Source organism: Homo sapiens, chromosome 7 (assembly GCF_000001405.40).
Source record: "Homo sapiens chromosome 7, GRCh38.p14 Primary Assembly".
In the NCBI taxonomy this organism is placed as follows: Eukaryota; Metazoa; Chordata; class Mammalia; order Primates; family Hominidae; genus Homo; species Homo sapiens.
In genome coordinates, this window is record NC_000007.14 from 148513989 (window position 1) to 148652530 (window position 138542).

A 138542-nucleotide genomic window follows, 5' to 3' on the forward strand; every position below is an offset into this window, starting at 1 on the left:
TGAGCCCATTTTCCCTGGAACTTTGCCGAACCTCTCTGAGACCTACTTGAGGATATTACGCCAGGATAGATTCTTGTTTTCTTTTTTAGATGACTGGAAACATTACAAGTCAGAACTAATTTAAACTAAATTTTCAATTGGGGTTTATTTGCATCACACAGGCAGCGTGAATTCCAGCCTCACACCCACACATGAACCAGTTTATGGTAAATTCTCAATGTAGCCTTTTGTGTTTTAGCCCCTAAACCCAGAACCAAAGTTAAAACAAACAAGTTTCCTCGTGGCCTACTTTTTTGGGTGCCTTTTCTTTTTTCTAGTTTACCTTTTCACAGAGAATTTGGACATTAGAGATCCAGCCTTACTCTGAGGTTTCTAAACTGACTCCCAACTTGTATGAACCCAAAGCGTTGTCCCTTATCCCCCATGCCCCTATGTGGCCTTTGAAATTGAAATTCTTATCAGCAGAGGTTGGCGGGTGCCCTTAAGACATATACCATTAGGACAAAGGGTTAGAAGTCTTTATCTCGCTTTTGTTTTTGACTTTTTAAAAAAAATTCTTACTCTTCCTAACTTAATTTTCTATCTTACTCTCCAGAAAGACACAGTATAGAAATTGCATATACTTTCTGTGTTCTGAACATTTGTGTCCCCCCCAAATTCATATGTTCAAACCTAACAACCAATCTGATAGTATTAAGAGGTAGGGACTTTGGGAGGTGATTAGATCATGAGTGCAGAACCCTCATAAGTAGGATTAGGGCCCTCATAAAAGAGGCCCAGAGCTTGTTGGCCCATTTTGCCATGTGAGAGAACACAGCAAGAAGGCACCATCTATAAGGAAGCAGACCCTTCCCAGATGCCGCAGACACCTTGATCTTGGACTTCCCAGCCTCTAGAACTGTGAGAAGTAAATTTCTGTTGTTTACAAGTTACCCAGCCTGTTTGAGTAACTGAGATACACGCAGACTGAGATAACACTTTCTCTGTCTAGCAATCCTGCAAGTATAACAAAGAAAGTGGTGCTGCTATGGGACATTATTGCCACTCTCTCCTTCCATGAGGTTATCATTGAAGGCCTCTGGAAAGAGATAAAGCATTCTCATTTTTCACCTTTTCCCCCAGACCACTCAAAGAGGGTGGAAGAGCTGTCATTAAGCCCTAAAGTGGGCTGTAAAGAGAGGCCCCTGCAGTATGCAGATGAAACAAGGAAGAGTCTAAGTGGGAAGAGGAAGAGATTAAGAGACCGGCGGGTGAGCATCATGCCTATGCCATGATAACCTCCAAATTCACCAAGAGCCTCATTTGGGGTGTTTTCCTCAGGTCTTCTAGGGACAGACTCACCCTTCACCAGTATTACACCCTCAACAGCGAGACTGGGCTGCTTATCAGCATCATGTCCACCAATGAGACCCTCCCCAAGTGCTAATCACTACATTCCTATCATCATCTCTAAAGATGTGGTCAAAGGCTTTTCTTCTCTGCTCACAAACACATTCCGCAAAGTGATGAATCATAGCCTAGACTGGAGATCTAGTCTACCCAACAGGTCAAATACACATCCTGAAAGCTACAAAGCAAAAGTTAAAGCTAAAGTGACTTTAACCAAAGAAAGGGGTAGAGAAGGAACACTGGCCTCAGTTCACGGTACCATTTGAGTGCTCACTCCTACCTTGGCCTTGGGGACACTAAATAGCACTCTTCCTCCTGGTTCCCGTTCGAGCATCAGGAGTCTTATTCTTGTTCCAGCCAAGTCCAGCCTCATAAATGTTGGTGTTTCCATAGAGTGGAGCCCTTATTCTCTCTTGCTTTCCTTTCCCTTTTCCTGCAACACAAGCTGACTCCATTGTTTTCTCTGCTAAAGCAGTTCCCAAAATTAATTGTAAATGAATGCATATGGCTGTGTATAAATAAAACTTTATAAAAACAGGCAGTGAGCTAGGTTTAGTCAACCACTGTTATAAAGGGATATTAAAATCAAATTGGCTTCAGTCAGCCAATTTGCCTGAGCCTCTGACTCATACAGCAAATTCTCTAATAGACATCTCATAAGCACCTCAACATTTTCTACAAAATGGGACTCATCATCCTTCTTTCTAAAACCTGCTCCTTTCCCTGAAATCTACACCTGGTCACCCTTCACCCAACAGAGCAGACAGCAGGCTTCACCTGCCCACTCCACATGCATTTAGCTCCAGGCTCTACCAGTTCTCTTTCACAAGGGCTGTCGAAACTGCCCACTCTTCTTTATCTTATCCATTCATTTATTCGACACAGTTTTATGGTGGTGAGTCACTAGTGGACCAACATTATTTTTGCTTTCTAAAAACAGCACATACAGAATATAAAGATGGCCCACACTGAATCTCCTTTCCTGCCTTTCAAAGAAGACACTCACTAAACAATTTAACTCTTGACTGCCTACATACTTGATTTCATCACAAATGTAGAAATAAGGACATTTGGCATCATGGTGTGCCCATGCTGTTTGGAAAATGCCTTGTGTGTTCAGTCATCCAAGAGGCAAGCACGCTGGGCTTCGTTTCTACAACAAAGACATAGGCACCCGTCACCCTGTATGTGTGTATCACATACCTAAAGCATTTAAGCATCATAATTTACAGCACACACTGCATACAGTTTTAAACCCAAACGAGATAGTCCTGAAGGTTTGCAGGACAAGAGCAATTTGTGATGGTTATTTGTATTTTGGCTTAAATTGTAATGTGAGTCACTTTTATTTTGGTCTGATCAGTATTTCCTGATTTATATAAATAATATATATGTTTAAAAACTCTATATGTATGACACCTCTGTTTCTCATAATTTTTCAGCACACTTGATTTTAATATCCCTTTATAACAGAGGTTGACTAAACCCAGACCACTGCCTGTTTCTATAAATAAAATTTTATTTATACACATCCATAGGCATTCATTTACATGTGGTCTATGGCTGCATTGGTGCTAAAATGGCTGAGTTGCATACTTAACAACAGAGACCCCCAAAGCCTAAAATATTAACCATCTGGTCTTTAATAAAAAGAGTTTGCCAACTTCTGTCTTATAGCATTATTATGGACTTAAGGCTGTAGTCATTGCTTTTCATAGTCAATTTGCTTCTCTTCTCACACTTCTCTTCTCACACTGACCACTGTGTTCTTCTCAACAATGTTCTCCAACAGTCACAAGATACAACAGTACCAGGTTGCCTCCTGGTATGGTTTGGCTCTGTGTCCCCACCAAAATCTTATCTTGAATTATATTCCCATAATTTCCACGTGTTGCGGGAGGGACCCTGTGGGAGATAATTGAATCATGGGGGCAGTTTCCCCCAAACTGTTCTTGTGGTAGTGAATAAATATCTCAAAGATCTGATGGTTTTTTTTCTTTTTTAAATTTTACTTTAAGTTCTGGGATACATGTACTGAACATGCAGGTTTATTACATAGCTATACATGTGCCATGGTGGTTTGCTGCATCATCATGCAGGTTTTAAGTCCTGCATGCATTAGGTATTTTTCCCAATGCTCTCCCTCCCCTTCCCCCCTACCACCCAACAGGCCCCAGTGTGTGATGTTCCCCTCCCTGGGTCCATGTGTTCTCATTGTTCAACTCCCACTTGTTAGTGAGAACATGTGGTGTTTGGTTTTCTATTCCTGTGTTAGTTTGCTGAGGATGATGGTTTCCAGCTTCATCCATGTCCCTGCAAAGGACATGAACTCATTTTTTATGGCTGCATAGTATTCCATGGTGTATATGTGCCACATTTTCTTTATCCAGTCCATAACTGATGGGCATTTGGGTTGGTTGCAAGTCTTTGCTATTGTAAATAGTGCTGCAATAAACATACGTGTGCCTGTGTCTTTATGGTAGAATGATTTATAATCCTTTGGGTATATACCCAGTAATGGGATTGCTGGGTCAAATGGTATTTCTGGTTCTAGATCCTTGAAGAATTGCCACACTGTCTTCTACAATGGTTGAACTAATTTACACTCCCACCAACAGTGTAAAAGCATTCCTATTTCTCCACAATCTCGCCAGCATCTGTTGTTTCCCAACTTCTTAGTGATTGCCATTCTAACTGGTGTGAGATGGCATCTCAGTGTGGTTTTGATTTGCATTTCTCTAATGACCAGTGATGATGACCTTTTTTTCATAAGTTTGTTGGCCACATAAATATCTTCTTTTGAGAAGTGTCTGTTCGTATCCTTTGCCCACTTTTCAATGGGGCTGTTTGTTTTTGTCTTGTAAATTTGCTTAAGTTCCTTGTCGATTCTGGATATTAATTAGACCTTTGTCAGATGGATAGATTGCAAAAATTTTCTCCCATTCTGTAGGTTGCCTGTTCACTCTGATGATAGTTTCTTTTGCTGAGCAGAAGCTCTTTAGTTTAATTAGATCAATTTTAGCTTTTGTTGCAATTGCTTTTGGTGTTTTAGTCATGAAGTCTTTGCCCATGCCTATGTCCTGAACCGTATTGCCTAGGTTTTCTTCTAGGGTTTTTATGGTTTTAGGTTTTACATGTAAGTCGTTAATCCATCTTGAGTTAATTTTTGTATAAGGTGTGAGGAAGGGTTCCAGTTTCTGTTTTCTGCATATGGCTAGCCAGTTTTCCCAGCACCATTTATTAAATAGGGAATCCTTTCCCCATTGCTTGTTTTTGTCAGGTTTGTTGAAGATCAGATGGTTGTAGATGTGTGGTGTTATTTCTGAGGCCTCTGTTCTGTTCCATTGGCCTATATATCTGTTTTGGTACCAGTAACATGCTGTTTTGGTTACTGTAGCCTTGTAGTATAATTTGAAGTCAAGTAGCACGATGCCTCCAGCTTTGTTCTTTTGGCTTAGCATTGTCTTGGGTATATGGGCTCTTTTTTGGTTCCATATGAAATTTAAAGTAGCTTTTTCTAGTTCTATGAAGAAAGTCAATGGTAACTTGATGGGAATAGCATTGAATCTGTAAATTACTTTGGGCAGTATAGCCATTTTCACAATATTGATTCTGCCTATCCAAGAGCATGGAATTTTTTCCATTTGTTTGTGTCCTGTCTTATTTCCTTGAGCAGTGGTTTGTAGTTCTCCTTGAAGAGGTCCTTCACATCCCTTGTAAGCTGTATTCCCAGGTATTTTATTTTCTTTGTAGCAATTGTGAATGGGAGTTCACTCATGATTTGGCTCTCTCCTTGTCTATTATTGGTGTATAGGAATGCTTGTGATTTTTGCACATCGATTTTGTATCATGAGACTTTGCTGAAGTTGTTTACCAGCTTAAGGAGTTTTGGGGCTGGGACAATGGGGTTTTCTAAATATACAATCATGTCATCTGCAAACAGAGATAATTTGACTTCCTCTCTTCCTATTTGAATACGCTTTATTTCTTTCTCTTGCCTGATTGTCCTGGCCAGAACTTCCAATACTACGTTGAATAGGAGTGGTGAGAGAGGGCATCCTTTTTTTGTGCTGGTTTTCAAAGCGAATGCTTCCAGCTTTTGCCTACTCAGTATGATATTGGCTATGGGTTTGTCATAAATAGCTCTTACTATTTTGAGATATGTTCTGAGATAGGTTGGTTTTATCAGGGGTTTCCGCGTTTGCATCTTCCTCATTCTCTTGGCCTGCTGACATCCATGTAAGATGAGACTTGCTCCTCCTTGCCTTCTGCCATGATTGTGAGGTTTCCCCAGCCATGTGGAACTGTAAGTCCAGTTAAATCTCTTTCTTTTGTAAATTGCCTACACTTGGGTATGTCTTTATCAGCAGTGTGAAAATGGACTAATACACCTCCCTTGTTCTAATATCCAACTCCTGGTTCCCCTTTCATAAAATATAGCTGTAAAAGAAAAATAAATCCTAAATAATCACTAAGCTAAAGGGAAAAGTCAAGCTGGGAACTGCTTAGGGCAAACCTGCCTCCCATAGTATCCCTCTGCTCACTGAGATAGATGCATATCTGATTGCCTCCTTTGGAAAGGCTAACCAGAAACTCAAAAGAATGCAACCATTTGTCTCTCAGCTACCTGTGACCTGGAAGCTCCCTCCCTGCTTCGAGTTGTCCCTCCTTTCTGGACGGAACCAATGTACATCTTACATATACTGATTGATGTCTCATGTCTCACTAAAATGTATAAAACCAAGCTGTGCCCCGACCACCTTGGGCACATGTCATCAGGACCTCCTGAGGCTGTGCCATGGGTGCATGTTCTCAACCTTGGCAAAATAAACTTTCTAAATTAACTAAGACCTGTCTCAGATTTTCAGGGTTCACAAGCGTAAGCGTATCATCCCAAGGACCAGAAGTACATTTTATTTTTTATTTTTTAAATTGACCATCTTTACTATTTTTAAGTCAATAGTTCTGTGGTAATAAATACATTTATATCCTTTTTTTCCCCTTCATCTCTCCATCTCTCTCCCCTTTCCAGGCTCTGGTAGACACCAATCTTCTCTGTACCATCATGATATCCACTTTTTTAACTCCTACATATAAGTGAGAATGTGATATTTATCTTTCTGTGCCTGGCTTCTTTCATTTAACATAATGGCCTCCAGTTTCATCCACATTGCTGCAAATGACAGGATTTCATTCTTTTCGTGGCTGAATAACATCCCACCATCTATATAAACCATATTTTTGGCCAGGCATGGTGGCTGTAATCCCAGCACTTTGGGAGGCCAGGGTACGCAGATCACTTGAGATCAGGAGGTCAAGAACAGCCTGGCCAACATGGCAAAACCCGGTCTCTACTAAAAATACACAAATTAGCCAGGCGTGGTGGCACACCCCTGTAATCCCAGTTACTTGGGAGGCTGAGGCACGAGAATCACTTGAACCCGGGAGGCAAAGGTGCAGTGAGCTGAGATTGCACCACTGCACTCCAGCCTGAGTGACAGAGTGAGACTCTATCCCCAAAAAATAAATAATGAAAATAAATTACATTTTCTTTGTCCGTTCATATGTTGATGGGCCAGAAGGACATATTTTTGTATTATTCCTCTGATTAGTGATTAATTCAGCAAATACTTCTTGTCTCCCACATGCACCAGGAATAGTGTGGCGTGAAGCACCACCTCAGTCCCTGACCCTATGGAATTTTAGGATGAGTGGGAAAAACAGATGTTGGGCAATAACAGCAAAAGTGAGGCGCCATCAAAAGGAAGTGCATGGGAAACCAGAGCGCACAAAAAGAGGTCAGGGCCAAGTCTGGGATGTCCAAAAAGATCACCCGGATGAACTGATACTGACATTTAAGCCAAGACCTAGAGGATGAACAAGAGCAAGCTTGGGAGAAGCAGGTAGGCACGGGCAACAACAACAAATAAAAAGGCGGGGGGGTAAGCTTCTCCAGACACAGGAAACAGGGCTGAGTACATAAGCCACCTGAAGCTAGTGAAAGCAACCGGTAGAGCCTGATTCTTTGTCTATTTTGTCTTCCTTAAGGACTTCAAAGTGACACAGAAGCCTCAGAACCACCAGCGGCTTGAGGAGATTCACCCATTCATTCAGTCAGCACATGTTCACTCATGGCCCACAACGTGCCCAGGGTTATTCCAGGTGCTAGAAATTCAAAGCCAAACAACACAAAGTCCTAACCTGCTCTGCTTCTCTGAGGCGGGAGGAAAAAATGCCCCCAGAGGGAGAATCACTCACGAAGGATGAAAGCAGCCACCTGGCAGATGAGTGGAGCCCTGGTTACTAGCTAAGTTGAGATTAACTCAAGGGACATGTCAGGGGTCATTGACCTGACTAGCAGAGGAATTGGATTTACTTTGGGAAATATATTAGGATTTTAAAGACAGCAAAAAGAATTTTACTTAGCAGGTAAGACTATTCATTTTAGGACTGAATCGGTGAATTTGGGAGAGTTTGAGGCTTGATCAAAAAGAGGTGGTGATGAATTAGCCATTCCAGTAAAAGTAGCCAACAGACTTAATATTGGACATCCAGAAAGTGTAGTAAGGAATGCTGACAAGGGGAGGGGCTGGCTAGCCACATACAGGATGCTGTTAATTTTTTTTTTTTTTGAGATGGAGTCTCGCTCTGTCACCCAGGCTGGAGTGCAGTGGCACAATCTCGGCTCACTGCAAGCTCCACCTCTCAGGTTCATGCCATTCTCCTGTCTCAGCCTCTCGAGTAGCTGGGACTACAGGTGCCCACCACCAGGCCCAGCTAATTTTTTGTATTTTTTAGTAGAGACAGGGTTTCACCATGTTAGCCGAGATGGTCTCAATCTCCTGACCTTGTGATCCGCCCACCTCAGCCTCCCAAAGTGCTGGAATTACAGGCATGAGCCACCACGCCCAGCGATGCTGTTTATTTTTAGTAAAGGATCAGAACCATATGAGAGCTGCTCAAAACATACTAGGAATACAGCTAAAAATAGGATTTCATATGCAGGAGCTGGTCAGAAATGTTTCAGGTAAGGAGAACAATGCCTTTTGTTTACCTACAGAAATGTTAAGAGCATAACCTTTATATTACCAGTGCCTTTCGCAAAATAGGTTTAAAAACAAAATAGATGAAGGAAGGGAAGAAAATCATCTAGACACGGCAGGAAATCATCACATCGTAAAACACTGCTGTGGCAGCCTTGGGGATCCAGATAAAGGCAGGGATGTGGCTGAGGATGTAAAAGAACAAAGAGGTATTTCTAAGAGAGATCACAATGAGATGGGAAAATTTAAGGAATTACATGGGAAACAGAAGGAAATCAACTAAATAGTTAAGAATGAGCAAAGGGGCTGGGCGCCATGGCTCACACCTGTAATCCCAGTACTTTGGGAGGCCAAGGTGGGAGGATGGCTTGAGCCCAGGAGTTCGAGACCAGCCTGGGCAACAAACCAAGACTCTGTCTCTACAAAAAATACAAAAATTAGCTGGGCGTGGTGGTGTGTACCTGTAGTCCCAGCTACTTGGGAGGCTGAGGTGGTAGGATCACCTGAGCCCAGGTAGGTCGAGGCTGCAGTAAGCCATGATTGCACCACTGCACTCCAGACTGGGTGACAGGGTGAGATCTTGTCTCAAATAAAAATAAAAATAAAATAATCAGCAAAGGGTTCTAAAAGTAAAAGTCGGGGTGAAAATGGCTATACTGTGCCAACAGAAGGGTCTAGTGAAATTCATGCAAATAAAAACCAAAAAGAATGAGAAGAGCAGGCCACTGTAGACCAAGCTAAAGACCCACAATGAGAACAGAAGAGGAAGGAGGCCAGTGGAGAGCCAGAGGGGAGAGAAAAGGGGGCTAAACATGAAAAGAAGAAGGAAAATGGTTGTTCAGATTCTTGAAGCAATTATGAAAGTCACAAACACAGATAAAGCTCAGCTCAAGGAAAGATCGTGTGCCGCCTGGAGCATGAAAACACAGTCGTGAACTTTAGCCCACAGGAGTCTCAAAGAAAATGAGAGACGATCTGTTTGTTTCTCTTAGCTGCTTACAAAGAGAACTATACCCATGAAGGCATTTCTTTAAAAGTTGTCTCACCAATTAACAAAAATAGAAGAGAAGGGTACAGAAATGACAACTGTACTGAAGAACATATTTTAAAAGTTTGGAATCGTTTTTGGTTGAAAGGTCTATGATCACAATGCAAACTTGAAATGTGAAAAAGTGCATCTGTGAAGGTTTATGCTACTTCTACCCTCTGCAGTAGCAGAGAAGGAGAGAGGAAGGAAAAACAGAAATATGTGTGAAAGATGAAACGATTTCAGGCTTTGAAACTCTCCTGAGTACAAGAAAGGTGACAATGAATTTTGCTGATGTTGGACAAAGTTGATCATGCTAGAAATGACCAAACTCGAAGTCAAAATGAAGCCAAATCCAGACAGGCAAGGTTAAACGTCCAAGATGAAATTGCCCCTTTTCTATAAACTGTATCTACAATACTACAACGTGCTATGATTACAAAAACAGAGGGAGAACAAGTAGAACAGCATTTATATTTAGGAAAAGGCAGGATAAAGTAAAATGTATTGTATTTCATGATCACACTAACAATTATCAGAATTACCTTCTCAGAAGTGGGACACTGTAGAAGAGGAATATGGAAATTAACAAATTCCTATAGTGGAAGAGGATAAATTACATGAGGAGTGATAAAAATCTCACTTTTTTTAATGAGGTCGGCATAACTCTGATACCAAAACCTGACTGAGATTACATGAAAAAAAACTATAGACCAATATCCCTCATGAACATAGATGCAAAAATCTGTATATGATTTGATCCAGCAATCCCACTTGGAGCAGTTTATCCTAACGAAGCCCCCTTAGAGCTGTACAAAGATAGGAACAGACAGGCTTGTTCATCACAGCGTTATGCTTTTGTTGTTGTTTGATTAAACTTTTTAAAATTAAACTTTTAATTTTAAGATAATTATAGATTCATGTGTCATTGTAAAAACTGAGAAGAAATTCCCACATATCCTTTACCCAGTTTCCCCCAATACTAACATCCTGCAAATTTTCAGTACAGTATCACAACCATGATGTTGACATTGATACAAAGTAATTTTGGATATGCACATTGAAAAAGGACCTAGAAATTATGGAGAAATTTCCACTGAAGACTAATTTCTGTTCTGCATTAATGCTAAGTTAATGAGTATATCACTTCCAAAGGCAAGGAAAAAAGTTTTCATCCACTGTGTTTATCCACTCTTTCATTGTATTAGCTCTGGAAAGTAATTTTTGTTTATTCAGCATTTGGACATGCTACATAAACGTGCTTCATAATACATCATCGGTTTCTTTTTCTGACAAAGATAAACAAATGCATCATGAATGAAGGAAAGGTTTTGTCTTACCCCTCATTTTAAACCCCACCTAGCACCCTTCCCCTTGGGGTCTTCCCTCTTGAGAGCCAGTGGACTTGAGCATGGAAAAGCAGTGTTTTGTCATCTCTGCCCATTTCTTCTCCTGGCATGTTGCAAAGATGTATGCTGAGCTGAGAAGCATACACAGTCACATTGATTACATAGTCACGTTTTTAAAAATTCCTTCCTTCAGTGCTAAAGGTCAGAGGCATATCACTGACTGCCAGCTGTTTTCTGAGAATAGAGCAATTCTCTTTTTAAGCTGATTTTGATTGACATTTGGGTTGCCACTTCGGTGAACCTCTTTGGGCACTCACATAGCTGTTGTTCCATGAACTCTGCTCCAGTGCACATTGTCTAGTCTGTATCACGGCACACAAAGTCACCAATAACACGGCTTCATAAACTTCTTCTGTAGCGTGAATTTTCAATGATAAGAAGAACAAATTGCCATCAAGTGCTTCTCCTGTTCTCTTTTTCAAGAACTGACTCATACTTTATATGCAGCAAACTTATACTGCTATAAAGCAAAACTATTGCTGTGCTCTTCTGTATTTTATGCCATATAAATGATGTGACATCTTACAGAGTCATATGATTTAGGAATTTAGCCAGTAGTTTGTTCTATTTTTCTCTCTGAGCTCAGAACTATGTGGCACTCACTTTTGCAGCTGGTTTTATAAGTTCTCCCACAACTGTGTAACTAATAGTATTCTTGCTATGGAAAGTATAACGGGGTAAACTTTGAATGAACTTTGAGGAGTTTTGGTCTCATCTCCACTTTTAGTAATGAAATTTATTTATTTCATGCTGGGAGACTTATTTTGTCTTTGAAGGGAGCATGAAAAGAAAAACTTGGTTTATTAAGGTGGTTGCTGTATATTGTTAGAAAATGATGTGGACAAATTAACAGTTTCATGTTACTAACTTGAAAAGTTGTGGCTGGGTGTGGTGGCTCAAGCCTGTAATCCCAGCACTTTGGAAGGCCGAGAAGGGTGGATCACTTGAGGTCAGGAGTTCAAGACCAGCCTGGCCAACATGGTGAAATCACATCTTTACTAAAAATACAAAAATTAGCCGGATGTGGTGGGGTGCACCTGTAGTAATAGTTACTGAGGAGGCTAAGGCAGGAGAATTGCTTAAACCCAAGAGGTGGAGGTTGCAGTGAGCCAAGATGGTGCCACTGCACTCCAGCCTGGGCAACAGAAGCTCTGTTTCAAAAAAAAAAAAAAAGCCAGGTATGGTGGCACATGCCTGTAATCTCAGCTACTTAGGAGGCTGAGGCAGGAGAATCGCTTGAACCCAGGAGGCGGAGCTTGCAGTGAGCCGAGATCGCGCCACTGCACTCCAGCCTGGGCGACAGAGCCAGGCTTCATCTCAAAAAGGAAAAAAGTTTTGGAAGAAAATAAACTGAGAGTAGGTTGCAAATGGGCCAGTAAAACGGAGGGGTTTTTTTGGTATTTTTTTAACTGCATTTCCCATCTGTAATTCTCTTGTTAGGCTGATTTTGATCATCATTCCCCTCCCAGATATGTTTTTTCCAGTTCATACAGATCTGCATTCTGCAGTTCCACATTCACTTCAGATGTTTACCTTTTGTAAACCAAAAATACAATTCTAAGCCGCTCATCCGACTGAATGGACTCCTCCTCTTAGCCAAGGGGATTTCAAAGTAAATCTGAAATACTAATTCAGGCCATGATGGGAAGGAGAGGTAGGGCATGCCTCCTGATACCTTCCTCCCTTTGGAGTTCAGGCACAATTGACCAGCATTAACATCAAAACAGAAATCTTAAGACTGACAAAACAGACCCTCTGTGGCAGTAAGATACCAAATTCCAACCTGATTCCAGTATAGCATCACATGACAGATAGCAGGTCCTAAAAGAAATCAAGATACTTTACTCCAAAATACATTTCTTTGACATATTTTGAAGTGGCCCTGCAAAGCTGTCTCTTGTGGGGGAAATTTACATTCTGTACAGAATCTCAGTCCCTCTCCAGGTCTTTTTCTGATCCTGAGATTAGCTGAGAGTCCAGCAACTTTTAAAGGTCTGAATAGGAAACATTTGCCATCTACTGCCACTAAAGGTGTCCACCTATGAGACTTCATCTACATAATAAGAACCTTGGTCTCTACAACCCCTTATCTTAACCCAGACACTCCTTTTTGTTGACTCTGGGTATTTAGATAGTAATTTGACTCTGTCAATCAACTGTCGATCAGGGAATCTTTGAACCACCCATGACCTGGAAGTCCCTGCATCAAGACGTCCCATCTCTCCAGGCCAAACCAATGTAAACTTTACATGTATTTGATGTGGGCAGGCAGGCGAGCCTGGAAATTGGGGCTTAGCCCAGCAGCGTTCTTGGCTTCACCCAGGAAAGAATTCAAGGGGAAGCTGGTAGTGTTAGGCAGCAATCTTTTTTTTTTTTTTTTTTTGAGACAGTTTTGCTTTGTCACCCAGGCTGGAGTGCAGTGGCGTGATCTCAGCTCACTGCAAGCTCCACCTCCCAGCTTCACGCCATTCTCCTGCCTCAGCCTCCCGAGTAGCTGGGACTACAGGTGCCTGCCACCATGCCCAGCTAATTTTTTGTATTTTTAGTAGAGATGGGGTTTCACCGTGTTAGCCAGGATGGTCTCGATCTCCTGATCTCATGATCCACCCGCCTCAGCCTCCCAAAGTGCTGGGATTACAGGCGTGAGCCACCGCGCCCAGCCGACAGCAATCTTTTATTGAACCAGAGCTGCTCTTTGTGGATGAGGTCTAACTCCTATACAGCGTGCTCAGAGTAGCAGATCATGGGATGTTGGCAGCTGTACTTATGCCCACTTTTAATTACATGCAAATTAAAGGGTGGATTATTCAGAAATCTCTAGAAAAGGGGCGGTAACTTCTGGGTCATTGCCCTGGCATTTGCAAACAGTCATGATGCTAGTGGGAGTGTCTTATGCTAATGAGCAGCAAGGGCAATGAGTGGTTGCCTTCAGTGCCGCCTGCTGGTTCCTACTTCACTTCAGTTGGGCGCCATCTGCTGGTTGTTGCCAGTTTCTTTACTTCATCCTGTCAGACCCGCTAGTCTCCTACCTCATATTGATTGATGTCTGCCTGTAACCTCTGTCCCCTTAAAATGCATAAAATCGAACTGTAACCCAAACACCTTGGGCATATGTTCTCGGGACCTCCTGGGGCTGTGTCATGGGTCATGGTCCTCACATTTGGCTAGGAATCAATTTTTTCAAATATTTTACAAAGTTTGGCTTTTTTCATCAACAATTTTTATTTTAATCCCTTTTGAATCATCGATCCATTCTTGTGCATAGAGGATATGACATAACAGCAATTTTGAAAAATTCAACTTTAACAAACAATGATGTGTAAACTATACAGAAAGATATCGGAGGCAAACTGCCTCCTATTAAGTAATGCTAACTGACATGAGCTGACCAACAGGTTCCTTGCACCGCGTGGTCAGCCCCTCCGTCCAGCTTCTCCTCTGGAAATAGACAAGATCATTGTGAGAATGAGAAATATTCTTTGGAAGGGACCTGCCTGGTACACAGTGAATTATCCAAAAGAATGGCTGTAACTGTAGTGAAAACAGTGCTCAGAAAGTGAAATGAAAAACCAAGATGTTTCTTATGAACTCTCAAGAACAAGGAGAAGTAAGAGAGTAGAAGAAGCGGACAGAAGCATCCAGAACCTGACCCAGCAGCTGCGGGTGAGCAACGCACTCCATCAAGCACAAGAGAAGAACAACAGAAGTGGTTTGGAGTCTGAAGGACACAGGCTGAGTTCTCAGACGCTGCCGAGCAGAACAACTGTGCTTCAAGTGAGGACTGCAACAAAGCAAGAAATGCTCACAGATTCTAAAGAGGCAAAAGGATCCATAAGGGAATTCAACTCAAGTGGGGCAAACACGTCATGCAAGCAGACTGACTATTCTTGGAAATTTCTAGGAAAATTAGAAATTCTCAGGTCAGGACTGGGTAAGGTACTGCATACCCAAAATTTAAGGGAGCACCAAAAATCTCAGTAATTGAGATAAATAATAGTTTAATGCAGAAAAAAAACCCCGCTATGAACAAAATATCATGATTTTAAATAAAGACAGAACCAGTACTAGTTTTTCCTTTGCTTCTGGCTCCAATCACTCAGCAGGCACTGATTCTAAGTATATGCCATTTTCTCTCCCCTAGTTGACTTTCTCAATCTCTCTACCCCAGCCCAGCTGGCTCTTGCTAATCCTACACGTGAGACAATGACAGTTATCTTTGTGCTTAACCCCAGTGCATGGGCATACAGATTCCATCACCTGTTATTAAAAATGCAGTTTCTTTTTCCTCCCATTAATCCATGAAGTCAAAATCTCTCTGAGGGTGAGGCCCTCCCCAGATGAGGCCTACGCATGTTGGAATTTGAGAGTCACAGTTCTAGGGCACTCTGTGTCCCTAGCTTTCTTAACATGAGTTCTGAAAAATCCTTTTTCCCTTAGTCAACAGAGAAATAAAACTTTTCAAAAGGAACATCAACTACAAGACTGAAAGGGGCTGGGCATGGTGGCTTACGCCTATAATCCCAGCACTTTAAGAGGCCAAGGCGGGTGGATCACTTCAGGTCAGGAGTTTGAGACCAGCCTGGCCAACATGGTGAGACCCCATCTCTACTAAAAATACAACAATCAGCTGAGCATGGTGGTGCGCGCCTGTAATCCCAGCTACTCGGGAGGCTGAGGTACGAGAATCGCTTGAACCCAGGAGATGGAGGTTGCAGTGAGCTGAGATCATGCCACTGCACTCCAGCCTGGGCAACAGAGCAAGACTCTGTATCAAAAAAAAAAAAAAAAAAGACTAAATGGGAAAAGCAAAACTTTCAATGACTATGTAAAAGCATAGAAACAGATGATTTTGCAAAGCACATACTTCTCCACAGAAAATTCATGTTTAGTCAAAGATGGAAGTGTGCCCAGATGGTTTTGTTTCCTGGTTACTTTTTTCCCTCAGTCCAATCTCTAATACAGACGCATCTTCAGAGATATTCTTCAAAAACAATGTTCCATGGTCAGATAAGTTTGGGAAACACTGCATACTCTAACTCCATCTAGAAGTTTAACTTTTACATCAGTGTATAAAAATCCAGCGATAAAGAAATGTGCTTATCTTGGCTTAACCCAGACCTTTCAAAGTTTATTCCAACACAGAATCATTTTTTTAATCAATCAAATTTTCATTTCAAAAAATTTACATAACCACCTTGAAAGGAAGAAACAAATCCAAGTAACTTTTCTTTAAAGTTTCTTTATGCTACTTTATTTCTAATTACTTGGCATTTTATATCAATTGTTTACATTTTTATATTAAAAGATGCATAGTTTTTTAAATTGTGGTAAAAATGTACGTTAACCACTTTCAAGCATACCATTCAGTAGTGTTAAGAATTTTCACCCTGTTAGGCCGGGCACGGTGGCTCACGCCTGTAATCCCAGCACTTTGGGAGGCTGAGGCAGGCAGACCATGAGGTCAGGAGATCAAGACCATCCTGGCTAACATGGTGAAACCCCGTCTCTACTAAAAAATACAAAAAAATTAGCTGGGCATGGTGGTGGGCACCTGTAGTCCCAGCTACTCAAGAGGCTGAGGCAGGAGAATGGCATGAACCTGGGAGGCAGAGCTTGCAGTGAGCCAAGATCCCTCCCGTCCCTGCACTCCAGCCTGGGCGACAGAGCGAGACTCTGTCTCAAAACAAACAAACAAACAAACAAACAAACAAACAAAAACTGAGTGTGTGAATCCTTCTATGGAGAAACAAAGCCCCCAAAAAAGTATCATCAAGAGTTTTGCAGAAGATGTAGAAATGTTCTTTGTGTAGCTCTTTCTAATACTGACCCTCAATAAATGTGAAGCTAAAATATGAACATGTAACTAAGTAATGGTGTCTAAATTGATGTGGTAGAATGTGGACTACAGAAGAACTTTCCAGAAGTAGTTATAAATTACAGAATGGTGGTTATAAAAATGAACCTTAATTTCCTGTCAGTAGAACATAAGGTCATAATATTAATAAACTGACCACTCTCGTGGCCTTCCCAGGAAACCACAGTCTTCACATTTTTATGTTTTATGTCATGCTGTACTTTTCTTCATACTTTTCAGTTTTCATTTGTTTGCAACATAGGACAACGCTGTAATTTTTTGTTACAATTTGGCAAAACCATACCAAATTGTAAAGACCATCGATGCTAGGAAGAAACTGCATCAACTAACAAGCAAAATAACCAGCTAACATCATAATGACAGGATCAAATTCACACATAACAATATTAACCTTAAATGTAAATGGGCTAAATGCTCCAGTTAAAAGACACAGACTGGCAAATTGGATAAAGAGTCAAGACCCATCAGTGTGCTGTATTCAGGAGACCCATCTCACGTGCAGAGACACACATAGGCTCAAAATAAAGGGATGGAGGAAGATCTACCAAGAAAATGGAAAACAAAAAAAGGCAGGGGTTGCAATCCTAGTCTCTGACAAAACAGACTTTAAACCAGCAAAGATCAAAAGAGACAAAGAAGGCCATTACATAATGGTAAAGGGATCAATTCAACAAGAAGAGCAAACTATCCTAAATATATATGCATCCAATACAGGAGCACCCAGATTCATAAAGCAAGTCCTTAGAGACCTACAAAGAGACTTAGACTCCCACACAATAATAATGGGAGACTTAACACCCCACTGTCAACATTAGACAGATCAACGAGACAGAAAGTTAACAAGGATATCCAGGAATTGAACTCAGCTCTGCACCAAGTGGACCTAATAGACATTTACAGAACTCTCCACCCCAAATCAACAGAATATACATTCTTCTCAGCACCACACCGCACTTATTCCAAAATTGACCACATAGTTGGAAGTAAAGCACTCCTCAGCAAATGTAAAAGAACAGAAATTATAACAAACTGTCTCTCAGACCATAGTGCAATCAAACTAGAACTCAGGATTAAGAAACTCACTCAAAACTGCTCAACTACATGGAAACTGAATAACCTGCTCCTGAATGACTACTGGGTAAATAACGAAATGAAGGCAGAAATAAAGATGTTCTTTGAAACCAACAAGAACAAAGACACAACATACCAGAATCTCTGGGACACTTTTAAAGCAGTGTGTAGAAGGAAATTTATAGCACTAAATGCCCACAAGAGAAAGGAGGAAAGATCTAAAATTGACACCCTAACATCACAACTAAAAGAACTAGAGAAGCAAGAGCAAACACATTCAAAAGCTAGCAGAAGGCAAGAAATAACTAAGATCTGAGCAGAATTGAAGGAGATAGAGACACAAAAAACCCTTCAAAAAATCAATGAATCCAGGAGCTGGTTTTTTGAAAAGATCAACAAAATTGATAGACCACTAGCAAGACTAATAAAGAAGAAAAGAGAGAAGAATCAAATAGATGCAATAAAAAATGATAAAGGGGATATCACCACCGATCCCACAGAAATACAAACTGCCATCAAAGACTACTATAAACACCTCTACGCAAATAAACTAGAAAATCTAGAAGAAATGGATAAATTTCTCGACACATACACCCTCCCAAGACTAAACCAGGAAGAAGTTGAATCTCTGAATAGATCAATAACAGGCTCTGAAATTGAGGCAATAATTAATAGTCTACCAGCCAAAAAATGTCCAGGACCAGATGGATTCACAGCCGAATTCTACCAGAGGTACAAGGAGGAGCTGGTACCATTCCTTCTGAAACTATTCCAATCAATAGAAAAAGAGAGAATCCTCCCTAATTCATTTTATGAGGCCAGCATCATCCTGCTACCAAAGCCTGGCAGAGACACAACAAAAAAGGGAATTTTAGACCAATATCCCTGATGAAATCGATGCAAAAATCCTCAATAAAATACTGGCAAACCGAATCCAGCAGCACATCAAAAAGCTTATCCACCATGATCAAGTGGGCTTCATCCCTGGGATGCAAGGCTGGTTCCAGATACGCAAATCAATAAACGTAATCCAGCATATAAACAGAACCAAAGACAAAAACCACATGATTATCTCAATAGATGCAGAAAAGGCCTTTGACAAAATTCAACAATGCTTCATGCTAAAAACTCTCAATAAATTAGGTATTAATGGGACGTATCTCAAAATAATAAGAGCTATTTATGACAAACCCACAGTCAGTATCATACTGAATGGGCAAAAACTGGAAGCATTCCCTTTGAAAACTGGCACAAGACAGGGATGCCCTCTCTCACCACTCCTATTCAACATAGTGTTGGAAGTTCTGGCCAGGGCAATCAGGCAGGAGAAAGAAATAAAGGGTATTCAATTAGGAAAAGAGGAAGTCAAATTGTCCCTGTTTGCAGATGACATGATTGTATATTTAGAAAACCCCACTGTCTCAGCCCAAAATCTCCTTAAGCTGATAAGCAACTTCAGCAAAGTCTCAGGATACAAAATCATTGTGCAAAAATCATAAGCATTCTTATACACCAATAACAAACAGAGAGCCAAATCATGAGTGAATTCCCATTTACAATTGCTTCAAAGAGAATAAAATACCTAGGAATCCAACTTACAAGGGATGTGAAGGACCTCTTCAAGGAGAACTACAAACCACTGCTCAATGAAATAAAAGAGGATACAAACAAATGGAAAAACATTCCATGCTCATGGATAGGAAGAATCAATATCGTGAAAATGGCCATACTGCCCGAGGTAATTTATAGATTCAATGCCATCCCCATCAAGCTACCAATGACTTTCTACACAGAATTGGGAAAAAACTACTTTAAAGTTCATATGGAACCAAAAAAGAGCCCGCATTGCCAAGTCAATCCTAAGCCAAAAGAACAAAGCTGGAGGCATCACGCTACCTGACTTCAAACTATACTACAAGGCTACAGTAACCAAAACAGCATGGTACTGGTACCAAAACAGAGATATAGACCAATGGAACAGAACAGAGCCCTCAAAAATAATACCACACATCTACAACCATCTGATCTTTGACAAACTTGACAGAAACATGAAATGGGGAAAGGATTCCCTATTCAACAAATAGTGCTGGGAAAACTGGCTAGCCACATGTAGAAAGCTGAAACTGGATCCCTTCCTTACACCTTATACAAAAATTAATTCAAGATGGATTAAAGACTTAAATGTTAGACCTAAAACCATAAAAACCCTAGAAGAAAACCTAGGCATTACCATTCAGGACATAGGCATGGGCAAGGACTTCATGTCTAAAACACCAAAAGCAATGGCAACAAAAGCCAAAATTGACAAATGGGATCTAATTAAACTAAAGAGCTTCTGCACAGCAAAAGAAACCACCATCAGAGTGAACAAGCAACCTACAGAATGGGAGAAAATTTTTGCAATCTACTCATCTGACAAAGGGCTAATATCCAGAATCTACAAAGAACTCAAACAAATTTACAAGAAAAAAACAAACAACCCCATCAACAAGTGGGCGAAGGATATGAACAGACACTTCTCAAAAGAAGACATTTATGCAGTCAACAGACACATGAAAAAATGCTCATCATCACTGGCCATCAGAGAAATGCAAATCAAAACCACAATGAGATACCATCTCACACCAGTTAGAACGGTGATCATTAAAAAGTCAGGAAACAACAGGTTCTGGAGAGGATGTGGAGAAATAGGAAAACTTTTACACTGTTGGTGGCACTGCAAACTAGTTCAACCATTGTGGAAGACAGTGTGGCGATTCCTCAGGGATCTAGAACTAGAAATACCATTTGACCCAGCCATCCCATTACTGGGTATATACCCAAAGGATTATAAATCATGCTGCTGTAAAGACACATGCACACGTATGTTTATTGCGGCACTATTCACAATAGCAAAGACTTGGAACCAACCCAAATGTCCAACAATGATAGACTGGATTAAGAAAATGTGGCACATATACACCATGGAATACTATGCAGCCATAAAAAATGATGAGTTCATGTCCTTTGTAGGGACATGGATGAAGCTGGAAACCATCATTCTCAGAGAACTATCACAAGGACAAAAAACCAAACACTGCATGTTCTCACTCATAGGTGGGAAATGAACAATGAGAACACTTGGACACAGGAAGGGGAACATCACACAATGGGGCCTGGGGGGGAGGGGGGAGGGATAGCATTAGGAGATATACCTGATGTAAATGACGAGTTAATGGGTGCAGCACACCAACATGGCACATGTATACATATGTAACAAACCTGCACATTGTGCACAGGTACCCTAGAACTTAAAAGTATAATAAAAAATATATTTTAAAAGAATTTCTTCCAGTACTGAGGGGATAACCGTCTAGTGTTTACACTGATTTTAAATATCTTTCAGTCTGACACACATCCAGAGGCAATTTTTAATTGCTGCTTCTGACAAACTATAGCCACTTTGACTTCCCAAAAGTCTCTGACAAATAGCCTGGAAACTCCCACTCAAAAACGATCGTTCTTGTTTGTGAACCTTTCCGACAGACCAGGCTGGCCAACTGTGTCATAATGTATTGCTGTAATTAAGCATTTTGACGGGAAACAGACTTGTTTATGTTCCTAGCCAATGTGCCCTGCTAGGTTTCACACCCGGAGCTGAAGACAGAAACTGAACAGGGAAGCCGGAGCGCAACAGAGGAGCCTGTCAGATATAGAAACTGTACATTTCTGCCAGAGCCTGGGGGGCAGTGTTGTTCTTGCCCATACTCGCTCTGTGACATCAACTGTATGGACTCAGATGGAACCGACTCTGACATTTGCTGTTTTAAAAGGCAGGCATGTTGGAAGTTCTTCCTCTGTGTTTCCAGTCCTAGTTAACAGCATAGCCATCCATCTGGTCAACCACGCTGGAAAATGCAGGGACAACCTTGATCTCTGCCTCTCCTTCCGCCTTGCATATTCAGTCCATCACATGGGCTTTCAATTCCATCTCAGAAAAGTGTTGAGACAAAATCCGTCCCTTTCCACCCCCATAATCACTATCGATACTTTATGCCCTCATTTTTCTTGGACTAGTTTTCTTGACTTTAGTTAGATCCTTTTACCTAGCTTGAGTCTAACTCTCTTTAACTCAGCTTTTAAGCTGCTGCCTGGGTTATTTTTCTAAATCACAGATTATCCAGTGATCCCACTTAAAAAAAAAAAAAAAAAACTTGACCCTAATCACCTGTAATCACCGGCAACATTATTTTCCAAAATGAGATCTAGGGAACTCTAGCACTACAGGATTTTTACAGGTATTATTGGAAGCAAGGATTTTGTTTGGTAAACTATACTTAGGACTGCGAAGTTAAAAGATGGGTTTATTATTCTTTATTATATAATGTGCCAGCTGGGCACAGTGGCTCACACCAGTAATCCCAGCACTTTGGGAGGCCAAGACGGGCAGGAGTTCAAGACCAGTCTGGCTAACATGGCAAAACCCCGTTTCTATTAAAATACAAAAATTAGCCGGGGATGGTGGTGCACTCCTGTAATCCCAGCTACTCAGGAGGCTGAGGCAGGAGAATCACTTGAACCGGGAAGCGGAGGTTGCAATGAGCCGAGATCGCACCACTGCACTCCAGCCTGGGTGACAGAGTGAGACTCTGTCTCAAAATATAAAAAATAAAATAAAAATGTGCCAGAGCCTTTAAAGTGCTCTTGTATATCATGTAGCTCCAAGAGACAGGGTGGAGCACTTGGGGATTTCCAAACGTATCCGTTCTGGAACTCTTTTTAAAGAGTATATTGTAGGCCAGGTGTGGGGGCTCACCCCTGTAATCCCTGCACTTTGGGAGGCCGAGGCAGGTAGATCATCTGAGGTCAGGAGTTTGAGACCAGCCTGGCCAACATGATGAAACCCCGTCTCTACTAAAAATACAAAAAAATTAGCTGGGCGTAGTGGCACACGCCTATAGTCCCAGCTACTTGGGAGGCTGAGGCAGGAGAATCGCTTGAACCCAGGAGGTGGAGGTTGCAGTGAGTCGAGATCGTGCCACTGCACCCCAGCCTGGGCAATAAGAGCAAAACTCTGTCTCAATAAATAAATAAATAAATAGAGTATATTGTAAAAGTAGGGCTGTTATGTTCCTATGGAGCATACTTCAGAGGATGCTGATCTAAAGTATAGCATAAAGATCAAGATCTGGCCCTGAAACTCCCTTTCCAGCCATGATGGTATGAATTCGGATATGACACAACTAGTGGTTGGTTCCCATCCTCTGTCTGGCCCATTTTCAAACACGGTAGTGTGGACCCTTTCTCATCCATTCTCATCTTCTGGGTCAGGGGAAAATTAGCAAGTGACTGCCTCCTGGTGAAATTGAAATAGTGTCATCCCTCCACACAGAAGTGGCATGATCGTTGTGTTTGGGAAGGCTTAGAAAGTGGGAAACATGAGCTTGACAGACTGCTCTCTGAAGCGAGAGGGCTGCCACGGGGCAGGCTGCTGATGGTGACAGCACCAGCTCCCCGATTTGAACAAGACACCCTGGAGCCAACAAGGGCTTTTTTCTGTGGCCAGTCCAGAAAACTTGTCCCTAGCGCTCCCCTGAAGACCTTTCGGCTTCTACTGCAGGCCATGCGCTCCCAGCCTGCCAAGGAAGAGGCCCAGCCTGCACTCAACAGTCGCCCCCACCCCATGGCACCGGACCACTCTCTCCCGTGCCATGCTGTCCTCTTGGCAAGGCTGATCCCAAATGATCTTAGACTCTGTCTTTGATGATCTGCTTGTGAGAGCCTGAGTGAGAGCAGCTCATCAGGTCACACCCCAGTGAGCGAGAACAAGGCTGGGAAGAAGGGAGAGTGGAAGAACCCTGATTATGTCAGTCTCTTTCATAACCCTCCACGGCCCTCTATTATCTAACCAAGATGACTCTTGGTCTGACATCAGGATTCTCTGCGACAGCCCATCCTCCACAACCCATCCCTCTAATTACTGGGACAGCACAGTGATTAAGAGTGAACCATGGAGGTAGGACTCTTTGACTCAAACCCTACCTCTACATGACCTTAACTTCTCCGAGCCTTGGGCTCCATGTCTGTAAATAGAAGGCAATGGTAATAAATAGTGCCCTGCTTCCATGATTGTTTTCAGAATTGAGATCATGCATGTGAAGTGCTTAGCCCATAACAAGCATTCAATAAACCAGGGGTTTGTAAACTCTGGTCTGTGGACCAAATTCAGCCCACCACCTGTTTTTATAAGTAAAGTTTTATTGGAACACAGCCACACCTGTATGATCTATGGCTTCTTTCCTGCTATAGCAGCAGAGGTAAGTCATTGCAACAGAGACTGTGTTGTCCACAAAGCCTAAAATATTTATCATCTGGCCCTTTACCAAAAAAAAAATTGTCCAACCCCTGCAATAAATGCTAACTTGTTAGTGTATTCCATTCAAGCCATATTGCTCACCATTTCTTGAATGCACCCTGTCATTTCCTCCTCTGTCCTTTGCCGAGGCCTTCTGTTCACCTAGAATGCCCTTTTCACCCACCTGCAGAGCTAAAACACCTAACACAATGTCCGACTCTAGTAATTCTCAGTAGCTGTTTCTTTCTTCTCTTCCCAGCTATGAACTTCTATGACTCTAAGATTCTCCTGATCCTATTACAGCTAAAAATGTTATCTTTCTAACATCAGTTTCTTCATTGATGCAAACTTCTGACACTGTTTTCAGATACAACTTTATATGTCCCTGTTCCTTTTTTTTCAATAGGACCTCAATAAATATTTGTTAAATGAATGACAATCATGCTATATATCATCATATATGTCTCTGTGCCCCCTAGGCTTCAATTCAAGCATTAGCTTCTCCAGGAAACCACCCCTGAACCTACAGTTTGGACAGGTGGGTAGTCTCAGTGAAGCACCACAAAGATCCAATCTGATCAAGGATACATTTGGAGTCCAGAGACTATAGAAATGGTGAGGACATGCCTTTATTATTCCTGCTAGATAACCATCCACACAGTGCTGAAAGTGCCTCACACGGGGACCCGAAGCACTACTTGTTGTCTCCTTTGTCATCATCATAGTCATCAACTTCCTCTCTTCCTCCTCCTCTTCCTTCTTCTTCCCTTTTCTTTAAAAATTATAAACTATATCATGCAGAGTAATTGTATATACACATATATAGTTTAAATGACGAATAGTCTAATATATAATTTAAATAATAATAAAGCAAACACCTACGTGGCCACTACCCAGCTTAGGTAATGGACCACCATCCATCAATGACGGGGACACTCTCTTCATACGCATGTCCATTACACCCCCTCACTCTCCATCTTCCACCATAGGTAGCCACTATCTTGATTTTCATGTTATTTAATCTTTTACTTTTCTTTCAATTCTACCCCGTATCTCTAAGCAATACATTATTGACTTTTGTCTGTTGTTCGCCTTTATGTAAATTGAACCACACTGGATGCATTCTTCTATGACTTGTTTTTTTGTTTTTGTTTTTAAGATTCACCAGTATTGATTCTTGGAACTATACTTTCTCCATTTTCACTGCGCATAGTATTCTGCCGTATGAATACGCCAAAATGTACCTATCCACCACTGTTAATGAACATATTGCATTGTTTTATATTTTTACTCTTATAACTAAGGATACTATACATACTCCTGCCAATTATAGTCCTTGTAATATGTTCCTCAGTGTAATTGCAGAGGTGCTAGAAGATTCAACTTTGTTAATTGATGCAAAATTGTCTTCTGATGCAGTTGTGCCTATTCATGCTCCTAACAGCATTGTGGGAGAGGCCTCTGCTTCACAGCCTCAGCAACACTTTATATTATTTTACTTTATTTTTTGCCAATTGAGTGTAAATTGATATCCCTTAGTGGGTTTTATTTTATTGTTTGAGACAGGGTCTTGCTCTGCCACCCAGGCTGGAGTGCAGTGGTGTGTCCATAGCTCACTGCAACCTTCATTTCCGGGCCTCAAGCGATCCTCCCACCTCGGCCTCCCAAAGCGCTGGGATCAGAGGCGTGAGTCATCTCACCAGGCCAGTGGCTTTAAAATTTATATTTTCCCACTTGCTAATGAGGTGGAACATTTTTTCATAAACTTATTGGCCATTTATGTTTTTTCTTCTGTGAAATGTTCATTCATGTCTTTTGCCTATTTTTAAATGTCTTTTTTTTAGTGATTGATTTTTTCATTTATTTAAAAAAATTTTTTTCTTAAAGATTGGTAAGAATCTTTTTTACGTATTCTGGATTCTAATCTTTTGTCCATTCTATGTGTTACAAATAACTGTTCTGGAACTCCTAAAAGAAGATCCCTATTTAGGAATCCTGTCCCAAAAGGATTCACGTCTCGAGTACCAAGTCTGGTGACTCAGCTCAGAGCAGCAGATTCCTGAGTGCTGAGGTTGCAGGGTGCAGCCAGGGCCAAGCTTAGTTTTCCTACTGGGGCAATACAGATGAATAGAAGTCCTGTGACCACTGCATCCATGGTGCTGGTAACCAAACCTAGAATTCTGGGGCTCCAGACAGCGTCTGGGATGCTCTCTGGAGACACAATCATGGGCAAGGGTTTCTATTGTCCCTTCTTCTTCAGCAGTTCTCAGCATCATCTCAGCAGTTCTCAGTTCCCACAAGCTGCCTCCTGCCCGCTTGTCATCAGAGCTGATTGGTCCAGGGAGGCTGAGGAGCCTAATGACCACTCCTGTTCTGTGTGGTCAACGTCCAGCTGGTCAGCGTCCAGAAGCTTCTGCTCAGCAAATAGCCTTTGGCTGCTCACGCACAGCCTCTCTAGCGATGTCTCAGCTCAGTTTTTCAGCGGCTGGCTGGGCTTTTTCAAGGCCCAGCCAGGGTAAGAAATAGCTTGGAGTCTGCCTGCTGTGCCTGGAGAAAGGCAACCCATGTCAGGCTCCGCAGCAGCTCACTGCCAGCACCCTCTAGGCGCTCATCTAATGCGCAGGGAGGCAGAACACAGCTCTCCATGCTCCCTGAAGAGGCCTTTCACAACGCAGAGAAAGAGAGCCCAGCAATACCCCTGCAATGTGTGGGGGACTGAGGTCTCAGAAACAGCCTCTTTGTCAGTATGAAAACAAAGACATGGACCTAAAGTCCTAAATTGTGTTTTCCAAAAGGCAAATACGTAAAATATGTAAACCAACTTTACTTCAACCTTGATTTACAATAACTTTTCCAGATCTGAGAAAATTCCCCAAATTAAAAATCCAAAATGGATTCCCTTGGCATGTTTGAAAACATGCTTCCTCTCTGGTCCAACTATTTTAAAATTCTACTGAATTTTTAAATTTACCGTGGCCGGGCATGGTGGCTCGCACCTATAATCCCAGCACCTTGCAAGGCCGAGGTAGGTGGATCACCTGAGGTCAGCAGTTCAAGGACAGCCTAGCCAACATGGTGAAACCCTGTCTCTACTAAAAATACAAAAATTAGCTGGGTGTGGTGGCACACGCCTGTTATCCCAGCTACTGGGGGAGGCTAAGGCAGGAGAATCACTTGAATCTGGGAGGCAGAGGTCGCAGTGAGGTGAGATCGCGCCATTGCACTCCAGCCTGGGTGACAAGAGCAAAACTCTGTCTCAAAATAAATAAATAAATTAAATTAAAATAATTAAAATTCTAGAGGTGAAGAAAAAACCCTGGTCCTTTATTTTCCGTGAGTGCCCTCAGTACCCCAAAAGAGGGAAAGCTCCCTTTCTGGAGAGGAATTCATTATCTCCACTAGAACTACCTTCCATTGTACACGTTAATTCACATGAGGCAGGCTATCAGGAAGTGAAATCTCTGGGTACCATGAAAACTTATTTCAGTTATTGATTTAAACTTCTTTTCCTGGGAAAAGTATAAAGAAAAAGAGCATCAGAGTTGATTCCATGTTTTAAAATAACCTAAATAGAGATACATTTGCCAATAAAATAACACGAAGTGAGAAAGAAGGGTAGACAGTGTCTAGAAACTAAGTTAACCCTCCTTCCTCTAGAGCTGATAAAAAGAGATCAGCTTCTTAAAAAGAAATCATATTCTTCCAATAGTAATAAAAACTGAGGTGTACAGGAACAAATCAATCCTGTGTTAAATGCGTGAGATTATGTTTGCATCCCCCTCATTTCCTACTTATTGTACTACAGACTTAAAGCAATTTCGGACACATTGGAAAAGCCGTCGGAACACTACATTCCAAAACAACAACTGTGAAATGGTCACAGGATACTGCCCAGTTCATCCCCATTTTTTTCATCCCAGAACACAAGAGGATGAATGGATGCAAACCAACTGGAGCCTGGAAAGATGAGTATACAAAAGCTATTCTGTAGGTGAAGTTGTTAAATACACCATTTCAGGGATACATATGTAATAGAAGGAGAAGATAATTAAAGGAAAAGGAAGGAAGGAAAGGAAGGAAACGAAAGGAAAGAAAGGAAGGAAAGGAAGGAAGGGAGGGAAGGGAAGGAAGGGAAGGAAGGAAGGAAGGAAGGAAGGAAGGAAGGAAGGAAGGAAAGGAAGGAAGGAAGGAAGGGGAAGGAAGGAAGGAAGGGGAAGGGAAGGGAAGGGAAGGGAAGGGAAGGAAACCCGTTTGGAAATGAGAAGATGTAAATAACACTGAGCTACATTACAGGGTAATGGGAAAATAACCTATCACTAAACACTATTGATTCTCTCTCTTAAACATTCCTCTGATTTGCCTCTTCTCTCTGCCATCCAAATCCAGGCCCATATCATCTCTCCCTTGGAAGATGTGGCAGCCTCTTAAATACACTTGCTCCTCCATCTCTCCCATACCAATCAATCCTACACACACTTCCAAAGTGCTTTCCCCAAAATGCAAGTCAAATCAGAACAGCTCCCCAGTGCCCGCAGCATAAAATCAAAACTGCCCAGCCAGGCAGGCTCGGCCCTTTACGATCTGACCTTGCCTTTCTCTCTGGCCCAGCTTCTCCCGAATGTGTTCTGTAGAATACTAATTCAAAGGGATGTTACAGACACAGACACACAAAATGGTTTCTTGGTGAAATAAATTGAGCAAGTGCTAGCAGGACAAAGTTAAGTGCAGGATTCTTCAGAACCTTTTAAATGCTAATAAACATTATGAATTTCCAAGAGAGTCTAATAAACACTGCAGTGCTCCAGCCAACTTTCCTCTTCAGGGTAGACAAACCTATCCTCCAGCTTCTGGGAATATTGGCCACTGACCATTCACAGGCCACCACCTAGAGCTCTGGCTCTCACTGGGATTTGTCCTCAGCCACAGAGCACTGTCTTAACCAAGGATGTGCCTTGGGTATAAGTGACTGGTGATCTAAAGGCCTGGCCCTCTTGCCTCAATTTGGGACCACTCTGAAAGGCCATCCCAGCCCTAACGCTCTCTGGAGGATAGTCTGAGACCTCAGCTCCAACCACATCAGGTATCAGTGTGGAGGCCATGGAATGTGCCTGGTAGAATTCCAACTACAGGGAGCATGAGTGACCCAGGGCCCCATGTTCCGAAACGTGTCTATGTGTACACTGAGGCCATGTCTACAGTGGGCTACTGCCAGTCCTGAGAGGCACGGGATGTCTTTGCCAGTAGACTTTGGCTGCAGCATTCTCCAACGGCAATCTCAGATGCTCCCACCCAAACTCCACCAGCCCCAGTGATATGCTGGTAAATGTTCACCAACTACATGATTTTACTATAAATTGTGCTGATATAACAGATATGTAACACACAACGTATACGTAATAATAAAATACACAATACGGTTTATTGTAAGCTCCATATAGCCATTGATTCTCACCGAATGCTTTCATTGGTTTTTGCTGAATTCTGCATCTGTAGTCAGCGTAGGGTCATCAGGGATGATTGAGCGTAGACACAACATGAAGGTTGATTGACATTCTGTTTATATTAATGAATAAGGCAAAAGTGAAAGCAAAAAATGTGCATCAGAGCTTCACCTGATAGACAATGACATGAGTGAATTCTTTGTTGAATCCAATAAGGGTTTTCAAATATCAGAAGCATGTAACCTCAATGCTTGTGCTATTCACAATGTCACAGCTACAGACATGACGCACTTTTTTGGTTTAATATGCATTATTAGCATCCTTTCCATCACTTTTTAAGCCTGGCAATCAACAAAACAATAAGTCAGGCCCCAGTTTGAAGCATTTGTCCATTTTTGTGATGCCAATAGTTGCACCATGGCTGATTTCAAGCTACTAGCGTGTGGTCAGAGTGTGGAGATGGGAAGAGATGGGCCCTGTATCCCATGACACAAGTAGGCACAGGGCGTCTGGCCAGTGGAAGTCCCAGGGGCCTGAGGTGGGTCTGTCTCACTTCCTTACACGCACGCCTCCCTGGAGCATTCGCCAAGAGACCTTCTGCACATAAGTCTCCACCTCAGAGTCTATTTTTAGGAAATCCAATATAAGACAACAGGGAATACAACATGCAGCATGCCCCAAATGTACTGATCATGGGACCAATTTCCATAGAGCGTCTCACAGAACTAGTGTTTTGTGGAATAAAATTTAGGAAAATGTGACCCAGCTTCTCCTCCTACACCTACTTATCCATTTACATGCAAGTCTCCAAATACACTATGTTTCTCCAGGCTGCAATTCCTTGCACATCTGTTCCTTTTCCTGGAATTTCAAGTGGACCATGAGGAGGAAGAAGTCAGTTCCCTGGAGAAATAAGGGGAGGAAGGAGAGGAAGGTTTAACCATATTCAGCAATACACACACAGAGTATTCATGCCATATGAATCAGGCCTCAGGATCACATTAGGTGCATATGAATCAGGATTTTGAATCAGGATTTGTGGGTACTCAGAGATTCTCTGCGTTCATTCAGGGGTTTGACTTCAGAAGGCAACAGAAGAGCCACCTGTCTCCTGGCTGCTTGGGAAGACACCACGGGAAGGGTACTTCTTAGAAACACAAGGTAGAAACAGGTTCTTGGTTCTTAACCAAAAGTTTTTCTTCACAGAAGATCAACTGTTTTTAAAATGAGAAAACAAAATCCTAAAGACAGCAAAATAAATGATCAAAACCAGAGTGCAGCCAGACGCAGTGGCTCATGCCTGTAATCCCAGGACTTTGGGAGGCTGAGGTGGGTGGATCACTTGAGGTCAAGAGTTCAAGACCAGCCTGGCCAACACGACGAAACCCCACCTCTACTAAAAATACAAAAAAGTTAGCCAGTCATGGTGGTGCACACCTGTAGTCCCGGCTACTTGGGAGGCTGAGGCAGGAGAATTGCTTGAACCAGGGAGGTGGAGATTGCAGTGAGCAGAGATTATGCCACTGCACTCCAGCCTGGGCAACAGAGGGAGACCCTGGCTCAGAAAAAAAATAAACAAACAGAGTGCTAGATACACGCTTCCCTCCCAACCCTGGCAAAGGCCTTTCAGGCCAGCGTTAACTCTTTTGCATATACTGCTCAGGATAGATGCTCAGATATTTTGAAGCCAATAGTGTTACTGCAAGTTAGGAGCAACCAGCACCATCGGGAGGCACGGAGTCTAGAGCCAAGATGCAGCCGGGCTTAAATCCCAGCTCTCCACTTTGCTGTGTGACCTTGATCAAGTTGCTTTACCTCTCTGAGTTTCAGTTTCTTCTATCTGCAAACTATAGATGATAATACTTACATGTTAAGAGTTGCTGTCAAGAGCATGGACAACATCCACAAAATGCTTGGTGCATCTGGTACATGCTAACTATCACTATTATTAAAATGCTCATTATCAAAAATTAAACAGAAAAACCGAGGCACTAGGGCTTATTTCTTCTTGTAAGCCTATATGACTGTTTTACACTGAATGAGATTGGGAATCCACATCCTTTGGTTTCTCAACCAGATCTTTGGAGTCCCGTATCATACTAATGATCGTCAATGACCTGAAAAATCATCCAAAGCTCGGCTGGTGCTGACAATGACATTTTCCATGATGGTGGACATAAAACTATAATCTGCTTTTAGATTTGTACCTGGCAAGATGCTTTTAGAAAATTATTTAAATTTTCAATATAATGACGGTTGCTTTCTTTTACAATAATTGGCTGATGGGTAGACTAGAAGCCTAACCCTCACCATTATGTAATATACCCATGCAGCAAACCTGCGCAAGTACCCCCAAATCTATAACATTTTAAAAAATAAAACAAATAACAAAAACCAGCTAAAAGTATAGATGGGAAATATTTCTCTGAGTGCTGCACCATTTTGATGGAAGCTGACAGATTAAAATTCTCAACAAATAAACCCACCGTGGAATGCTAAAGTACACTTTCGGGCAATTTTTCAGAGCAATGGATTCAATTTATTCTTGTCACCATAGCAACAAGAGGAATCGTTCTATTATTTTCATCATAGCATTTCCAATTATTTTCTCTCGCCTAGGCCATAGACAAAACTAGAAGGAATGAGGTTGACCACAAAATGAACCAAAAACTCATAACTTCCTCCCTGGATTAAAGGTTCCTCTTGGGTAGGTAATGCTCTTTAGCCATCATAAATCCCATATTAAAGTCTCCAGATCATCACTAAAAAAAAAAAGAAAAAATTATTTACTTACGAACATATCACTTTGTCCCTTTTGAATTGGGGGAAGCAAGAAATGAGACCATTTTACCAATTATATACACTTTAAAAACGTAAAACTAGTCATTTAATTTTCAGAGAGGTTTCCTTTGGGGGGGGGTGAAAGTAAATAATGTTATGCTTCAATGATTACACGCTCTCAAAAACTAAGCATGATTCTATTCTATGCCTCTACATTGTCAAATTTCGTATATGGGGGTTAAAATCACATGGCAGCGACTTATCCCTGAGGTCAGTGTGTCAGATGTGGCCCTTCACACACAAGACAGAGAGGAAGAGGCATAAATGTTCAAGCAGCACTGATTATTTACCACACACAATACCCACATGACCCCTTAAGAAGAATGCACCTAGGGAGCAGCCAAAGATAAATACATTCTACAGAAATGAATACAAATGACTTTTCTATCTATGTTACCAGCACACTCAGGCCTTACCAGCTTTGGGCATAAAATGATGCCACAGTTTAATACCCACTCACTGGATTAGAGAAACGGATCCTCCTTCTTTCTGTGTCCCTTTCCCACTCCTGCCACATATCTGATCATCTGAAGGTGCAGCCTCCAGGAGGCTCAGAAATCTGACCTCCACTCCATCTCTTCAGCTTCCTTCTCAGCCGGTTCGCTTTGACCACAGCTCCCTTCCCGCAGCTCCAAGATGGCGGCCACCGCCAAGGGAGGAGCCGCTGCCCTTCCCTTTTCATTTCTTCCTAAACTCAATACATTCCCTTCTCTTAATTCCTGACAGCATGGCTGAGCACTGTGGTTGCTTTCATATTTCCACAGAAAGGTCCAGGGATGAGAGAAGACATGGTGCGGCCACTCTCAGAGCCCATGGCCCTAATGTCACTGTGGCTATCGGAATGTTTGGCAATGATGGAAATATTCTACATCTGCACCGTCCAGTACAAGAGCCACGAACCACTACTATGGCTACTGAGCATTGTACTGTGGCTACTATGACGGGGGAACTGAATTTTACTTTTACTTATTTACTTTTTATTTTAATGAGTTTAAATTTAAGTTAGCCACATGTGGCTAGTGGCTGCTGCGTTGAGCAGCACAGTTCCAGATAAATCCATGGAGCCCTTCAAAAAACACCTCTCTGTATGTCCCTCTGTAGCCAGAAGCCAACCCTTTCCCCTCCAGGATTCCAATCCCAGGCCAACTTTCTGAGGTCCTAGTAGCTTCCCTTCCTCTCCTGACCACATCACTTGATCCAAGCTCAGCTTCTTCTCACATCCATTCAGTGCTCCTAGAGGTAGGGTAGCTGCTTTCCTCCTTTTCATAGCAGCTTCTAAATCATTCTCTCTTCCTCTTCCATTAAAAAAAAAAAAAAAAAAAGTTTTGGCTGGGCACGGTGGCTCACGCCTGTAATCCCAGCACTTTGGGAGGCCAAGGTGGGCAGATCACCTGAGTTCGGGAGTTCGAGACCAGCCTGACCAACATGGAGAAACCCTGTCTCTACTAAAAATACAAAATTAGCCAGGCATGGTAGCACATGCCTGTAATCCCAGCTATTCGGGAGGCTGAGACAGGAGAATCGCTTGAACCCAGGAGGTGGAGGTTGCAGTGAGCCGAGATCGTGCCATTGCACTCCAGCCTGGGCAACAAGAGTGAAACTCCATCTCAAAAAAAAAAAAAAAAGTTTTGACTTTCATATCATCACTTCATCTATTGCCACTGTCACCTACTGACCTCGAGGTCACTCCCCTTAACTTAGCTCTTGGCTCACTGCCACTCTCTTCACTACTACAGTGACTCTGGCCTCACGGTTTCTTGAGCTGTCTTCTTTCTGAGATTTTTTTTTCCCATTGGAATTTCCCACCCAACTCAGGCACACTCATATCTATGACCATGCCCCAGTCATTACTGGGAACTGCAACCTTGACATTTCCTGGACAGCAAGCATTTTCCCTCAGACAACTGTCTTCTGCCTCCCCGTTTCCCTCCCTCTTGTGCCCAACCCCCACAATCCTTTGGCTATGCTGGAACCTCCAGTCTATTGATCCTAACCCCTTTTCACTGTCCCTCATCCTTGTTCTCTTCCATTCTGACTCCACTTAGATTCTATGGTCAGTCACCGTAATTTATTCCTTTCATGTCCTTTCAACTCCCTTCCTCCACTTCTGTTTTCTTATACGTACTTGGCAAAACTAAAGCCCTAGATAAAACCATTCCTCTACCTATTTCATCCCTCCACTCATGCAACTAATCATGGCTGGAAAAAAAAAATGCCCATGGTGACTGGTCCCAGCTTAACTATACCAACACAAGGCTCAAGAGGGCCCTAATGCCACCAGGCAATCATAGCGTGCATCCCTAATCTGTTCACTTCCCTTCTGCCTCAGAAGGCTATTTTATATTTTTTTCTTACTCCTTAAACTTCCTACACTTCCCACCTCATCCTCACTCTTGCTTCATACTGCTCTGAGAAAATTGCAGCCATCAGAGTAAAACATCCATTTCTAGCAGAGGACTTGTACCCCAAAAAAGAGCTCTCTCAGAACTCAACAATAAGAGAACACCTAAAGTTTATTTTTTTTTAATGGGCAAAAAACCTGAATGTACTCTTCACCATGGAAATATATGAATGGCAAATAAGCAAATGAAAAGATATTCAGTATAATCATCAGGGAAATGCAAATTAAAATCACGAGATATCACTACACACCTACTAGAATGGCTATGGAAATAAATGACAGCTAGTGCTGACGAGGATGCAGAACAACTGGAAATCATACATTACCAGTGAGAATGCAAAATGGTACCACACCTGGATATCAGTCTGGTTTTGTATAGTTTTTTTATAAAGTTAAGCATACACTTACTATATGACTCAACAATCCCACTCTGAAGTATCCTAAGAGAAATGGAAATGTATGTTAACACGAGAACCTATAGGTAAATGTTTGTATTCGTTTTATCCATGATCACTAAAAACTGGAAGCAACCAAGATGTCTTTCATAAACAAAACTATGGTACATCTATTTCATAAAATGCTACTCAGCAATACAAAGAACAGATTATTCTTGCAACAACAGGCAATCTCAAATGCATTTAGTTAAAAAAGTCAGATCTAAAAGGCCACATATTTTATGATTTTCTTGATATGATATCCTGGAAAAGGCAAAACTATTAGATAGGCGCTTAGATCAATGGTTACCAGGGATTGGAGTTGGGGAACAGGATGACATCAAAGGGATAGCATGATAGAGTTTTTGGAGTGATGGAATTGTTCTGTAGCATGACTGTGATGGTGGGTACATCACTGTCAAAACCTACACAACTGCACGTCACAAACAGTGAATTTTACTGTAAGTCAATTTAAAATAAAATATAAAATAGATTTTTAAAATTTAAAAAATACAACACCTGCAAACTACTTTTATTACAGCTGTACCCATGTACTCAGCCTTCCCTCCTGAGTTCAGGCCATACGGGCTATATGATATCAATTTTTGGAATTTGATGACTATTTTTGTGGCCTAATACGTGGTCAATATCTGTAACTACTTTGTTGTATTTGATAAGAATGTGTATTCTCTGTTTGCTGGGTACAGAGAATCTTATTTGACCAGGCTTGTTATCTGTATTACTTAAATTCTCTATATACTCACTGATGTTTGGCTTGCATGATTTATCAGTTTCTGAGAGCACTGTTAAATATTCTCATTGGCTTTGTCAGTTTCCCCTGGTAGTTCCATCAGTTTTTCCTTTCTGTACTTTGAAGCTATGTTATTGAGTACATAAATGTTTATGATTGTTATATCTTCTTGTTAGATTGCCTCTCTCATCAGTATGAAATATTCCTTCTTGTCCCTTTTTGCTTTGAATTATATCTGATATCAATATATCTGTGTGGCTTTTCATTTTGGTAATATTTTCATTATTTTTCTCCTCCTTATTTTCAGTCTTCCTATGTCATCTTCATTAAGAGTATTATTTCTAAATGTCACATGGTTAATTTATTTTTTATTTATCTGAGATTTTTTGCCTTTCATAGGCATAATTATCACATTCATATTTTTTAACAAATATATTGATTTGTTATTTACTAGGATCTTGCTCCTTCTAATCCTATTTTACATTTCCTATTTTCAGTACCTTTTTTTTTTTTTTTTTTTTTTTTTTTTTTTTACATATAGCAAGTGATTTTTTTTGTCCCAACTTTTATTTTAGATTCAGCCAGTACATGTGCAGGTTTGTCACCTGGGTATATTGCATGATGCTGAGGTTTGGGGTATGAGTGATCCTGTCACCCAGGTACTGAGCACAGTACCCAAGAGTTAGTTTTTTCAACCCTTGCCCCACTCACTCCCATTCCCCTCCAGTAGTCCCCAGTTTCTATTGTTGCCATCTTTATGTCCCTGCATACCCAATGTTTAGCTCCCACTTATAAGTGAAAACACATAGTATTTGGTTTTCTGTTCCTTCTTGAATTAACTTAGGATAATGGCCTCCAGCTGCACCCATATTGCTGCAAAGGACATGATTTCATCCTTTTTCATGGGCACTTAGGTTGGTTTCATGTCTTTGCTATTGTGAATAGTGCTGCAACAAACATACCAGTACATGTGTCTCTTTGGTAGAATGATTTGTTTTCTTTTGGATATATAACCAGTAATGGGATTGCTGGATCAAATGGTAGTTCTGTTTTAAGTTTTTGAGAAATCTCCAAATTACTTTTCACAGTGGCTGAACTAATTTACATTCCCACCAACAGTGTCTATGTGTTCCCTTTTCTCCACAGCCTCATCAGCATCTGTTGTTTTTTGACTTTTTAATCATAGCCATTCTGATTGGTGTGAAGTGGATCTCACTGTGGTTTTGATTTGCATTTCTCTGATGATTTGTGATATGGAGTGTTTTTTCATGTTTGCTGGCTGCTTGTATGTCTTCTCTTAAGAAGTGTCTATTCAAGTTCTTTGCCCATTTTTTGATGTGGTTTTGTTTTTTGCTTGTTCAATTGTTTAGGTTACTCACAGATTCTGGATATTAGGCCTTTGTGGGATATGTAGTTTGCAAACATTTTCTCCCATTCTGTAGGCTGTCTATTTACTCTGTTGATAGTTTTTTTGCTCTGCAGAACCTGTTTAGTTTAATTATATCTCACTTGTCAATTTTTGTCTTTGTTGCAATTGCTTTTGAGGACACAGCTATAAATTCTTTCCCAAGGCTGATGTCCAGAATGGTGTTTCCCAGGTTTTCTTCTAGGATTCCTATAGTTTGAGGTCTTACATTTAAATTTTTAATCCATCTTGAGTTAATTTTTGTATATAGTGAAAAGTAGGGGTGTAGTCTGAATCTTCTGTACATGGATAGCCAGCTACCCCAGCACCATTTATTCAACCGGGAGTACTCTCCCCATCTTTTGTCTTTGTACCTGCCAAAGATCAGATGGCTGTAGGTGTGCAACTTTATTTCTAGGTTCTCTATTCTGTTCCATTGGTGTATGTGTCTGTTTTTGTACCAGTATCATTCTGTTTTCGTTACTATAGCCTTTCAGTACAAAGCTGGGTAATGTGATAGCTCCGGCTTTGTTCTTTTTGCTTAGGATTGCTTTGGCCATTCAGCCTCTTTTTTGGTTCCATATTAATTTTAGACTAGTTTTCTTTGAGTTTTGTGGAAAAATGACATCGGTAGTTTGATATGAATAGTGTTGAATTTGTAAACTGCTTTGGGCACTTATGGCCATTTTAACAATATTAATTCTTCTAATCCATGAGGATGGATGTTTTTCTATTTGTTTGTGTCATCTATGATTTCTTTTAGCAGTGCTTTGTAGTTCTCCTTGTAGAGATCTTCCACCTCCTTGGTTAGATGTATTGCTAAGTATTTTATTTTTTGTGGCCATTGTAAATGGGATTGTGTTCTTGATTTGGCTCTCAGCTTAAATGTTATTGGTGTATAGAAAAGGGACAAGTTTTTGTATATTGATTTTATATCCTGAAACTTTGCTGAAGTCGTTTATCAGTTCCAGGGGCCTTTTGGTACTGTCTTTAGGGTTTTCTAGGTATAGGATCATATCATCTACCAAGAGAGATAGTTTGCCTTTCTTTCTATTTGGGTGCTTTTTACTTCTTTCTCTTGCCTGATTGCTCTGGCTAGCACTTCCAGTATTGTGTTGAATAGGAGTGGTGAGACTGGGCATCCTTGATTTGTTTCAGTTCTCAAGGGAAATGCTTCCAGTTTTTGCCCATTTAGTATGATGCTGACAGTGGGTTTGTCATAGATAGCTCTTATTATTTTGAGGCATATTCCTTCAATACCTAGTTTCTTGAGGGTTTCCATCATGAAGGGATGTTGGACTTTATCAAAAGCTTCTTGTGCATCTATTGAGATGATCACATGGATTTTTCATTTTCAATTTTGTTTATGTGGTGAATCACATTTCTTGATTTACGTTATGTTGAACCCAACTTCCATCCCAGAAATGAAGCGTACTTGATCATAATGAATTAACTCTTTTTTTCAGGAAGTTGTTTTTACTGTGAATGAAGAACATACTTGAAGTCCTACCACAGTGCCTAGCACACAGGGAGACTTTGATATATATTTTCAGAATAAGAGAACATAAAGGCAACTCTTACTGTGCCTTCTGTCATTTCTCTCCTAATAATTAGCAAATTTTAGAATATCCGGACCACTTCCACCCTTAATCACCCACCAGTTAAAGACATTAAGCAGCATAAATTAACTTTTTGATGTGTTGTTGGATTCAGTTTACAGTATTTTGTTGAGGATTTTTCCATGTATGTTCATCAGGGACATTGGCCTGTAGCTTTCTTTTTTTTGTTGTGTCTTTGCCAGGTTTTGGTATCAGGGTGATGCTGGCTTTGTAGAATGAGTTAAGGAGGAGTCCCTCCTCCTCAATTTTTTTGGAATAGTTTCAGTAGAATTGGAACTAGCTTTTCTTTGTATGTCTGGTGGAATTGGGCTGTGAATCTAAGTGGTCTGGGGCTTTTTTTTTTTCCTTTGGTTTTTTTTTATTACTGCTTCAGTTTCAGAACTCAATATTTTGTTCAGGGTTTCAATTTCTTCCTGAAACTGGGAAGAAGGTTGTATGTTTGCGGGAATTAATCCATTGCCTCTAGATTTTCTACTTTGTGATCACAGAGGTGTTCATAATAGTCTCCGAGGATCTTTTACATTTCTGTGGGATCAGTTGTAATGTCACCTTTGTCATTTCCAATTGTACTTATTTGGATCTTCTCTCTTTTTTATTCTTTGGCTAACAGTCTGTCAATCTTGCTTATCCTTTCAAAACACCAATTTTTGGTTTCATGGATTCTTTGGATGGATTTTGGGGGGTCTCAATTTCATTCAGTGGTGCTCTGATTTTAGTTATTTCTTTTCTTCTGCCAGCTTTGGGGTTAGTTTGTTCTTACCTTTCCAGCTCCTCTGGTGTGATGTTAGGTTATTAATTTGAGATATTGCTAACTTTTTGAGGTAGGCGTTTAGCACTATAAACTTTCGTCTTAACACTGCTTTTGCTGCATTCCAGAGATTTTGGTATGCTGTGTCTCTGTTTTCATTTATTTCAAATAACTTTTTGATTTCTGCCTTAATTTTGTTTTTACCCAAAAGTCAAATATTAGCAAGTTGTTTAATTTCCATGTAATTCTGCTTTTGAGAAATCTTCTTGGTATTGATAACTATTTTTATTCCTCTGTGGTTCAAGTGTACAATTGGTATGGTTTCAGTTTTTTTGAATTGATTAGACTTGCTTTATGGCCAAGTGTGTGGTCAATCTTGCAGTACATTCTGTGCCCAGATGAGAAGAATATGTATCCTGTGGTTTATGAGTGAAGTATTCTGTAGATGTCTATTAGGTACAATTGGTCAAGTGTAAAATTTAATAAGTCTAGAATTTCTTTGTTAGTTTTCTGCCTCAATGATCTTTTTTTTTTTTTTTTTAAGACGGAGTCTCGCTCTGTCACCCAGGCTAGAGTGCAGTGGCAAGATCTCCGCTCACTGCAAGTTCTGCCTCCTGGGTTCACGCCATTCTCCTGCTTCAGCCTCCCGAGTAGCTGGGACTACAAGTGCCTGCCACCACGCCCGGCTAATTTTTGTATTTTTAGTAGAGACAGAGTTTCACTGTGTTAGCTAGAATGGTCTTGATCTCCTGACCTCGTGATCCGCCCGCCTCGGCCTCCCAAAGTGCTGGGATTACAGCTGTGAGCCACTGTGCCCAGCCCTCAATGATCTTTCTAACACTGTCAGAGAGGTGTTGAAGCCCCCCCACTAATATTGTGTGGCTACGTCTTTTCATAGGTTTAGAAGTAGTTGTTTTATGAATCTGGGTACAACAATGTTGGGTGCATATATATTTAGGATAGCTAAGTCTTCTTGTTGAATTGAATGCTTCATCATTATGTAATGACCTTCTGTTTGTCCTTTTTTACTGTTGTTGGTTTAAAGTCTGTTTTATCTGATATAAGAATAGCAACCCCTGTTCTTTTTTGCTTTCCATTTGCATGGTAGACCTTTCTCCAATCCTTTACTTGGAGCCTATGGGTGTCATTACATGTGAGATGAGTCTGTTGAAAACAGCAGATGGTGGCCGGGTGTGTTGGCTCACACCTGTAATCCCAGCACTTTGGGAGGCCAAGGTGGGCGGATCATGAAGTCAGGAGTTTGAGACCAGCCAGTTCGAAAGCAGCCTGGCCAACATGGTGAAACCCCATCTCTACTAAAAATACAAAAATTAACCAGGCATGGTGGTGCACACCTGTAATCCCAGCTACTCGGGAAGCTGAGGTAGGAGAATTGCTTGAGCTCAGGAGGCGGAGGTTGCAGTGAGCCGAGTTCTTGCCACTGCACTCCAGCCTGGGCAACAGAGCAAGACTCCATCTAGGAAAAAAAAAAAAAAAAGAAAAAGAAAACAGCAGATGGATGGTCTTGTTTTTTATCCAACTTGCCACTTGATGCCTTTTAACTGGGGCGTTTAGACCATTTACATTCTAGGTTAATATTGATATCTGAGGTTTTGATCCTATTGTGAAGTTGTTATCTGGCTTGCTTTGTAGTTTCTATCATGTGGTTGCTTTCTAGGGTCTGTGGGCTACATACCTAAGTGTGTTTTTGTGGTAACAGGTAGCATTCTTTCATTTTCTTTTTTTTCCTTTTTCCTTTTTTTTTTTTTTTTTGAGACAGAGTCTTGCTCTGTCACCCAGGCTGAAGTGCAGTGGTGCCATCTCAGCTCACTGCAACCTCTGCCTCACGGGTTGAAACAATTCTCATGCTTCAGCCCTCAAGTAGCTGGGACTAGAGGCACACACCACCACACTCAGCTAATTTTTGTATTTTTAGTAGAAACAAGGTTTTACTGTGTTGGCCAGGCTGGTCTTGAATTCCTGACCTCAAGTGATTCATCCGCCTCGGCCTCCCAAAGTGCTGGGATCATAGGCACCAGCCACCATGGCCCACCCGTTCTTTCATTTTCACATTTACAGCTCCCTTAAGGACCTCTGTGATGCTGACCTAGTGGTAACAAATTCCCTCAGGGCTGGCTTGCTGGAAAATATTTTATTTATCCTTCACTTGTGAAGCTTAGTTTAACAATATATGAAATTCTTTTTTGAAATTTCTGGTCTTTAAGAATGCTGAATATAGGTTCCCAACCTCTCCTGGCTTGTAAGCTTTCTGCTGAGAAGTCTGCTGTTAGCCTGATGGGATTCCTTTTGTATGTGACCTAACCTTTTTATCTAGCTGCCTTTAAGATTTTTTTCTTTAGTATTGTCTTTGGACAGTCGGGTGACCAAGTATGCCTTGGTGATGTTCATTTTGTATAGTACCTCGCAGGTTTTCTCTGAATTTCTGGTATCTGGATATCAAGCTCTCTAACAAAATGAGAAAATTTTTCTTTAATTATTCCCTCAAATGTGTTTTCCAGGTTGTTTGCTTTTTCTTCTCTCTCAGGAAGGCCAATAATTTGTATGTTTGGTTGCTTTACAAAATCCCATATTTCTTGAACATTGTTCATTTTTTTAAATTCTTTTTTCTTTATTTTTGTCTGACTGAATTAATTTGAAAGACCGGTCTTCAAGTTCTCAAATTCTTCTGCTCAGTCCAGTCTATTGACAAAGCTTTCCACTGTATTTTGAAATTCCTTAAGTGAGTTTTTCAATTCCAGAAGCTCTGATTTCTTTTTAGGATGTTTACCTCTTCCATCATTTACTGGATTGCTTTAGAAGTTTCTTCATATTGATTATTAACCTTGTCTTGGATCTCATTGAGCTTCCTCGTAATTCATGCTTTGAATTTATTAGCTATTTCTTCATTTCCATTTTAGTTAGGGACCATCGCTGGAAAGCTAGTGTGATCCTTTGGTGGTGTCACCACATTCGGATTTTTGATGGTGCCAGAATTTTTATATTGATTCCTTATCTAGAGATGCTGGCACTTCTAATTTTTGTAATTATTTTCATGAAGGTAGGATTTTTTTTCTTTTTTCCCCCATAATGTTATTTTTTTGTTGTTACTACTCTTTTCTTTCTTTCTCCCCCACCCTCCACTCTTTAGTGGGTGTGACTATAGAGAATGCTTGGTGAGGTCATTTGGCTTTGCTTCTACAGCCCTATGCACTTCTGTCAGCAGGTTTTATATTGGACTATGCAGTTTGACCTACAAGCTGTAGATGGCACTTATAGGTAAGAGCCTGCTGCTGCCAACATGACTGGGTATATACTTGATCCTTGTTTACTGGGAGAAGTTTCTCTGTTGCCTCAGGTAATGCGCTGATTTGTGGAGTGCACAATGGTCTGACTCCCTGCTCAGCCCCTTCATGGGCGGGGGTAGGGAGCCAACACTGGTGAAGCCAGACCAGGCAGGTCCACCTACGGTCCCTGATGGCAGGCACAAGCACCAGTGCTAACTGAGAATCCAGTAAGCTGTTGCCAAGTGCCCAAAGGCTTGCCTAGGCAGGGAGTTGGGAAACTTCCTTGACCCCAAGTTCTCTGCACAGAGATGGAGGCAGCCTAAATTCCTAATCCAGGAGAGTAGGTGCTCCAGATGCCTGGAGATCTGCCTGGGTGTGGAACAGAGAGGGCCCCCTTGTACCAGGGTTTCTGCCCATGAAGGATATGGCTCAGGCTGATCCAGACAAGCAAGTGCTCCGAGTGCCTGGATTTCTGCCTAGGGGTGAAGCAAAGAGGGCCCCACTGCACCATGATCTCAAAGGAGCAGTTGGGGCACACAGTAATGGCACACACAGACCACCAAGGTGGTCACCAACCTGGCCCTAGCTACAAGTCTCACTGCCCAGGAGAAACTACAGCTGTAGAAGCTCTCCTCCCACCGGAGACTTGTGTTGGAAGAGAGCACAATCCCAGAACCTACTGCTGAGGAGCTTTCCACAGTTCTGACTGTAGAGGTTCCTACCCTGCTCTAGAGGAGGTGCTCCAATCTCCGGCCCAAGACTAAAATTCCTGCATGACTATGCTGTTAGGTCGCCAAATAATGGCTGACTTTGTATGCCTCCAGATTAAAAATGGTGTCCTGCTCTTGATCCTGGGTCTGGAAAAATGTCTATAGCTTTGTCTGGTGTCTGTCCTCAGCATCTACAACACTGTCCCCACATTAGCTCCAGGGCTTGGAAGAATGAAAGTGCTCTCCCTCAGCCTGGATTGCTGAGATCCCCGGTGGAAAGGTGAGTCATAGAGGGAGGTTCTCTGCCTCTCTCACACATGGGGGCTTCACTAACTTTAATCAGTGGGATGCCATCATGGAGGCTGTTTACCAGTATTCTCCTCCACAGGATCTGGGGCGTCCTTCATGATTCTGGTGGATTTCCATTTTTCTTCTTGAATTAAACTCACAGAGTTGATCTTTGTGCACCATCTTGCTATTTCCAAGTGGCTGAGGCATGCTGAAAGCTTCCAATCCACCATGTTGGGAAAAAAAGGTGGGGAGTGCTTTCTTTTTTTATTCTCTTCTTTCCTGCTTTTAATTAGCTTTCCTTTGTTCTTTTTTTTCACTATTAATTGATAAGTTTACATTATTTTACTATTTTTCTCAGGTTATCCTTAAATTTAATATTTTATAACAAAACCTACAGTCAATTAATTTCTATCTTACTCTACTTCCAACCTCCAGGCAAGAAGAGAATCAGTTCACTTTTATTCTACCTTCCCTGGCCCTCCTCCATTACCTCCATTTCCTGTGACTTTCATAGTGATGTGGTCTGGGATGTTAGGTGTTAGGTTCAATATTTTTTTCAATTTATAAATAATAAAATCGTATTTAATAAAAAAAATGTTGTGGGTTTTGGGTTTTTTGTTGTTGTTTTTGTTGACCAATAGTTTCCTGTATCTCACTATTTCCCCCTGGATTCATTATTCTTCTTATTGGAGCCCCAAGAATTCCTTCAATGAATATCTAAAAATTGTAAATCGTCTGAGCTCTCAAATTACTAACTATAGTTTGTTGTTGTTGTTTTAACTCTTAACTCCTGAATTAACTGACTAAAGAGTTTTGTTTAAGTTACAATTATTCTGCTTTATCACTTTTTTAAAAATGTGAGTTTGTTCTGATACAATTGACATATTAAGGACCAATTAGACATAATGTGATTTGTGTGCTGATGTGAGATTTAGTCCACAAAATACAGAAACCGAACCATAAAAAAATGCACCCAACTGACCTACATAGTAATACACAAAATTCATGTGCACACAGCTCTCTCAAACATCAACCAGCTACCTTAGTATACCACATGTGTTATGAGCCACATCCTTCCACAGCTGGTGTTACAACTTTCCATCCTAATTCAAATAACCCTCCTTCCACCACTCACACCCTTTCCAATGCCCACTTCTACACACAACCTTTAGGTCTTTTTTAAAGTAATGTGCCATATTTGTTGTGGTATTTATATATTTCTTAACAAGTTAGCATGTGTAAAACTGTGTCACCATTTTTTTCTTGGGGTTCTAACTTTTTTTAGATAGGAGCATTTTTAAGGGTCAACATTTTTAGTGTTGTGCCCTATTCCCTTCTTCCCCATAGGCCTGGTGGTTTTTGTTACACGATTTTACATAGTACTTTGATTTTTAGGAGTGCGTATGTCACTTTATAGCAGAACTGACTATATTTTCCTTACTGAAATGTCCTTGTTTCATAATCGCTTGATACTATTTTCATAACACAATACTTTCTCTTACCTCTCTGGCTATATGAGATATATCAAAAGTCCTATTCTGATTGCTTCATTAATTTTGCTTTTTTAGGGATAAGACTATATTGGCTGAATTTGTTTTTTCTCTTTTATCATGGGGCTCATCTCAAAGTTTGGTTATTCTTAATTGTGCATTCATCTTTGTTGAGCTATCTTTGTGACTGCCTGCCACCTCTGTTTGTGCTGGGAGAGGCAGGGATGAGCAAGCCCTGTTGCACTATTACACCATTTTTCATTAGGTTGTGGGGTTTTTTTTCCAACTCACCTGGAGGTTTCAAAAATATCAAAGTAAGATTTCAGCCAAGGCACTCCATTACATGTAAATCTTTGTTTTGCTTTTCTATAGCTGCTATAACAAATTATCACAAATTTAGCAGCTTAAAATATAAATGTATTATCTCACAATTCTGTAGGTCAGAAATCTGGGTAAATTCAGCTGGTTTTCCTGCTTCAGGTATTACAAAGCTAAAGCCAAGGTGTCAGCCAGAGGGGCTTTTATCTGGAGGCTCTGGAAATAAATCTGTTTCAAGCTCATTCAGGTTGTTGGTCGAATTCAGTTCCTTGTGATTGTAGGACTGAGGTCTCCATTTCCTTGCTGGCTGTTGGCTGGAAGTCATGCTCCCAGTCATTCAAAAGACCACCAGGTTCCCTAGCTCACAGCCCCCTTCACCCATCTTCAAAGCCAATGTTGGTAGGTCATGTCTTTCTCATGTTTCGTATCTCTCTAACCTAATCTCCCTTCACCTCTTCTTCCTGCTGTATCTCTCTAACCTACTCTTCCTCCTTCCTCTTCTGCTTTTAAGGGCTCATGCACTGACATTTGGCCAGCCTGAATAATCCAGGATAATCTCACTATTGTAAAGTCAACTGATTAGTAACCTTAACTACATCAGCAAAGCCCCTTCGTACCAGTGCCTAGATTAGGGTTTGATTGAATAACAAGGGGACAGAAATCTTGAGGGCACATCTTTGAAATTCTGCCTACAAAAATCTTAGTATTTGTGTCCATTTTATTTATGTTATACATAAATTTCTTAGGAACTTATCAAATGGTTTCTTGAACTAGATATATGAGTTAGTTTCTATCCCGCTAAGATGGCAAACTTAGATATATTTAGCTAAGTGCTGGCTCTCTCCCCCAAAATTAACCCTGGAGAAATTATAGAAACATGTGCTACAGAAGGAAAAAAAAAATAAGAGAAAACACTGAACTTAGTCTTGAATCAATGTGTATGAGAGAGGTCTGAGGAGGCAGAGTGCATTGGAAGAGACAGTGGGAGGACAGGTTGGAGAACAGCTTTCCATGTTCCATTCTTGCCTCTCTCTCTAAATGCCTTGGGACCATCATGTCTAACCCTTCGCTACAGACATTGGTGAGGACAGCTTAGGCCATGGTGATGTTCATACTGTAGTGTCCAAACAGGAGGAAATCACCCTTCCAGTCCCTTTCTCTCCACACTCCTACTGTATTATGACATATCTTGATACAGACTAGAGCCACATATATTACCTGAAAGAGTAGTTGATAATTCCAAAGGAAGAAAAAAAAAAAACCCTCAGCCAAAGTAACTACTTCCCTAAGTATAACAATAAAAGAAAGACAACAGATGAAACAACATGTTTCATCTAAAGGTAGACCAAGAAATTTAAATAAGCATGATAAAAATGCTTAAGGATATCAGGGACTCAGAGCTACCTCATTGCACAACTCCTGAGGCACCAGTCACACTGCATTCCTGGAGAATGCTACCTTTGAGTTGTACAGTGTGCTAGCCCTGTAAGTGATGATATTACTAATATGATACAAAAATAAGAAGCAAGGAAAACAGAATCAACTAGAAATTTATGTATAAAAATAATATTTTAAGTAACAAAAACAATAGATGTGATAAATAGTTGGATGCTTACTACTGAAGAACAAATTAGTAAATTGGACGATCAGATGAAGACATTTTTAATAATTTGATAAAGCAACAGAGAAAAATAGAGCTTTAAACTACAAAGAAAGAACTAAAGATGCAGAAGTAGAAGCAATAGAATCTTAATAGGAGGGCCAGAAGGAAAAATATATATATATATATATGTATCTGTATATATATACATCTACATATATAATAAAATATGGGAATAAATATTTCAAAAAACAATGACTAGAGAAATCTGGTAGAACCACCTTAACCAAGTGATCAAAATTATCACCAACAACAGAGCAAGATAACACTACATGTATATTCCCAGCTCTAACTAAAAGATAAGGTAGTTGAGCTATATTTAGGAGACTGGACACTTTCTGATTAACTGCCTGGACTCTGGAGTCAGACTGACCAGGTTTGAATCCTGGACCTGCCACATACAAATTGTGTGTGATTTCCTATAAGCTGTTTTGCCATTTGCATCATGGCCTTTGGGGTTGTTTCTAATGTTCCAAAAAACAGAGGGAACAAAAGTTAATTTGTATCATTCATATCATATTTTACATGTCATTACAAAGAAAGAAGCCATTCAAACATTCGGGCTGCGAAGTGTGAAGGACCCACGATCCATTTCACAGATTTCCAGGACAGTAGAGCTAACAGAACCACAAGGGCTTCCTACTTTCTTCCACATATAAGGGCTTGGAAGTCACCACCACCATTCTCAAAACAAGATAAAAGCTGAACAAAATGAAAACCAACAACCCCTCTTACATTCATCAGAGAACAGACGTCACGGGGCAAGCTGCTGGTCCAGAAGCTAGAAAAAGAAGAGGATACCAATAATCACAGCTTAGCAGGAACAGAAGTCCAGAAGCAGGAGCCCTAGGCTGGAGCCAGTGCTGGTAGGAGCACTTGAACTGCAGTTGATAAACTTCTGGAGACTCAGCATGAACTTGCAGGAGAGTTAAAACTCTGGAGACTCAGTCTTGGGGTGGGGAGGACATTTTCATGAGTTTCACTTCCAGGAGTTTCTCTAGTGAAGATCAGGGAAAAGTCCCTCACACTTCAGTCAGGTGAGGGGAAAAAGTAACTATTTGAAATACAGTTGACCTTGAACAACACAGGTTTGAACTGCAAGGGTCCACTTATATACAGATTTTCTTCCTCCTTTACCACCCCTGAGACAGTAAGACCATCCCTTCTCTATTATCCCGTTCTCATACTGTTATAAAGAACTACCTGAGACTGGGTAATTTATGAAGAAGAGAGGTTTAATTGACTCACAGTTGCGCAGGCTGTACAGAAGCATGGCTGGAAGGCCTTAGGAAACTTAGTCATGGCGGAAGGTGAAGGGGAAGCAAGCACATCTCCCAAGAGTGAGGGGAGAAGTGACACACTTTAAAAACCACCAGATCTCAGGAGAAGTCACTCACTATCCTGAGAACAGCAAGGGGGAAATCTGCCCCCATGATCCAGTCACTTCCCACCAGGCCCCTCCTCCAACATCTGAGGATTACAGTTTGAGATGAGATTTGGGTGGGGACACAAACCATATCACCATTCTGTTCCCCCTCCTCGGTCTGCTAAACATGAAGACTTAGAGGATGAAGACTTTTATGATGATCCACTCCCAGTTTTCTTTCTATTATTATTATTTTTTTTTTGAGACAGGGTCTTTCTCTATTGCCCAGGCTGGAGTACAGTGGCACTGATCACAGCTCACTGCAGCCTTGACCTCCCAGCCTCAATCAATCCTCCTGCCTCAGCCTCCTGAGTAGCTGAGACTACAGGCACACACCATCACATACAGCTAATTTTTGTATTTTTTGCAGAGATAGGGTTTCACCATGTTGCCCAAGCTGGTCTTGAACTCCTGGGATCTAGCAATCTACCTGCCTTGGCCCCCCAAAGTGCTGGGATCACAGGTGTCAGCCACTGTACCCAGCAGTGATTTTCTTAATATTTTATCATCTCTATCTTACTTTATTGTAAGAATATAGCATATAATACATATAATGTACAAAATATTTGTTAATCAACTGTTTATGTTATCCTTCAGGCTTCCAGTCAACAGTAAGCTATTAGTAGTTAAGTTGTGGAGGAGTCAAAACTTATGCTTGAATTTTTGACTGTGCAGGGGGAAGGGGGGTGTCAGTGCCCCTAAGCAAGAATCAACTGTATGCCCAAGAGATTCTGTTCTCCTTAACAAAACCCTGCCCTCAAGGAAAACTACCTTACCAGAGCCCAGCCCCTTTGGGTTTTACCAGAGTCTAATCAACCTGAGGGAAGGGAAATACCCAACTCCAGCCCCATCTCACCTTCCTGTCTTGCCTGAAGGGGAGAGGGAGGGCAAAGGGGTGCTGAGAAGACAACCCGGGGGCACAGGCTCACTAAAAGGCCAAGGCCTAATCCTAAAGGGATAGAACACCTCCCCTCCCCGACACCTTCCCATCACATCAGCAGGAGATTACAGCTGAAAGAATTACAAGCCTCAGACCCTATTTAGGAAAAAGTCCCAGAGGAAACCCAAAGACAATAGGAGAGACAAAAATAAGAGTATCAGAGATTATTTTAACCTCTGACATGTCCAACTAGAAGCAAACAGCAAACAGCCACTTTCTAGCCAGAGTTTCATAAAACTGAAAGTCCCAGTTCCTACCTCAGTTCCTTGTACCTGATACATCATAACTGGGTATCATCAAAAAAATTACGAGGCATGTTAAAAAGCAAAAAACACAGTCAGAAAAGACAAATCAGTCTCCCCAAGCATTCGGGGAGCAGAGTTTTTAAGGACAACTTGGTGGGTGGGAGGAAGCCAGTGAGCCAGGAGTGCTGATTGGCCAGGGATGAAATCACAGGGAGTCGAAGCTCTCTTCTTGTGCTGAGTCAGTTTCCAGGTGGGGCCACAAGATCAGATGAGTCAGTTTACCAATCTTGGTGGTGCCAGCTGATCCATCAAGTGCCGGGTCTGCAGAATATCTCAAGCACTGATCTTAGGAGCAGCTTAGGGAGGGTCAGAATCTTGTAGTCTCCAGCTGCATGACTCCTAAACCATAATTTCTAATCTTGTGGCTAATGTTAGTTCTACAAAGGCAATCTAGTCCCCAGGCAAGAAGGAGATCTGCTTTGGGAAAGGGCTGTTATCATCTTTGTCTTAAACTACAAACTAAGTTTCTCCTAAAGTTAGTTCAGCCTTTGCCCAGGAACAAACAAGGACAGCTTGGAGGTTAGAAGCAAGAGGAAGTCGATTAAGTTAGATCTCTTTCACTGTCTGAGTCATAATTTTGCAAAGGCAGTTTCAGTTTTGGAGCTATTTATGAAATGCTGATGGTTGCCAACAATGGAACAATATTCTCTTCCTATGGACTTCATGATCTAAATTGTTAAGCTTTCTCAGAGGTGGATAACAGTACGGGAGAGGCCATAATGGCATTCAATTATATTTTTTAGAAAAAAATTAGCAGTCCAAAATTAACAGAAACAAATTTTGCTTTACCAATAATAAACAACATTTCCTTTACAGAAAACATTAAAGAAATACAAATGTCAAAATATGTTCAGGTACCTTCTAACAAATTTTCAACCGTTATTAATCACAGATTAATCATAGATTGTTATCACTCTGGTTTCCCCTGCAGTTTTAAAATAAACCTTTAACTCTTCCTCCTAATTACTGGTGCTTCATGGTTTGAAAACCTGAGCCTTGAAAATGTTCCTAGAAAGCTTTTTGAGATATAATTTTTAATTACATATTTTTTATCATAAATAGAATGGTTTTGTATACATCTAGAATGTATGTGAAGACATTAAGAAGACTTAAATCATCTGTTGTTATTGACTTTTGACAATCAGACATTCCTATTCAGTTAGGTGAGCTTAGTTCTTGACTACAACCTGGTCAGCTGCATTTTTCTGCAAGAAAGAGAAACTGGATTTCACTCCACAACGCTGTCTTTCTCCTGCAGCCTGGATTATGCTGGAAAAGTCACAATAGAGTCACGATGCATAACCATAGGCCTCATGCCTCCCTTTCTTATAAGAAGGCACCAAAGTTAACTTTTCAAAAGGTTAAAAATGTAATTTATGTATAAGGTAGAGAATGAATGCATGTCAAAAAATTTTTTTTCTACCCATTAATAAGAGAACTAGCAAGATGGCAAAACTGGCTCAAGGAACATTTGAGGAAATGGATATTTATAGGTATTTGAGAAAAGAATGTTAGTGACTACTATTTTTTTTTTTTTTTTTTTAGACAGAGCTCGCTTGCCACCCAGGTTAGAGTGCAGTGGCATGATCTCAGCTCAGTGCAACCTCCACCTTCCAGGTTCAAGTAATTCTCCTGCCTCAGCCTCCGAAGTAGTGGGGATTACAGGCATGTACCACCACATCCAGCTAATTTTTTGTATTTTTAGTAAAGACAGGGTTTCACCATGTTGGCCAGGCTGGTCTCAAACTCTTGACCTTAGGTGTTCCGCCCATCTTGACCTCCCAAAGTGCTGGGATTACAGGTGTAAGCCACTGCACCCAGGCAGTGACTACTATTTATAATGCAGTAACTTGGATGGGATCTTGGAACAGAGAAAGGACATTAGGAAATCTGAATAAAGTATGGGCTTTAGTTAATAATAATATATCAATGTTCGTCAGTTGTGACAAATGCACCATATTAACATAAGCTTAATAATAGGAAAAAGTGGGGATGAGGCAAGTAGCAACCCTCTGTACCATAAGAGTTAAAGAAAAAGGAAAGAAACATGAAACGTGCTTAACAGTCAAAGATAGGTTTATTTTTGTGGAAAAAAACCTGAGAGGGGCTTCTGGCCAATTTCAGTCAGGAGCACCCTCTCTTACAGACTAAGAGTATATATTGGTTTTAGGGTGAGGGGGTTTATCACAAGCTTGGAATATGTTCGTGTAGGGGAGAAGTTTATGGCAGGGTTGGAATGCCTCTGGGTGGAGGGGAGGTTATCTTTGGGGCTGACATCTTTCTGGCCAGTGGGAAGGTTGTCTCAGGGCTGGCACATCTCTGGTCAGGGAGGGATTTGGAATGTTTCTGGTCAGAGATGTCATTTGTGGTTTACAGTCATAGGCTGATCCCCTTTGGATTTAGGCAGTTTTTGATCAACGTGAACTTAAAATGACAGTGCTTGTCCAAGATGGCAATACTCCTGCTCTGTCATGTATTATCTTCACAAATTTTGTAAATCTAAAACTGTTTTAGATTTACAAAAAAAAAAAAAAAAAACTGCTTTAAAGTTTTAAAGATTTTATTTTTAAAAAAATGAAAAAAATGTTAGCATAAGAGCCCTAGGTTATACAAAACAAGTTAATATCCTGCAACGCACTAAAGCAGTAATTATAACCTTTTAGGTTATCTTTTCTACCAGACAGAATTGATTTGCATCACTGCCAGACAAATACCTCACGATAACATGTAACTTCACAGACCTCGGCCCTTTAATCATTAATAGATCGCGGGACAAACAAGAACATTGCCCTAAATATTTAAATAATCTTCAGATAGACCTATTCAACAATGCTCCAAAATGACATTGGAAGGACACGCCTTCCTCCTTGAGCCTTATTTCTAAGTTTTGAATATAAAATGAGCTTAAAAAAAATCTTCCAATAGTTTGCCTTCTGAATATATTTAGACATTCTAAAATAGCAGACAATTCAACTTTAACCTAACTTTTTCTACATAGTGAGATATTGCTGAAGCCTGGGGAGCAGGATTTTCAATAGGGGTGCCAGGTTTAGCAAATAAAAACAAAAGACGCTCTGGTAAATTCGGATTTCAGATAAAGAACAAATAATATAATGTAAATGTAATAAACAATAATTTTTAGTGTAAGTGGATCCCAAATATCACATGGCTTCATATTATTATTTCTTTGGGCTCGTCCAGTACTAATACTCTATGAAACATTTCCTTAGCAACAAATCACAAAGATAGCAGACACATTTTTTTCTACATGCACTTTGAATCCATTCATATTTTCAGCTTCTTATGTTCTCTACAAACACAAAACTATGTTTGAATACTGTACTCCATTTGCTTTGCTACATAAGCAATTTAAAATGTCACAGAGGATCTCAGCGTTGGATGATACAGGAAGACAATGAGATAGCTTTGTAGCCTTACAACACCTGGGGTTTGGCTCTTAGTGAGACAAAGGTAATCCCAATTATTCACCGTGTTCCTGATCTTCCCAAGGCAAGGACTTGAAAAACGCCCTATTATTTAGACTGACCTAATTCAAAGTTCTTTGCAGCTTACCTCGTGCTAATCACTGGCAAGTGGTCTCCAGCTGCTCTTTGGTTTTGGTTGTTTCACGTCCTTGATCCTACATGGTAGTGGGAAGATTTCCTGATCATTTTTAATAAATTAAATTTTACTTCAGTTTTTTTTCAGGCATAACTGAGAACCTATAACCATAACTGCATTTTACCCTTTCTGTGTTTAATAAGAGTGACAAAAACCATGATAGACATTTTTTCTACACTGAAAATAGAAGTTAAATGTGTATACTGTTCTCCAAAATAAAAGCATATCTCAGAAATTCACCTCATTCAGACCAATGGATTTGTGAACTCTTTTCTCACCTCTAGAACCTTCTTAAGTTGAGCCAATGAGAAAACAAGTTCAGTAGTCAGTGATGGATCCATCTCAGAGGAGCAGAAATCCACAGGCCTATTCTCCCCAGTGACTGACCACAGCTACATCAGCAGATCTGAACCACCGTCCCATTCTCCTCCTCTCCCGGGGCCATGCGCCTCAGACACTGGGAAAATGCAAAGTGTAGAGACCGTGATTTCAACTTTGAGTAGAGTAAAATAGTGCCCCTTCTAGAACTCAAGGTTCTTATTCCATTCCCATCTCAGGTGGTGGATCCTAATAAACCCAACTATCAGCATTTGTCTTTTTTCAGACTCTAAGTGAATTACTAAAGGATGTACTCAGGCAGAGAGAAAGTGACTCAAGACAGCTGGTCTGAAGAGTATGAAGGCATAAAGAACAAAGAAACAGATCATCTGTAGCTGATTGTCCATGAACATTGATTAAGTAATACTATGTAAATTGGTAATAATAATGTCTAATGAAATTCCCAAGGCTGGGTGTGGTTGCTCATGCCTCTAATCTCAGCACTTTGGGAGGCCAAGGTGAGCGGATCACTTGAGGTCAGAAGTTCGAGACCAAGCTGGCCAACATGGCAAAACCCCACCTCTACTAAAAATACAAAAATTAGCTGGGCACCCAACTCGTGGCAACCATGAGTTCTAACAAATTGTCAAGAAAGAATATTTGTGGTATTACACAAACTCTTCTAGAGATTTATAAATGAGGAAGGGGACACAATCCCCAACTCTAAATAATTTTTTATGACACTAGCATAACCTCAACATAAAACTCAGTGAAGATAGTGCAAGAAAGGAAAGTTTGATGCCAATTTCATTCTTGAACATAGATACAAAAATCCTGAAAAACAAAATTAGACTGAATTCATTAATATATTAAAAATATGTAAATATGGCCAGGCACGGTGGCTCATGACTGTAGTCCCAGCTACTCGGGAGGCTGAGGTGGGAAGATCAATTGAGCCCCAGAGTTCAAGGCTGCAGTGAGCTGTGATCATACCACTGCACTCCAGCTCGGGCAACAGAACAAAACTCTGTCTCAAAATAAAATGAGAAAAGATAAAATACATAAATATATAAAAATCAAACTGGGTTTATCCCAGGAATTGAAGGTTGATTTAACATTGCAAAATTAATTCATATAAACACTAACAGATTAAAGAAGAAAAATGTCAATAAATAAATACAGAAAAACAGCTTTGATCAAAATCAAAATTAATCTCTCTTCTTTTTTTTTTTTTTCTTTTTTAGACAGTCTCACTCTGTTATACAGGCTAGAGTGCAGTGGCACAATCTCGGCTCACTGCAACCTTCACCTCCCAGGCTCAAGCGATCCTCCCACCTCAGCCTCTCAAATAGCTGGGATTACAGGTGTAGGCCACCACACCTGGCTAATTTTTGTATTTTTAGTAGTCATGGGGTTTCACCATGTTAGCCAGGCTGGTCTCCAACTCCTGGCCTCAAGTGATCTCCCTGCCTTGGCCTCCCAAAATGTTGGAATTACAGGCTGCTGTGCTGGACCAAAATTAATCTCTATGCTTAAAATCCATAGCAAATTGGGAATAGAGTAAACATTAATGTGATAAGGACATCTACAAAAAAATGTACAGTAAATATCATGCTTACAGTTGAAACACTTATAGGCTTTGGGATCAGCATATAACAAGGCTGCTTGTTATCAACTCTTCTAATCAACTCTCTACTGGACATTCTAGCTAACATGATAAAGAAAGAAAAAGAAATTGAAAAGAAAGGGAAAACTTTCAGAAGATTTACACTAAAACTATGTACTTAAGTCCAAATTTACCCACTGATTAGTTATTAAACTTAATAGCAGAATTTATCTCTTTGGCTTGACACAAAATCAACATATCAAAATGAATTGTAGTCCAACTTATAAGTAGCAAATAATCAGAAAATTAAATTTTAGAGACATCACTTATAATAACATCAAAAACTATGACATTTCCAGATATGAAGATGTGTAAGACCTCTACAGAGAAAATTAAGTTTGTTTTGGGAGACATTGAAAAAGATTTTTTAAAATGCAGAGATACACTGTGTTCAAGAATTGTTAAGACTTAGTATTCCAGTTTAATCACTAAATTGATTGATAGATTTTATGTAATTCTAAACGAAGTCACAGCAGCTTTTTGCTTTTGAAAAAACTGACAAACTGATCCTAAAATGTATGTGTAAATGCAAACGTCCAAGAATAGCCAATTCATTCCTTAAGATGTAGGAAAGAAACATGGAAAGATTTGCTTTTATCGTCTTTCCAAACATATTACAAAGCTTTAAGAATTAAGCCAGTATAGCATTGTCTCAGAGACAAACACACTAATAAAACAGATCAGAAGGCAGAAACAGACCCCCATACTTATAGAGACTTGATAATGTAACTGCCCAATGGGTTCACCTCGCCCACTGCCTAGACAGAGCCAACTTATCAAGACAGGGGAATTGCAATAGAGGAAGTGTAATTCACTCAGAGCCAGCTGTGTGGGAGACCGGAGTTTTGTTATTACTCAAATCAGTCTCCCTGAGAATTCAGGGAGCAGAGTTTTTAAGGACAACTTGGTGGGTGGGAGGAAGCCAGAAGCCAGTGAGCCAGGAGTGCTAATTGGTTAGGTAGGAGATGAAATCATGGGAAGTTGAAGCTGTCCTCTTGCACTGAGTCAGTTCCTGGGTGGGGCCCACAAAATCAGATGGGCCAATTTATCAATCTGGGTGGTGCCAGCTGACCCATCAAGTGTAGAGTCTGCAAAATATCTCAAGCACTGATCTTAGGAGCAGTTTAGGGAGGGTCAGAATCTTGTAGTCTCCAGCAGCATGACTCCTAAACCATAAGTTCTAATCTTGTGGCTAATTTGTTAGTCCTACAAAGGCAGTCTAGTTCCCAGGCAAGAAGGAGGTTTGTTTTGGGAAAGGGCTGTTATCATCTTTGTTTTAAACTATAAACTAAGTTTCTCCCAAAGTTAGTTCAGCCTATGCCCAGGAAGGAATGAGGACAGCCTAAAGGTTAGAACCAAGATGGAGCTGGTCATGTTAGATCTCTTTCGCTGTGTCAGTCATAATTTTATAAAGGTGTTTTCAATCAGGGACAGAGGCGGAACGGCAGACAGGAAAAAAAGAAGGATTTTTCAATAGATAATCCTGGGGCAACTGGACCCCTATATAAAGATAGATTGCATACCAAAATCAATTCAAAAGGAAATAAAGACCTAAAGATGAAGAGAAAAACTATAAAACTTCTAAAATATAACATAGAAGAATGTCTTTATTACTGCTAAGTGAAGTTAAACTAAAAGATAAAAACAAACACAAAATCAAAACAGCTGGGAAGATGTCTTCATTGCTTGTACGTGTGTACACCAGCTAGTTAAGTCACTGTATGGAGGGCATGACCAGTTTAACTACCATCCCCGGCATTGCAAAACACCAGAAAAATATTTCTGGGGCCAGGTGCGGTGGCTCATTCCTGTAATCCTAGCACCTTAGGAGGCCGAGGAGGGTGGATTGCTTGAGGCCAGGGTTTCGAGACCAGCCTGGCCAACACGGTGAAACCTCGTCTCTACAAAAAATACAAAAATTAGCCAGGCGTGGTAGGGTACGCCTGTAGCCCCAGCTACTCTGGAGGCTGAGGCAGGAGAATCACTTGAACCCAGGAGGCAGAGGTTGCAGTGAGCTGAGATCACGCCACTGCACTCCAGCCTGGGTGACAGAGCGAGACTGTCTCAAAAAAAATCTGAAAGTGAATTAATCACATATTCATATGAGTTCTGATACAGGAGTTAAAAAGAAATTACTTAGGCAGATAGTGAGGATACGGGATTCCTTGCTAAGGTTTTCCTTTTAATAAAAAGCAGCCCCCCAAATCATTTACTTTTCTAACAAAGAGCACCCTGTAAAATCGAGCTGCAAACATAGGCAAGCAAGCTGGAAGCTTGCACAGGTGAATGCCAGCAGTTGTGCCAATGGAAAAGGCTACCTGGGACTAGGCATGTTCAAAACGGCAGCTCCATCGTCTCTTTGTGCCAGCCACGTGTACAGTATGGCGCAGACAAGATGGCGCTGGCTGAGTGGAAAGTCCATCTGCAAAGTAAGATGAGGGTGGGGCAACCAGCCTTCCCTGCCACAATGTAAATGTCACACCTGGTTGAACCAATCTGGGGGCCCTATGTAAATCAGACACTGCCTCCTCAAGCCTGCCTATAAAATCTGCTGCGTCCACCACAGACCAGCTTTTCCCTTTCAGATGCGGAGAGAGACAGAGAGAGCGAGAGAAAGAATGAACTTCCTTAAAGTAGGACCTATATTTATTCAATTAGGACATATTCCGTTAATATATGCTCATAGAAATATTTTTGAACTGAAAGAGAAAAATCTGTTTCTGAAATATTTCTAATCTAACAATATTTATAATTACATTGTGATTACATAAATTAGAATTTAGGATTGCCTATACTTGCTTACCTGGTCTATTTTTCCAATATTTCTGAATAACTACATAACAAAATTTAACAGATACGACATGCGTGGTTCTCTGTGGAAAAAAAAACTATAAATTTGCTTCAAAATTCATGTACTGAGGAACAAACTTGAATGTTTACTTTTTTTAGGTTTTTAAAATACAGACTAACATAACTGCCAAATAATTTAGACAGAGTTATATTTATACTTCCACATTTCTCCCCTATAATTCATTCTCCTTTGCTTCCCCAGAGAAAGGGGGACGTGTAAGAATATTTATATTCAGCCCTCACTTTGTTGTAAAATCAAAGACCTAAGTAAATAGAGAGGAATTCTGCTTTAAGCTGTGAGAGATCTGTTATCATAATCAGAAGGTAAAAGTAATTTACCAAAGATAAGCATTCAAGCCCTAAATTTTTATCAAGAACAGAAATGTTTCTTAAAGCATGAAGTGTTTTACTAAGTTTTATACAGTTAGGAAAATGCCAATAAAATTTTCACTACCTGTTTTCGTAATAAAATGAATACTGCTGTATTTCATTTTCTGAATTCTGCCTTCATTTTCTTCAGTAAAACTGAAAATTGCACTTAGGAACAGACACACCTGAAAATATATTCAACTGTATTTATCTCACCTTTCAAGGTGAAATTCCAGATTTTAAAATTGTAGTTATCTCAGATGATTACCAGAATGCGATGTAATGATATCTTGCATTTATGATTATTGATGCACCTTTTTATAGATTCATTTTAATGTTGAACTACTTATTTTATATGCATTGATGAGCATAACTGTAATTAGTTGCCTAGTTTGGTAAATGAGTACCTGGGATAATTTATGAGTGCTTCTAATTTTTTTTTCTTTATGTCTTCTAAAAAAAAATGGGATACATGTGCAGAAGGTGCAGGTTTGTTACATAGGCATACGTGTGCCATGGTGGTTTGCTGCACCTATTGACCTGTCCTCTAAGTTCCTTCCCATCACCCCCCACCCCCAACAGGCCCTAGTGTAAGTTGTTCCCCTCTCTGTGCCCATATGTTCTCAATGTTCAACTCCCACTTATGAGTGAGAACATGAGGTGTTTGGTTTTCTGTTCCTGTGTTAGTTTGCTGAGGTTGATGGCTTCCAGCTTCATCCATGTACCTGCAAAGGACATGATCTCATTCCTTTTCATGGCTGCATAGTATTCCATGGTGTATATGTGCCATATGGTTCCATGTCTTTGCTATTGTAAATAGTGCTGCAAGAAACATATGTGTGCATGTGTCTTTATAGTAGAATGATTTATATTCCTTTGGGTATATACCCAGTAATGGGATTGCTGGGTCAAATGGTATTTCTGGTTCTACATCCTTGAGGAACCACCATACTGTCTTCCACAATGGTTGAACTAATTTACATTCCCACCAACAGTGTAAAAGAGTTCCTATTTCTCCACATCCTCTCCAGCATCTGTTGTTTCCTGACTTTTTAATAATCGCCATTCTGACTGGCATGAGATGGTATCTCATTGTGGTTTTGATTTGCATTTCTCTGATGATCAGTGATGTTGAGCTTTTTTTCATATGTTTGTTGACTGCAGAAATGTCTTCTTTTGAGAAGTGTCTGTTCATATTCTTTGCCCACTTTTTGATGGGGTTGTTCGTTTTTTCTTGTAAATATGTTTAAGCTCCTAGTAAATTCTGGATATTAGACCTTTGTCAGATGGGTAGATTGCAAACATTTTCTCCCATTCTGTAGGTTGCCTATTCACTCTAATGATAGTTTCTTTGGCTGTGCAGAAGCTCTTTAGTTTAATTAGATCCCATTTGTCAATTTTGGTTTGAGTGCTTCTAATTTTTAGTTCAGGCTTGACATTTTGATATTGACTTGAGTACTTTATATACCTTGCTGGATATTTTTGATAATTCACACTTACAATGAAGAATATAACTACAGAAACTTATAAGCATAAAGTTAAGCCTGGAATTTATTCATTCAATATTTATTTTTTTGAAATATAATGAGCTTCTGCTGTTTAAAAAGGACTCTCCAACCTGAAAAGCAATTTCTAAAGATATTTATTTTCTTCAAGTCAACTGTATTAGCTATGAATTAGAAACCTAATTTATTTTAAAACTTGAAGCTCTATTTTTAAATCTGGCTATTTTATTTATAAACCTAACTAATTTTTTATGAAAAAGAACAGCCACTTCTTTTTGTCCCTTTATTAATATTTCGATGAACTCTTACCTGACCAAATCATCTTTAAATGTTTAACATGACTTAGAAAATTAAATTCCCTTAGACACTTAAACTCTGATTACAAAATTAACACATCTGGTTCTCTCACTTCAAACACCTAAGAAAATGTCTTAGCTTAAGTTATCTACCCCCGTTGTGTAGCAGTAAGCCTGCCTTCTCATGACAACCTGTCACCTGTCAGCATACTGGCTCCCTCATTGCCTGCTGTCCACTGCCAGGAGGAGACCAAATGACCTGGCCAGTTGGCATCGACAGCTTTAGGTATGGTGGAAACCATATTGTATTCCCTATTGAAAGTGTCCAGACAAGAATTCATGTAAAAGTGGGCTGGGCGCGGTGGCTCACACCTATAATCCCAGCACTTCGGGAGGCCAAGGCAGGCAGATCACTTGAAGTCAGGAGTTTGAGACGAGCCTGGCCAATATGGTGAAACCCCATCTCTATTAAAAATACAAAAATTAGCCAGGCCTGGTGTAATCCCAGCTACTCGGGATACTGAGGCAGGAGAATCACTTGAAGCTGGAAGGTGGAGATTGGAGAATCACTTGAACCTGGAAGGCAGAGATTGCAGTGAGCTGAGATCACACCACTGCACTCCAGCCTGGGCAACACAGCCGGACTCCATCTCAAAATAATAATAATAATGGTAATAATTCATGTAAAAGTAATTTATTAGGAAAAAATGGTAAAGGAATGGAGAATTAGGGATAGGAAGGCGAGGAGGCCAAGTAAGGGTAACAATGTCAAAGTCGCATATAGAGTACCTTCAACTCAATCCCAGAGAGAGCTCTGGAGACAACATAGGTCACACTTGAGAACTGTCCTAATTAGCAGCAAAAGAGCAGAGAATTTATACCCCAGTAGCCATCAACTATTGGCCAAGGGCGGCCCCAAGGGAATATACGTTCTCAGGCATTTCCAGCTCTGGCCGCTGGAGGGCAGCCCTCCAACAAAGAGATGTGGCTCCTGACTGTTGGGAGAGAAAACCCTCAGGAACTAGTGTGCCCAAAAATGGTTCAAGGTCACAGGGGACATGGGTAGAGTACTGCCCACCCATTGTACCAGCCAGATCCATTTGTGCCTGTCAAGGTAATCCTCTGCGACAGGGGCTAGTCACAATTTCTAGAAGAAAAAGCTTTGAAGAGAAAGATGAGTGGAACAAGTTTCTACTGGTTGGTCCTCAGACTGTAACTGATTTTCACCTTTCTCCTCTACTCTCCATTCTAAATTTCCCTCATTCTAGGCCAGTATTTGTCTGATGGGTCATCTCTGAGGAGCCTGCACCCCTAGTTGTCACCCCCTGGTCACACTGTAGTTGCTGTAATTGTCTATTCACTGTTATAAGTGCAGAACAGTCTAAGAGGTGGCATGTGGGTTGTATTTTTGTTTTGTTTTCTGAGATGCAGTTTCACTCTTGTCACCCAGACTGGAGTGCAATGGCGCGATCTTGGCTCACTGCAACCTCCACCTCCCGAGTTCAAGAGATTCTTCTGCCTCAGCCTCCTGAGCAGCTGGGACTACAGGCACCCACCACCATACACGGCTAATTTTTGTATTTTTAGTAAAGACAGAGTTTCACCATGTTGGGCAGGCTAGTTTCAAACTCCTGACCTCAGGTGATCCACCCACCTCAGCCTCCCAAAGTTCTGGGATTACAGGCGTGAGCCATGGCGCCCAGCCGAGGTGCCCTAGTGGGTTCTAAACATGCACCTCTCTGCCCCCATCATGTAGCAGTAAGCCTGTCTCTTCATGACAACCTGTCACCTATCAGCGCACTGACTTCCTCATTGCCTGCTGTCCACTGCCAGGAGGAGACCAAATGACCCCACCAGTTGGCACCTACAGCTTTAGGTACTATGGAAACTGTATTGTATTCCCTATTGAAAGTGTCCTCCCTGCAAACCCTCAACAACCCAGCAGACATAAAGTTACAAGTATAGGAAGCCTGCATTTCCCAAGTGGGTCCCTGAAGGTGATAGTGAGAAGGGCCACTCCTACTTCTAGGCGTTGGTTCCCAGATGTCCATGTGCTACCCCTCAGGGGCAGAGCACATGTGATGATGGTTGGTTCCAAGGTATGTACTGTTCCCTAAAGGACAGTAAGCCAACCCCAGAGGTGTCCTCTCAAGCTGGGGGCTCAGATGTGCTTTTACCAGCCTGGGCAATACAGCAAGACCTTGTCTCTATTTTATTTATCTATTTTTTTTTTTTTTGAGATGGAGTTTTGCTCTTGTCACCCAGTCTGGAGTGCAGTGGCATGACCTCAGCTCACTGCAACCTCCACCTCCCAGGTTCAAGCAATTCTCCTGCCTCAGCCTCCCGAGTAGCTGGGGTAACAGGTGCCCGTCACCATGCCTGGCTTATTTTTGTATTTTTAGTAGAGATGGGGTTTCACCATGTTGGCCAGCCTGGTCTCGAACTCCTGACCTCAGGCAATCCACCTGCCTCAGCCTCCCAAAGTGCTGGGATTACAGGAGTGAGCCACCGTACCTGGCCTCTACTTTAAAAAAAAAATAAAAATTCACCAGGTGCAGTGGCATGTGTCTGTAGTACGAGCTTCTCAGGAGGCTGAGGCGAGAAGATCACCTGAACCCAGGAGTTTGCAATTGCAGTGAGCTATGGCCTCACTGCACTCAGGCCTGGACGACAGAGGGAGACCCTGTCTCCAAAAAAAAAAAAAAAAGATACGCTTTTGTTAGCACAATTCTCTAACCAACTGAGCTAACCAGCCCCTCTAAGATATGCTTTTAAAAGGACACTCCAATATTCTTCCAGGTCAGGAGCTGGACCTGGCTCAAGGATGGTTTAGCTAAAAATGGACGGCTACTGTGCTAGAACCCAACTTGAAAGTGACCTTGAGAAGGGGCGGTGAGGGGAAAGCCTTCCAGTGTGCAGAACTTTCGCTCGGTATGGAGGGAAATGTGCCCCAAGGACAGGATACGAATATACATGGACTTGGCTGGGGGGTGAGGAGCATGGGAGGACGAAGACTGGCTGATGGGGGAAAAGCAGTCTGAGAAAGACTTGTGACATGAGAGGGGCGTAGCCAGTGGATCCCTTGGTGATGTGTCCACTGTTGCACCTACTTAGCTATGAAGTGAGCCCCATCATGCAAGGCAGCGTTTTGCAAGATCTCCTGTCAATAAATTGGGCATTTTGTGTGCCCTTAGATAGTAGTGGCAAAAAATTTAAACCCGTATCTGGAAGCTATACCAATTCTGGTCACAAAGAAATCACTGCCACATATTTCTAGGGTGGAAAGTCTCTAACATAATCGACTTGCTGCCAAGTGCCTAAGTGGTCTCAAGAGATTGTACCATGTTGGCTAGGCGCGGTGGCTCACGCCTGTAATCCCAACACTTTAGGAGGCTGAGGCGGGCAGATCACATGAGGTCAGGAATCTGACACCAGCCTGGCTGATATGGTGAAACCCCGTTTCTACTAAAAATACAAAAATGAGCCGGGTGTGGTGGCAGTTACCTGTAATCCCAGCTACTTGGGAGGCTGAGGCAGAATTGCTTGAACCAAGAAGGCGGAGGTTGCAGTGAGCTGAGATCATGCCACTGCACTCCAGCCTGGGAAACAAAGGGAGACTCCATCTCGAAAAAAAAAAAAAAAAAAAAAGAAAGAGGTTGTACCATGTCATGGAGCCCAGTATTAGTGTCTGCTACTGACAGGCAGAGCAGGAGTCAAATTAGCCTTAGTGATCCAATGCTGTCAGGCACATTCACAACCTCTACCTCTCCCACCAAAGTTATTCCCCTGGTGGGCCCATGGTGTGAACACTGGGCTGGCTGAGGACGGCGGCTGGCTGACATCAAGGTGAGTCGTGCTGACCATCTGCTTATCCAGTGCCTCCTCTAAAGTGGATGTTCCTGGCTGGGCCTCGATGAAGATACCAAAAGTCTCACACACTGGGTGACTCCCCTAGGTCCACCCGCAGGCCTCTTTCCCAAACTCCTTTGCAGATCACTTCTTCCAGGGTCCTGACAAACCAGGCAAGCCTTAGCCACTGCTCAGGAGGCCAAGCGCATCCTTACCTGGGGCACTTTTCTCCACGTGAAGGAGAAGCTCTGTGGAGAGAGTTTGCGCTCACCATAAACTTCAGGGCCACTTCTGAGTCAGGCAGTCCTGCAGTAGAAGTCCAACCTTCCACAAACCAGGCCCAGATTGTTTCCTCCATCAGTTGGTCATAGGGAGCACCCCACAGGGCCATGGACAGAAGCTTGGGAGAAGAATGGATGCAAGGGCACTGAATGACATGGGGTCTGGACCGCCTCTTTGTGTAACTTACTTTTGCCCCAGACATGCTTAGGCTCCATCCTGGATGCAGCACTTTTACGTTATCCTAGATCGCTCTTTGCTCATGTCACTTTATGGCAGCACCATAGCAGCCAACGCGTGATAGGCACTCTGGTCATATGTTGGTTGATATCCATAGTCAAAATATATTTCGTGCCTGTATTAGTTCGTTTTCACGCTGCTGATAAAGACAGACCTGAGACTGGGTACTTTATAAAGGAAAGAGATTTAATGGACTCACAGTTCCACATAGCTGGGGAGGCCTCACAATCATGGCGGAAGATGATGGAAGAGCGAAGGGACGTCTTCAATGAGGCAGGCAAGAGATTTTGTGCAGGGAAACTCCCCTTTATGAAACCATCAGATCTCATGAGGCTTATTCACCATCACAAGAACAGCCTGGGAAAAACCCACCCCCGTGATTCAATTACCTCCCACCAGGTTCTTCCCATGACATATGGGGATGGATGATCACAATTCAAGGTGAGATTTGGGTGGGGACACAGAGCCAAACAATACCAGTGCCCAACAGCATAAGAAGAGCTTTTTCCAATGATGTATAGTTTTCCTCCCCAGGTGGCATGGCCTTGTTCAGAATTTTGGAGTCTATATTGACATGCTTTTAATGGGGTTTGCTAGAGATGGTATCTTTATCAAGCATGGATTCCTCTAGCACCGTGGGATCTGCTGAGCCATATGGCCCCAGTAGCAGGGCCATTTGTTCCACAGCTTGGACCTGCTGCTAAGCCCCCTCTTGCTCTGGGACCCACTCAGAAGTAACTACCCTCCATATGCAGGTACTTGCTGGGTGTCAGAGAGAAAATTGCTGCCACTAGTAAGCCTGAAATTGGAAAAAGGATCCAAGAGCAATGACAGCATCTGCCACAGAAGGCAAAAATTCTGCACTCTTTTAAGTGATTTTTATAAGTCATAATAGTAAATTTAGTAAATCAAGTTTTCTTAAATGTTGCAATGATTGTCTAAATACGAGAGAATACTCAAAGAATTCAAGATTACAGATTATTACCACACCCATATAAACACACCTAAACTGAATGCAGTGACTCACACCTGTACTCCCAGCACTTTGGGAGAGTGAGGTAGAAGGATCACTTGAGGCCAGGAGTTCAAGACCAACCTGGGCAACCTAGTGAGACCCCCCAACTTCTACAAAAATAAAAATTAAAAAATTAGCCAGTCTCTCTTCCTCGGTGCCGCCTACGGAGGTGACAACCATCTACTTGACATGATGGCTGACCTCAGACCCCTCATGAAGCCCAAGATTGTCAAAAAGAGGACCAAGAAGTTCATCTGGCACCAGTCAGATCGATGTGTCAAAATTAAGTGTAACTGGTGGAAACCCAGCAGTATTGGCAACAGGGTTTGGAGAACATTCAAGGGCCAGATATTGATGCCCAACACTGGTTATGGGAACAAAAAAACAAAGCACATGCCGCCCAGTGGCTTCTGGAAGTTCCTGGTCCACAATGTCAAGGAGCTGGAAGTGCCACTGACGTGCAGCAAATCTCCCTGTGCGGAGATCGCTCACAGTGTTTCCTCCAAGAACCACAAAGCCATATGGAAAGGGCAGCCCAGCTGCCCTCAGAGTCACCAACCCCAATGCCAGGCTGCGCAGCAAAGAAAATGAATACACAGCTCATGTGCATATTTTATTTATGCTTAAATAAAACCATTAAAACTGCCAAAAATTTAGCCAAGTATGGTGACACGTGCCTGTAGCCCTAGCTACCCGGGAGGCTGAGGCGTGAAGATTGCTGGAGCCCAGGAGTTTGAAGGCTGCAGTGAGCTATGATTGTGCCACTGCACTCCAGCATGAGTGATACAGTGAGATCCCATCTCTAAAAATAAATTAAAATAAGATAAAATCATAACAAATAAACACACCTTAAAATGTGAATTATTTCTTCATCATCTGTATTAGGATTCTCTTAAAAGGACAGAACTAATAGGATATAATAGGAGATATACATATATATTATATATATATAGGAGTTTATTAAGTATTAACTTACATGATCACAAGGTCCCACAATAGGCTGTCTGCAAGCTGAGGAGCAACGAGAGACAGTCTGAGTCCCAAAACTGAAGAACTTGGAGTCTGATGTTCGAGGGCAGGAAGCATCAGCACGGGAGAAAGACGTGGGCTGAGAAGCTAGGCCAGTCTCTCCTTTTCACGTTTTTCTGCCTGCTTTATATTCTCTGGAAACTGATTAGATTATGCCACCAGATTAAGGGCTGCCTTTCCCAGCCCCCTGACTCCAATGTTAACCTCCTCTGGCAACACCCACACAGACACACCCAGGATCAATACTTTGTATCCCTCAATCCAATCAAGTTGACACTCAGTTTTAAACATCACATCATCTCTCTACTTTTTAAAAAATATCTTCCTGGGGAAATGATTTTAAGGAGGTTAATTGATTGAAAATTCAGAATCAAAGAATTTCCAGACCACTGGGGGCACCGCTCCTCAGGATGTTTAACAAAATGCTCCCCAGAAACTATTGAGATGAAACCCACTGAATGGCCATCATTGATTTGACAGGTCAATGGAGTTTTTCTAGCTCTATTTCCATCAACAAGGTTTTAAGCAATCCCGTAAGTTTCAATTTCTTGAAACTCAATTCCTTTCCCCTAAATGACCTATGTGTTAAAATAAATGTGGACATTTTAAAGTCCCTGGGTTTCACTTCATCTTGTGGATAAAACCTTATTGTGTAACCTCCTGAAATGCAGTCTGGTGTATACTGGTAGAAAATGCACGCCTTCATCAGTCCCTATTCCACCCCCTTGCTTTTTTATCTTTTTCTTCATCTCATTGACCACCTTTTTTTTGAGATGGAGCCTCACTCTGTTGCCAGGCGGGAGTGCAGTGGTGTGATCTTGGTTCACTGCAACCTCTGCCTCCCGCGTTCAAGCAATTCTCCTGCCTCAGCCTCCTGAGTAGCTGGGACTACAGGTGCCCGCCACCACGCCCAGCTAATTTTTTTTTTTGTATTTTAGTAGAGATGGGGTTTCACCATGTTGGCCAGGATGATCTCGAGCTCTTGACCTCGTGATCTGCCTGCCTCAGCCTCCCAAAGTGCTGGGATTACAGGCATGAGCCACCACACCCAGCCTGACCACCATTTTTAATTACTGTGTGTGTGTGTTTTTTTTTTTTAGACATGAATTTTGGTTTTTAATTTTTTTAATTTATTTTTTAATCTTTTATTTCCAAAGATTATTGGGGAGCAGGTGGTGCTTGGTTACATGATTAAGTTCTTTAGTGGTGATCTGTGAGATTTTGGTGCACCCATAACCTGATGAATCACTGTTTTAATGAAGAGGAATAAAACCTACACACGTCATTCTGCCATGATGCCTCATACCACCTGAAAGAGTATACAGTCACACATGGAACATACACAGTCACTAACCTAACTGGAGAATGGTACAAAATACAATCGTTACAGGTCGTGCTAGGAATATTTCGAGCATATGGACAGCCTGTCTTCCTGGGATAGGTACCTGGAAGTCCCTGAGGCCTTATCTCCCTTCCTCTTTCCTTCTCCATCACTCTTCTCTCCACAGTACCAAGTTCATCTTGCTGGAGCCGCTAGGGCTCAGGCTGGTAAGCGCGCTTTTCACCCTGTGAGAAAGGCCTCTTCACGCAAGGTCCTGGCATGCTGCCTCTTGTGTTCAAGGTCAGCAGGGCTCATCCACTTTGGTCCTCTGTACTTCAAAGGGAAGCATTTGAAAATTAGTTTTGTTTTATTTTATTTTGAGATGGAGTCTCACTCTGTCGCCCAGGCTGGATGGAGTGCCGTAGCACGATCTCGGCTCACTGCAACCTCTGCCTCCCGGGTTCACGCCATTCTCCTGCCTCAGCCTCCCGAGTAGCTGGGACTACAGGCGCCTGCCACCACGCCCGGCTAATTTTTTGTATTTTTAGTAGAGACGGGGTTTCACCACGTTAGCTAGGATGGTCTAGATCTCCTGACCTCGTGATCTGCCCGCCTCGGCCTTCCAAAGTGCAGGGATTACAGGCATGAGCCACCGCACCTGGCCTCTTATTTTTTTGAGACAGAGTCTTGCTCTTGTCACCCAGGCTGGAGTGCAGTGGCATGATCTCAGTTCACTGTAACCTTCACCTCCTGGGTTCAAGCAATTCTCCTGCCTTAGCCTCCCAGAGAGTTGGGACTACAAATGAGCGCCACCATGCCCAGCTAATTTTTGTATTTTTAGTAGAGACAGGGTTTTGCCATGTTGGCCGGGCTGGTCTCAAACTCCTGACCTCAAGTGATCCACCCACCTTAGCCTCCCAAAGTGCTGGGATTAAAGGCTGAAAATTATTTTTAATGCAATTTTTATGCAGATGATATATGCTGCCTGGAGCAAGGAAGGGAAGAAATAAAGGATGAAAGGAACACCAAGAACCCCAGATCTTTCCCTACATTTTTCCCTCCAGCAAGGATCTCATTACTCCCAAAGCACTCTTAACCTACCCCACCATGACACAGGGGCTCACCAGTTCCTCTGCCTCTCCACCGCGATCATTCTACAGGTGATCCAGATTCACAGTGGAAGAATCAAAAACGAAAACTAAGACTGTAGCTCCAATATTGCTAGGTCTCACCTCTAAGTGTATTAAATATTCTCAGAAAGGGCTGGGTGCAGTGGCTTATAACTGCAATTTCAGCACTTTGGGAGCCCAAGGCAGGAGGATCGCTTGAGCCCAGGAGTTTGAGACCAGCCTGGGCAAAACAGTGAGACCCTATCTCTCCAAAAAAAAAAAAAAAAAAAAGCCAGGTGTAGTGGTATATGCCTGCAATTCTAGCTACTCAGGAGGCTGAGGTGGGAGGATTGCTTGAGCCTAGGAGGTTGAAGTAGCAGTGAGCTATGATGTGGCACCACTGCACTCCAACCTGGGCAACAGAGTGAGACCCTGTCAAAAGAAATAAAAGAAAAGAAAGAAAGAAAAGAGAGAAAGAGAGGAAGGAAAGAAGGGAGGGAAGGAGGGAAGAAAGAAAGAAAAGAATGAACTTCTAGCTCTTGTAGGTAGCCTAAATTAAATTTATGGACTGTTCCTATAATATTCGTTACTGATTCAGGAACTGTCTCCAATCTGAAACTCCTTGAAGAAACCTAGAACCTATTTTCAGCCTTCTCACCCCAGTCAACTCTGTCTGTTCCTCCCTGGCACAATGTAAAACACTTAGCTGTGTAATCCAAGTGTTGACTGGCCTCGCTGCCTGAAATATAATGAGAATGAGATAACATCAGCTTTAAAAAAAACTGTTGTAAAATATACATGCACAAATGTACCATCTTTATCGTATTTATGTGTCCAGTTCAATCACTTTCAGTAGAAACACATTGTTGTGCAGACATCACCACCATCCATCTTCAGAGCTCTTGCAAAACTGAAACTCTGTATACATTAAACAAGAATTCCTCATTTCCCCCTTCCACCAGCCCGTGGTAACCACTGTTCTACTTTCTGAATTTGACTACTCTACATACCCCTTATAAGTACAATCATAAAACATTTTGTGGGGTTTTTTGTGGTTGGCTTATTTCATTTAGCATAACGTCCTAAAAATTCATCCATGTTGTAGCATGTGGTAGAATTTCCTTCATTTTTAAAGCTGAATAATCTCCCATTGTATGGCTAGAACACATTTTGTTTATTTATTCATCTGTGTGTGAACACTTGCATTGCTTCTACCTTTTGGTTATTGTCCATAATGCTGATTTGAACATGGGTATAAACATTAGCTTTTAATGCCCAAATTATTATGACATCCAGAGCCTCTTAACTAGATGCCTTTCCCAGGTATTTCTGAGGATCTACAAATAAAATGACATGCTCCACACATCCGTCCGGTGGAAAGCTTGCGGCCTTTGGTGGTATCAGTCCTCAGACTGCCGCTGTCCACCTCCCCGCTGCAGATGACTTCCTGTAGGGTCTGCATCAGCTTCTGAAGCTGTTGCTGTTCTCACACAGTGCGCTTTAGTCAAGCATGGGCAAGGACCCCTCATGAACTTCCCATGGTGATAGATGAGACATAGCTTATACATTTAATAAGATAGCTTTAGAAGAAAATGACAGAAACTCCAATCGAAACTGACTCCAGCCAAAAAGAGAGAGTTCTTCAGTTCACAAAGCTGAAAAAGTACAGGCATATTCTTAATTTGGGCATGGCTGGATTCAGAGGCTCAGGTCTTCAGTCTGAAGATATGGCTTCAGGTCTTCACTCTGAAGACATGGCTGCACGTCTTCAGGATTCAAGTTCTCTTTCTTGGCTCTGTTGCGCTCTGTGTACTTTATTCTCCAAGTGGTGGTCCCCGGAAGCTCTAGGCTTGTTCCTTCCAAAGGTAAGAGGATGACTCTCCCCGACAGTCCTAGCAAGACCCAAGCCTGGCTCTGATTGGCCCAGCTGGGGTCACATGCTCAGCCATGAACCAGTCACCATGGCCAGCGGTGCACAGTACTCACATCGGCCAGCTCTGTTGTCACTAGTGTACCCACAAAGCCATGGGATGGGGCCAGCCCTGTCTGAAACCCATGGGACGAGTGGGGAATCCAATCTTCCCCAGGAAAATTGAAGGTGCTATTACCAAAAAAGGGTGAGTTGAACATTAGGAGGGCAAAAACAAATGTCCACTACTCTTGGGGATAATAGGAAATAATTGCAATACAGAAATTCTTTAAAACTGAATTCTAGATAAGACTGCTTTCAGAATTTGTAAGGCACGGACCATTCAACAGGGTCCCTTCTGGCCCATGAGGCCCGGAGAAAGGGCAGTTTCTCCATGCCCTCTCCCAGGCCAAAGGCCACTTCCCCAGGCCTCATTCCCCATCCTGGGATTATTGATCTTCTCAAGATCTTTGATGGTGGGAATATCCACTCTCTCTGGGAAAAATTCCCAATTCCTGCCAATAGTGCCGTCTGACCATAGGATTTCAACAAGACATTCACATCAAAACACAGTAGTTCAGCATGTATCAGACTTCTCAGCATCTGGCTTATTCAGTATGGAATAACATCACGAACGGGACACCAAGACTTCAAGCCACGTGGGGTTTAGCCTGGCCAAACCCAGTTCCTTTTCTCCAGATGAAGGTTGGGCTTGTGTGTCTTTCCTATAGTCCTGGAGACTTCTCTACATCTCGTGTAAAGACCTACATGAAAAAGAAGCCATATCACTCTAATGTCAGAGGCATTTGAACCAGAGCAACTCCATCTTGAATAGGAGCTGGGTAAAATGAGGCTGAGACCCACTGGGCTGCATTCCCAGACAGTTAAGACATTCCGAGTCACAGGATGAGATAGGAGGTTGGCACAAGATACAGGTCATAAAGACCTTGCTGATAAAACAGGTTGCAGTAAAGAAGCTGGCTAAAACCCGTGAAAACACAGACGGTCACAAGAGTAACCTCTGGTCATCCTCACTGCTACGCTCCCACCAGTGCCCTGACAGTTTACCAATGCCATGGCAATGTCAGGAAGGTACCCTATATAATCTAAAAGGGGGAGGCACGAATAATTCACCCCTTGTTTAGCGTGTAATCGAGAAATAACCATAAAAATGGGCAACCAGCAGCCTTCGAGGCTGCTCTGTCTGTGGAGTAGCCATTCTTTTATTCCTTTACTTAATAAACTTGTTTTCACTTTACTCTATGAACTCGCCCTGAATTCTTTCTTGCACGAGATCCAAGAACCCTCTCCTGGGGTCTGGATCTGGATCCCTGTCCAGTAACACTAAGATCAACCCATAACTTACTGATCTGGAATTGTGAGTGTGAGGTGGTTTGGAAGGATAATTCATCTGAAGCACTTAGCATCAGAGAGCTCAAGCAACAGTAGATATCAGTTTTTTAAATTACAATACAAATATTCCAGGCAGGGGCTGTTACTGCTTTGGCAGAGACAGACGCATCCAATGCTGAAGGAGGAAGTAGGAAGCCCGCCGTTAGGAGAATGGTCTCTTAGCCAGAAAGGAAGGGACAGGGGAAGGGGAAGAGGCTCTCCCAGGATGGGCAAGAGAAAGATGGAGCACAGCAGCTGCTCAGTTGCTCCTTGAAGGACCCCACCCTGAGAGCCTGAAGGCAGCTGCTGTCAGCCCCCAGGAGGCCTACAGACCAGAGCCCAGAATAGACACCAGGCTGCTTGGGGCAGTCTAATCCCATGGAGGGTTTTAACACTAATGCTGCAGAGCCCATGTGTCTTTCCACCATGCCACTGCCATCCATGCAACAATCAACACAGAAGGAAAGGGTCAAAAGTTGCTTTTGGAGCTTTGCATTTGCACATGGGTGTTTCTAAGACAGATGCTAATTAATGCTTGGGGGGGCTGCCAAAACCTTGTTTCTGAAATATTTTCTAGACCCTTTAAATTCATCAGTATAGACACAATGACGATAAACATTTTTATAGTAGACTTTCACACAAGACAAAGATCAAAGGCATGTGTAATCGATGATAAAAGGAAGTGTTTCGAGTGATAAAAAAGTCATTCTCAAGTATATCTTGGTGTTGATTTTATTTTTAATAGCTCAGCTATGAGACTGTGACTTTGTGCATATACTTAAAACAGAGCTAACATTGGAAGCCTCTAACTTCACAGTTAGAGGGTCTTCATGCCCAAAGCACCTCCAACCATCCAAGCCATGATGGCACTCATTCTGCTGTTCCATCCCTTTTCGGAAGATGTGCAGAAGTCATCCTCAGAGTCCTCGGCACTATGCTTATAATTTGGACTTTGAACACCACGTGATCTCTGGCACCTGGTTATGGGGGTCCAGTATCCACAGCCCCCACTGGGAATTATGGCATTTCTCTTTTGTAGCATACAATACCAAATAATTAGGCTTTTTCTGTGAAAATAAACTGCTTTTAATACATGTATTATTAAACCAATAAAGCATTAATATTTACTAATTACTAATTTAAGCAAAGTAAAACCTATTTCAGAGTAAGGGAAAAGCATGCAGAAACACACATTGTTATGAGCTGTTGATAAACAAGGCTTAATATAATCCTGGTTTTCCTCATTCTATCTTAAAGGGACATTTCAAACTCTTGCTTTCATAAACAAAACTTTGTAATTTGAAAGAGTCCAGGTTTTTATAATGATCACGTTCCTTAAAATTAAACGACAGTTTTCACTTTTCTTAAAGGGAAAAGTGTTCAAAACTTTCTCACAGAGAAAGCATTGATTTTCCTCTGAGTTCCTCCCATGAACTGTCTTGATCGCTGCCAACTCAGTTCCTTCTGTATTCTGTGCATGTGGAATACACTGTTTTCTGCTTAACGAGTTATTTCCAACCCCATCCCCAGCCACACCTCAGTTCCACGAGTGTTCGTGGCTCAATGACCTAGGGACCCCAAGCATTCACCATAAATAAGGCTGTTTACTGACCTATTTTTACTAGGACTACTGAGATATGCTGAACCCTGGCGGGGGTGGGAGTCGGGGGGATTGAAGGTACACTTCTCCCTAGCACCATCAGTCATTGTTCAGATATTTAAATTTCACAAACAGAATCAATGGCCTGCTGGGGGCATTGTCACTTACACCGAGCAGGGCCATCTGTCGCAGCACTGGCATTTTCAGGCATTTTAGATGACAGCATTGCGGGATCTCGTTCTTTGTTCGTGGATTTCAGGATGAAGTCCTTCAATGGGGCTTCATGACTGACCAAGGTTTGAAATTGATAATGTCCCCAGATGGGGACTTGCTGATGCGGCTGCATTCACAGCAATTAGAAGATAATCTGGTGTAAAAACTGTCCGGAGAGCGAGGGGCACAGAATCCCTGAGCTCAGGTTGAGCAGGGGAAGAGAAAGCCAGATCTCCATTCTGGAGGCAGAGTTTTCCACTTTTCCCTAAGGGGTCGTCTCAGCAGCCGGCCTCTCAGCTACAACGTGCGGAAATCTCACTGCCCGATGTGCTAATCACAGAATTGCACAGGTACTCCCTGAATCCAACTTGGGTTATTAAAACAACAATGAGGCTTAGGCATTTGGCTCAGTCCACCCCCAGGGTGACCAGCTGGTCACCTCACTCCGCAACCCAAATCCAGGGGATTCATTCGTTGTCTAGGAATAACTTCTTCCACCTTGGGAATTCTCTGATTTACTCTTACCTAGGTCCACTGGTCTTGACCAAAATGTGAGGTGTCCTTAACTTAAGGTTTTGACTTTTAAGAGGCAGTCGAGGAAATAATATTATGAGGTCTGTCTATTTCTTTAGTGGTCAAAGACAGATAAGTAAAAAGGCAAAGCTAGAGTCCGAATGTATGGCTGCAGGTTCAAGATTCCAGGCCAAGTTCTTGGAACTCCAGCACCTCTAGACTCACCAGCCCCACCAGCCCCTCTGGCCCCTCCAGCCCCACCAGCCCCACCAGCCCCACCAGCCCCTCCAGCCCCTCCAGCTCTGCTGCAGGAAATCCTGCCTCAGGGAATCATGATGCACCACCCAAGGAAGTATTTGCAGAAAAAAGAGATTCCATTATTGCCTTCCCTCAAGGGTGGTGTTGAGCCCATTAAGCTTTTCCCCAGCAGTACACAGAGTAATCTTAGGGATTCTGGTGGGAAAAATATCCCAAATTCTGCTTCCTTATGCTTCACCACATGACCCTAGGGCACACGCACTAATCAAGAACAGCCCAGGGCATCCTGTCACCCCCCACGGTGCACCTGCAAACTGGCTTTTACAGCAACCTTGTCTTCCAAATGGGTCCGTATCTTTCTAGGCATCTTTTGTAATGCTAACCTGTTTGGCATTACCCAGAAATGCTAACATTTCTACCACTTTAACTAATCTTAAGAGATTAAATCACACTCCATGATACTCCTGACAACAAATAGCATTTTAACCAGTAATTTACGATAAGAAGATTTTCAATCAGTGGGCTAAGCCCTTCCCTGGTGATTTAAGAAACTGCCAGCCTCGATGGAGATTCTTCCATCAATTCCTCATCATTATAAAAGAAACAATGGAGGAAAAACTCATCCAATTAAGTGACAATTCCAATGTGTAAATCTTGTAATATTTTTTGCATTTGTGATATGGGTTCTACACTAAAAATGCAACTTGTCTAATCTGAATGAGATGAAAAATCCTGAAAAAGGATGTTATCCTCAATATTTTGTTTGTGCCTCTTGATTTAGTAAACTCCCAACCACTTTTTCATCCTTCCCTGCCAAACCCCGCTACAAAATGTTTCTCATTATGACCTGAGACATTAATTCTGATTGTAGAGGTTTTAGATCATTTCTTCTAGGTGTTAATCAGTTCTGGCCATATGGTGAGGGTGAGGTAATCATTATTACTTTACAATGAATGCCCTTAATTACTTTTTCAGTAGTAATATTAGTCCTTCTGTTTATTTGAGTACCTAAGAGCTGCAGGCAACGTGATCTGAATTACATGGAGGACAAGCTCCAGCTGACTTTCCGTAAACTCGCATTAGGATTCTAATAGGAGACGACAGGAGCAGGTGGGGATAATGAGCTGGCGGAAGGGGCTGCCTATCACACTGCTCGGTGGCCCCTCTTTCACCCCCACTTTGCCTCAGGCATTTTCTACTCAGCTGTGACCTTACTTATGGTGATGCCAATCCAGTGGTCAGGAGCGAGGCGCCCAGCCTGTGTCTGAATCCTCCTACTGACCCTGGGGATCCGTGCGACTTGATCTTAGATATTGGTGGTGAAGCGCCGCTCTCCTTGACAGCATCCAGGAAAGGTAATTACCTTTGCCAAAATGCAAGTGGAAGTTCAAAGCCTCAGCCTTGAAGAGTGTCCCTGGAGACTTCCAGGCCCCCAATGTGAATGTGAAGCCCTCCTGCCCAGTGGGGCAAGGCGCCGGATTGACCTTCGCCTGAGTGGGAGGGCAGTCGCTGTTTGGGTCCACGTTAGGGGCGGTCCAGGTCAATTTAACTTGTCATATGCCACGGGAAGACATAAGGTAAGTTAATGATTCTAAGATGAATCAACTGCTCTTTGAGTCAGTCAGTATCTCTTGAGAATTCATTCACTCAATCCATGAATGTTTTTGACTCTCTACTATGTGTTATGGAACTGGGCTTAACGACATTGAAGTAAAGAGAGAGACAGAGATTAATTCACTGCCCCAAAGAAGGCCTGGAATCTTCTTAGGGAAAAGAATCCTCACAAAACACTCCACTGAGTATTCTTGTGTTTAGCCTGAGTCATGTTGATTTGAAAAATTCCAGCGTAAAAATTGTATATTTTCACACAGTGTGGTAGAAGGAATGCGCTTGTTCTCAGACTATGTTTTGCCCTGGAGATGGGTCCACAGGAAGCCTCTATCTTGGTCACCCTTTGGCACAAGCTTTGCACCTGTTCCCTTCTCCTTGCCTAGATTCTTGTCTCTTCTCTCGCTTTAAAGACCAGGAGTTGTTGTTGTTGTTTTAGAGATAGTATCTTGCTCTGTCACCCAGGCTGGAGTGCAGTGTCACAATCATAGCTCACTGCAGCATCAACCTCCTGGCTTCAAGTGATCCTCCCAGAGGAGCCTCCCGGGTGGCTAGGACTACAGCCATGTGCCATCAGGCTTAGCTAATTTTTTTATTTTTTGTAGAAATGGGGTCTTGCCATGTTGCCCAGGCTGGTCTTGAACTCCTGTCCTCAAACGATCCTCCCACTTCAACATCCCGAAGTGCCACCCATGCCCAGCAAGACCTGGATCCTTAACTCTTTGCCTGTCTTTGATCTTTGACACCTCCTGATCCCCAAGCCCCTGCCTCCCACTAGGCAGGCATTTTTGGTTAAAGTATGAGCTCCCACTTTGTATTTATCTCCAGCTTTGGGTGTTCAGTTTGATGGGAACCACAGGTGTCCCCACCTAGTTCTCCAGCCCTAATTTGTTTTCTCCCATGTTGCAGTTCCTGGCTTCTTCCCATTTGCCCACACCCTCATTGTGGCACAGTGCCCCAAACTGACACATGCCACAGGCTCAGAGTATCTTCTGATATGAAGAATGACTCTGGTCATTCGAGGGCAGAGAGGATTTCATGACCTTTCCCTGAGAACAGCAGCATGAACTGCAGGGTCAGCAAGGGGGTTGTGTCTGCCTGCTGCTAAGGTCAGATGCAGACAGCCCATGTCAGGGAAAGCCCATTTAGCATAAGAAGAGTAAAAAGAAGAAAATACCTCCTCAGCCAGGGGTACTTTGATGTGAACCAATACAATTAGTCTCTGAATGATGAATATAAATGATAATCAATGACGTATATGTGCTTAAAAGAAGGTGAGAAAAGATTATCACTGCCTAAACCTTCCTTTTAAAGGATGCCACAAGTGCATGGGTGGAGCATATAGGGTAGATAGGATTTTTTTTTTTTTTTTGAGATGGAGTCTAGCTCTGTCGCCCAGGCTGGAGTACAGTGGCGTGATCTTGGCTCACTACAACCTCTGCCTCCTGGGTTCAAGCGATTCTCCTGTCTCAGCCTCCCAAGTAGCTGGGATTACAGGTGCACGCCACCATGCCCAGCTAATTTTTGTATTTTTAGTAGAGACAGGGTTTCACCATGTTGGCCAGGCTGGTCTCAAACTCCTGATCTCAGGTGACCTGCCTGCCTCAACCTCCCAAAGTGCTGGGATTTCACGTGGAAGCCACTGTGCCCCAGCAGGGTAGATATGATTTAAATCTTTTTTTTATTATTGTTTTTTTGAGATGGAGTTTCACTCTTGTCACCCAGGCTGAAGTGCAATGGCACGATCTCAGCTCACTACAACGTCCACCTCCTGAGTTCTAATGATTCTCCTGCCTCACCCTCCCCAGTAGCTGGGATTACAGGCACCCACCACCACATCCTACTAATTTTTGTATTTTTAGTAGATACAGGGTTTCATCATGTTCACCAGGCTGGTCTTAAACTGCTGACCTCAAGTGATCCACCCACCTCACCTCCCAAAGTCCTGGGATTACAGGCATGAGCCAACATGCCTGGCCGACACGATTTAAATCTAATTAGATCACTGGAAGATACAGCAAAGTCTCAAAGTGGTTGTCTATGGATGGCACTATGAGTTACGTATTATTTTTCCAAAGCTCAGAATGTTCTGAATTTCTTTATTTTTGTTATTCATTTTGAGATGGAGTCTTGCTCTTGTTACCCAGGCTGGAGTGCAATGGCTCAATCTTGGCTCACTGCAACATCCGCCTCCTGGATTCAAGTAATTCTCCTGCCTTAGCCTCCCAAGTAGCGGGAATTACAGGCACCTGCCACCACTCCCAGCTAATTTTTTTGTATTTTTAGTAGAGTCGAGGTTTCACCATGTTGGCCAGGCTGGTCTCGAACTCCTGACCTCAAATCATCTGCTTGCCTCAGCCTCCCAAAGTGCTGGGATTACAGGTGTGAGCCACTGCAACTGGCCTGAATTTCTTTAAATAGAGAATCTCTATTGCCTTCATAATAACATGTTTTAAAGTTAGTTTTTATTTTAAATGTTAATTTGAAGTCAAAATGCTTTTCCTCTGACTGGGTGTTTAATGCATTTAGGAAAGGCTGAGCATGAAGCCAGGGTCGGGGGATACAGCCTGTTTGGAGGGGATTGTAGAAACGGAGACTCCCAACTGGGATTGACAGGAAAGGGTCAGAGCCCAGAGAGATGCCTGCTGGAAAAGAAGTGACATGGTTGAATATTTGCCCGGCTAAGTGTCATGCTGGAATGTGATCCCTAGTGTTGGAGGTGGGGCCTAATGAGAGGTGATTGGATCATGGGGGTGGATTTGTCATGAATAGTTTAGCGCCATCCTCTTGGTGCTGTCCTTGCGATAGTGAGTGAGTTCTCACAAGATCGGGTTGTTTAAGTGTGTGGCACCTTCTCTTGCTTTCTTGCTCTCACTTTTGCTGTTCGATGTGCCTGCTTCTACTTTGCCTTCCGTCATGAGTGAAAGCTCCTTGAGGCCTCCCCAGAAGCCGAGCAGACGCCATGTTTCCTGTACAGCCTGCAGAACCATGAGCCAATTAAACCTCTTTTCTTTTTTTTTTTTTTTTTTTCTGAGACAGAGTCTTCGCTCTGTCGCCCAGGCTGGAGTGCAGTGGTACGATCTTGGCTCACTGCAAGCTCCGCCTCCCGGGTTCGTGCCATTCTCCTGCCTCAGCCTCTCGAGTAGCTGGGACTACAGGCATCCGCCTCCATGCCAGGCTAATTTTTTGTATTTTTTAGTAGAGACGGGGTTTCACCATGTTAGCCAGGATGGTCTCGATCTCCTGACATTGTGATCTGCCCGCCTCGGCCTCCCAAAGTGCTGGGATTACAGGCGTGAACCACCGCGCCCGACCAACCTCTTTTCTTTATAAATTACCCAGCCTTAGGTATTTTACAGCAATGCAAAAACAGCCTAATACAAGAAGTAAGAGGAAAGATGATACCAACTTACCAGTAAGGGTACTAAGATGACACCCAAGTAAAATGCAGAACAGTTATCATTTCATTTGCTTGGCAGAAGGAGGGTGACAGTTTGTAGGGAGATATAATCCAACCAAATTGTTTAGGGAAATGTGAAACCAAATGGTTTAGGGAAAATATGATGAAATTCAATATATTTGAATTTGGGAATATATTCAATATATTTCAGTCCAATATATCCTTACAGAGTGAGGTTTGGCATGGTACCACTGTGGATCATTTGTCTTCTATTCAAAAGAAGGACAATGTCTATGTTAATGTTATGGTTCAGGAACCTAACAGCAAGTACAGCCTGCAGCCTGCACTCCCAGCCGCTCCTGCTTACATGAGACAACAGTGAGCCACAAGACAGTGTCCCCATCTGAACATGCTTGGCCCTGGGAATCATTAGGGACTCTTAAGAAGCAGAAAGTCCTGACCACCTAACAATGAGCACCAGCTTTTCACTTAATAGTTTCTGAATATTCACCAGGTCAGGTTTTCTTTTGTTTGTTTTGTATTTTTTGAGACAGGCTGGAGTGCAGTGGCACATTCACGGCTCACTGCAGCCTTGACCTCCTGGGTTCAAGTGATCGATCCTCCTGCTTCAGCCTCCTGAGTATATTATATAATATCTATATTATATGGATATATATTATATAGATATATATCATGTATAATATAGAGATATCTATATTATATAGATATATATTATATAGATATATAATATATAATATAGATATATCTATATAATATAGATCTATATTATATAGATATATCAAATATAATATAGATCTCTATTATATAGATATATCATAGATAATATAGATCTATATTATATAGATATATCTATATAATATAGATATATATTATATAGCTATATATATGCTATTATATATTATATATACTATAGATCTATATTATATATTATATAGCTATAGTATATATAATATAGATCTGTATTATATATAACATATAGCTATATAATATATATAATATAGATCTATATTATATAGATATACATATTATATATATTATATATAATATACATCTATATTATATAGATATAATATAGATCTATATTATATAGATATAATATAGATCTATATTATATAGATATACATATTATATATATTATATATAATATACATCTATGTTATATAGATATAATATATATATATATCTATATCTCAAGCAGGCCACTGTGCCTGGCCTGCTTGCTTCTTTTAACCTATGCTATTCCTATTTTTACCTTGACCTTAAAGCTGATTGGACTTCATTTTATGAGAGGATGCTGTGGCTTACCCAGGTCATAACCATTAAATTTATCACATTAACCAATGTTTAACCATGATCACAGATTACTGAGAATACTGGCAAGAAAATGAGTAACTACAAAATTGCAACAGGTTGTGTGCAATTAAATTTTTTTTTCAAATATATTTTAGGTTAACATTAAACATTCCAGTTATAATCTCTATTCTGCAGTTGATGCAGAGTTCGTGTTTTAAAAAAAGAACTGCCTTCACAGAAATGTGGACTTATATACTTTTATATAATAAACTTTATATTTTTAGAGCCATTTTAGGTTCACAGTAAAACTGAGCAGAAAATAGAGATTTCTGGTACCTCTTGCCCTCACACATGCACAACCTCCCTCCCTATCAACTTCCCCCACCAGAATGGTGGATTTTTTACAACTGATGAACCAACATTGATGTATTATCACCTGAAGTTTATAGTTTAGATTACAGTGGGTTTGGACAAATACATAAGGTCATGCATCTTCTGTTACAGTCTCATTCACTGCTGTATTAGTCTGTTCTCACGCTGCTGATACCTGAGACTGGGCAATTTACAAAAGAAATAAGTTTAATTGGACTTACAGTTCCACATGGCTGGGGAAGCCTCATAATCATGGTGGAAGGCAAGGAGGAGCAAATCACGTCTTACATGGATGGCAGCAGGCAAAGAAAGAATGAGAAAGACGCAAAAGCAGAAACCCCTGATAAAACCCTCAGATCCCATGAGACTTACTCACTACCATCAGAACAACATGGGGGAAACTGCCCCCATGATTCAATTATCTCCCACCAGGTTCCTCCCACAACACTTGGGGATTATGGGAGTACAATTCAATTTGAGATTTGGGTGGGGACACAACCAAACCATATCAACTGCCCTAAAAATCCTCTGTGCTCCATCTGTTCCTCCCTTCCTCCTTCCCCACTCCCTTCCTCCCCCACTCTACTCCTTGGCAACCACTGATCTTTTTACTGTCTCCATAGTTTTGTCCTTTCCAGAATGTCATATATAGTTGGAATCCTACAGTCCGTGGCCTTTTCAGATTGGCTTCTTTCACTTAGCGATATGCATTTAAGCTTCCTTCAGCCTTTCCATGACTTGATAGCCCATTTCCTTTTAGTGCTGAGTAATATTCCATTGTCTGGGTGTACCACAGTTTATTTTTTCATTTACCTACTGGAGGACATCTTGGATGCTTCCAAGTTTGAGCCAATTATGAATACAGCTGCTTACCAACATCTGTGTGGATATTTTGTGAGGACCTAAGTTTTCAACTCATTTGGATACATATATATATATACACATATATATAATACATACATATATATGCATATATATTTAACCAAAAATTATAATTAAAATATTTTCAAAATGTATTTAAAATGTTATTTATTTATTTTTATTTATTTTTTTGAGATGGAGTTTCACTCTGTCACCAAGGCTGCAGTTCAATGGCACAATCTCAGCTCACTGCAACCTATGCCTCCCGAGTTCAAGTAATTCTGCTGCTTCAGCCTCCCAAGTAGCTGGGATTACAGGCACCTGCTACCATGCCTGGCTAATTTTTGTATTTTTAATAGCAATGGGGTTTTACCATATTGGCCAGGCTGGTCTCAAACTCCTGACCTCAGGTGATACACCCACCTTGGCCTCCCAAAGTGCTGAGATTACAGGTGTGAGCCACTGTACCCTGCCCAAAAATATTTTTTAGACAAAAGTCATCAAATAACATAACAAGAATCTTCATGCTACTATCCAGCATACTAGCCCCATCCTTCCCAATCTCCCATCCCAAAAAGTAACCATTATTCTGAATTCATTGTGGATCATTCCCTTCCTCTGCATTTGTTTTGTTTTGTTTTGTTTTGTTTTGTTTTGTTTTGTTTTGAGACGGAATCTCGCACTGTCGCCCAGGCTGGAGTGCAGTGGCGTGATCTCAGCTTACTGCAAGCTCCGCTTCCCAGGTTCACGCCATTCTCCTGCCTTAGCCTCCCGAGTAGCTGGGACTACAGGTGCCTGCCACCATGCCCGGCTAATTTTTTGTATTTTTAGTAGAGATGGGGTTTCACTGTGTTAGCCAGGATGATCTCGATCTCCTGACCTAGTGATCCTCCCGCCTTGGTCTCCAAAAGTATTGGGATTACAGGAGTGAGCCACGGCGCCCAGCCTCCCTTGCGTTTCTTATACTCTACTTACATATGTATTCTTAAACAACACACTGTATTTTTGCGTGTTTTCAGCTTTATATCAGTGGTATTATACACTGATTATTTTGCAATCTGCCTTCCTCCTCTCCTGCCCCCACCCCTTATATGAGGCTTATGAAACGCATCCATATTGAAATGTTCAGTTCCCTCAATTTCATTGCTGTTTTGTGTGCCATTCTATAAACATCCCACAGTCTGGTTTTCTACTTCTTTGTTGATGGACACTTAGGTTCCTCCCAGATTGTTGCCACAATTGCCAACAATTAGATTACAAACAATATTAACAGAAACATCCTGGTACGTGACAACTCTGGCACTTAAGCAAAACTTTCTCTGGGACAGTGCTACTCAAAATATGGTCTGAGAACTGTTTGTTTCTGGTAAACCAATGCCCTGCTTCCTTAATCATGAAAATCTTACTATGAAACAAACATCAGCTAAACTTGACGTTATGTTGCATAATAAAGTTAATCTACAACATTCTGGTGCAAGTTCTTCCTTCTTATAGCAGAACTGGCGCTCTGCAAATAAGTGAACCTATATTCTCTCTCCCTCTCTCTCTCTATATATATATACACACACACACACATACCTATATATATGTATATATATAAAAAAAATTTCATTCCTGGATATATATATATATATATATATATATATATATATATATAGAGAGAGAGAGAGAGAGAGAGAGAGAGAGAGAGAGAGAGAGAGAGAGAGAGAATGAGAATATATCCAGGAATGAAATTATTTATCTTTTTTTAATTTTATTTATTTATTTATTTTAAGACAGAGTCTCACTCTTATTGCCCAAGCTGGAGTGCAATGGCACGATCTTGGCTCACTGCAACCTCCGCCTCCCAGGTTCAAGTGATTCTCCTGCCTCAGCTTCCCAAGTAGCTGGGATTACAAGCACTTGCCACCACACCTGGCTAATTTTTGTATTTTTAGTAGAGATGGGGTTTCACCATGTTGGCCAGGCTGGTCTCAAACTCTTGACCTCAAGTGATCCACCCACCTACGCCTCCCAAAGTGCTGGGATTACAGGTATGAGCCACTGCCCCTGGCCAGGAATGAAATTATTGAGCCAGATGCAGAATGGTCTACTTTCTAAATTACGGCAAACTGCTCCCACAGCTTAGTACCTAATATCGTAGTGTTAATTCCTACAAATCTGAAATCTTAAGAAACGGGTCTACCTCAAACATTATAGGGCCTGAGACAAGAACACAAATGAAACCCCTGAACAATATGTCTAAATATGAAAAAGTTTGAAGTCATGTGAATAAACTGTTAAATATCTTCTATCCTCCTACCTTGACAAAAATGCTTTTATAACAACCTGGAAGGCCAGGTTCAAATTTACAATTCTCAGATTTTTTTTTTTTTTTTTTTTTTGAGACGGAGTCTTGCTCTATCGCCCAGGCTGGAGTGCAATGGCATGGTCTCAGCTCACTGCAACCTCCACCTCCCGGGTTCAAGCAATTCTCCTGCCTCCAGCTTCCCAAGTAGCTGGAATTACAGGTGCGCACCATCACGTCCTGCTAATTTTTGTATTTTTAGTAGAGATGGGGTTTCACCATGTTGGTCAGGCTGGTCTCGAAATCCTGACCTCGTGATCCACCCACCTCGGCCTCCCAAAGTGCTGGGATTACAGGCGTGAGCCACCACGCCCAGCCTAGAATTCTCAGATTTCTTAAAGTCCACCCTGGAATGTGGGTGGCTGTGGAGAGCTGGCCCTTGACCTGCAGCACGACTACTCTCTTCCCATCTCCAGCTCTGCCCTGCACCTCAAGGACCTCCTGAGTGTGTTTACAGACACACAGCTTACGCGTCCAAACTCCATCTACACGCCCATAAACAGCCACCCCTTGGCCACTTTGGGAGGACAGGCTGCGTGTAGGAAAGAGCCTCCTCGATCCCTGGAAATGAACTTAGAGCTGCTTAGAGGATTTCACAGCCCATGCCCCGCAGTTTTGTGGTAGGAAAACAGGCTCCAATGGGCACAGCCTCTTGTCTCTGGGTACCTCTAGCCATTTGGGGATGGGAAGAACCAGAGGAGGGTCAGAGTTGAGCCTCTAAAATAGGCCCAGAGCTGGGCGTAGTGGCTCACGCCTGTAATCCCAGCAATTTGGGAAGCCAAGGTGGGCAGATCACTTGAGATCAGGAGTTCAAGACCAGCCTGGCCAATGTGGTGAAACCCCATCTCTACTAAAAATACAAAAAAATTAGCTAGCCATGGTGGCAGGTGCCTGTAATCGCAGCTACTCAGGAGGCTGAGGCAGGAGAATCACTTGAACCAGGGAGGCAGAGGTTGCAGTGAGCTGAGATCATGCTATTGTACTGCAGCCTGGGTGACAGAGCAAGACTCAGTCTCAAAAAACAAAAATGAAAAATGAAATGAAATAAATTAAGCCCAGAGCAGGGACCCCTCTTGCCAGGATATAAGGGCAATACTGGGAACTTTTTACTGTCAATGAGGTTTTCAAATTTTCAATGTTTGTTGTTCATGGTACTCATTAAGATAAAAATTTGTTATGCACCTATATTCATTTCTGCATTTCAATTCTTTATTTTGCCTATATGCATCTTATTTTGTGTTTTCTTTATCCATTTTGCCAGGGTTCTGTCTTATTAATCTTTCAAAGGACCAGCTTTGGGCTTGATTCATCTTTATTTTTCTGCTTTCTCCATTTTATGGACTTCTTTTTTTTTTTTTTTTTTTTTGAGACGGAGTCTCGCTCTGTCACCCAGGCTGGAGAGCAGTGGCGTGATCTCGGCTCACTGCAACCTCCACCTCCCGGGTTGAAGCAATTCTCCTGCCTCAGCCTCCTGAGTAGCTGGGACTACAGGCACACGCCACCACACCCAGCTGATTTTTTGTATTTTTAGTAGAGATGGGGTTTCACCATGTTAGCCAGGATGGTCTCGATCTCCTGACCTCATGATCTGCCCACCTCAGCCTCCCAAAGTGCTGGGATTACAGGTGTGAGCCACCGCGCCCGGCCTTATTGACTTCTTTAAGATCATTCTTTGAGTTCATTTGATTTAACCTTTCTTGTTGCCTAATTTATTTTGAGTGAAGAATTTTTCTCTAAATACTGTTTTGGCGGCTTCCCACCAATTTTAAAAGACGGTGTTTTCATTATTGCCTAGTTCTACATATTTTGTATTTTTATGATTTTTAAATCCTTTTAAAATTTATGATTCTTTAGTAGCAGGTTATTTATTTTCCAAATAAGTGAGCTTTTAAAATTTTTTTTATTTTTTGAGACAGAGTCTCACTCTGTTGCCCAGGCTGAAGTGCAGTGGCACAATCTCGGCTCACCGCAGCCTCCACCTCCTGGGCTCAAGCCATCCTCCCACCTCAGCCTCCCAAGTAGCTAGGACTTCAGGCATGTACCACCACACCTGTCTAAATTTTTGCATTTTTCGTAGAAACAGGGTCTCACCATGTTGCTCATGCTGGTCTTGAACTCCTGGACTCAAGCAATCTGCCTGCCTTGGTCTCCCAAAGTGCTGGGATTATAGGCATGAGCCACCTCGGATGGGCCTTTTTAAGCAACCCACTTGTTATTTGTTATTAGTTTTTAATTTTATTGCAATATGGTTAGAGAACATATTTTTTGTTTGTTTGTTTGTTTTGTGGGGTTTTTGTTTTGTTTTGTTTTAGAAACACGGTCTTGCTCTGTTGCTCAGGCTAGAATACAGTGTTGGAATCATAACTCACTAGAGTCTCGAACTCCTGGGCTCAAGTAATCCTCCCACCTCAGCCTCCTGAGTAGCTACGACTTCAGGCACATGCTCCCATGCCCAGCTGATTTTTTTTATTTTTTGTAGAGACAGGGTCTCACTATGGTACCCAAACTGGTCTCAAACTCCTGGCCTCAAGCGATCCTCCTCCCTCAGCCTGCCAAAGTACTGGGATTACAGGCGTGAGCCACAGCACCCGGCCCAAACTGAGTTTATCTCTAGAATGCTAGAGTGGTTTAGCATTGGAAAATCTATATGAATCTCTCTTTGTCAGTTTATCTAATTGAGATTAAAATTATATGATTTTTCTCAGTTTTTATAGAAAAAGCTTCATAAAATTAGTATTAATTCACCATTAAATTATTTTTTTAATGTGAAAATAAGATAAAGGGCATCTACAGCAACCATTATATTTAATACCAAAATGTTGAAGGCATTATCTCTAAGATTGATAATAATAAGTTAAGGGTGGGTCACGGTGGCTCAGACCTGTAAACCCAGCCACTTCGGGAGGCCAACGCAGGTGGATCACTTGATGTCCGGAGTTCAAGACCAGCCTAGCCAACATAGTGAAACCCCATCTCTACTAAAAATACAAAAACTAGCCAGGCGTGGTGGTGCATCTCTGTAATCCCAGCTACTCGGGGAGGCTGAGACATGAGAATTGCTTGAACCCAGGAGGTGGAGGTTACAATGAGCCAAGATTGTGCCACTGCACTTCAGCCTAGGCAACAGAGCAAGACTTCATCTCAAAAAATAAAAAATAAAAGTCAAGGATTCCTGCTATCAACACTTCTATTCACAATTGTACCAAAAATCCTGGCCAGGGCAGTAAGGCAAGAAAAAGAAACAAAAGTCATAGGAATTGGAAAAGAAAAAACAAAACTGCCTTTATCCACTGATGATGTAATTGTCTGCCTAAAAATTCCAAAAATAATCTAAAGATAAACTGTTGTATTAATTTTAACATTTATCGAAGCTGTTGGATACAAAATAAGTATGTGAACTCAATTACATGTCTATCTACCAGCCAGTTAGAAAAGTAATATATTTTTAAAAGAGTCATCCTTTCCAGATTCCTACAGGATAATGGCTACTTCTTAAGTCTGAAATTCTCCATTTATTCTCCAAAAGGCATAAAGATCAACAAGAAAAGCAAATGAAACCATCCCAAAAAGCCTGTCAACATCATCACAAAGAGAACGCTACAAATGTCCATTTACATGCAAGGAAGGAAATAAAGATACAAAATCAGCAGACCCAGCCCCAGAGCCCACACTGAAGCAGTCAGATGAGAACACACAGAAATGAGGAGAGGAAAGCCAGGTTCCTAGCGGTGGCAGAACACAAATAAAACATCACACCCAGAATGAAAGGGTCTTGCTCAGGATGGGGGAAATCTCAGAAGAGCTCTGAGACCAGGCTGATCTGGCTACTAAAGAATCAAAAGGAGGCCAGACTCGGTGGCTCATGCCTGTAATCCCAGCACTTTGGGAGGCCAGGAGCTCGAGACCAGCCTGGCCAACATGGTGAAACCCCATCCCCACTAAAAATACAAAAATTGGCCGAAAATCGCTTGAACTTGGGAGGCAGAGGCTGCAATGAGCCAAGATCATGCCACTGCACTCCAGCCTGGGCAACAGAGCGAGACTCTGTCTCCAAAAAAAGAGAATCAAAAGGAAGAAAGGTACTGTAGAGTGTGCAGGATCCGGGATGCAGCATTAGGACAGCACTGCTTCTGAGTGAGAGTTTGGAAGAGGAGGCATCTATTGAAGTGAAAAGAGAAAGTCAAGCAGTGGAAATTATGGATCCCACAGAAACAAAGAAGTCATAAAATTGGAAATACACTGACCTTCCCAGGCACCAGAAAATAAGTCATTTGTTAAAGAACCTGTACTTCACTGTACCAACAGGAGAGAGCCTTCTTAAACTAAGAAACCTCATCAGTCATTCAAATCCCTCACTCACTCCATAGACACATGTGTTAATGGCTGATCAAGAAAAATTCAAGACACTTTATAGAACTACCATTTGATGGTAGTTACTGGTATCTACCCAGAGGAAAAGAAGTCATTATACGAAAAAGATACTTTCACACACACATTTATAGCAGCACAATTCCCAATTGCAAAAATACAGAACCAAACCAAAAGCCCATCAATGATTTGATAAAGAAATTGTGATATATGTATCCCATGGAATACTACTCAGCCATAAAAAGGAATGAAATAACAACATTCGCAGCAACCTGGATGGAATTAGGGACCATTATTCTTTTTTTTTTTTTTTCCTTTTTTCGAGATTGAGTCTCACTCTGTTGCCCAGACTGGAGTGCAGCGGCACAATCTCAGCTCACTGCAACATCCGCCTCCTGGGTTCAAGCAATTCTCCTGCCTTGGCCTCCCAAGTAGCTGGAATTACAGGCACCTGCCACCACACCCAGCTAATTTTTGTATTTTCAGTAGAGAGAGAGTTTCACCATGTCGGCCAGGCTGGTCTCAAACTCCTGACCTCAAGTAATCCACCCACCTCGGCCTCCCACAGTGCTGGGATTACAGGCGTGAGCCACCACACCCGGCCTAGGGATCATTATTCTAAGTGAAGTAACTCAGGAACGGAAAACCAAACATCATATGTTCTCACTTACAAGTGGGAGCTAAACTATGAGGATGCAAAGGCATAGTGATACAGTGGACTTTGGGGACTCAGGGGAAAGGGTGGGAGGGGGATGAGGAATAAAAGACTACACATTGGGTACAGTGTACCCTGCTCAGGTGATGGGTCCACCAGAATCTCAGAAATCACCACTTAAGAACTTATTCATGTAACCAAACACTGCCTGTTCCCCAAAAACCTATTGAAATTTTAAAAATAATTCCAAGACACTTTAAAATAAACAGAAGAAGGCAGGCAACCTCCATAGGAAGTTACTACAAGAAGAAAACAGGAAGAATCCAAATTTTTCCACCAATAAAAATATTTCCAAAAAAAGGCAGAGAAAAACTATATAGCACATGCTTCAACATGAATTAAATATAATTAAACTAGCAGCAATGTATATACACACATACAAAAAAACATGAATAAAAAAACTCCTAATAGAGGCTGAACACGGTGGCTCACGCCTGTACTCTCAGCTCTTCGGGATGCCAAGTTGGGTGGATCACCTGAGGTCAGGAGTTCAAGACCAGCCTGGCCAACATGGTGAAACCCCATTTCTACTAGAAATACAAAAATTAGTCAGGCATGGTGGCACACACCTGTAGTCACAGCTACAAACAAAGAAAAAACTCCTAATAGAAAAAGACAAAAATGAGATGTAAAACAATTTATTTAGCTCAGAAAAGAAAGTGCAAGAAAAGACAAAATCATCTCAGGAATTAAGACCAAATTACAAGGTGTTCAGAGGAGAATAGTGGAATAAAAGCATCCAAGACAGTGAGCAATAGTGACCTACCCAGCTATGCCCATCATTAAGCCATTGGTGTCTCAGCTCCAACTCCTCCCTTCTATGCTCAGCTTTGTGATGTCAGGGCAACTACAACTGCATTTTGCTTTGCCAGCTGGACCCAGATTGGCCTTTGGCAAGAAGGGGAGCAAAAGGGAGACTGCAAGGCTAGAGGAGGAGGAAAGGATGAGTTTCCTCCTGTCTGCTCACTGCTCCTGTGAGTATCATCCTAGCAATGCTTCTTCACCCCGGCAGCAGCACTTCCTTTCTGCAGAAGCTTTTGAATGTGGTTTGCAGTTTGCAGTTTTTCTAGCACTTGCAGACCTGACCTCATACGGCCCATCTCATATTCACCAGAACCAGTGCAGAGCCCCCACCTTGAAGGTCTGAGTTTTAGCTCCAGGTGCCCCACCTCTAAGTTCCTACTTGTTCCCTTTCTTATTGTTTCTTTAACCCTGGGAGTGGACGCTGCAGTTGCTACCTCTATGAGACCTTAGAGTTCTCTTTTTATCCTGTTACAACTTTATAATGAACACATTTTTACCTAGTTAACACTTTTTATATTAAATTCTTACTGTTCAGCTAACTTGTGTGTATACTATCTCTTGGCCAGACCCTGACTACACTGGTGAACTTAAATAGAAAACTAACTTCTTGAAATGATCCTGGGTGGTTTATAGGATAAACAGAATGGCCTGAGAACGAGGCTTAAACAGATGGAAGCCCAGCCATGTTCATCCTGCAGGAATCATCTGGGCAAGACAAGCTCCTAATGCCTTTCACATTGCTGCACCCACCATCACCACCACAAATCCCAACATGCAGAAGATTATGAACAGACAGATAAGGCTCGCTCTGCAGATAGGTAGGGACAGGACAGTAAAGAAATTCGGAGGCAAGTTTTTAGACAGTTACACTTTTCTTAGATTCATCTCTCCAAAAAATATTTATCAAGTACCTTCTATGTGCTAGGCATCAGAAGGGAACAAAAATAAATGACATGGATCTTGTCTTAAAATCTAGACCACTGTTTCTCAACATTAGAATTTATCAAAATCTGGGATACTGTCAAAAATACCTCACCTCTGGAGATGCTGGGTCATTGCAGCGGGTGTGGAACCTACAACATATACTTTTTAACAAGCATCCCAGGTGATGCTGAAGTTGGTAGCCCACAGACCACTTTGAGAAACATTGATATTACAAACAAAAAAAAATATGCAGCAGACACAAAATCATGTGTAGGGGAAGAAAAATCATTGTTTCCTCAATCCTCATAGGTCTTTTAAAAACAAACAAACAAAAACGGAGTCTTGCTCTGTTGCCCAGGCTGGAGTATAGTGGCGTGATCTCAGCTCACTGCATCACTGCAACCTCCACCTCCCAGGTTCAAGTGATTCTCCTGCCTCAGCCTCCCAGGAAGCTGGGATTACAGGCACCCACCACCATGCCCAGCTAATTTTTGTATTTTTAGTAGAGACGGGATTTCGTCACGTTGGCCAGGCTGGTCTCGAACTCTTGACCTCAGGTGATCCACCCACGTTGGCCTCCCAAAGTGCTGGGATGACAGGCGTGAGCCACCGCGTCTGGCCACCTCATAAGGTTCTTAGTTGGAATAGACCCCATTTAAAAAAAAAATACACACACACACACACACACACACACACACGAGAAAAACAAGTTTATTTACATGTATATTTCACATCTACATGGCAGACACCCAGGAAAGGAGTAGTTCTCATGGCAGACACCCAGGGAAGGAGTAGTTCTCAAAGAAATAGCTTTGAATTCCAGCTTGTATAGCATCTTCAACAAAGAATAGTGATTTTTAGAGAAGTGACAGGACAAAGGAAAAGGACTTTGGGTCTCTAGAGGGGACTTCTCTGCGGGGAAGCAAGTAACCGGCAGATAAAAGCGAGTTGGTAAAGCATGTTCAGGTAGATTCCTCTGGCTCCTACTCCTGGCAGATAATGGTCTAAAACTGTCTTCAGTGGTTAACCTTTGTTCTCCCTGGTAAAAGACAGGGGCAGGATGTCTTTTATCTTGTAAATCTCTGTCCTGCATTTAAGCAAATGGAGGGCAGAGAGCTTTCCTGCATCTGTTTCTTCTTAATTGTCTTCAGCTCGACAATCCTCCTTTTGGAGTGGCATGTTCTGGACTCCCACACATGTCTGGAAGCAATGGTCAATTTCCCTAGAATGTAGATTTATTGATTAAAAAGAGACAAGGAAGAATTTCTTAGGAGGTCAGTTTTATGCCACTACAGGACTTCAGAAAAAGAACAGATCCTTCCTGCTTGATTTTAGGCAATAAATGCTTCCTATCTGACTGATCAGAAGACCACAGCCTTTAGAAAATATGACTCAAAAAATATTTTTCTTTGAGTTTTTTGACCAACCTTAAAAAAAAGTCCTGCAGGATATTTTCACTTAGGAATCACCAACAAACGTATTTTTTGTCTGTTACCACAAGAAAGCGTATCGGGTTTAAATATGTTTCTTTAATCGTACCCAGGCGAGCCTGACACTTATACTCTTTTGTATTCCTATATTCTTTCTTCCTCTTAATACATTTTTCTTCCTTCTTTCCTGGCTCCAAACCCCTAGTTTTCTCCCTTTCCTAATTGATGATTTTTTTCAATTCTTCAGCCACAGGTGCCCGATAAAATGGCCTTCAATCTCTGCCTTTACTTCCAGCGTATTACCTCACTCCCTCTCAAACGCCAATTAAAGGCTTTGTCCATTCCTGCTTAAAAAAATAGATGAAGGAAAATGAGATCTTTCTACCCAGAAAGACAAGTGCTTGGAAATTGCTAATTAGGTAACCAGAAATTCTGTCAATAATGAGCCCCAGGCTGGGTGCTGTGGCTTACGCCTGTATTCCCAGCACTTTTGGGAGGCTGACGCAGGCGGATCACGAGGTCAAGATGTCAAGACCATCCTGGCCAACATGGTGAAACCCCGTCTCCACTAAAAATACAAAAATATTAGCTGGGCATGGTGGTGCGCGCCTGTAGTCCCAGCTACTTGGGAAGCTGAGGCAGGAGAATCGCTTGAACCCAGGAGGCGGAGGTTGCAGTGAGCCGAGATCAGGCCACTGCACTCCAGCCTGGGCGACAGAGTGAGACTGCATCTCGAAATAATAATAATAATAATAAGTCCCCTCCCCTTGCCTGCCAAAGTGACTCCAATAATCACTCGACATGGACTTAAGAGCTGGTTTGACTTCCCATCTAAATTGCCGTGGCTCAGTGGCTCATGCCTGTAATCCCAGCACTTTGGGAGGCCAAGGCAGGCAGACACCTGAGGTCAGGAGATCGAGACCATCCTGGCCAACATGGAGAAACCCCGTCTCTACTAAAAATGCAATAATAAGCCAGGCGTGGTGGCGCATGCCTGTAGTCCCAGCTACTCGGGGAGGCTGAGGGCAGGAGAATCGCTTGAACCTGGGAGGCGGAGGTTGCAGTGAGCCACGGTCACACCTCTGCACTCCAGTCTGGGCGACAGAGCAAGACTCTGTCTCAGGAAATAAATAAATTGCAAGGAAAGGCAAAACAAATCTCACTGTGAATGTGGCTTGTCCATTTGCTGTAAAAACAGTCCTATTGCCTCCCTAGTGTGAAGCATCAGGTCCTGCTAAGAATGCTGGGTGGAAAGGCCTCTTTTGGAAACATGGCTTTGCTTTGGCAAATATTGTTGCTGATCTACCTGGGATAAGAGCTTAAGGTTCATTCTTACCTTGAGGAAGCAAAGGGGTTTTCATGTGTGTGAAATAGAAAATACCTTTCACGTTGCAAAGACGTTATTTTGAAAAAAAAAAAAAAAAAAATCAGGCCCAATGTAATGGAGAAGAGGTAGCACATCAACAAGATTCTGGAATAAATACAGTACTAACTCCCATCCCCCTGAGTACTAGCTACTAGTAAAATGAGATATCATGTTTCAGGCTTGACAGGGTCTCTGTTACAAACCATTCTTACATTCCTGGGCACAGAGCTAGTCTAAACATTCATAGAGCTCTTCAATTATATTTTGGCTCTTATATCAGCAGAGTTGAAGAGGAAAACAATGGCAGGGCATATGGGCCTCCTTTCACATACAGAGTAACAGAAACCCCAACTCAAAGGTCTTTTCAAAAAGGAAATATACTTATTCATAAAAAGAGAATTTCAGAGATAAAGCAGACTTTAGGTTACCCTCAGTGATGTTAGCAACAGCTCAGATTTTCAAATCCCAGCCCACAATCTATACTGACATCTTCATCTTGAAGTTGGCTGTCCTCCTAGGTGTAAAGTGGCTGCCAATAACAACTGGACTTTCTCTCTAAGGAGGGAGGAAGGACTTCCTTGGAAATCACAAGCAAATCTCTCCCCGAGGCTCTGCAGCCACAACTTGGTCACATTTCCATTTCTAAACCAATTCTTGACAAAAGGGAACATATTATCCTTAAATTATTTCAGCCCAGGATAAGCTTTCCCTCTGATACTTGGCCGCTTAGTGGAGGGTGGAGGGTTGGAAAAAGTCAGGCCTCTGTTACAGGAAGAAGGAGAAATGCTGAGTGGGCTACCAACAGTGTCCCCCACCTGGAGGGGGAGTCTTCGCTGAGTAGGAGCTTGAAATGGCTAAGTTAAAAACGGAAGTACATCTGAGGACCCTTCCAACTAGCAGATTCCAAGAAGACTCAATAATGCCTGATCCCAAATCCATTCTGAGCTGAGGCACTGTGTAACATCAGCAAACTGTGCAGGTTCTGCAAGAGGCACAAAGATAAATAAAAATGGTTCCATCTGGACTTTATTGCACAGTGAGAGTCATATGAGGTATCTGTAAACAACAAGAAAAGGTAGAATCACTTTGTGGGAAGTTTGATCCACAAGTAAGACTTCTGTGATGGTTAATTCTGTCGACTTGATTGGATTGAAGGATGCAAAGTATTGATCCTGGGTGTGTCTGTCAGGGTGTTGCCAAAGGAGATTAACTTTTGAGTCAGTGGGCTGGGAAAGGCAGACCACCCTTAATATGGGTGGGCACCATCTAATCAGCTGCCAGCACAGCTAGAATATAGAGCAGGCAGAAAAATGTGAAAAGACTAGACTGGCCTAGCTTCCCAGCCTACCTCTTTCTCCCGTGCTCGATGCTTCCTGCCCTTGAACATCAGACTCCGAGTTCTTCAGTTTTGGGACTCGGACTGGCTGTCCTTTCTCCTCAGCTTCCAGACAGCCTATTGTGGAGCCTTGTGAGCATGTGAGTTATTACTTAATAAACTCCCCTTCATATAATATTTTATGTGTGTATATATATCCTATTAGTTCTGTCGCTCTGGGGAACCCTAATACAACTTCCGAGGAGGGAGATCACTTCTGAGCAAATTATGAGGAATGGCAGCAAGAAGAAGGTGGCTTCTGAGCTGAGCCTTGTGAGAGATCAAATTTTACATAGTATGGGGGACAAGCATTCCTGGGTAAAGGGACAGCAATGGGGCAGGGCTAGTTAAAAAACAAGATGAGAGCATTATCTTCAGTGTAAATTGCTCCCCCACCAAAAGGACAAAGTGTCTGACTCACCACCTAGTGACTTCACTGGATGTTCTCCTTCTGCTCCACAATCCACCCCTCATTCTTCTCCACCTTCTTGTTCTGTGGCCCCAGAGGCTGGCCTTATGGACTGTATCAACTAGGCCACCTTGTTCCTGGTGTGAATTGGGTTCGACTAAGATGGTATGGGCAGGAGATGACAGAGTGAGAGGAAAGAGAGTTGGAGGTATGATTCCTCCAGCGTGCTCCTTGCCAGACTGTAGGTGGGCAGTAGCCATATTCCTCTAGCAAAAGCTATGGCTTTCCCCAAACAGCCCTTCCCCATAACTAGTGACATGGGAGTTGGGCAGGGAAGTGCTGGGTAGAGAAGGGCCAGGTCCCTGGTGAGGGCTCCACCCTCAAGCCTGTGCCACAGATCTAAGTGGGAACAGGCACTCCTGTTTTCATGACTGAATGTTGCATTTTCCAAGACCACCCTGGCCAACCAAGCCCCCCATCCTGTACCCATATAAACCCAAGACCTTAGTGGGTACACACACAAGCAGCTGAATGTCGAGACCAGCAGACCAGTGACAGCAGAACGATGCAGCAGAGAAGAAAAAGAGGGACGTCTTGATGCCGAGGGAAGGTCGGCCAGGGGTGGTTGGAGAAGGGTCCGGCTGCTGGGCAGCCCAACTCCAGGGAAAGATTATTTCCCCCACCCCTTCAACTTCCGGCTCCCCATCCATGTTGCTGAGTGCCGCCTCCATCACTCAATAAAAACTTGCACTTATCCTTCGAGCCCATGTGTGATCCGATTCTTCTGGGACACTGGGCCAGAGCTCAGGGAACAGAGGCTGTCACACTGGCCCTCTGCCCTTGCAATAAGGCAGAGGGTCCATTGAGCTGATTAGCACACAAGCCATCTGCAGATGGCAAATCTGAAAGAGCTTGGGTTACACGTGCCCACCTGGGCTTTGGGAGTTGCAGACACCCACCCCTAGACATTGCTGCGGGGCCAAGAGCCCAAAGCATTCATCCCGGCATCTGCACCTGCCAGTCTGCATGCTCCCCCTAGGGGTTTGAGCTGCAGGGCAACCAAGCAGGTGAGCCACACCTGTGTTGCATGTGCTGCAGGGGGAATCAGGGAACGCTCCCATTTCACTAGCTTTCAGTACCTGCTCCCTCCCTGTCCACCACACTGGAATAGCAACCTTGCAGCATTGCCAGCCCTGGGGGCTTCATTATAATGCCTGGTTTCCTTGCACTATCAGTGCCTCTATAGAAAAGGCGCTTGATTAAATTCTCCCCAGTCAGACCTTCTGAATATTCCACCTGCTTCTGGCCTGGACCATGACTGACAGAGATCTTTGTAGTCAACTGAAGTTAGCCAGTGATTTTTTTTTTAATTTCCATTGCTGTTTTCTTATTTCTTGGTTCTAAGTATCTTATTTCCTCATCTTCTAAGTGTGGCATTAATAATGAACTTCCCATCAGATCTATAAGTTGAAACTCTTTCATCTCTACCTTGAAGAGCTAGATATTTCTTTCAAAATGTTGGAACTATACAAATGACAAAAGAAAAAATAGAGAAATTGGACTTCATCAAAATTAAAATCTTTTATGCTATAAAATGTATTATCGACAAAGTGTAAAGCAACCTGCAGAATGGGAGAAAATATTTGCAAATCATATCTGATGAGGGACTTATATCCAAAATATAGAATTCTTACAACTCAATAAATAACCCAATGTTTTTAATGGGCAAAGAATATGAACAGATATGTCTCCAGAAAAGATTACAAATAGCCAATGTGTACATGAAGAGATACTCAACATCATTAGCCATTTGAGATATGCAAATCAAAGCCAGAATTAAAACCACTTCATCCCCACTAGGATGGCTATAACTAAAAAGGCAAGTAATAACACGTGCTGGCTGGTGAGGATGTGGAGAAATTGACACCCTCATGCATTGCCAGTGGGAATACAGGATGGTGCCAGCCACTTTGACACTTCCTCAAAATATTAAACACATACTAGATCTTTTCCCTTTTATTTTTAGTTGGCACATAATATTTATGTGATACAGAATGATATTTCCATACATGTATACAATGTGTAATGATCAAATCAGGGTAATCAGTATATCATCACCTAAAATATTTATCATTTTCTTGTGCCATAAACATTCAAAACCCTCTCTTCTAGTTTTTTGAGAATATAGAATAAATTACAGTTAACCATCTTCACCCTACTGTGCTACAGAACAGCAGAACTCATTTCTTCTATCTAGCTGTCATTTCGTATCCATTAACCAGCCTCTCCCTGGAGTCTCCTCCTCACCACTCTTCCCAGACCCTAAGACTCACTGTTCCACTCTCTATTTCCATGGGCTCAAGTTTTCTTTTTAGCTTCCACATATAAAGGGAACATGTGGTATTTATCTTTCTGTGCCTGATTGATTTCACTTAACATAATGACCCAGCAATTCTACTTCTAGGTATATACTCAAGAAAGTGAAAATATGTGTCCACACAAAAGCTCTGTACACAAATAACGTGCATAGCAGCATTATTCATAATACTCAAAAAATGGAAACAACCCAAATGTCCACCAAATGATGAATGGATAAATAATTCGTGGTCTACCTATATAATAAACTATTACTGGGCAATTAAAAGGAATGAAGTTCCGATTCATGCTACAACATAGTCGGACCTTGAAAACATCACGCTAAGTGAAAGAATTCAGTTACAAAATACTACATGTTTGATTCTATTTATGTGAAATGTCCAGATTGGCAAATCCATAGAGGTAGAACGTAGATTAGTGGTTGCCTGGGGAGACTTAGGGAGAAATGGGGAGTGACCGCTAATGGGTACAGGATTTCTTTGGGGGATGATGAAAAAGTTCTAAAATTGACAGTGGTGACGGTTGCACATTTCCTTGAATATACTGATAACCACTGTAAACCTTGAATTGGTGTATTACCTGTGAATGATAAAGCTAATAAAAATTAAAATGGTGTGTTTTAAAATTTTGGAACCAACTAATTCTAAAAGCAAATGTTGCCAAAATTTCCAGAATATCTTTGTCTATAATCTTTAGGCTATTTCATGTGTCTGACAGCTACTTAGTAGCCTCAAAAGAAATGTGAGAACAAATTAGTAGCTTACTGATCACCATCTTTCCACCCTTTAACCCAATTTGTTTGTTTGTTTGTTTTTTCCAGAAGCCAAACCCACACCAAAACATGAACCGGGGGATGGAATTTATTGCTCCTGTATCAGCTCCCACCAAATCTGGTGCCCCGTGGCATTTTCTTTCTCAAGGTCCCACGGATGCCCAGAGAGCAGTCAGAATCAGGCCAGGCACCAGGATGGGCTTGTCCTCAGATCCAGTTGTCGGCACCTTGTCTTCCAGTTACCTAGATCTGCTAACTCTCTCTTACAAGCCTGGGAGGACAGTGACAAGTTCATACCTAAACGTAAGCTCCGAAGTGTCTTAGCACCTCCAAGTTTAAGGAAACCCACGGGATGCTCTGAAACTTCCATGAAAATGAAGATTGGAGGGATTGTTGCATTCTTGCATGCCTGGATGTTTCATATTCTCTGAATGTCCAGCATGAAACTGATCTGATCCCATGCTTTTTTGCCAACTTGATTTATGTTAAGATAAAAGAAAGTGCCCCTTACCAAGATGCTCTGAAAGCACCTTCTCCCTTGTATTAATGATAACTAATGTTATTAAGAGAACATAAGGCAACTTTAACAAAATAAGAGCTCACTAAAGGGGATCCTGTATGGGAATTCTTCGTGCAAATGCCATTTCGGAGCTGGCATTGTACTTGCAGATGGAGTCTCTACAGGAAGCTATGGCTTCGGTCCTACGTGAGCCCGTACAACCACTCAGCACATAAAGTTCCATGAAATTGGTGCCTCAAACCACAGTATCTATAAAGGAACTCCTAACTTAAAAAGTAATCCATCAATAGTAAGGATTTTTAAACTTCAGCCTAAAAATTTTAAATACTGTTAGTAGTAATAAAGCAATGAGATTTCTCTAAAATTATTGTTGCCTGTATCACTTTAAATCTTTGACATAAATGAAAAGTTGCATGGAAAATGCTAAAGTTCTAAGCAAATAGGTTGAGCATTAATAAATAGGAAGATGAAGTAAGTGAAATTGATTTTGTTAGGAACTGGTGGGAGCTGGTAGAGATAGCGATTTTTTTTAATACTTTTTAAAATTTTTATCTATTTACTTATTTTGAGACCAGGTTATAAGACTGGCTAATTTTTATATTTTTGGTAGAGAAGGGGTTTTGCCATGCTGCCCAGGCTGGTCTCAAACTCCTGGGCTCAAGCGATCCACCCACCTTGGCCTCTCAAAGTGCTGGGATTACAGGCATGAGCCACCATGCCAGGCTGAGACAGTGTTTTAAACTGTGCTATTGATGTTCTAGGGAAAAGGTAAATCATCCTGAGATAACAGAAGTCTTCGTAATCCACATGTAGGTACGTGGGCATGAAGTAAGAAAGCTCCAGAATTCTGTTGAGGCCACAAGGATTTCCAGAACTGACAGCAGTTAAGAATTTTGCAGAATCTAAGAGTCACATCTCTAAATTTGTGTAGATTGTGAAATCTCTTCTTGCAAGAAAAAAGAGAAATAGCTGAAGTTCTGGAAATAACAGTTGATGAAAACTTGGTAATCTGAAGTCTGAACTTTGAACACCAGCAGACAGGCTGAGAATTCTCTTTGATCATGAGCCCAAGTTCCACGTGTACCTGCAGGAATCTGTGTGGCATTTGTGCACTGGTGTGGGGCCCAGGAGAGGACCACGGAGTGACAAGCCACCAGGTTCTAAAGGGAGACGAAGATCCCCAGAGGACCTGGATAGAGATGTTTCCCTGACCATTGTCTGCTGTGTGCTCCCGATGATGAGACTCTAGAGTTTACAACTGAAACACACTGTCATTTATGATATTATTTGTAATATCTGGTATGTCTAAGTAAAACATGCATTCAGTAAAACTCGCGATGAAACTTATCTCATTGTGTGGATTTCATTCTTCTCAATTCTTTTATGTTTTCTGGGGTTTTTTCTAGATGGAGTTTCACTCTTGTCGCCCAGGCTGGAGTGCAATGGTGCGATCTCGGCTCCCTGCAACCTCTGCCTCCCGGGTTCAAGCGATTCTCCTGCCTCAGCCTCCCGAGTAGCTGAGATTACAGGTGCCTGCCACCACGTCCAGCTAATTTTTGTATTTTTAGTGGAGATGGGGTTTCACTATGTTGGCCAGGCTGGTCTCGAACTCCTGACCTCAAATCATTTGGAAACCACCATATTGAGTGTGCAGGAGGGGAAATCCTACCAGTTTGAAATGCAGTTTGGCCGCTTCTTTACTCTGTGATAATATTGTGTTTGTCAGCAAGGGTTCCCTAGCAAGGTACCACAGAGCGGGGTTGGGGGACGGGCTTAACCAACAGAGGCACATATCCTCACAGTTCTGAAGGATAGAAATCAGAGACCAGGGCATGGGCAGAGCCTTCTGAGGCTCTTTGACTTGTATAAGGCCATTCTCCCTGCGTCCTCACATGGTCGTCCCTCTGTGCATGTCTGTGTCCTAATCTCTTCTTCATATGAAGACACCAGTCACACTGGATTAGGGTCTACTCAAATGACCTCATGTTAACTTAATTACCTTTTTAAAGGCCCTATCTCCAAATACAGTTGCATTCTGAGGTTCTAGGGGTCAGGACTTCAGTATATGAATTTTGGGGAGACAATTCAACTGATAACAATTGTATTAGTCTGTTCTCACACTGCTACAAAGAAATCCCCAAGACTGGGTAATTTATAAAGGAAAGAGGTTTAATTGACTCTCACAGTTCCGCATGGCTGGGGAGGCCTCAGGAAGCTTACAGTCGTGGCGGAAGGGGAAGCAGGGACCTTCTTCACAAGGCGACAGGAGAGAGAGGGCATGCAAAAACGAGGAAGTGCCACACTTTAAAACTGTCAGCGGTCATGAGAACTCACTATCATGAGAACAGCATGGGGGAATCGCCCCCATGATCCAATCTCCACCCTCCCTCAACACACGGGAATTACAGATCCCTCCCTCAACACACGGGAATTACAGATCCCTCCCTCAACACACGGGAATTACAGATCCCTCCCTCAACACACGGGAATTACAGATCCCTCCCTCAGCACACGGGAATTACAGATCCCTCCCGCAGCACACGGGAATTACAGATCCCTCCCTCAGCACACGGGAATTACAGATCCCTCCCTCAGCACACGGGAATTACAGATCCCTCCCTCAGCACATGGGAATTACAGATCCCTCCCTCAGCACATGGGAATTACAGATCCCTCCCTCAACATGTGGGGATTACAATTAGAGGTGAGATTTGGGTGGGGACAGAGAGCCAAACCATTATCAACTGTGAAAACATTATGTAATAATAATAACAACAACTTCCAGAGATAGCTGTGTTGCAGGCACTGTCTTAAGTTCTTACATGTATCATTTCATTAATCTTCTAGGACAACAGTCCTAAAAGAGAGGTCCTATTTTACAGATGAGGAGCCCAAAAACGAGCTTAGGGTCACACACAGCTAGAATGTGGGACTTGAACCCAGGCAAGCTCAAGGCTCTTGGTCAATCCATGGAAGGAGAGAAAGGAAAAAGAAGGGAGGAGGGAGGAAGAAGGGAAGGATACCAGGGACCACAGTAGTGAAAGGCTGGGTTTCCTGCTACTACAGTGGGTAGGGCTCAAACAACCAAATAGAAAAATTTTTTAAAAATTCTAACCACACTCACCAACCCTAAATTAGTAAACTATTTTTTATGCATGTCCTTATGTCCTAGAAAATGGAGTCAAACTGGTTTTTGTTGTGATAGTAGTTTTTGAGACAGAGTCTCGCTCTGTCGCCCTGCTGGAGTGCAATGGCTCTATCTCAGCTCACTACAACCTCCGCCTCCCAGGCTCAAGTGATTCTTCTGCCTCAGCCTCCAGGGTAGCTGGGATTACAGGCGCACACCAGCACGCCCAGCTAAGTTTTGTGTTTTTAGTAGAGACAGGGTTTCGCCATGTTGGCCAGGCTGGTCTCAAACTCCCAACCTCAGATGATCCGCCCGCCTTGGCCTCCCAAAGTGCTGGGATTACAGATGTGAGCCACAATGCCTGACCTACTGCAAACTGTTTTATAACTAGCTTTTCACTTAACAAGATGTCAGTTTACTTCCATGCCATTCCTTTGAAACATATTATTTAGTGGCTGCATTGTATTCTGCTGTATGGGTGCACCATTATGTAGCCAATCCACATTCACTGGACATTTGTGTTCTTTCCAATTGTGTTAGTCCATTCTCACACTGCTTATAAAGACATACTCAAGACTGAGTAATTTATAAAGGAAAGAGGTTTAATTGACTCACAGCTCAGCAGGGCTGGGAAGGCGTCAGGAAACTTACAATCACGGTGGAAGGGGAAACAAACACGTCCTTCTTCACATGGTGGCAGGAAGGAGAAGTGCCGAGCAAAAGGGGGGAAAACCCCTTATAAAACCTCAGATATCGTCAGAACTCACTATCAGGAGAGCAGGATCGGGGAAGCCGATCTCATGATTCAGTTGTCTCCACCTAGTCCCTCCCACAACACGTGGGGATTATGGGAACTACAATTCAAGATGAGATTTTGGTGGGGACAGAGCCAAACCATATCACCAAAGAACATCATTGTATTTCAGATCTTTAAAGTATCTACAATGCTGATTTCCTTACAATAAGTTCCTAGATGTAGACTTTTGGGATCTCTGAGAATGCAGATGTCTAAGGTTTTTGCTGTTGTTGAAACCTCTACCTGCAGTGGGTACGATGGGAAAAAGATTTTTAGGATGGAAGAAATTAGCATATTTAATCGCTCAAGTCAATAAGGTGAAGAGGTAGAGATGAAAGATACAGAAGGAAGCAGGGCACACTGGCTCACACCTGTAATCCCAGCACTTTGGTAGGCCAAGGCGGGCAGATCACTTGAGCTCAGGAGTTTGAGAACAACCTGGGCAACACGGTGAAACCCTCTCTAGTAAAAATGCAAAAATTAGCCGGGCATGGTTGTGGGCACCTGTAGCCCAGCTACTCAGGAAGCTGAGATGGGAGGATCTCTTGAGCCCAGAAGATCCAGGCTGCAGTAAGCCAAGAGTGCACCAATGCGCTCCCGTCTGGGTGTTAGGAGTGAGACCCTGTCTCAAAAAGAAGAAAGAAAGAAAGAAAGAAAGATACAGGAGGAGAAATGGATCCTGTGTGGAGCAGTCTCCCCAGTGAGGTTGACGGGATGGAACTAGAGCTTTACAAAGGAACAGGCATACTTCTCCCATTTTAGCTGCCTGTAAATGCAGTTTTGTTTAGAGTGCTCTAATAGTGTCTCTTTAATAGTGTTTATTTTCTCTATGAAGTAGGACACAAAGTCATCTGCTGCAAAGGAGGAACTGTGGGTTTGGAGGCTTCTGAAAGTCATTAAAGGAACATTGCTAGGAAGATTGAGGACCTACATTCCTACAATCAACTGCATTCTCCCTTACTAGATGTGTATCTGATCTCCGAAAATCACCCCTTTTGGTTGAAAAGACTCATCCCAGCCGGGCACAATGGCTCATGCCTGTAATCCCAGCACTTCGAGAGGCCGTGGCAGGTGGATCACCTGAGGTCAGGTGTTTGAGACCATCCTGGCCAACATGGTGAAATCTCATCTCTACTAAAAATACAATAATTAGCTGGGCGTGGTGGCGTGTGCCTGTAATCCCAGCTACTCGGGAGGCTGAGCCAGGAGATTCGCTGGAACCTGGGAGGCAGAGGCTGCAGTGAGCCGAGATTGCACCACTGCACTCCAGCCTGGGCGACAGAGCGAGATTCTGTTTCAAAAAAAAGAAAAGAAAAGAAAAGAAAAAGACTCATCCCTTCTGGGGCCCCTGACCCCTGGGTGTCTGTAAAGTCTACTCCTTCTATATCATGAACTTGAGAACACCTGTCCATTCCATCTCCTAAAGCCTCAGGAAACACATGCACCTGTTTCCCTGAAGCCCTTCCTGGGCCCCCAGCAACCTGGAAACCTACATCCTGCAATATAAGAAGTAGCTCCTGGCCGGGCACAGTGGATCATGCCTGTAATGCCAGCACTTTGGGAGGCTGAGGTGGGTGGATCACAAGGTCAGGAGTTCAAGACCAGCCTGGCCAAGATGGTGAAACCCCATCTCTACTAAAAATACAAAAAATTAGCCAGGCGTGGTGGCAGGAGCCTGTAATCCCAGCTACTCAGGAGGCTGAGGCAAGAGAATTGCTTGAACTCGGAGGGCGGAGGTTGCAGTGAGCCGAGATCATGCCACTGCACTCCATCCTGGGCGACAGAGTGAGGAGAAAAAAAAAAAAAAGAAGCAGCTCCTATTCTATCCCCTGAACCCAGCAAAAGCTTCTGTTTCTCAGAATGTGCCATTAACGATTTCCATGAGTCCTAGATTTCGGGATTCTCCAGTTCCTCTGATATTACAATCTGGCAAGAGGTTTGGACAAATAGGACATATTTTTGGTTAAGTATCTGTTGACGGTTCTATAGAAGTTTGTTCTACCATTCTTGAAGCTTTTCTGTAGGTTTGAAATTTTTCAAAATAAAAACTTAGTAAATGAGTAATCCAAGACTCTGTCCATATTCTTTTTCAAACCAAATCAGCCTGGGGCACTATTTCCCCAGATGAAGATTCTTGACACCTCTCAAGGAGAGGGAGACATTCCTTGGAGCCATCAGTGGCACCCAGGAACAAAACCAAACTCAGCCCTAGGATCCCCCTTAGAGAAACAAACTGCGCATGCCAGGAGACAGAAGGCTCCTTGGTGGATGGGCTGTGATCAGCATCCGCCCTTCCAGCTGCCCCTTTGACTCAAGCACAAGCACTTCATCTTTTTGCTGTCTCCCGTGAAACCCCACTGCCACAATAGTTAGCTTCTGCTCTAGTAAGAAATGTCAGCAGAGGCTTCCTGGCTGGGATGACTAAGAGTTAATTTAGCGTTCAGCTGGGCGTTGCCCAGTCCCCTTGTCTGGTTCTCACCTCTGTTGTGTGTCCAGTCTGCTAGCTGTTCACTCACCTTCCTGCTGACTTACTGCCTTGCCTCATCTGGCCTTGCCCTTTAGTTCCTGGAAAGTCCCTGGCTCCTGACTGTTATCTGACCTTCGACCTACTGCCTCTCTTGATTAACCTTCAGATTTCTGCCTGCCTGATTTCAACCACTTCCTTGAACTATGCACATATTCCTGATATTAAAGCACTGACCATGACATTCACCCATTTCTTAGGGTCTGACCAACCCTCAGCACCTCCTTGAGTTATGTGCACCCAGCCTCTCTCCAGTCTTGTTAAATGTGGCATTCACAGATTGTCCAGCCCTGCAGAGCTCACTTAAGCTATCATGTATGTTTGTAACATCGGCATTAGAACAAACCCGACATTCACAAATTTGGTCCTGAAACTCCCTGACCTTTATCTCACATCTGGTTCTGTATACATCTTTTGTGACTTCATGTGCTGCGACACCTGGCATTTTTATCCTCCTCCCATTGTTCAGACTTTCCAGCCCCAGCCCCCCACCTCCTAAGAGGAAAGGGGGACTAGAGGTTACACTGGTCACTAGTGGCCAATGACTTAATCAATCATGCCTATGTAATGAAGTTTCCGTAAAATCCCAAAAGAAGAGAAAGTAAAAGTAAAATAATTTTTTAAAAAGAATATAAAAATTAAAAAAAAAAAAGGACAGGTTGATAGAGCTTCCAGATGGCCAAACATATGGAGGTTCCTGTGTAACTGCCCAACAGGTTCACCTTGCCCACTCACTGCCTAGACAGAGCCAATTTCTCAAGACAGGGGAATTACAATAGAGAAGGAGGAATTCATACAGAGCCAGCTGTGTGCAAGAGCAGTTTTATTATTACTCAAATCAGTCTCCACATCTGGTGTCAGAAGTGATCTGTGTTGTGAGAGCATAGTAGGAGAAACTGCTTTTGTTTTCTCCTCTATCTTGTCAGGAGCGTAGGAATGGAGTACATTTTCTATTTCCCAGGCCAGGGGTTAAGCTCACTAACACACAATGAGCAGCTACAAAATGATTTTTTAAAAATCAACAACCCAATAAAAAAGTTGGCAAAGTATAGGTAGGAATGAACGATTTACAAAAAACAAAATACAAACGGCTCTAAAACATATAAAAGATACTCAACCTCAGCCGGACGTGGTGGCCCATGCCTGTAATCCCAGCACTTTGGGAGGCTGAGGCATGAGGTTAGGAGATCAAGACCATCCTAGCCAACATGGTGAAACCCCGTCTCTACTAAAAATACAAAAATTAGCTGGCCATGGCAGCGGGTGCCTGTAATCCCAGCTACTCAGGAGGCTGAGGCGGGAGAATTGCTTGAACCTGGAAGGCAGAGGCTGCAGTGAGCCGAGATCACGTCACTGCACTCCAGCCTGGGCAACAGAGCGAGACTCCGTCTCAAAAAAAAAAAAAAAGAGATATTCAGCCTCACTCATAAAATATGAATGCCAGTTAAACCACACTGAAACATCGCTTTCACCTATCAAATTGGCAAAAATCTAAGAGCTTGGTAACATATCCTGTCACTAAGGCCATCAAAAAACAGACCCTCTCACACATTGTTGGTGGAAGTGTAAATTGGTCAAACGCCTGTGGCAATTTAGCAGTGTCTATCAAAATTATAATGCATGTACATTTGTTCCAGCAGTCCCACTACTAGCAATTTATTTTATGAATATTCCCATGTAAGTGTGAAATGATCAGGGATAAGGTTATCTATTCCAATATTATTAGAGGATATTCTGAGTATATTCAATATTTGATAAAGTAAATTTTAAAATAATTTAATAAAAACCATTTTATTAAAATATTTTATTGTGGTAAGAACACCTAACGTGAGCTCTACCCTCTTAACAAATGTTTTAAGTGCATTACGCATTATTGTTGACTAGAAGAAAACTCTGTTTTTGAAATAATAAAGGAAATAAATTGTTAGAAATACCCAAGAGGAAGATTCTGAGAGTGAATCCTGAAAACACTGTCATTTTGTAACTCCGGCTCTCCATCTGGGTCTGCAGAGTTTTAAAATGCATTCCCCACAAAAGCCTGAGGGCTGAATGAGAAGCTACTTCTCCAAAAGCCTGTATCCCTCAACAAACAAGCTCGCCCCTGTGGCAAAGCACACCCTCTGGTTTTACTGCTTACGCAGAGCCGTTGCTTAATTGACAGATGGTGCCGCTGTGAAAATACAGCCATGTGGGAGAGAAATAAATCAATAAGAAAGAAGACTGAAACACTCTCTCCAGATTCTTTTTTATTCTAGTGAATGTGAATCAGGATTTTCTAATAAAAATCAAGTTAAAAAAATTTATGGCAGGTGTGCTACATATTGAGCGGTTTCAGGACAATATCAGAACTGGCTGTGGCTACAATGAAAAACATTTTACAGGCTGTTTGTAAAAGCTGGTCACCCCCCAGCCTGGCCAACACAGTGAAACCCTGTCTCTACCAAAAAAATACAAAAATTAGCCAGGCTTGGTGGTGCGCAGCCTGTAATCCCAGCTACTCAGGAGGCTGAGGCAGGAGAATCACTTGAACCTGGGAGGTGGAGGTTGCAGTGAGCCGAGATGGCACCACTGCACTCCAGCCTGGGTGACAAAGTGAGTCTCTGTTTCAAAAAAAAAAAAAAATGCTGGTCACCTCGATCTTTATCGCAATGAAGAAAAGACAACACATGTTTTAACAGCCTTCATCCCCCTAATTAGCTTATTTTTTTAGCATGCAGTTAATTTGAAAACTTTATTTAAACGTAAATTGAGTGGATCAGTGTGGAAAGGTAAGTCGATACACAGCAGATTAAAGATAACAAAAAGAAACAAGTGACCTATATTTTCAGAACTTTTCCAGAATGATCGTTTGTTTTGTTTGATCAGTGCTAGAGAAAGAAGTGGCTGGAAGTTGGCAAAAGAACAAGTGGGAAACTGTAAAACGGCCTGTCTGAAATCTGTTCTTTTTTGTGGTTATTTGGGCCAGGCTGACTCCTCATTGCCAGCACTTCTCACATCAAGCACCCGGTCCACCACAAATATGCACATCTCGTCACATGCCGGTGACATTACATGCCCTCCAGTGGGTAAGCTTTCTTCACTTTGTCTAAATCTTTTGGAATTACAGCAACCAATTGACTGGATGTGATGGTTTCTATAATTTTTCATCTAGTGACTGAGAAAAAAAAAACCCTGACGTTTGAAAAGAGCCACTTTAAAAAGTTGTAAACAAGCATGAAGAGGCTTTCCTGGGTCATTAGCTGATTTTTATTTTGCAAAATGCATTCCCTGGAGACTTTCTAAGAAACTACTGTGCTTAATACCAAACTCATAAAAAGCTAGAAATTAGCTTTAATTGTTTAAAAATGGCCATCAATCATCTAAAGCCAGGATTGCTGTAATTTATGAAAATATCTTTATAAAGTATTTAAGATATTGTGGAATAATATATAGTTATAGATACACTAAGCTCAACAGTACCAACAGGCTAGCTCCAAATTTCCCCCAAAAGCTAAAGTTTTCCCTTTTTTGTACAGGAAGTTGGAAAAAAAAAAAACGAAAAATAGAGCTTTATTTTACTGAGAGGCAAGCAAGATTTTACTTACTATTTTTTTCTTCTGGAATATTCCATTTAATATTGGCGAAATGCATATTTCATAACAAAAGGAGAAACAAAAGAAAATTGTCATGAAAACAATGCCTACATGAAGTTAAAATGCTGCCGTCTAAAACACTATGTACCTGTTTATTCCCTCTCATAATGCAAGCTTTATTTCAGGAAAACCACACTCAGCTCCATCTCTCTGTGCCTAGGAGGGCTGGGTTGTCAATGTCAGGGAGGAGAAGAAAACCCAAGACAGGTTGAGCTGAGGTCAGGTACTTGGAGACGCCAAAGCCTGGTACAAAGTAGAAAAGCAGATTTAAGGATGGTCTGAGGTCAGAAAATGAGTCAAGAGCCAGATACACCAAGTTCAAACCAGGACAAGCCAAAAACCAGAGGCTTCGTGACAAATCTAAGAACAAATGAGACAGGGATATATGAATCGGCAAGTTAAACGAGACTAAGAAGCACATCAAATGGGTGTAGCTAAATCTACACAGACACTTTGTTCAGTGGCAGGACCTCTTCCTCCACCAGCAGGCTTTCACCAGTCTTAAAGGAGCAGTATTCTGAAAATATTATGGAAGGGACCAAAACAACTAATATAAGATGAAGACTTGGTTATGCAAAAATGCACCACCACTACAATCCCCAAAAGGAAGGTCTACAAGGAGCACACAAGCTAAAGATTGCCATTGCTATTGTTAGAACAATAAATTATATGTGACTATTATTTAGCACCCTTGAACACACAAAATAAGACTGATGTAACATTTAGCCCATAAAGTATTCATTCAAAATATTTATTGAGTACTTACAGCCAGGCACTGTGCTGAAAGCTGGGGATAAAAAGTTAAGCAGAATGTAGTCTGTGCTCTCAAGAAATTCACAGAGAAAGAGAAAAGAAGCGATTCCAATACAGTGTAATAAGTACACTGCAAGGGGTAAATCATGGGGTGTAAAGATAGAAGGATGATGACAGCTTCCCAAGGACAGGAAATCTAAGCTGAGAACTGAAGGAGTGACGCAGGACAGCTGGCGGGAGAACTTCTCTCCTTTATGTTTAATTACTGTCCAGAGCCATGGAGAATTTAGAGATAACACAAAAAAGACAATTAAATGAATGAAGGCCTCAAAAATATGACCATCTGCAGGGAGTGAAAGCAGTAGCATGGTCTGATCTTGAGTACTGTTAAAAGTAGAATTTTCAAAATGTTAAAACAACACATATACATAAGAGCATATGTCAAGGTTATTTTCAGCTCGCTAATGAGGGAACAAACAGAATGACAAAATGATTCAAAGGCAGATGCAAGAAACGAATGTACATATTTCCCATCAAAGAGAAGGCTAGAATAAAATTATTAAATACTAAAACTCATCATTGTTCTACAGAGCAATAAACTATAATCTTTAGGGTTTTTTCTCTAATGAACAGAAATAATTGGCATTATTATTAGACAAAAATAATTTTTATTGTAACAATTTACTACATATTAACATCTAACTTTTGTTGCAAAAATGCCTGGGCCCTATTCATTAGCCAATAGGAAGTTAAATTGTATTCTCCAAGAGAGTCAGGTGATCCTTACACAGGCTTGTTAAGTGAACCCCTAGCCTAACAATAAAATTCACACCACCATCTTTCTCGCTACCTTCTATGTGTTGGATCATTTTGTTTAGTAACCTCCAAGAATGTTTAGCCTCTGAAATGTACCTAGTATGAAGACATCCCACAAGGAGAGTTGTGATCTTCCTCAATCTCCCCAAACAGACTAAAGGTTATAGGAAAATAGATTTCTTCTATCTGATTCTAAGGCGTAAGGATGATAAGAACCACCCACATTCTGGCTGGGCGTGGTGGCTCACGCCTGTTATCCCAGCACTTTGGGAGGCCAAGGCGGGTGGATCACCTGAGGTCAGGAGTTCGAGACCAGCCTGACCAACATGGCAAAACCCTGTCTTTTACCAAAAATACAAAAAATTAGCTGGGCATGGTGCCGGGCACCTGTAATCTCAGCTACTCGGGGGGCTGAGGCAGGAGAATCACTTGAACCCAGGAGATGGAAGTTGCAGTGAGCTGAGATCGTGCCACTGCACTGCAGCCTGGGCGACAAGAGTGAAACTCCGTCTCAAAAAAAAAAACCGCCCACATTCCAAGCAGCGTTGTTACACTGTTTTTCTCATTTAATCATATCACCAATCCCATGCAGTAGGTTTGACTACATTGAATTTGTATACTTGAGGAAACAAAGGGTCACAGAAAATAAATAACTTGCCCAAATATAAATTTAAAAAGCTATTTGAAAGGGCAGCTAGGCAGTATCAATCCAAATTTAAAACATGCATATCCTCTGACCCAATTCATTCTTTAGAATCTATCCTAAAGAAATGTTTACTGCTGGGTACAGTGGCTCACGCCTGTGGTCCCTCAGCTACCCTCACCTACCTGGGAGGCTGAGGCCGAAGGATTGCTTGAGCTCAGGAGTTCAAGGCTGCAGTGAGCTAGGGTGGCGCCACTGTACTCCAGCCTGGGCAAGAAAGCAAAACCCTGTATTAGCAAAGGAATAGGAAAGAAGGAAGGAAGAAAGTGTGACAAATCTGAGTCATCATAAGAGGATATGGATAAATAAATTAAAATATACCCACATTATGGGATATTAAGCCATATTAAAAAGGAATGAGATACATCCACACTTACCTCCAAGATATACTGTTCAGCAAAAGAAGCAACTTTCATGATAATGTATACATGTAAACAAAAATATGCTCTAAAAGCTGGAAAGGATGTAGCTCAACTGTTAACAGTGGTTATCTCAGGCAAGGGGAGGAGGCATGGGGGAAGCAGGGGAAGGTAAGAGTGGGAGGAGGAGAGGTTTGTATTTCATCCTATAGTCATATATTTCTAGAACCATTTATGATGGCAATGTATTACTGACATAATTTTTTAGATAATGAATGTTATGGGTTGCGGAAGGATAACTTGCTGGAGATTACCCAAGTAGTAAAAGCAATTTACATTGGGATTCAAACTCAGGTCTGACTAATTTTTTTTTTTTTTTTCTGTGACATAGTCTTGCTTTGTCACCCAGGCTGGAGTGCAATGGCATGATCTCGGCTCACTGCAATCTCCACCTCCCAGGTTGAAGCAATTCTCCTGCCTCGGCCTCTCAAGTAGCTGGGATTACAGGCTCCTCCCACCACGCCTGGCTAATTTTTGTATTTTTAGTAGAGATGAGGGTTTTGCCATGTTGGCCAGGCTGGTCTCAAACTCCTGACCTCGTGATCCGCCCACCTTGGCCTCCCAAAGTGCTGGGATTACAGGCGTGAGCCACCACACCTGCCCAGGTCTGACTAATTTTTAAAACTGTAGCCTTTGCAAATTATCATTTACCTCACTAATCATCCAGGACTGCATTTGCTACGGGAATGTTCTTGAGGATGTGTTTGCCACATCTGTCAGGAAGAAAATTCCTTTAGAGTTAAGGGCTGGTGACCGGCTTTGCCTCTCCTAAGACACTGGTATGGTTTGTTTGTCTTTTCCTCCAGGACAATGAGAATTCTGTATGAAAATCTAACTGCTTATCTTGATCACCAAGAAACTCAGAGTCAAATCTACCACCTAACTGTCATAATCTGGTTTCATGGTAGGTCCTCAGTCAAGAAGTGAGTGACAGTAAAGTCCAAGTCCACGTCAAAATAGGACCTGCCAAGTCAGACTCAGCCTATTAGACCCTATCTCCTTTAATCCCCTCGGAAAACGTCAGGAGCCGTTCTAACAGCAAATTCTCAAGCTTGAGTATGCTTAAGAATCACCTGAGATTAATCACTAAAAATACAGATTCCCGGCCAGACACGTATCCTGGTCAGGCACGGTGGCTCACACCTGTAATCCCAGCACTTTGGGAGGCCAAGGTGAGTGGATCACCTAAGGTCAGGAGTTCGAGACCAGCCTGACCAACATGGAGAAACCCCATCTCTATTAAAAATACAAAAAATTCGCCAGGCATGGTGGCACATGCCTGTAATCCCAGCTACTCGGGAGGCTGAGGCAGGAGAATCGCTTGAACCCAGGAGGTAGAAGTTGTGGTGAGCCAAGATCGTGCCATTGCACTCCAGCCTGAGCAACAAGAGCAAAACTCTGTCAAAAAAAAAAAAAAACACTTCAAACAGATTTCTGGGTAGACATTCTCAGGGTTTAACAAGGAAGTGGGCTAATTACTTTTAATTAGTTGTGGTAGAGTAGAGTAGGGGAAGTGGTTATCTCTGTACCCAAGTTTGACTTGAAAGGCCACACGGGTAGATGTATCCAGCTTTTGAAGATTCCCTCAATCCACCTCTGCAGGTGCACACCCTCCACCCTAGTTCACCAGCCTTGCTGATTTGGGTCCTCAAAACAAGATGTTCTGCCCTCTCTTCCCTTTCATCTCCTCATACCCAAATCCTGGCTCTGAGGGATTTTGACCCTGACCTCATTTATTTGATCTTTCTCCTTACCTTAAACTTGGTAACTTCTGCAGTTTGTAAAGTTAGAATCTCTGTTTGCTTGCTCTGTCTTCCAAAGCCTTTCTTCTTAGGGGTTAAACATCAATTGGCTCCTAAATATACCTGGAGTTTACAGTCCTCCTCCCTCACTGGAAGAGGGTTTTAGATGACAGTGATAAGGGGGATAGCATAGCTCTCAGCTGTGGCTGGGCTTCTTTTCAAAGTGTGTGTGTGTGTGTGTGTGTGTGTGTGTGTGTGTGTGTGTGTGTGTGTGTGTGTGTGTGGTCCAGTTCCCACAGGTGCACGGCCCTGAGTCTCAAAGTCACAGTGCTCATACCCAGTGTCCGATGAGGACTGACAGTCTCAGAACTCTCTAAATGCCTTTTGCTTTTCCTACAAATGACTGTGAACTGAATCTACTGGCATAACATAGGAAACTGAAAAGCCTCAATCTCAGAGGGATAATTATTTAAAAGCTAGAGCTCATTCCATCCTTAGGGTATGAGTCCCTTATCTTTGTAACTTAATTAGCTGGAATCCAATGAGCTTAATTGATATATTAGAAACATAAAAATAATCACTAATATGATTTATTACAACTTGAATTGAAAGCCTAACTCTGTCCCTTCTGAACTATAATTAATTTGTGTTTGTTGTTAAATATGAGTATATTTTGAGTATATCAAAATACATTAGAGGCCGGGTGCAGTGGCTCATGCCTGTAATCCCAGCACTTTGGGAGGCTAAGGCAGGTGGATCACTTGAGGTCAGGATTTTGAGACCAGCCTGGCCAACATGGCAAAACCCCATCTCTACTAAAAATACCAAAATTAGCCGGGCGTGGTGGCAGGTGCCTGTAATCCCAGCAACTTAGGAGGCTGAGGCAGGAGAATTGTTTGAACCCAGGAGGCAGAGGTTGCAATGAGGCGAGATTGTGCCATTGCACTCTAGCCTGGGCGACAGAGTGAGACTCCATCTCAAAAACAAAAACAAACAAAAAGAAAACAAAATACACTAGAGATCTGAAGACACATAATGAGGTTGCAATTAGGTATGCCAGGGGGCACTATGTCGCAAAGTTTACATTTTACTCTTACTTCTGGCTTGGGACGAAATTTTGAATGAATTTTTTTTAGCATAAAATCGTGTCTTTTAAGGGTTTTATACTTTCACGGTACACTTCTCATTTTTTTCTTCATCTTCGGTTCATCATTGGCCCATCTTTTCCCACTCCTTTTCACTCTACGCTACTTCTCTCTTTTTTTAATGTTTCTCTTCCTCTTTAGTAGTTTCTCTCCTCATTTAACCTTTCCCTAAGTCCAGGATGAAACTTTTGCTTTTTGAAATGACATATATGCTAATTACTGTAAGGTAAGATATACCCAAGGTATCAAGAGAGTACATGTGCTGAAAATGATATCCATCAATATGCACAGAGACCACATTTTCTGAGCCAAAATTGGCATATGTGTTCCAGTAAGTATGAGGAGGTTTTGGCAAGCAGCAGAATAAAATTTTTAAATTGAGACTTAATGCAATAAAATTCAGGTATCATAGTCTCGGTAAGTGTATCATATGAAGAAGATCTCAAATGCACCAGCTCGTGCACTTAAGAGACTCCTCATACAGCCTGCCACGGTGTTTCTTCACTTCTCGGACATAAACCTCCTAACATTAGTATCCTTCCTCTAGGTTATACAATGAAAATGAGTGCATTGTATCTACAAAGCCCTTATTAAATGAATATATTTACCTTGGCAAGAAGGGACCTCTCTTGGTTTCCTTATTGGTTCATTGGCATAAATTGGTTTATAGTGCTGTCTTGGGAGGCTCAATGACCATATCTAGAGCATGAAACTAATATATATTAATTGGGGGAACAGAGAAGATAGGGGGTACACAGCAGCAGAGGACAAGGCAAGGCCAGTTGGGGTGCCTAACCATGAAGCCAGGAGTGAGGAAAGAAAGATGACCTTGGGAGGGGACTGGCCTGGCCCCAGAGACCATGTCACTGTTTGGCCAAGTTGCAGGAAGAAAGTTATTCGTTTTTCTTTTTTGCCCTCTCCATCTCTACCCTCACATCTTCATCATCTTTCTGTCCTCCTATCTTGTCTCTCTCTGCCAGATTTGTGTCTTAGAAAAAGAGCTCATAGATTTACAGAATGATGGAGCTGAAAAGGGAACTCCAGAGTTATCTCCAACCTCTTGAATGAACAAACCATTAAGGAGCCTGGAGCCCAGAGAAGTAACATAACTCACCCTGCTATAAAGCGGCAGAGGCTTATCTTGAAAGTAGCCCAACAGTCAAGGCATTTTCATCAACACCATGCCTCTCTGGAAGAATTTTTAGGACAGTTAGAAAATAGTAACAAAACATTATACCCTGTCAGGAGAGACAAGAGGGAAGGAAATGAGTGGCTTATAGAAAAAAGAAGAGGGGGCCAGGTGTGGTGGCTCATGCCTGTAATCCCGGCACTTTGGGAGTCCAAGGCAGGTGGATCACGAGGTCAGGAGTTCAAGACCAGCCTGGACATCATGGTGAAACCCCGTCTCTACTAAAAATACAGAAAAAAAAATAGCTAGGCATGGTGGCAGGAGCCTATACCAAGCTACTCGGGAGGCTGAGGCAGAGAATTGCTTGAACCCAGGAGGCGGAGGTTGCAGTGAGCTGAGACTGAGCCACTACACTCCAGCCTGGGTGACAGAGCAAGACTCTGTCTCAAAAAAAAAGCGGGGGGGGGGGGGCGGTAATAGGAAGAAGAAAATAGAGTAAGAGAAAAGGAGAAAAACAAGATGGATGGAGAGGTAGAGACATGATGCCACCTTCTAATAAGCCTCTGTTAAGTTATTTAAAATAATGCTGTGGATTCCACTCCTTAGGTATTTACCCCAGAGAAATGAAAACAATACACCAACATATTTGTATAGTTAGGTCCCTAGGAACTTCATATATAATATTTAAAAACTGTAAACTGACCAAATGTCCATTAAAAGGAAAATGAACAAATTATAATACATCCATACCATGGAATGCTGGCCAGAAATACTGCCAATATACCCATGAACATGGATGAATCTCACAGACATCATGCTGAGCAAAGAAAATCAGACTCCAAGGAGTACATACTCTATGGTTCTAATTATGCAAAGTTCTAGAGCAGATGAAAGTAATTTGTAGTGGAAAACAATCAGAGAATAGTAATTGTTTGGGGTAGGTGGAGGATGGTGATCCTGATAGGGATTAACTTGGAAGAGGCATGAGGAGAACTTTCTGGTATGATGAGAGTGTCCTGTATCTTGACATGGGTTTGGGTTACACACATGAATACATTTGTCAAAACTCATGGGAAAATATACTTAAGATCTGTGTATTTCATTGTGTATAAATTTTATCTCAAGAGAAAAAAAAAAACACCAAAAAACCAAACCCTAGTTAATGGTATGCGTGTTCAAGTGCTTAGAGCTGAAGCTACTTGCTTTGAAATGCATCCAAAAAATAAGATGGATTGATGGATGGAGAGATAGAAGATATGGGATAAATCAGGCATGTATATTAAAATGTTAGTTTTATAGTCCAAGTGGTGGGTATATGGGCAGTCCTTATAAAATTCTGTCCACTTTTCTGTGTGTTTAAAATTTTTTATTTTAAAATGTTAAGGAAAAACTTACTAAAGGACATAGTACATGATATGGTTTGGATCTGTGTTCCCACCCAAATCTCATGTCGAATTGTAATCCCCGATGTTGAAGGTGGGGCCTGGGGGAGGTGATTGGATCATGGGGGCAGTTTCTCATGAATGGCTTAGCACAATTCCCTTAGTGCTGTTCTTGTGATAAAGTTCTCACAAGATCTGGTTGTTTAAAAGTATGTGGCACCTCCCCCTTTTCTCTCTCTCTCTCTTTTTTTTTTTTTTTCGAGACAGTCTCACTCTGTTGTCCAGGCTGGAGTGTAGTGGCGCAATCTTGGCTCACTGCAGCCTCTGCCTCCTGGGTTCAAGCAATTCTTGTGCCTCAGCCTCCCAAGTAGCTGGGACTACAGGTGTGTGCCACCAAGCCTGGCTAATTAATTTTTGTATTTTTAGTACAGATGGGGTGTCACCATGTTGGCCAGGCTGGTCTCGAACTCCTGACTTCAGGTGATCTGCCTGCCTCAGCCTCCCAAAGTGCTGGGATTACAGACGTGAGCCACCATGGCTAGCCCCCCTTTCCTCTATTGCTCCTGCATCTGCCACGTAAGATGTGTCTGCTTCCCCTTCTTCTGCCATGATCGTAAGTTTCCTGGGGCCTCCCCAGAAGCCACTATGCTTCCTGTACAGTCGGCAGAACCATGAGCCGATGAAACCTCTTTTCTTTATAAATTACCCCGTCTCAGGTATTTCTTTACAGCAATGCAAGAACTGACTAATACAGTACATAAGAAGGAAGAAAGGTTAGAATGGCATGCATGAGGATTTTTAACTGGAATTGTCACTTAACATAGGTGTGGAGAGAGATAATGAGGATAAGGAAGGGTGGGACATCAGAAGATCAGACACTTCCATCTCACCATTTTATTTCAGGCTGCTCTGTTTGTCTTTTACAAACACAGAAACAGCTGGTATTTCCAGAGGAAGCTCTAGAAATGTCAAGTCAAGCCTCCTAAGCTCCTCCTCCAGTCTTTTTTGCATACCTTCCTACCTGCCTTTTCTGCCTTTCTCATATTCTGCACTACTCATGGTCAAACTGTGATTGGTACAACCTTAATATTTTTATCGATTGTCATAACCACGGGTCATTCACTTTTCCAAGTGATCTGTATGCTACATTAACTTCTGCTCCAGTCAGACACTGAGTTCTAACAGCTAGTGTAAGAAACAGCTTAGCATGTGGATCTGAGCTGGTCCTGGTTGAGTTTTGATGGGCAGAATTACCTTGCGGTTTGAACTCTGGGACGTGGGACTTTGAGTGCCAAACCCAGAATGAGTTAGTCATCCTATCATTGGCAGCTGACAACTCACATTCATAACAGTTCAAGTATATTTCTAAACTAAGATAGTGAGTTAATTCAATGTATTTTACATTTTACTTAGTATCGTATATAATTGTTTTTAATGCGTAAATATCTGATAATGTTTAAATCAAATTCTGTAGATAAAATGCCCTGAAACACAAACTGTCTTACCAAAAATTGGCTGAAAACCCACATGTATTTATGATATAGTTCATGAGAACTAACACGTGTAAATGAAGCAAAAGAGTGTGGTCTGGCCTCAGGTGTGTGCTGTTCACTCGTGGGAGGCCCCAGGCCCCACCTCGGATGGCTCAGGGCATGAGCCCAGACTCTACCCTTGGGCTGTTACTGTACTGCACAGCTCTGCTAAAAAAGAAAATATACCTTTCCTTTGATTGGTATTTTTCTTTTTCATTACGAATTAAGGCAACAATACTGATTTCTAGGAATCAAATGTAAAAAGCATTATCTTTTCTTTAAAATCAAACTCATATAGCTAGTTATGTGTATTGTAACTATTCAATAAATAGTCACAGGGATGACAAAATTCAATGTAAGTTGATAATAGATCGCTCCATTAAATTCCTCTTTCGCCCAGGCTGGAATGCAGTGGTGTGACCTCGGCTCGCTGCAACCTCCACACACCACCCCCCCGCCGCCACAACCGTTTCCAGTGATTCTCCTGCCTCAGCCTCCTGAGTAGCTGGGACTACAGGCACCCACCACCACACCCAGCAAATATTTGTATTTTTAGACAAGACTGGGTTTCGCCAGGCTGATCTCAAACCCCTGACCTCAGGTGATCCGCCTGTCTTGGCCTCCCAAAGTGTTGGGATTACAGGCATAAGCCACAGCACCTGGCTGAAATTCCTATTTGAAACATAGCCTACCATCTAATGAAAAAGAATTACTAACTCCATACTAATATGAGACACTTTTTCTGTGGATTATGGTAGCAAGTAGTACTCATGTAAAAACACCTGGTCTTCTGGCTTTATTTGTAATTTTTTTTTTTAAGACAGGGCCTCACTCTGTCATCCAGGCTGGAATGTAGTGTTGCAATCATGGCTCACTGCAGCCTTGACCTCCTGAGCTCAAGTGATCCTCCCACCTCAGCCTCCCAAGTAGCTGGGACTATAAGCACACGTCAGCACACTCTGTTCATTTTTGTATTTTTTGTAGAGACGAGGTGTCACCATCTTGCCCAGGGTGGTCTCAAACTTCTGGGCTCAAGCGATCCAACTGCTTTGGCCTCCTAATGTGCTGGAATTACAGGCGTGAGCCACTGCACCCGGCCATCTCCTGGCTTTAAATATGGGAAGTGAAATATACATTTTGAAGGAATCTGTAGATGCTCCTGTACTTTCCCCAAGCCTGGATGACATGGATGGTTTCTTTCCAGTAGAAGACCAATAAAATACTCAGGGGTAAAGGACATAAGGCAGATGCCCCGGCACCAGAATGCCTGGTGTGCCTAAGACATCCACCTGCCCTGACTCATTTCACATGGAACAGCAGGACCGGGATGTAAATGAGAATCGCATAGTGCTTGGCTTGTAGCTCTCCTGAGGAACTTCCCATATTGGTTTCTCATCCATCACACCCTGAATGTGTGATGTTCCTTTATGCCTCTGAGTTTGTAGGTGCTGCACCTTCTTCCTAGAAACCCTGGCCACCCTTCATCTGCTGTGCAAATCCCTGGTCATCCTAAAGACTTATCTTAAACAACACCTCCTCCGTGAAGCCTCCCTAAAGTGTTCAGCTCATGCAAGCAGAATGAGGTGCTTTCTCTTCTGCTCCTCCAAGTTTCTTGATCATTCTATTATAGCACATGAATAACACCAAAATTATCTGTACACATGTCTTTCTCTGCACTAAACTGTAACTTTGTGAATGTGCACGTGGTAGACATCATGGTCAGGAAGCTGCAGGAATGAATGATTATATCTATTTATGTTGGTCCTTTTTCTCCAGTTCCTAATTATATGCCTCAAGAATATGGGTACAGGTTGTTCTTATTCATTTCCTACACCTTGCAAGTTATAACACATTGTCTTGTACATAGGCAAAAATAAAGACTTGAATGAATGAGATGTCATAGCAATAACCATATCTGCAAAACTGACAAAAGCTTATTTCAACTTCTCCTGTGCTATTTTAATCCAGAATCCATAGTATTTTTCACTCAAAAAGGAAAATACCAAAGTTCTCAAAATAGAAGGAAAGAATAAAGAAAATAATAATACTATAAAAGAAATAAAACAAAAGGAATAAATAGCAATCACTAAAGAATTTTCCAGATTTGTGTAAGGTAAGAGGAGACTAAGATCCAGACCACTGGTGGCTTTAAAAGTCACACACTCTGTGCTGACATACTAGAGGTGTCCAGATTTTCAGGACCTCAGGAACAATTTTGACACCCAGGCCTCTTGCCAGATTGAACTGTAGGTGGAGCCTCTTTATGTCATCTTTTCTCCACATCCTGGCTGTTTTTTTTCCCGCCCCTATTCCTCACATACAGAGCTGAGGGTATAAACTGGCAGCCCAACCCACAAACCTGTTTACTCACACAGTGGTTTTATGTTTTTAAATTAGCTGCCAATATGGAAAGAGTGGGGAAGTTCGCATAAACGTTCCCAACTTCAGATTCCCAACTTCCCTTAGAAAATCACATCTGGACAATCCTAGGGCCTCATTCCCATGTGGCAGTGATCAGCTGAGCTGAGTAACAGTGGTCCCCATTCAATGAGGATGGCCTCTCCAGGGCCATGGTTACCTGCTTCATCAATCCCCTTCACCCTCCTCACCCTCTTAGGCAGACGAGTACGCGCCTCCGGTGCACTGGAAACCTCAGGCAAACGCCCAGCGTGCAGGGCTAGGGTTGCATATTGACGCAGACTCCAGGCTCTCCAGGCTGCTGTTGACCGTCCTAGTCTTCCACCAGGCCCCATGGAAAACTTGTATAAGTCATTGCCCCTCTCTGGGACTCAGTTTCCTCATAAGCCAACTGCAGATACACAAAAGAGTTCATCATTTATTTATTAAAGTGCCAATAAATTCAAACTTTCTGAGTCTGCATCCAAATGTCTCACCTTGCCCATAAACTTTATGGCTGATGACGCCCCTAAAAATGTAGGTTTTTTAAAAAATGTAACCTTTTATTTGTCGCCGTGAGGTGGGGCTTATGCGGCGGCGTGGTGAAATAGATGCGGCGACCGAGGGGGATGTGGAGCTGGAGTTAGAGACTGAGACCCGTGGCCCAGAGCGGCCTCCCGAGAAGCCACGGAAACATGACTGACAGCAGTGCGGCGGACTTGGAGCGGGTCACCGACTATGCAGAGGAGAAGGAGATCAGAGTTCCAATCTGGAGACGGCCATGTCTGTGACTGGAGACAGAAGGTCCCGGGAGCAGAAAGCCAAACAGGAAGGGAAGAAAGAACTGGCAATAGGCAGTATCAAGAAGGAAGATCTGGAGCTGGTAATGACCGAGATGGAGATATCTCGAGCAGCAGCGGAAGGCGGCTTGCGGGAACACATGGGCAACGTGGTAGAGGCGCTTGTTGCTCTAACCAACTGATGTGTGCTTTCTCAGATATACCTACTGGATTAATTTATGGCGATAAAATTTCTTTGTCTTTAAAAAAAAGTAACCATTTTTAATGACACTGACCCGCGCCCCCAAAGCCATGAGGAGGTCACCAGTGATCTCCTAAGTACCTAATGATCCCTGTCTTTTCTCAGTTCTCACCTCTGAAAGCTACCAACATTCCATCCTTCTTGAAACCTTCTCCTTCACTGGCTTCCATCAATTTCTATTTTCTGGATGGCCTGCCCTTCTCTGACTACTCCTGTATTTTCTTCCTTTTTTCTTTACCAAATATAGAAATTCCCTAATGTTCAGTCCATCCTCCAACCTCTTTCCAATGGCTATTCTCTTTTTCAGGAAATGTACTCACTACCATGGCTTTAGTCACAGCCTCTCTGTGGGTAACTCCTCTCTCTTGAGCTCGAAACCACATTGTCAATGAACTCTTACCATTTCTTCCCTGCACCCCATCCTTTACTCGATATTGGCATGTCCAAAAATATTAGGCTGGTGCAAAAGTAATTGCAGTTTTTGCCATTAAAAGTAATTACCAGGAGAATCGCTTGAACCCAGGAGGTGGAGGTTGCAGTAAGCCAAGATTGGGCCATTGCACTCCAGCCTGGGCAACAGGGCGGGACTGCCTCAAAAAAAAAAAAAAAAAAATTTCCTTTGCACCAGCCTAATAAAATATCCAAATCCAAACCCAGTGGGGTGGATATCAACTGTTTCTGTCTGCCCTGCATTTCTGTTTTCACCGGAGATCTACAAAACTGTCAATCAAAATTTCCTACCTGGCCTAAATGGAGGGAACGCAAACCAAAGCTTCACCATCAGTGGTACCCCATCTTCCTGTCCGCAGTGATAGGGCCAAGGAGTAAGCACCTGCCCTAAGTGGGATTTGGCATATGGAGACGAGAGGGAGTCGTCTTAGATCATGAACTGTGAAGATGCTGCGGCTGTCTTCCCTGGCCACATGGAAGCTTCAGAAGGAAGGCACGGCACCCAAAGAAAAGCAAACCAGAGCCCCCGAGTGCCTAGGACCAGGAGCGTCCAAAGCCCGATGCAAGACCCTGGGTCTCACTATTAGAGCAGTAACCAATTCCATTTGTCCATAAGCTAGTTTGATTGCATTTTTGTCAGTCATCAAAAGAGCCCTCTTGGCCAGGCATAGCAGTTCACACTGGTAATCCCAGCATTTTGCGAGGCTGAGGCAGGAGGATCGCTTGACCCCAGGAGTTCGAGACCAACCTGAGCAACATAGTGAGACCTTGTCTCTACAAATAATTAAAAAATTAGCCAGGTGTGATGGTGTGTATCTGTAGTCCCAGCTGCTCAGGAAGCTGAGGCAGGAGGATTGCTTGAGCTTAGAAGGTCGAAGCTACAGTGAGCTATGATTGTGCCACTGCACTCCAGCCTAGGTGACACAGCAGTGCTCTGTCTCAAAAATTAAAAACAAATAAAAAAAGAGCCTTCTTTTATTACCTCATTCTCCCAGTGTATTAGTCCATTTTCATGCTGCCGATAAAGACATACCCAAGACTGGGAAGAAAAAGAGGTTTAATTGGATTTACAGTTCCACACGGCTGGGGAGGCCTCAGAATCATGGTGGGAGGCGAAAGGCACTTCTTACATGGCAGCAGCAAGAGAAAATGAGAAAGAAGCAAAAGCGGAAACCCCTGATAAACCCATCAGATCTCATAAGACTTATTCACTATCACGAGGATAGCATGGGAAAGACGACCGGCCCCCATGATTCACTTACCTCCCCCTGGGTCCCTCCCACAACAAACGGGAATTCTGGGAGATACGATTCAAGTTGAGATTTGGGTGGGGACACAGCAAAACCATATCACCTAGTTAACAGGTCATAAAAATTGAAGGCATCTTTAACTCTCTCCTCTCCTTTCCTCCAATATTCAATTTGCAACCAAGTCTTGAAATTCCATTTCTATAATCATTGCCACAATCCCAGTCTCTTCTCAACCTCATTGCTACTATCCAAGCTAACAGCCTCATATACCTTTCTAAAGACTTTTGCAGTAGTCTACTAACTGGTCTCCCACCTCCAGACTCTACCCACCCCTGAGACCACTGTTAGATCCATTTTCCTAAATCGTAAGTCTAGTTACCTAATCCCCCCTTTTAAAAAGTTTCTGTGGGTATCCATTGCATCCAAAATAAGAAAAGATGTCTGTCTTCATTTGCTGGGGCTGCCATAACAAAGTACCACAGACTGAGTGACTTAAACAACAGAAATGGATTTTCTCACATTTCTGGAGGCTGAGACCAAGGGGTCTTCAGGGTTGGTTTCTTCTGAGGCCTCCATCCTTGGCTTGCAGATGGCTGTCTTCTCCCTGTGTGTTTTCATGGCCTTCCCTCTGTATCTGTCCGTGTCCCAATTTCCTCTTCTTAGAAAGACACCAGTCACCTGGAATTACAGCCTACCCCAATGGCCTCGTTTTAACTTAATTACCTCCTTAAAGACCCCATCTCCCAATGCAGTCTCATTCTGCAGAATTGGGAGCTACAATCTTAGCACATGAATTTGGTGGGGCAATGGTGGAGAGACACAATTTGGCCCATAACAATTCCTCATTCCGATTTCTTTTTTTCTTTTTTTTTGAGATGAAGTCTCACTCTGTTGCTCATGCTGGAGTGCAGTGGCGCAATCTCGGCTCACTGCAACCTCCACCTCCTGGGTTCAAGCAATTCTCGACCCCCGCCTCCGGAGTAGCTGGGATTACAGGCACCCACCATCATGCCTGGATAATTTTTGTATTTTTAGTAGAGATGGGTTTTACCATGTTAGCCAGGCTGGTCTTGAACTCCTGACCTCAAGTGATCTACCCACCTCAGCCTCCCAAAGTGCTGGGATTATAGGCATGAGCCACCACGCCCAGCCTTCTCAAATTTTTTTTCTTTTCTTTTCTTTTCTTTTTTTGAGACAGAGTCTCACCCTGTCGCCCAGGCTGGAGTGCAATGGCACGATCTCAGCTCACTGCAACCTCTGCCTCCCAGGTTCAAACGATTCTCCTGCCTCAGCCTCCTGAGTAGCTAGGATTACAGGCACCCAACACCATGCCCAGCTAATTTTTGTATTTTTAATAGAGACAGGGTTTCACCATGTCAGCCAAGCTGGTCTCGAACTCCTGACCTCATGATCTGCCCACCTCGGCCTCCCAAAGTGTTGGGATTATAGGCGTGAGCCACCACACCCAGCCTCAAGTTTCTTAATATGACTCCAAATTAACATTTTCAACCCTACCAAATTTATCTGCTTGGAATATGCATTCCCTTCCTATCTCCATCTCATATCTCTGTTCATCAGAACCCTTCCCATCCTTCAAAGTCCTTCACAAATGCCCTGTCCTCTAAGCTGTCCTGCTTTCTGGATGGGACTTTCTCTCCCATTCCTTTTGAGCAAGACATCGGTTGCTTTGTTCATCCCGCATCCTCACATTCCTTTGCCTTCCCCTGCCTTGGGAGTACGACTTCTCTCCACTATAGGTCTGATGGAGCTTCCAGGTAGAGAACCCCTGGCCACAAGTGTGAACAAGCTCAGCCAATCATAGCCGATCTTCTGGGGATTTGCTCACACCAGACAGAAGGTGGTTGGAACTGAGTCATTTGATCGTGGCACCCTCGACGGCTCTTGCGTTCTTCTTGCTGCAATCCTCAGTGCTGCCTGGTTCCTGTCATTCTCAAAGCATCTGTTAAGCTCTTTTTTCTACTCAGTGAGTTACCCAGAAGGCTTTCAATAAAACCATTATTTTTTCTGACTGGAGTTAACCAGTATTCATTTCTTTCATGTGCAACCAAAGAGCGCTATTAATATACTTTGAAGCCCCAGAGCACAGTGTTTTTTCATCTCATAACACACCCTATTTCTGCCTTGTATGGAATAGCTTCCATGATTTCCCCCACATTACTTCTTTCCCCCTTGCTTTTCTCTACATTCAAGCAGCTGGTCCACTTTGTGCTCATTGCCTTAGAGGGGTGTGAGAGAGCAGAAAAGAGAGAAAAAGAAGTTTCCTAGTAACAGAAACACCCCACAGCACAGACAACTGATTTGGAAGCAAACATTATTTGTAATAGTAAGATTCTCTATCTCACCTGCCCAATCTTCCTGGACCAAAGGATTCTCAGAGTTAGAAGCAAGAAGGAAAGATGGAAGCAGATTCAGAGAGCTAAAATGCTCACTGGTCCTGGAGAGAAGCAGCATTTTCTCCTGTGCCCCTGGTAGAACCTTAGGGAGGTAGCAAGACTCCATAAGGAAAATGGATGAGTGCTGTGTTTATGCATACTGCAAAGAGGCACACTGGTTACGTGTAACCCAGAAAGGCCTAGAAGTAGCAGAGAGAATCAAAAGGTAGGTCCTGAAGGGACCTTGCAGAGGGAATGAGTGTGTCCCCACGGCTGCCTGCACGAACAGATAATACAGAACCACAGGGGCAGTGATGTCTCAGCAGATCGTGCTGACAGATGACAATGAGGACCAAAAAGCACCCCCTCCTGATGGCTTCGGATTATGTAAGCCCCTAGAATTAGTCATGACCCAAAAAATGGTGAGGACCCCAACTGAGCTTATTCCAACCTGGTAAAAAAGTAGGGCTCAAAACAGATATTAAGTTGTTAAATAAATAGAGAAATTGTTCTTTCTTACCTGGGTTGAATACTAAGATTTATTCTCCCAATATACTTATTTATATACCAGTCTTTCCCTTTCTGTTAGACAACAACACAGCTAGGACTGTCTACAGTAAACTGCTGTCACGGTAATTTATACAAAGTACACGCTCAGTGACTATGTCTTTAAGTTGAGTTGAATTGAATCAAGTAACGATTCAAACTTGAAGTTTATAGCAGGGTTAGATTACCAATATCAATGGGAGGTTTATTCTTGGTTTCTGGGAAGAGTGCTGGATATTTTGCACATTTCTATGAGAAAATGAAAGAGTTGTATCCATGATCTGGGAACATCAATGGAATTTGCTTCTCCAGCATAATGGGGGTTGTTTGGCTCTAGTGATTAGAAGGAATGAAAAACTGAAGCCCAGAGGTACGACAGTTTACCCAAAGTAACAGAATCAGTGAGAGAGTTGGGGCAAGTATCCTCCTCACTCTCCATTTACCCCATCTGGCTGAGAGTCCATGTCCTACCCTTCACCCAGTCTCTTGCAGACCCTCAACTCATTCTTGCTTCATTGTTTTCATTGTCCATCCTCCCCAGCCACCTGGCAACACCTCAACTCAGACTGAACCAAGGTCTCTGATCTTTTTGTACACCCGGGCTGCTGGGCTCTGCTTGAGAATATCAGACAACCTCACAGGTTGGTTCCACTAGAAATTCATAAATGCCAGACTTGACTGGGTCCTCGATGCTGCCAGCAATCTAACAATCTTTCTCTGTCCACGCTCTCCGAGTTTCCATTCTAGTTATTTCACAACTTTGTCTACTCTCCTCAAACTTCCGGTCCCACTCCATCTCCCCTTTTCACTCAATGCTACTAAGATGAAGTCCTCTGACGGGAAAATGCTCAGATCCCCACCACCAAGCCTACATGTATATCTGCATCCACACTCACAAGGAGCACGTTTCCCCTCACAGTCTGAGGGCAGGACTTCACTCGCGCTCTGAATTCCGCCCCTGCCCAAAACCCCTTGCCTTGCATTGCCCCTCTCTCTGCTCCATCTTTCGCTTCTGAAGCACTTGCTTATCTTCAGACTTGAGTCGATGCATACAGATGGTTCCTATTTTAAAAATCAAACACACTTCCGCAGCCCTGTGTTCCCCGCTGTTCTCTTCCCACAGCCGCCTCACTGCTCCCTTCTTGAGTTATCCACTCTCGTCATCTCCGTTTCCCACCACAGTCTGGAGGGTGCTTCTGGTCAGCTAGAGTTGCTCTTACCTGGGACCTCATTGTTGTCTATGGTGAGCGTGTCAGTCCTCACCTTGCTGACAGCATTTGACCCTGTTCAGCGGTCCCCTTCTTATTCTATTCTATTTATTTAGAGACAGAGTCTCACTCTGTTGCCCAGGCTGGAGTACAGTGGCATGAACACAGCTCATTGCAGCCTCTATCTCTTGGGCTCAAACAATCCTCCTGCCTCAGCCTCCCAAGGAGCTGGGAGCAGTCGTCCTCTTCTTGAAAACATTCTGTTATTGATTTCTGTGACTCCACATTCCTCTGATTTTCTCAAATTTCTCCAGCCACATTGTCAGCCTCTTTTTCAAGCTAATTTTCTTATATCCATTCCTTAATGGTGTCCCTTGGCATTGGTATCTTCTCTGATCACCCCAAATACTGTCCCTGGGCAATTTCATCCACTTCTTGGCTTCAATTACATTCATATTGAGGTCTCTCAAATCCATACCTGCCAGTCCTGGCCTGGGTCCTGAGTTCTGCGTCTATAACTCTATTGGACATCTTCACGTGGCATCCCCAATTCAACAATGCCTAAAACTAGACTCCTTATCTCCATGTCCCCCCAACAAAAACAAAACCAAAATCCTCCTTTTTTTCCTCCCAGTTAAAGGCAACATCACCCACCCAGTCATCCTCCTGAGCGTCTTCTACCCTCGTGGTTCCCAAATGTAGTCAATCACTGGATGCTCTCAAGTCAACTCTAAATGTTCCTGAAATCAGCCTACCGCTGGAGAGAAAACTGTAGGGAAATGGTTAAACTTGCAGTTAGACAATGGGGCTTCAAATCCCAAATCTAGCCAGGCAAGTGGCTCATGTCTATAATCCCAACATTTTGGGAGGCCAAGGTGGGAGGATCGCTTGAGCCCAGAAGGTCAGGACCAGCCCGGGCAACATAGCGAGACCTAAATGAGCTTGGCATGGTGGCACATACCTGTAGTCCCAGCTATACAAGAGGTTGAGGTAGGAGGATCATTTGAGCCCAAGAGGTTGAGGCTGCAGTGAGCCAGGTTCGTGCCACTGCACTCCAGCCTGGGCAAGAGAGTCAGACCCTGCTCAAAAACAAACAGATAAACAAAAAATCCCAGATCTACTTACTTGGAGATGCAGGCAACTTAGCCTTTCTATAGTTTCTCCATTTATAAGATGTATGTGGTGATAATACAGCCTTCCTCATGTGGATGCTATGAGGATTAACTGAGCTCGTGCATAGAAAGCACTTAGAAGAAGGTCAGGCACGATGTCTCATGCCTGTAATCCCAGCACTTTGGGAGGTCAAGGCGGGTGGATCACCTGAGGTCAGGAGTTCAAGACCAACCTGGCCAACATGGTGAAACCCCGTCTCCACTAAAAATACAAAAATTAGCCAGGCATGGTGGCAGGCACCTGTAATCCCAGCTACTCAGGAAGCTGAGACAGGAGAATCGCTTGAATCCAGGAGAAGGGGTTTGCGGTGAGCAGAGATCATGCCATTGCACTCCAGCCTAGGCAACAAGAACAAAACTCTGTCTCAAAAAAAAAAAGAAAAAGAAAGAAAGCACTTAGAAGAGTACTTGGCACATGGTCAGTGTTACCTCTCCTTATAGTCCTCACTGCCACCCACTAGTAGCAGCCACCCCCTCTTCTGTTTCCCGGCTGACCAATGCAGTCGGCTGATGGGCTTTCTGTCTACGACCCTGCTCCTCTTCCAATCTGGTCTTCACGCTACCTTCAAAAGGATTTTGTTAAACAAAATTTGTTCATGTCATTTCCCTACTAGAAACTTAACAGTGGCTGCCCATTGCCCTTAAAACAAATTTCAGATTTCTGATGACGGCTTACAAGATTCAGCATGACCAGGTCTCTGCATGCCTTTCCAAGCCGATCTTCCGCCATTTCTTCTCAATTCCTTTTCCAGCCACACAACCATTTCCTAAGACACAACTTGCCCCTTCTCACCTGGGCCTTCTCACCTCTGGGTTTTTGCAATGCTGGCCACTGTGCTGTGAACACCCTTTCTTTACCTCACCTCAATCCCTCACCTACCTGGGCTGTGCCAACCCCCGCTTATCCTTCAAGTCTCAGCTAAACATCACTTGTTTGAGGAAGATAGGCTTTTGTGAAGGTTAATATTAAGTGTCAACTTGACTAGATTGAAGGATGCAAAGTATTGTTTCTGAGTGTATCTGGGTGTTTCTGGGAGTTGCCTCTCCCAGTGGGAGAGGCAGACCCATCCTCAATCTGGGTGGGCACTATCCAATGAGCTGCCAGTGCGGTTAGAAAAAGCAGGTGGAAAGGAGATGGAAGAACCCGACTTGCTGAGTCTTCCAGCCTTCATCTTTCTTCCGTGCTGAATGCTTCCTGCCCTTGAACATCACACTCCAGATTATTCGGCTTTTGGACTCTTGGACTCACACAGTGGTTTGCCAGGGGCTCTCAGGCTTTTGGCCACAGATTGAAGGCTGCACTGTCCACTTCCCTACTTTTGAGGTTTTGGGACTGAGACTGAGCCACCACTGGCTTCCTTGCTCCTCAGCTTGCAAATGACTTATTGTGGGACTTCACCTTGTGATGGTGTGAGTCAATTCTCCTTAAGAAACTCCCTTTCATACATTCATATGTCCTATTAGTTCTGTCCCTCTAGAGAACCCTGACTAATACAGATTTAGCCTCCCAACTTGGAGAATGCCCCATCCTCTCCCGGTCCGTAACATTTACCACTGGGCTTTGTCATTGTCTATTTGTCTGTTTCTCACTGCAGATGATGAGCTCTGCTATCTTTTATAATTGCTTTTATTGCCTGTCTCCACACTAGAGTCTGAGCTATTTGGGAGCAGGGACTTCATTTGGTCCCCATTGCATCCCAAGAGCCTAGAAGTGTGCCTGGCACACTGAGTACCCTCTCAGTTAATATTTGTTAAATAAACTAAATGATGCCTAGGCTATTATTTTCCCAACACAGATGTGAGGTTTTTAGGTTGAAAAAAATGTATATTATAATTCATTTTGGAAATTGAACGCCCAGCAAATCTTCTTAAAATAATATAATCTGTTCTTGTTCAGAGACCACTCACCTTGAGAAACCTTGTACAATCTTCTCAGGTGACATCTCTGCACTTGATCATCTCTACTGTAATATATCTTCATGGAATGGGCTCCAGAGACCCTTAACCTTGAAGCAATCTTAGTTCATCTCTCTATAGAAAGATTTTTATATCAGAAAGCCTGTGGGCTACTTTAACATGAAATAATGACCTTAATCACATTTGACAACCCTTTCTACTTAAAATTATTTATGAGATTCAAGCGAGTAGTTAGGAACTTAATGACCGATCTCACTTTAAATGGTCCTTCCTTCCTAATGCTTTTGCTATAATGACTTGCAACATAAGGTTGACTTTGTTGGTTCTAGAAAGTAAGACAAAGACTTTCCTTCATTTAAAAATGTTATTTTAAAAATTTCTTTCCTTAAGCTAAAACAGATGAGATTCAAAAAGGGCATATGTCCCTAATTATTATGATTAAGCATTTATTCTTTTCACGTTAGTGTTTGGGCATCTTTTGGTCACCCAGTCCTGTTCTCTCTTCTCTTTTTTCGCTTTCCTGCCTGCCACATTTCCTGATGGCAAAGAAAACAAATAATTCAAAAGAGAAAAGTACACAATATACACAGATATACAAATGTAGAGAGAGGGCTCTTGCAATATAATCATATATGGGGAAAGAAGGATTTGCAGCAATGTCAATATAATCTATTAGTGTATATGTGTGTGTGTGTATGTTTATATGTGTATGTGTGCATGTATGTGTATATATGTATATATAAAGACTCAGTTTCAACATGCTTATCATATCAATTTCCAGGGTCATCTTCATAAATGAGTAAAATTTTAATAGATGCATATGAACACATGTAAGTATGTGTATATACACATATATACACGCATACCTGTATAAATATATACACATATATACACGCATACCTGTATAAATATACACACATATATACACGCATACCTGTATAAATATACACACACATATACACGCATACCTGTATAAATATACACACACATATACACGCATACCTGTATAAATATACACACATAGATACACGCATACCTGTATAAATATACACACATAGATACACGCATACCTGTATAAATATACACACATACATACACGCATACCTGTATAAATATACACACATACATACACGCATACCTGTATAAATATACACACATACATACACGCATACCTGTATAAATATACACACATACATACACGCATACCTGTATAAATATATACACATACATACACGCATACCTGTATAAATATATACACATACATACACGCATACCTCTATAAATATATACACATACATACACGCATACCTCTATAAATATATACACATACATACACGCATACCTCTATAAATATATACACATACATACACGCATACCTCTATAAATATATACACATACATACACGCATACCTGTATAAATATATACACATACATACACGCATACCTGTATAAATATATACACATACATACACGCATACCTGTATAAATATATACACATACATACACGCATACCTGTATAAATATATACACATACATACACGCATACCTGTATAAATATATACACATACATACACGCATACCTGTATAAATATATACACATACATACACGCATACCTGTATAAATATATACACATACATACACGCATACCTGTATAAATATATACACATACATACACGCATACCTGTATAAATATATACACATACATACACGCATACCTGTATAAATATATACACATACATACACGCATACCTGTATAAATATATACACATACATACACGTATACCTGTATAAATATATACACATATATACATGTATAAATATATACACATATATTCCATATTATGTGCATATAATGCATGTATATATACATATGTATACCATGTAATATACATATATGAAATAAACATGTATTTTATATACATATGTAAGCTATGTAGTATATGTACATAAAATACATGCATTTTATGTACATATGTATACTATGTAATATATGTATGTAAAATACATGTATTTTACATACATATGTATACTATGTATTATACATACATAAAATACATATATATTATGTACATATGTATAATATGTATACTATACACATATATTTTATAATACACATATATTTTATGTTGATATATGATATATATTTTATATATGTGTACCATAGAGTATACATATGTATGTATACATGGATTATATATACATTTATAAATAACAAATACACATTTATATATGTACTGTATGTATGTATACCTATACACACATACATATACAAACACAATACATATATTAATATATTCATATTATTTATAAATAGATGTTTGTGTGTATTACCTGTGTGTATTATACACACATAATATGAATATGTGTGTGTATATAAACCCATATGTTCATATGCATCTACAAAAATGTTACCCACTTATGAAGATGACCCTGGAAATTAATAGATGTACTAAGTATTTATGCCCCTTACAAAACTACACCGCCATACACATTTGTTTGAATTTTTAACATTTAATAACTCCAACATTTCTCCAAAGGAAATGTTAGTAATCTTTTTGTTTGGCCTAAATGTGGTACTTTTCCTTTCTTCCCAAAAACTCTCATGTTAAGCCAAAGTAAATGAAATGCCCTCTAGATTTGGGGCTAATTCCTTGACACCACCTGAAAAACCTGGAGACACCCCTGCATGCTTTAAACAGCCCAGAATTCCTGCTGAGGTGCGTCTTGCGCTTCTTACACTGTGTGCTCTCCACCTAGGCTGGACAGGTCTCCCTGCAACGCTGCACTTCATCCTTGTCCCAGGGGACATACGGCCTTTTCAGAAGAAGCTAAGGTCTTTCTTACTTACCACTGTTGCAAGAAGAATTTGAGAGCTTTCTTTTCTGTGAACTTCTGGGCTTCCCTGCTCTTCCAAAGATCGTTCTTTCGCCATGCCCAAAAGCTGGCAAACTGTCCACAGTGAGCTGTGTGACACAGAATCTGCAGAGGTGGGGAAGGCCATGGCCAAGGCTCTGTCATTTTGATAGAGTTTTGGAAAAGATGTCTCTTGTCTCTGCTATTCTTGGGAAAGTGATGTGTGAAATGAAAGCAAAACAGTATATCGGTAAAATAGGCACTCTCCACAGGGGTTTGAAAGCCACCTTAGTAGATAATGTAACAACAATGTGGCTCACACTTGTAATCCCAGCAATTTGAGAGGCCAAGGTGGGCAGATTGCTTGAGTTCAAGATTAATCTGGGCAACATGGCAAGACGCTGTCTCGACAAAAAATTTTTAAAAATTGGCCATGTGTGGTGGTGTTCACCTGTGGTCCCAGTTACTCAGGAAACTGAGGTGGGAGGGTCACCTGAGTCTGGAGGTAGAGACTGCAGTGTGCCAAGATCATGCCTCTGCACTCCAGCCTGGGCAACAGAGTGAGACCCTGTCTCAAAAAAAAAAAGCTCTGCTAAGCGTAGAAAGTGCTCCAGGGAGTACCTGGATTCAGTGTCAACAGAATGTCCATGCCACCTACAAAAATAGTAGATACAGTGATTACAGCACACAGTACATAATCTAAAGCAAGGAAAAGCACTTACATTTGCCTCTGTGGAAGCAACCAACAAGGCCGTGGGAAAATGAATAGCACAAGGCAGACACACAAACCCCTGGGAAACTGAGAGAACAGCAGGATGACCTAAAGAAATCCAACAATGAGTATCAAGTGGTAATTTGACGTGAACAAATGTAATTTTCAAATAAATTAGCAAAACCAGAAAGAGAAAAAAAGAAGGAATGGAGAAGCCAGACATCTTCTTCCTCCCACTTGCTAATGCCCAACTGTCAACAGGCGGCCATCCCTCCACTCCCTGTTCCCTGTAAGGGCTGCTCTCCCGCTGAGTCCAGCTCTTCAGAAGGGAGAGTGGAGCTTTCAAGTGTTTCTGCAAACTAGAAGACCTGCGTTTCTACCACATTTTATTATTAATTAGGCATGCTAATTAATCAATCCAAAGCACATCACTTTCCTTCCCTGTACCTCAATTCCTCTCTGTCAACTAAGGAATTTGGACTAAATTATCTCTCAGCTTCCTTTAGCTTGACTGTTGCATGCTAACTTTCTGAGTCACCTTTCATAAATGTGGAAATCTAAAGCCACTATTGTTCCAGTCTTGAAACCATGTAGTAAAAATGTTTGATCAGTTTAATTAAAGTATCTTTTCTACTGAATACAAAAGTAGAAGTTGGGGAGAATCTAAAAGTAGATTTACCAGTAGTCAGTACTATGGAAAGGGAAGATCTTGCAAGTTAATATCCTACTAACTAGATCTTAAGTGGATCTTAAGAAAAAGGAGGCTGGGCACGGTGGCTCACGCCTGTAATCCCAGCACTTTGGGAGGCCAAGGTGGGTGCATCATGAGGTCAGGAGTTCAAGACCAGCCTGACCAAGATGGTGAAACCCTGTCTACTAAAAACACAAAAATTAGCCAGGTGTGGTGGCAGGCACCTGTAATCCCAGCTACTCTGGAAGCTGAGGCAGGGAATTGGTTGAACCCAGGAGGCAGAGGTTGCAGTGAGCCGAGATCACACCACTGCACTGTAGCCTGGGCAACAGAGCGAGACTCAGTCTCAAAAAAAAAAAAAAAAAAAGAAAAAGAAAAAGGAACCAGGAAGGGAGTTTGGAGAGCAGCTTATCTCACTTTAGGAGTTCTGGAAGCAACAGATGTCACTATTAACAATCCCTTTTTCCTGGCACAGAGTTCGATTGTTAGGATATTCTGGGAGAGACTGGGAGGGATGGATCATGGAAGACTCTTAATTCTGTGTGCGTGTGTGTGTGTGTGTGTGTGTGTGTGTGTGTGTGTGTAATTATTTTTTTGAGATGGAGTCTCGTTCTGTCACCCAGGCTGGAGTGCAGTGCTGTGATCTTGGCTCACTGCAACCTCCACCTCCCAGGTTCAAGTGATTTTCCTGCCTCAGCCTCCCAAGTAGCTGGGACTACAGGTGCATGCCACCATACCCAGCTAATTTTTGCATTTTTAGTAGAGGAAGTTTTCACCATGTTGGCCAGGCTGGTCTCAAACTCCTGACCTCAGGTGATCTGCCCACCTCAGCCTTCCAGAGTGCTGGGATTACAAGGGGCAAGCTACTGCGACCGGCCTGTATATCTATATGTGACTTAAGTCACATGTTATCATTGGATTCATTAAAATAAGTTAAATAAAATTGATGAAAGGTAAAATTTCCACAATGAATATTTATCAAACTTCTTTTGGGTTTGTTTTGCTCAAGGGGGAGCTCTCTAGTGTAATCCTGTTGTAAACAAGCGAGTTATAGAGAAACGCCACACTTTGAGACAAATTATGGAGTCCTTTATTAGCCGGTGACTGAGAAACAGCTAGCGCTCAAAATTCTCTCAGCCCTGAAGAAGGGGCTAGATTCTCTTTCATACTATGGTCTAAATAGGGGAGGGGGGGTTAACTGAAGCAATTTTACAGAAGCAGAATAGGTAAAAAGTTAAAAAAATTAATTGGTTATAGAAGCAGTTACAAAAAATAAACAGTTCCAGGTGCAGGGGCTTAAATTATCACTAAGAGATAAACGCAGGGGCTTTAGGTGCCTTCCATCGAGCACATTCCCAGGAGCTGCTGGTACAGCCTGCCTCAATATCTTATCAGCAGGTGCATTCCTGGATGTGCTTGGAGTGAGCTTGCACTAGTTAGTCCCTTAAGGGGGCTATGGAGGGCTGCAAGTGAAGAAACTAAAATGGAGTCTGTCTGGCTCTCTCTGCTAGGAGAGAGTCACTCAGGTTAAAACAAGGTAGGTTATCACAATCCTACACCTCTTCTCCCCTGTCCATCAAGAAGAAAGACAAGATCTTAAAGATCACAGCCCTATCCCACTCTGTCAAAAAGAGGGGAAAACCATAATTATTCCCTCAGGGAATTTTCTCAGCGTCTCCTCTGCAT

General features: G+C 42.2%; 2 protein-coding genes, 2 long non-coding RNA genes and 3 pseudogenes across 5 annotated transcripts, besides 9 other annotated features; 4 read left to right on the forward strand and 3 right to left on the reverse strand.

Annotated features, from left to right (window-relative positions):
* Positions 26136-26336: a silencer, noted in NCBI's record as "peak6830 fragment used in MPRA reporter construct". NCBI's record gives its function as "represses an SCP1 promoter by STARR-seq MPRAs in K562 erythroleukemia cells {active_cell/tissue: K562}" and the evidence as "EXISTENCE:reporter gene assay evidence [ECO:0000049][PMID:32103011]".
* LOC124901766 (uncharacterized) lies at positions 29573-58243 on the reverse strand. 2 transcript variants are annotated; one of them, XR_007060577.1, is made up of 3 exons: positions 58136-58225; positions 54112-54290; positions 29573-30492 (listed from the first exon to the last, which is right to left on the reverse strand). It is a non-coding gene; the product is annotated as an uncharacterized LOC124901766 (long non-coding RNA). The 2 variants fall into 2 exon arrangements; XR_007060578.1 differs by lacking the exon at positions 29573-30492 and adding an exon at positions 52755-53852 and having other exon boundaries at positions 58136-58243.
* Positions 50406-50545: an enhancer, noted in NCBI's record as "active region_26799". NCBI's record gives its function as "activates an Ori minimal core promoter by ATAC-STARR-seq in GM12878 lymphoblastoid cells {active_cell/tissue: GM12878}" and the evidence as "EXISTENCE:reporter gene assay evidence [ECO:0000049][PMID:35858748]".
* Positions 53331-54139: an enhancer, noted in NCBI's record as "OCT4-NANOG hESC enhancer chr7:148264411-148265219 (GRCh37/hg19 assembly coordinates)". NCBI's record gives its function as "activates a minimal SCP1, AML or CMV promoter by ChIP-STARR-seq in naive and primed H9 embryonic stem cells {active_cell/tissue: H9 hESC(naive and primed)}" and the evidence as "EXISTENCE:reporter gene assay evidence [ECO:0000049][PMID:30033119]".
* Positions 57623-58822: an enhancer, noted in NCBI's record as "CDK7 strongly-dependent group 2 enhancer chr7:148268703-148269902 (GRCh37/hg19 assembly coordinates)". NCBI's record gives its function as "activates an origin of replication core promoter dependent on BRD2, BRD4, P300/CBP, MED14 and CDK7 cofactors, with strong dependence on CDK7, by STARR-seq in HCT116 cells {active_cell/tissue: HCT116}" and the evidence as "EXISTENCE:reporter gene assay evidence [ECO:0000049][PMID:35650434]".
* Positions 61649-61943: an enhancer, noted in NCBI's record as "tiled region #1537; K562 Activating DNase unmatched - State 12:CtcfO". NCBI's record gives its function as "activates a minimal TATA promoter and a strong SV40 promoter by Sharpr-MPRA in K562 cells {active_cell/tissue: K562}" and the evidence as "EXISTENCE:reporter gene assay evidence [ECO:0000049][PMID:27701403]".
* RPL32P17 (ribosomal protein L32 pseudogene 17) lies at positions 66362-66868 on the forward strand (annotated as a pseudogene).
* C7orf33 (chromosome 7 open reading frame 33) lies at positions 76778-101872 on the forward strand. The gene is made up of 3 exons (NM_145304.4): positions 76778-77141; positions 100054-100308; positions 101339-101872. The coding sequence occupies exons 1-3, from the start codon at positions 76938-76940 to the stop codon at positions 101411-101413; spliced, it is 534 nt and encodes a 177-aa protein (NP_660347.1). The 5' UTR covers positions 76778-76937; the 3' UTR covers positions 101414-101872.
* Positions 79935-80135: a silencer, noted in NCBI's record as "peak6831 fragment used in MPRA reporter construct". NCBI's record gives its function as "represses an SCP1 promoter by STARR-seq MPRAs in K562 erythroleukemia cells {active_cell/tissue: K562}" and the evidence as "EXISTENCE:reporter gene assay evidence [ECO:0000049][PMID:32103011]".
* Positions 89580-94420, reverse strand: LOC124901818 (protein GVQW1-like; the record flags this gene model as incomplete). The annotated part of the gene is made up of 3 exons (XM_047421175.1): positions 89580-89624; positions 91009-91093; positions 94293-94420. Coding segments are annotated over 3 exons (258 nt in total), but the record flags the coding sequence as incomplete, so codon positions are not given.
* Positions 93251-93970: an enhancer, noted in NCBI's record as "OCT4-NANOG-H3K27ac-H3K4me1 hESC enhancer chr7:148304331-148305050 (GRCh37/hg19 assembly coordinates)". NCBI's record gives its function as "activates a minimal SCP1, AML or CMV promoter by ChIP-STARR-seq in primed H9 embryonic stem cells {active_cell/tissue: H9 hESC(primed)}" and the evidence as "EXISTENCE:reporter gene assay evidence [ECO:0000049][PMID:30033119]".
* Positions 97202-97702: an enhancer, noted in NCBI's record as "H3K4me1 hESC enhancer chr7:148308282-148308782 (GRCh37/hg19 assembly coordinates)". NCBI's record gives its function as "activates a minimal SCP1, AML or CMV promoter by ChIP-STARR-seq in naive H9 embryonic stem cells {active_cell/tissue: H9 hESC(naive)}" and the evidence as "EXISTENCE:reporter gene assay evidence [ECO:0000049][PMID:30033119]".
* Positions 97703-98203: an enhancer, noted in NCBI's record as "H3K4me1 hESC enhancer chr7:148308783-148309283 (GRCh37/hg19 assembly coordinates)". NCBI's record gives its function as "activates a minimal SCP1, AML or CMV promoter by ChIP-STARR-seq in naive H9 embryonic stem cells {active_cell/tissue: H9 hESC(naive)}" and the evidence as "EXISTENCE:reporter gene assay evidence [ECO:0000049][PMID:30033119]".
* Positions 101873-110351: 8479 nt separating the features above from the next.
* LOC105375557 (uncharacterized) lies at positions 110352-111452 on the reverse strand. Its single transcript, XR_001745397.2, has 3 exons — positions 111371-111452; positions 110693-110847; positions 110352-110568 (listed from the first exon to the last, which is right to left on the reverse strand). It is a non-coding gene; the product is annotated as an uncharacterized LOC105375557 (long non-coding RNA).
* Positions 123192-123665, forward strand: LOC643438 (huntingtin interacting protein K pseudogene; annotated as a pseudogene).
* Positions 135488-136355, forward strand: LOC100301516 (acyl-CoA thioesterase 13 pseudogene; annotated as a pseudogene).

Excerpts from the sequence above, each read along its gene's own strand:
- C7orf33 (NM_145304.4), top strand. The coding sequence starts at position 76,938 with ATGCAAGTGGAAGTTCAAAGCCTCAGCCTTGAAGAGTGTCCCTGGAGA. Across the intron at positions 77,142-100,053 it reads ATGCCACGGGAAGACATAAG|AAGCCAAACCCACACCAAAA; the intron begins GTAAGTTAATGA and ends TGTTTTTTCCAG. Across the intron at positions 100,309-101,338 it reads TGACAAGTTCATACCTAAAC|GTACGTGGGCATGAAGTAAG; the intron begins GTAAGCTCCGAA and ends ATCCACATGTAG.